We start from the raw sequence: 143755 nt of genomic DNA, 5'->3' as shown, positions 1-143755 counted from the left end.
CTTTCAGTCTTAGGCATTTCTCCTTGCACAGAGTGACAGAGAAGCGGACTAAATCCAGGAGAACACATTCTGAGGACCAGTATCCTATACCAACATCTTCAGAACCATACACTGTTCTTCCGGGATTATGACCTTGTTTAAGTATTTAGTTCGAACGCACAGCACCTTTTTTTTTTTTTTTTTTTTTGAAACCACATGCTGTCATTTCGAAGGACTTGAAAATGTCCACAGTCTTGGAATTTGGGGTTAAGTCCTGGGAATGAGGGGAACGAGGAATCAAGGGCCAAGCGGGGGTGGAGGGTGTGGGAGGGGGGGACACAGTATGGGAAAACCAGAGAGGCAATATTCTGGCCCAGTTCAGGAATACCTGGCCCCAAGCACTCACTCTGGAGGGCAGGTGAGCGAGAAAGGGCGCTGGGATCCTTTATGGTGCATAATAACCACCGCAGCTGTGCAAGCAGAGATCAAAGATCAAATCAAATTTCAAGCTGCAGGGACCTCAATCCGATCACCTGCAGAGGTCAGGGAAAGGAATTTCTCTTCCCTGAAGAGCCCCAAGATTGGCTGAATTCCCAACAGGGGGGGTTGGCAGTGCCTTGAAGGATCGCATTACTGGCTACTGCCCAGAAGCAAGGGGACACGGCCTCGGGGTTGATGGGACTGGTGGGGCCACTCCATTGTTCCCAGGCAGAGTGCCTGCCAAGCGGAATGGAGAAACGCAGAGAAAGCCCAGGACTTGGCATCCAGGGGCACCGGTGTGGTCAGGGCTCAAAAGTCTCCTTTGAGTGTCTACACTCAAGGTAGGTCCCCAGAGTGCTGAACGTTGATGCTTTTGGGGGTGCCGTGTTGGCCTCTGTCTCATCCTCCTTTGAAGAGCCCAGGGTGAGATGGGACTTCTGCCAGAAGGAGGATGGGCAGTTGACAGCATGGCCATCTGCACGTCCCCCGCCCCTCACCCCACCACCAATGCACACAAAGGAAAGTAGCTGGAGCCCGGACGCTCAGGCCTGTGCCCAGTTGTGTGGATACTCGCTCAGTGGGCCCCACTGGAGACAATGCCATCTGGTCAAAAGGGACACCCTGGCATCTCTGAGCTGTTGGAGAGAAGCCCCCACCCCACCCTACCCCCCCCCCCCCACCGCCCACATTAGCTCTGAAAGGCTCCATGGAACCATCTGAACTTGGGCCTTCAACCTCAGATCTTGGTCTTTGCTTTGCTTCTCCCATTCCCACCTGAAGACATCCCCCCCGCCCCCTCCCCCGTCGGGGAGAAATTAGGAAGATTTGCTGCAGTGCTGGGGAGAGGATTTCATTGGATGATAAATAGAGACCAAAATTTAGCTCTTGAGAGATTTAATGGGTTGGTTTTTTTTTTTTAATTAATTTATTTAAATATTCCCCCAGGGGTATTTCAATGATCTTTAGCAGAGGGTGTCCTTCAGAGTGAGAAGGAGGTGTGTGTAAGTCATGGGAGGGTGGATAGAATTAAATGTATCATCCAGTGAACATGGAGAACCAAGTGAGGGTGAACTTGGCCACTTGGACTGTGGGTGTCAATCAAAGTAATGTGTTGGGGGAAGGGGGAGGAAGTTTGTCACCCGTTTTAATATCAGAAATTCCTTTACGTGGGTGGTAACTGGGGAACAGCTGCAGGTAGCTGAATCACAGCCCAAATCCTTGCAAAAACGCTGGTGGGACCCCTGCCAACAATTGAGCAATGGCTTTTCAAGCTGGAAGGGAGCAAGTCAGACTAAGTAAGATGAAGGGGGGGGTGGGGGTGGGGGTGGGGAAGCCAGTTTTTAAAAAGCTGAGTTTGGAAGCCGGTGCATATTTAATAGGATTAGAACACATGAGTTAGAGGCTGAAAATTCTCAACCTGCCTCGTTAAACAGCCAGCCTGCAGGAAGGCCCCGACTCTCCCAGCAATGGTAGGGAGGCGAGGGAGGCGAGGGGGGCTGGTGAGTGAAACACCTGGGATTCTTTCAGGGGAGCTGGGCGAGGCTGCAGAGAGATTTTGGAAGTTTTTTTCTCCTACACCCTCTCTGCGGCCTTGGAGCGTCCATCTGGCCCACTCTTGGGTCCATGAACACACCCAGTTTGTCAATAATGCCTTCGGATGCCCCGTCCCTGTTTGACTTGGCCTAGGCTGGTCCACCCACTGCCTTGGCCAGTCCCGGGGGCGGAAGCATTTGCTTTTGCCTCCTCGTGTGGGTGAGTGGGCCCAGGCTGGCCTCAGAGGTCTATTTGGATACTCGTTGGATGTGTCTTGGATGCAGCTCTGAGACTGGGGGTTCAGGGTGGCAGGTGGTGGGAAAGGGTTAGAGTCAGCTGGAACATTCTCCTTCTAAATATGGATCCTTATTTGCGTGCCTGATGATGTTAGCCTGCAGGTCAGAGGGCTCCCTGGTCCCTGAGGCCTCAGCCGGGTGGCCCAGGATGTTGGGAGTTAGCAGGGCTCTCTCAGGTTGTGGGCTCTTGCGCTAACTGCAGACAGCCCCCCTCAAACCCTGGGCTTCTTTTTTCCTCACTTTCTTACAGAGGCCATAAGTCATCCCAGTCTCTTAGGTTGGCTTTCAATGCCCCTGAAATGAGAAACAAGTCCCAGCGTTGATACAAATATTCATCTGAAACATTCTGCCGATTGTGTAACGAGGGTCGGTGTGTGTGTGTGTGACTGAGAACCATTGGGCACTTTCTGTGATGGTGCCTGGACTTGTCTAAACTGTCCAAACCATCCACATGCTCTTCCCAGCCTCCTAGGTATGACATTCGGCAGTCAAAAAATATATAATCGCTCTGGGAAGAACTACCAGAAATTACTGAGGTTTAGCTACATGAATATGGCCCTTCCTTGGTTTTTCATGTTGCAAACTATCCTTGTCCTAATGTTCTTTTTTTTTAAAAAAAAAAAAAATTATTTATTTTATTTATTCACGAAAGACCCAGAAAGAGAGGCAGAGGCATAGGCAGAAGGAGAAGCAGACTCCCTGCGGAGAGCCCGATGTAGGACTCGATTCCAGGACCCCGGGATCATGCCCTTGAGCCAAAGGCAGACGCTCAACCGCTGAGCCACTCAGGTGCCCCCTCATCCTAATGTTCTGAAGTGGAAGGAGAGATGCCAGTGTCGCCTGCAAGACCAGAAGCTATTTTCCCTCTTTTATCCTTAAATGTAGGTAGAAGCTAAAGCATCTCCATTGAGAACCCATGCTTTAGGCTTGAGCAGCCTTGGGTTCAGGCTGTGGCCACCACTTGATAACTGTGCCAGCTTGGGAGCAGCACTGAAACTTTCTAAACCTCACGGTCTTTGATTTAAAATAGGCCCAAGAGGGCAGCCTGGGTGGCTCAGCGGTTTAGTGCCGCCTTCAGTCCAGGGCGTGATCCTCAAGACCAAGGATCGAGTCCCACATCCATCTCCCTGCATGGGGCCTGCTTCTCCCTCTGCCTGTGTCTCTCTCTCTCTCTCTGTGTCTCTCATGAATAAATAAATAAAATCTTAAAAAAAAAATGAAAATAAAATAGGCCCAAGATAGGATCATATGGAGAAAAACAAAACAAAACCCACCCAACCTGCATGTAACATGCTCAATGTGCAGGTGTACGCTTCCTGAGCCTGGAATGCAGTCCCAGGGGTGATGATTATTATTACTAAGGGCTGATATTCAGCGAGCTCCTCCCATGGCTTGGGCACCGCCTTTAGGATGTGATAGGATTCATTCCTTCGCTCTCCTCAGCTCAGCAGCCCCCTCAGACCCATTGCCCTCCTTCCTGGCTGAGACAGTGGCTTCCCGAGCCCTCCTTCCTGACTCAACACCCAGGCCCCAGACTTGGTAGATAAAGATCTGGGCAGTCCCCCCTAGGGAGTCCTGGGGGCCCCAGTCTTTGGACAACCCAAGGGGATTCTTGAGCCCCTGCAAGGGGTGGGGCTGAGCACCCGGATGTGGGGGCCTCAGGAATCCGGGGAAGCAGGGACCTTTCTGACAGCTCTGGGGAGCCCTGAGCGAACAGTGTGTGTCCTGCCGGCTGTGTAAACACAGTAACCAAACACGTTGATGATTTCCAGGGCCCACCAGATGGCAACAAGTACAGTGGGTGATGTGGTTTCCGTTTCTTCTCCTCCTTATTTTTATTTGCTCCTCCTGCCTCAGGGTAGGACAGCATGGGAGCCTCCCTGGAATCTTCGTTATAATCCTAAGGCTTTGCTTTATTGATTTGCACCCGCCCTCACATGGTCCTTCCCAGCTTTGCTAAGATGTCACCTTCTCAACGCAGCCTTCTTGGGCCAAAAACAATCCACCAACCCCCTAGCACTTCATGCACTGCCCTGCGATGGCCTCTTCGTCCTTAGCGCTCCCTCTCTGACATCCGTGCATTTTCACTACTCCTTTGTTGTTCTTGTTATTGTTGTTTTCAATTTTCTTATTCCCTTCCCCGCCCCCAGCAGAAAATTAGTTCCTAGAGGGCAAGAATTTTTGTGGAATTTTTTTTTCCCCCCATACATTACCATATCTCAGAGCCCAGTAACAGTAAATTTTTCTAATGAGAGAATTTATATGTGTCCCTCCTGGGCCAGGCCGACACGAAGCTGAATCCTGCTGAACTATTTTCTGGAGCCTTCGGGGACCTCACATGCCACATTTCCAGACTTTTCCAGGAGAACTAGAAGAGAGGTCAAAACAGGATCTTCACATCCAAGTTTCTAAGATAGAGAAGCACGTTGTTCAAGGACAAGGCAACAGCAAGTGGGCCAGAGTCAGCCTGGCAGGATCACCCCCTCGGTGTGCTGTTTCGGGGGCCTCCGCCCAAACATACCCTCCCTACCCCCCAGAGACTGGCTCTCAAGCTTCACCTTCCTCCAGCGGATGTTCCCATCCAGGTTTTTCTCTGTAAAGCTTTCAACCACTTTTCCTTTTGCAAAAATGAAATACACTTTTATATTTCATGTCATGTATATTGTTTTTGCCCCTTTTGGCCATGAGAGCGGAGGTAAGGATCGAGGCCAGTGTCCCTGGACACCCACCAGCAGCCAGCACTCCCAGCTCGCTCTCTGCACTCAGCGTGAGCTCATCAAAGAAAACAGAGCAGAGGAAAGGAAACTGGTCCTGGGACAGCTGGAGTCATTTCATAGGAGAGCTGGGGACTGGCGACCAGAGGGGCAGGGGTGGCCAAGCTGAGGCAGGACAGTAACGGGTTTTTGCCTGCGCCGGTGTGGTCGCAGGGTCGCTGGGCCGGAGGTGTCCTGAACACCCTGCCACACCTCCCTGCCACTCCAGAGAAATAAAAGTCAAAGCCCAAAGTGATTTCCTGTCCGGCCTTGGCTTCCTGCCAACCTCACTCACTGGACATGCGCAGCCGCTCTTCATGGTGGGGGCGGTTAATTTTGCCAAGTTCTCTGTCATCTGAGTTCAGGCCTCAGTTATGTAATCAATATAACGAAAAAGCAAAAGCCAGTTATTTTGTTTTGGGTTTTTTTTTTTTTTCCCCTGGTTTGGCTGACAAATGCATCTTGTACTGATCTCTTTATCTTTCTTGCTTTTCCCCTTTATGATTTCTCTCCCTATATATTTTTTGCTGACTAAATAACAGGTCCCCAGGGAGGGCGTATGAAAAGCAGAATTGAGAGATTTAAAGTTTGTCTTTATCTCATTCGCAACCTATGTTTTATTTTATGATAAGAAATGTTAACATAAGAGACTCCAAAACATTGAGCGTCTCCAAACATTGAGCGTCTATCAGAATATGGTTACGATATGGTCCCCGCTCTGAGGCCAAGGAAGGACGCAGACAAAGACACAAGTGCACACGCCACACTCTGCTAAGTTTCTATAACCTGTGGTAGGAGTCTTGTGCCAGTAGGGGAGGAGGGAGGGCGCTGGGTGGATGAGGGATGGATATTCAGAGTCTCGCCCAGCAATCAAAGGGAGGCCTAGGAAATATCCCCCATGAGAGTATTGAGTATGGAAAGAGCATAGCCTGTTGAGGGAACCCATGGTCATTGCCCATGGTGGTCTGTTGGGTCAGTGTGACCTGGGGAGTTGGAAGTGGGCACGGAAAGGCAGTTGCAAAAGTGGTGAGCATGAGACTTATTCTGTGGGTCACCAGAAGGCATGGAGACACTTGTATCTGTCAAAGAATGCGGTCAAATCTGTGTTTCAGAAAGTGAGTCTCGCCAATACAGAGGATGGATGGCAAGGTACATGAGAGCAGAGGTAGGGAGACCTGTCTGTTGGTTTATTAAGCAAATATTTACAGAACTCCTTTTGTGCACCAGGCATCAGTCCAGGTCCTGGGATGCAGCAATGAACAAAACAAGATTATTTTCTGGTAGGAAAAGCCAACACCGAATATATGATACGCACACAACTAAACATACAGTATATAAATGTATCATATATAGTTACGTGACACATATGTACCACATCATATGTGATGTGATGAGAGTGCAAATAGGGCCTTTTAAGAAAAATGAAGTGGATAAGAATGAAGAGTGACATTTTATTTTATTTTATTTTATTTTATTTTATTATTTTTTGAGAGAGGGCACATGCAAGCAGGGGGAGAGGCAGAGAGCGAGGGAAAGAGACGATCTTTTTTTTTTCTTAAGATTATTTATTTGAGAGGCAGTGCATGCATGAGTCAGGAGGAGGAGCAGAGAGGGGGAGAGAGAGAGAGAGAGACAGAGAGAGCATCTCGAGCAGACTCCCCACTGAGCACAGAGCTCAATGTAGGGCTGGATCCCAGGACCCTGAGAGCATGACCTGAGCCGAAATCAAGAATGGGATGTTCAACCGACTGAGCCCCACATGCCCCCTGGCAGTCACATTTTAGGTTGGGTGGCCTGAGAAGGGCTTTCTGAGCAAGTGGAACTGGAGCCCGGGCTGGATAAAATGAGGGATTCGGGGAAGCCAATATCTGGGGGAAACTATAATAATATTTTGAAGAAAATAAGCATGGCCCAAATTAAACGGTGATAGGGAAAGATGAGAGACAATTTTTGGAGGTCAAATTGAAAGAACTTCTAGCTACAGAAAGTAAGAGAAGGGGGAGATGGCCCCAGATGGAGCCTGATCTTTTGGCCTGGTCATCTGACTCACTGTCAGATGTATCATCAAGTAGGACAGAGAGAGGGGAGGGGAAACTATTTCTTTAGAGAAAAATAATGATTTATTTTTAGTGGCACATCCCAGGATTCTTCCTTTTTTTTTTTTTTTTTTTGGCCATTGTCCTTCCTGATAAGTCACTCTGGAACTTGGGAAAGTCATATAAAAACCATTCTCCTTTAAGAAAACGATGGAAGATCTCAACCCCAAATATCGGGAGGTTAGGGACTGATGCAAAAGTGACTTGGTTTGCTTTCTATTTTTTTCCTCCCTCCTTTTTCATTTTGATTCCACTTACTAGACACACTCAAATCCTCTTATCTCCTAGAAGAATATAATCCAGACGGCGTGTGAGAATAGCACCATCTACCCCAAAGCACGGGGACTCTGCTGCTCAGACAGCAGAGGTTTGGAGGCCCACAGTCTGGCCACCAGCCCGACTTTAAAACCGCTCTAAGCAGATCCTGTGTTCTGAAGACCAGCAGGGGAAGGCAAAATCGATAACAATTTTTAGCCTGCTCAGGAATAGTTGCAAATGAGTTTTCCGAGCTGAATCCTGGGAAGGAGTTTTTGAACTAAAGGATTGCCACGGTCTAGAGAGTTCTGAAAATCATTTGCAGAATCACCCAATGGTGTCAGATCCTTGCGTTTTTGCACTCGTGCACCGAATGCCGTTGAAGTGTTCATTTAGAGGGACTCGGGCGCTACTCGAAGTGCTTATGCATGTTCCCATCATTTTGCTAATTACATCATGGCTTGTTTTGCCTTCTGGTGCAGCTGTTAAGCTGGAAAGGGTGGCTGTTAGCAAGGCTGCTTTTCCATGGGGTAGGGTCCTGTAGCCTGTCAAGATGTGCAGGGAGTGGTCGGCTCAACCATGGACTTGCCCTCGCGAATGTGCACTAGCCAGCCTCACCATGGGATAGCCAGTCTTGGCTCTTAAACATAAATATCATGCCATCTTGACGTGTTTCCAAACAGAACAAGAGAACAGTTGGATCACCTCTATGCTTGTTTTCCAGCTGGCCTGAAATTCTGGTCCAGGCTGGGGGCCCCAACTCTTTGGAGCCTTCTCGTTGCTGATCTTCAGACTTTGAACACCCACTCTGTCTTCTTCTTGTGGGGCATGTGGTGTCAGGGGCTGCTGTGGGTGGCACGACGTGAAAGACACTCTCTGGTTCGAGGGGGAAGACTTTTAGTGTGGATGGGAGTACAATTTTAACTCAAACCAGAAGGGTGTGTCCCTTCTGGAAGAGCATGGAAGCCGGAGAAGGGAGGGGGCTGCAGCCATGACATCCCCCCGTTCTTAGGTGGAAACCAGAACCCTTACAGTGGCCTCCGGGGCCTCCTAGTCATAAGGAACCAGCCCTTGTCTGCCTCTCAAATTCACCTTGTGGCCTTCCTTTCCTTGGCCACCACGCTCCATTAGTTTGGGCCTTTGATTATTGTCTGTCTCCCTGACTAAGTTGTGTGCTCTGTGAAGTCAGGGTCATGTTGATCTGCTCACCATATTTGTTGGTTGAATGAATGAATGAATGAATGAATGAGTGAATGAATGACTTGGGGAGCTTGGAGTTGGCACCATGGGCAACTTCCAAGCTGGGACTCAAGGGAAGAAGGTCTTTTTCCAATAGGCTACCCAGGACTGAAAAGGTTACAAGTTGCTTTTGTAAAGAAGAAGCCACCTTTGCTTATGCCACTTTACTTGAGCCACCAAATGACTTAATCCTGTGGACACCTGGTAATGGGGGGGGGGGGGTTCTGCAGACTGGGGAAGGTGCTACCCTGCCCCCGCTCAAGAGTGTGGGTCTGAGTAAACAGTGCTCCTGCATACACACGGACAGCAAGAGGGTCCGGTTTTTAAAAGCAAGGCACACATTCGGAAGAGCGCTCAAGCTAAACCCCATGCCACTCATTGAGAGGGACGCTGAGAATGCTTTGGCATCTGATTTTTAAAAAATGTGACGTGGATTTTGCTTTGAAGCTTTAAAAATAAATGAACGCAGAAAAAAAAATTAAAAAATAAAAAAGTAAACTCACCGCCAATTCTGCAAAAGGAAAAGGAAAATAGAAGCGGGTCAAATGTTAAGCCTGGATCACCCTGACAGAGTGTGTTTAATATGTATATAAGCAGCGGGGGTTTAGGCAGCCAATTTTCTTCTGTTGGGAGGCTGGAAGCGGGCAGGCCTGCTGATTCCTCCAGAGGGAGGGAGGAGCCGGGTTTCCACCCCTGTAAAGGATGGCTTATCAAGGCTGACTTCCTTCCAGCAACTTTCATCTTTTTATACTGTTTGTCTTGAAACTCCTTAAAACCAAAAGGACCTTGGAGTTCGGAAAGCAAATTTTCCAAAAGATAGGATAGGTTTGAATTTGGATTGGGGAAGCCGGGGGAGGGGTGGTGCTTGGCTATCAGAAGATCCTGGATCTGACCTGGCCTCTTGGCCAGTGGAGGTCCAGCGAGGATTCTAAGTCTGTTCCGTAGCGCCTTCAGAAATCACTACAACAGACGCAATGAGTTTGGCTCCCAGGCTCTTGCGTTTCACTTCTGCTTCCTACTCTAAACGCCCTTTAGGAGGTCATTGCATTTATCTAGGATCTGCGTGCTATAAAGCCACCTGTAAGAATCCTGTATGGGAGGGAAGGAACGGCCAGAGGTCCTGGACATTGGCCGCCATCTGGGAACGTGCGTGGTGGGAAGGGCACTGGGCTGGGAGTCCAGCCACTGCCCACATGACCCAGCAGTATGACCAGGTCACTTCTTCTTTCTGGGCCTCGGGTCTATCTATGTAAAAAGAGACAATGAGATGGTAGGATTGACCAATCTCAGAGTCGGTGAGATGTCCCCATCTGTGCTGGGCAGATAGTCTCACTCCTATGGTTGCGGAGATCCGGGAATCGCTTTGACTCTTCAAGTCTATTGTCTAATATAGGGATCCTTTTTTTTTTTTTTTAAGATTTTATTTATTCATTCATGAGAGACACAGAGAGAGAGGCAGAGACATAGGCAGAGGGAGGAGAAGCAGGCTCCCTGCGGGAAGCCCAGGACCCCGGGATCACGACCTGAGCTGAAAGCAGATGCTCACCCACGAAGCCACCCAGGTGCCGCTACAGGGATCCTTTTTGAAAAAGCCACATGTCGGGCAGCCCGGATGGCTCAGCGGTTTAGCAGCGCCACCTTCGGCCCAGGGCGTGATCCTGGAGACCCGGGATCGAGTCCCACATCGGGCTCCCTGCAAGGAGCCTGCTTCTCCTTCTGCCTGTGTCTCTGCCTCTCTCTCTGTATTTCTCATGAATAAATAAATAGAATCTTTAAAAAAAAAAGAAAAAGAAAAAGCCACATGTCCTTGGACAGACTCTGCCCACTATGCCATATGCAGAGATATGTGTGTGCATGCAAGCACGCGTGCGTTCCCCTCACAAACAGCATGTGCGCAGTGTATGTAAAAGAGTTGACTCTGAGTCTACATTTATGTCACTTATGTCATCTGGACTAGCTTCTACAACCCCGTATCACAGGAGCAGGGATTTGAAGGCAGGACTTCTGTGATGCTTGTCCAAGTGCTCTATGAGGCTTGCACCCAGGGACTGAAGCCAGCAGGTCCCAGCTGGGCAGCAGCGTAATACCGGGGACAGAGGCTGTTGATAGTCAAAGGAAGAATACCTGCTTGCTGGGCAGTCAGGTGCACGCTTCAGCTTCTGGTCCTTTCCATCGCACACTCCACTCAACCTCCACCTCGGGCCGTCTCGCATGTGGAGAGAGGCCACGGCGCCTCTGAGCGTGTGTACCACTACCAGCGATGCCGCGGCTCCGGCCTCAGAGAAACCAGAAGGCCTGCATTAAAGGCTGTTACTGGAGCCAGAAGGTTGCAATCAGGAGTGGGCTGGCGAGGCTATGGGTCACCAGAAGGGTCACCCCTGACTTATTTCCATGTCCTCCAGTCCTGTCAGGAGGTCTGTGGGGGCGCAGAAAGCAAACACAGCGGAGGGCTCCAATCAGAACCAGCCTGTGACCTCCTGTAGCCCAGAGCAGTCGTGATGGTCAACTTTCCTGCAGCTCCCGGGGGACTTAGGTGGAGGCAAAAAGAGTGCGTATCTGAGCGTCTCTGGGCACGTCTTTGTACTTCGTGCCCTGCTGCGGACGCATGCAAATCTGTGCCCAACACGCACGCATTGTGCGTGAGCATGCGGCCCTCGTGGGAAGGGAGCTTTCAGGGGCTGCAAAAGCCTATAGAAGTCTTCTTACGTGTGGTGCCAGCAAGTTCAAAGTGACCAGCCTCACGGGCTGCTTGGTGTCCCTTGCTCTTTTGTTGGGAGGCTTGAAGGAACCATCCTGAATAGCGTGGCTAATGGACAAGCGGATCAGACTGCCTCCCCGTCACTCAGTGGATTTGACCAATCAATCAGTATCAGGTCTGATCAGTATGGGAAGGCGATGAAGGAGAACGTGTTTTGAATACAGCATTGAAAGGGATGGAGAGAGCAAACAGCGGCCCGCATTCGCGTCCCTCTCTCTGTTAGGCCCCACTGTCCCTGCTTCATGCTTGGTGACATTCTTTGGCAGCAATGTTCTCTCTTTGACTATGGGATTCCTTTTGGAATGGAAGGTCCCCTGCTAGTATTATGGGCCTCTTCTAGGTCTTTCTGTGCTGTTGTCCTGTACTTTTAATATGCATAGTACCTCACCTATTGACTTCATATAATGGTTCCAATTTACATGTTGCTTTGCATGTGATTTGCATTACATTAGGTCCATTCCCCCTTCAATGAATATTTATCAACAGTCACATACCACGAGAGATGCTATATAATGAGAAGGAGGACCAAGGATACAAAATCCTCTAAATCTTTGTTGCTTTTCACCAGCAGCCTCTACCCCTTTCCCTGTCCACTAATCCATCTCACCACCTACTTTTCTTTGACGGCTTCTTAATAAAAGTTGATCTGCTTGGGATAATCACTGGTTTGGTTTCTCAGAGCTTAGCCCTGCCTGGAATATATACCTGAAGAGTCAGAGCGTATTGAAATTGTACCTGCACGTGGTGTTTTAAAAAATTTCTACCAATGATGTCACGGCTTGGTCTCCGAGTCAGACCGAGTGTCTGCTATGCAGCTCTCATATACCTGAAGAACACTTCAGAAGGGGAGCCTTTGTTCTCCTAACACTAAAGAAAGGAAGAAACTGAGACGTGAACCTTAGGAGGGCTATTACGCCAAGTTCAAGTCCAACATGAGGCTAACCTTGATTATTCAACATGCATTTTCTGGATTCTATTACGTCTGAGTACTAGTTAGATAAAGAGGTTAGACACAAAAAATTGTGCCCCAGAGAGTTCATAATATGGCTTCCTTGTCCTTATACAATCCTTCTGGACTCATTTTGGGGCAGTTTCACTTGTGAGTCTGTATAGGACATGATGGACCTATGAAATATGTGGGTCCGTACTTCAAAAATTCCTCCATTACTCCACGCAGTAGCATATCACGGACCCTCTTTGAAATGGGACCCTCCTATAAGATAGAGTAGTACAGATCGTGCTTCAGCACCAAGTAAATGCACAAGTAGCCCTTCGCACAATCCCAAAAGATGCCCAGCTGCCCTCCAAGCGGTGGCTCAAGGACCCTGGCTCCTTTTATTTGGTGGCTTCACCATCTTGGAGTCTTTTACTTCCAGTCTCAGGGGCAAGAATATGCAAGATGGTTTAGGGCTCTGGCTGAGAGGCGATGTGCCCTGTTCCTGTTCAACACAATTGGAAGGAAGACTGGGAAATGGAGAGATGTATGGAAATACGGGGGAACACTGATGATCTCTGCCATACACACTTACCTGTGGGTCTCCAGACAAATCACTTGTTCTCTTCAAGCCCTCCTTGTTTATCTGTAAAAAGAGGACAAAATCCCCTAGCTTCTGGAATTCTTATGAGGATTAAATACGATAATATGCAGGAAGCTACCTACCAGCACGGTGCCAGGCACAGAGCAGAGGCTAAAGAAATGCTCCCCTCTTTTCAACCCCATCCCTCCTGCCTATTAGTTGTTCCTTATGACATATAGGAAGAGAGGAGGCAGGACGGTCTACATATGGTTTTCATTGGATAAATCAGGATGTGAGGAGATGCCATTTGCATTCTTTGCTGGTTTTCTCAAGGCAGATGAGTAATATCTAGTTGTTTGGGAAGAAGAGGTTTTCTTAGCCCATGATGAACCCTTCCTGACTCCTCTGGTGGCAGTTTCTTTTTTTTTTTTTTTTTTGGTGGCAGTTTCCAGGCTCTGTTGGAAACAATAATGGCACAAAATGATACTGCCCATGAGCACCAGGGCACTGAAATCTAAAGGAGTAGCGGTTTTCTGGGTTGTTCTTGTAAGCCGTACACAGAAAGAAGCAGGCTGGGTGCCCCCAAATTATTAGCACAGGTGTGGGGAGCTGACTCAGCTACACTCTGCTTACTGGATAAGCTGCAGGTGGGTGGAGATTGTGTGTACAGATGGGCCCTCTCTCTGACTCAAGTCTCAAAGGTGTTGACACCCAGGGCACAGCTTTGGGAAATGGCTGCATTTAGAAGGGATTGGCCAATGCCTAACCTATTTTCTCATCCTCCAGAATATGTTAGAAAAGTCAATCAAAAAAAAAAAAAAAAAAGTCAATCAGATTGAAATTCTGGCCTCGCTATCCTTACAGAGCTCTTCTTGCATCTCTCAAATCGCATTTGCCCTAGCTGCCAGGATTCACTTTTTCTTTGTGACTGCTTGACGATTTAGAATTATTATCTTTAGCACTTTTTTTTTTTTTTCTAAAGGCCCAATATAAGGGAATTCTGGAAACCAGTATGGGTCCAATGCCTTAAAAAATACCAAATTGTAGCAGTAAGATAAATAGTTGTATGGAAATACATTGAGCTGTAAATAATAAGACTTTAATAACAGCGGTTTAAAAATGAAAATCATTTAATTTGCGCCTCACAAGAAAATCTGCAGGTTGGTAGGGCAGGGCGAGTTCGGCACTGAATGATGACGGAAAATTCGTCGGCCTTTCTACACGTCCTCCCTTAGCTTCGTGTGTTGGCCTTTCACCCTCATGGATGTTGCCTCATGGTCACAAAACAGCTTCTGCAGCTCCAGGCGTCATACTTATTTATATTCAAGGCAAGAAGAGGGTCAGAAATTAATCGTGCTAGTTACCTCTTTCCCTTTTGTTAGGACGGCAAAAGCTAATCTTAAAATACGGATGAGGATGAACAAACAATTATTTTCAAGTAAAATCAATGCAATTGGACTTCATGTCCAAAATCTGAGCTCATTCATGTTTTTAGAATCTCTCCCCTCTCTTCTTTGCTTTCTTGTAGAGGGGACCCTAGGCTATAGTTCAGGGTTATTTCCTCCTATTTTTTTTTTTTTTCTGGCATGTCTCTTAAAGATGGAGAAGGAGGGACCCCTGGGTGGCTCAGTGGTTGAGAATCTGCCTTTGGCTCAGGTTGTGATCCCGGGGTCCTAGGATCATGTCCCATGCATTGGGCTCCCCACAGGGAGCCTGCTTCTCCCTCTGCCTGTGTCTCTGCCTCTCTCTCTATGTCTCTCATGAATAAATAAATAAAATCTTAAAAAAAAAAAGAAAGATGGAGAACAAGACCTCCAAAGTAGAAGAGAGAGAGAGAGAGAAAGAGAGAGAATAGGACTTATCCAGGGAGAGGTTCTGACCTATGCAGTCAATGTAAGCTCATACTGCACCTCCCCCACCCAGCCGTATCTTCAACGTCATCTGCAGTGAATTTACCTGCTTTCCCCGTGAGCTCCTGCACCTCAGTCTTTGATGGTTAAGATTGCAGATTCAAGCGGTGATAACAGAATGCCCCTGGATAGGTAGGTGGCTTATTGATAAGTTATTTTAAGGAGGAAGAAAATAAAGTCCGCTACTGTTGTAGAAATCAACTTTTACTGAACTCTCTAGGATTAGATCTGGTATTTCTTTGGGAGGGTTTCCACGCCTGCCATGACATATATAAATAAAAACTGACTTCACACCCCACTTCATTCAAACATTTTTTTTAAGGATTAACTCTTCCTTCTCCTCTCCCTTTTATAGCCTCAGAAAATGGAGGAGTTTCAAGAAACTATCCAAAGACCCCTCAGAACAGTCCTATTAAAACATGAGGATTTTTTTTTTTTTTTTTAATCCAAGACCCCTGTCCAAGGCCACCACTCCTGGCAGACCCTGCTGACCAATCACAGCAAACCTAATGCTGGTCTGTGGCTTCACAATCCGCCCGAGCAGAGTGCCTCAGGAATCCACTACCCAGCCGTCGGGGTTGGTTGCTGAGATGTGATGAAACCTATTTGCGACACCTGCCTGTCACAGACATCTTCCATAGCTGTCTTTGGGTAGATCTAAAAACCAGAACACTGTTTCACTCATGCAGTCAGTTCTGCTCAACTATTTTGGGAGAAATTTCCTTTGCCAGGGCCCTTCTACCCTGTGCCCCCATCGTAAAGATCGGTGCCAAGGCATTGAGTCAGAGACAGTGTGGGGTATGCCCCAGACTGCGATTATTGCCCTGGGGGCACACAGCCAGCCCTGGAGATGTTCCCATGGAGAGATATCCACTTCCTCCCTGCAGGAAGCTCCTCAGGGGAATAGCTAGGGGCTGATGGGCGACAGGGAAGGACCCTCAGCTCCCCTTCCCACAGCTGGGAACATTTGTCGGTAGATGGGATGTCTGGTGTAAAGAGACTTTGCCCCAGAATTAGTGATGATAGCCTACCCCCTTTCCCACAGGGCTCCAAGCATAACTAAGCCTGACACCTGGGCAGTTGATCCACATGGAGCTGGGCTGCAGGGAACCGAGAATTCCAGGTCTGTGGATTTTGTGAGAACAGTGGGGGGAAGTTGATTTGGAAGAGGGGGGTGGACAGACGGCATGATAGTCCATTGGTGGTAAGGCAGGCGGATAACTAAACAGTGGTTAATGTTTCCGACTATCCTCACTGACTCAAGAACAGGTTCGAACCTGACCACAGCCAGAAAGTGCTAGCAAGTGTGTTAACCCTTTCTGAGGTCTGCTTTCCTTCTCAAGGCAATTATTTTTGTTGTTTGCGTGAGCTTTGAGCTTCCCTGGATGGGGTGCTGCTTTAAAGGTGAAGAATGACGAGTTTAAAATTTACATGTGTTGGTGCAACACAATTTTCATTTGCAAATTACTGTCACACAGTAAGGACTCTGAGTTCGGGACTGTGAACACACACATACACACCGTGCTTTTCATCTTGCCTTCCCTCGGGTGGACATTCTAGAGAATGTAAACTTACTCTCACGAATTGATGTCAAAATAGTCGCTCACCTTCGTTGAGTTTTTACTCTTGCCATGCACTGTTTCAAGCAGTGTGTTCCTTGCAGCCTTACAACCCTTTAAGTTTAAGACTGTTCTCCACCCTATTTATGGATGAGAAAAAGAAAGCCAGGGAAGTTCAGTGACTTTCTCAGGGTCACACAGCCACGAGGCAGCAACACCCAGATTAGAACTTAATTACTCTCTCTCTAAAAAAAAAAAAGAGAACTTAATTACTCTGACCTCAAAGCCAGTAATCTGAAACCTAATTCGCTTCCCTGTCCTTTTCACCTTTAAAATCATGAATTATTACTCAGCATCTCCTTCCTTGAATGAAGGTGACTGAGATGTGCTCTCAAAGCAGCAGCACTGGTTCTGGGGGTCCCTGGAGGCGCCCCGGGGCGCCTTTTCTGCTTCTTGCCTGCAATGGAGAATGCCCCCAACCCTGGAGCATTGGACCAGTTTCTGGATCTTTGTGGTTCTTCCCTCCCCATATCATCCTAATGCAGCCCCGGTCTTTCCTCCACCTCCTGATCGGGGTCCTCTGGGCGAACATTCCGAGGGCAGCAAAAAACTTCAGCCAGGGAGCTCCAGTTGTTGTTGTTTTTCAACTTCCTTTGATCCTATTTTGTGGTTGACTTGGCGAAAGCCCCACATCTGTCACCAATGAGCTTTAAAGCGGCTGCAACTCAAAGCCCCTATCGGATTTGACCTCAACACACCCAGTTCTGAGGCATCCACTTCCTTTCCATTCTGGGGGAGCACACGGGGTTTCTCTGATTGGCCATTCATCTGTCTTGCTCTCCCTGTCCCCCTCTCCTCCCGCTTGGTAATCCCGCAGGCTCAGGAAGGACCCTTCACATGTTTCTGTTGCTGTGCGGCATATGTTGTGTTCTAATCCTTCCTGTGTTTGCTGTAGGTATGGCCGGTCTCCAAGACAAATTACTGGTGTTGTCGAGGAGGTCACCCGGGCGGCGTTGGGGGGGCGGGGGGACGGGGATGGGGCTGGAGATGGCTCTGGGGAGGCACCCCGGGGCCGCCTCCGCCTCCTGGCCTTGCTTGCCGGCTCCGGTGCTGGGCCCTGGGCCCCCAAGCTGCGAGCTGGCAGAGAGGGAAGGAAGAGAAGGGCTTTACCTACTGGCCCTGTCATCTGATGAAGGGGAAGCTTGTATGGGGCAGACCTCGGGCAACAGATGTTGGCGGAGGACCTGCCAAGACTGTGTTGAGGGTAGGGGAGCGATGCATATGTTACTTGACACGGGAGGATTAGGGAAACCATGAGGAAACATGCCTCGTCCCTTCACACCGTGACACCTCGGGGAAGTGAGTTATGAGAACAGAGGAGCACAGTCCACGCACAGACAGGGAATGACGGGCCAAGGCAGGCAGCTTGAATGATGCCTTGGCTTTCCTCCCCAGCCCCCCAAGCCACCCCCCACCCCGCCGCCAAACCCCCTTCCTTGCTGGTGCGATTGGCAGGCGTGGTGAGAGCTTTTGTGCAAGCTGCAAAATCAAAAGCAGGAATCCTCTGATGGAAGAGCTGCCTTTGAGGTTGTCTTCCCTTGGGCTGCCCACTCAGCCTCCACACACCCCTGTCCCCAGCCCCCACATTGATAAGGGGACCCAATGCCGTGCCCAGGCTTGTCCTTTTCCCCGGACTTTGGAAATGAACTCCTATGGCAGATGGCCAGAAGATCCAACCATTCGTCTCCATTGATGGCACAAAGCACGAGGGAGCATCAGTGGAGAAGAGCGGTATTCAATGGGCTCAAGTCGTCAGAGAAAGCAGGCCGTGCGACCACTAGAACCGTATTCTGGGTGAAACGAGATTCAGGCAACAAGTGGGAAGCAAAGAGCTTGATTCCACGGCTCCTTTCTTTCCTTCTGTGTTAGGTTTCCACAGGACCCTACATTCTTCTGGGGCTAGAGGCAGGCAAGAGATGCGAGCCCTCCCTGGCGTTCCCCTACCTGTGAAATGGTGGTAGGGCTTGCAGGGGAAGTAGAAGAAAGAGAGAGCCAGTAGAAGACTGGCCTTGGGGAAAGCACATTCTGGTAATGGAAAGGCTTGTGGAAATGAATCCTGGATAGAAATTTCTTTCCCTGGCTATGGCATTCCTGGAGGAGGGGGGAGGACAACCTGGTCACTGGGACTCTGGTGTCCATTACCGAATCCAGGGAAGCCACAGGAAGTTTCTAAGCAGAGGGACCCCTACAGAGAGAGATTGGGACTGTTTATCCCCACCTCAGACCAAGTCTTGGTTGCCTTCCATAATTCCAACCTATTTCCACCATGATTCGAGAAGAAATAGAGGGTGGGAGGAGTAACGGTGGTAGAAAAAGAAGGACATGGGGATAAAACAAGAAATATGCAGAGGGATAGAGAAAGACTGACAATGAGTGTGTGTGACAGAGAATGAGGAAGAAGGGGGCACAGAAGGAGACAGTGCTGCATAGTATTAGAGAATGTTAAAGTAGGGGAGACCCAGTCCTTGTGTTAATCTTGTCACACTCAAGCTTCCGGACCCATCATGTTCTATTTCAGACCGGTAGAAGCAATGTTGAGGTGCTGAATCCAATAAAGCCTCAGACAAGAGGAATTCCAACAGCATACACACTGGGCCTCAAATATCTCCCTTATCTTTCCTACCTCCTTCAAATCTGACTGAGCTTTCCCACGACAAGTCCTCAGACTCCACAGACCGTGTTCAGAGCACGAGAAACTGTATAGAGCAATAGTGCCAGGAACAGGCCAAGTGTGTTTCTTCTACTGCTTGTCATTGTTGCAAGAGTTTTCCCATTAGAGATCGACTCCTATAGACCTCAAAGGTGTTCTAGAAGTTACTGTGAAACTTTCAGATATTCTTGGGAGCAAACCCACAATGAGATAGCACCTCATGCCTGTCAAAATGGCTAAAATTAACCACACAGGAAACAACAGGTGTTGGTGAGGATGTGGAGAAAGGGAACTCTCTTATGCTGGTGGTGGGAATGCAAACTGGTGCAGCCACTCTGGAAGACAGGATGGAGATTCCTCAAAAGGTTAAAATAGAACTATCCTACAATCCAGTAATTGCACTATTAGATATTCACCCAGAAGGTACAATAATGCTGATTCGAAGGGGCACATGCATCTTGATGTTTATAGCGGCATTATCAACAATAGCCAAATTATGGAAAGAGTCCAAATGCCCATCAGCTGATGAAGGAATAAAGCAGATGTGGTATATATGTATTAGGAATATTACAAGCTATCAGAAAGAATGAAATCTTGCCATTTGCACCAACGTGGTTGGAGCTAGAGTGTATCATACTCCGGCAAAATAAGTCAGTGAGAGAAAGACATACCATATGATCTCACTCATATGTGGAATTTAAGAAACAAAACAGATGAACATGGAGGAAGGGGGAAAAAAAGAGAGAAGGAAGCAAACCATAAGAGACTCATAATAACTATAAAGAACAAACTGAGGGTGATGGAGGAAGGTGGGTGGGTGGAGGATGGGCTAAATAGATAATGAGCATTAAGGAGGGCACTTGTGTTGAGCACTGGGTGGTTATGTAAATAGTGAGCCACTAAACTCTATTCCTGAAGCCACTATTGCCCTGTATGTTAACTAACTAGAATTCAAATAAAAACCGGAAACAAAAAATAAATAAAATAAAATAAAATAAAATAATAAAATAAAATAAAATAAAATAATAAAATAAAATAAAATAAAATAAAATAAAACTCAAATCAAGCAGGATCTTCAAAAAGGCAAGACAAGATAAGACTCTGGGAGGATGTGTTCATTTTTTCCAGCTGCCATAACAAAATCCCACAAACCGGAGGGCTTACCCAACAGAAGCTAGAAGTCCAAGATCAAGGTGTTAGCAGGGTGATTTCTTCTGAGACCTCTCTCCTTGGCTTGGATGATCGTCTTCTCCATGTGTCTTCACATGGCCTTTCCTTCATAAGTGTAATCTCTTCTTCCACTCTAATCTCGTCTTCTTACAAGGACCCTAGCCGCATACCTCATTTTGACTTAATTATCTCATTGAAGGCCCCATCTTCAAATGCAGTCATTCTGAGGTACAGAGGCTTAGGACTTCAACTTATGAATTTTGAGGAGGACGCAATTTATCCCGAAACACCGGAATTCTTTTCGAGCCATTCACAGGTTAGGAGGAATCTGACAGCTAGCTGACAACGATTCCCACAGGTAAGTAAACCAAGGTTCAGAGGAGTTGGGTAACTTGCCCAAGGACACAGACCTTTTAAAAGGAAAAGCTGGAATTTCAACACAGGTCATTGGGATTCTGGTGTTTACTCTGTTTCCGTCACACAGTGAAAGGGTAATTTCCAACTGAGGAGTGTAACGGGTGGGATCTAAGGCCAGGTACGCCCTTCTTTGACTGATGCCGCCTTTGGCGGCTTCTTCCACTCAGCCTGCAGCTACCCCTTGAATTTTGCTTTCCTATAAGATCAGGAAGCTTTAGGAACCAGCTCACGAGGCTTTGACTCCAATTCTGACCCTACCAATGTTATTCTGGTGATGATTATTATTAACTAATAAAACCATTTATTAAGCATCTGCTTTGTGTTGGGACCCATATTAGGCTCTTAAGATAAATTAGCTCCTATTCACTCAATAACTCTGTTCGATCCTTATCATCAGTTTATAGACAAGACAGGATGTACATTATTACAGCATTCTATGTAAGAGTAAGGAATTGGAAACAAGCACATACATTTGCAAATTATAAATTCCTTATTCTTCCCATTTTGTGCCCTTATGTGAGCTCATTTTAGTCTAGATTCTGCCAACTTTAGGAATGTGCATTTGAGCTGAAAGATACTGACCTGTGGTCCTACAAAAGGCCATAGTCGCTGATACTCACACTCACAGTGTATGGGGGCACCTGTCTTCCCACACACTTGGCCACACCGGATAATACCAATCCTTCAAATTTTTGTCACACGTTGAGATCTATGCTATTGAAGAAAACAGTAGTCACTGACCATGTGTGTCTGTTTAAAGGTCATTAAAATAAAACTAAATTAAAAATTTAGCTCGGCTGCACCAGCGACCTTTCTAGAGCTCTAGTGGCCACCATATTGCACTGCACAGATACAGAGCATTTCCATTGTCACAGAACGTTCTACTAGACAGCGCTGCTCTTGGACAAAGAAAAGAATCTCGTTGTTTTGGGATGCATGTCCCTGCCACCAATGACCTTGATCAGCTTTTCATAGAATAATTATAGCAGACTTTTTGACACACTTGATACCTGGGAGGCAATGTTCTAAGTGCATGACAGAGGAGGCCATCCATTCAGTGACTTTGTCAGCTTGATGTTTGAGTGCCGGAAGAGCAAGCACGAGGAGGGAAGGGGAATTTGAAGGGGTCTCAGCGAGGGGTCTAACTGAGGAGGCAAGGTCCCAAGAAGACCTGGAGCAATTGGTTTGTAGAGGAAGGAACAATGTATCCTCCTTTGGGCACTGGAGGACGAGAAGAGACCAGACAAGGTGCGGGTAGGTCTGTGCGTTTCGTGGGCCTGCTTCTGTTTTCTGTTTTTCTGTATGAGGTGTGATCATCGCACTGGGGCGAGGAAGCAGAAGGGATAGGTGGATGGAGGAAAGCAGAAGTAGGATACAGCCATTCCTTGGAATGGGAACAAGAGCTCACTAAGGAAACACACATGATTTCTGGCTATTTCGAGGGTCCAAACCTCTCAGGGGCCTTCCCCAGCCCAACCAAGAGCCCCTTGAGAGGTTTGTAGTTGCTCAGGCTCTTGACCTTGTCTTTGATATACACACTTTTTCTTGGCTGAGGAGGGGTGGTGGTTACAGTGGACAGAACATTCCCTTCCATGGGAGAAGTTCCTGCAGGAATGTCAGCTCCCTGAGGTCTTTTAGCCTCTGACCCTTAGGTGCAACAGGTGCAATGAACTCTTTTTGGAAAATTAGATGCACCTTTGAATCTCTATAATGAATTCCAAACTAACCAATCAGAAAACAAAGTGCAGCTTGAGAAGCAGGGGACAAGGGAATGGGAATGTCTCCTCAAGGATTTTCTCCCTAGGCCCAAAGTATTTACATTCAGATTTGCATATGATTTGCATATAATTTGTGTCTGGCTACAAAGCCTGTCTGTTGTTCAGATAATGTTTAAGCTAAAGTTAATTTCTAGAATGTCTTTCTCTCCCCATCTCTCCTTACCCCATCTACTCAGATGCATGGCAGAAATGTCAGGATGTTCAGGGGGTCACATGACACATTCTGTGTCAACAATGCTTTGCGTTATTATGAGTTTTACTGTCATAAAACGTCTTGGATGGCAACAGAAACCAGGACAGGGCTGTCCAGAGGGTTAGAAGCAGTAAGTAGGGGAGTGAACTCGGCTGAACTGGAAAGAGAAGAGTTAGCCAGAAAAACCAAAAGAAGGAGAAAAGCCTGGGAAAAGTAATTAATGATAGGAGCTAGCACTTAATCAAAAATGCTCACGATGTGCCAGGCTTTGATTTCAGTGCTTTCCATGTATTACGTGTTCATCATCACAACAGCCCTACTAGGTGAGTACGCTTGTTACCTGGATTTTATAGATGAATAAAGTGAGACCCACAAAGGGTGAGTAATTTGCCTGAGATCACGAAGTGAAGACAGGTCGTCACAACTTGGCTTGGTCCTCAGATTCCCAAACTATGGATCAGCTGGTCCACTAGGCCGTGCATAGAAGAAGTAGCCATAGTTCTGGAAGTCAGGGTGAGGCCAGCTCTTAACTTTAGGGAGAAATCGTCAGGCCAGGGGAGGGCTCGGAGGAAGACCTGTCTGGATGTCCAGGTGGGGCGGGAGGTGGAAGAGGGTTGCCGAGCCCACGTCTGCGGCACGAATGTGCTGTAACTCTGCTCTTACTCTCGGACTTGGTCCAAAGTCACCCATGTTTACTCTTTCTTTTGACAGAGAACTCCCTCCGGGGCAAGACTTGGTCTCAGCTTGTGGCAGTGCGAGCAGATGTGGACAAGTGGGGAACACTTGGGCAGTGGCCTGGAGTAAGAGGTTGGCAGGCAGACAATGGCAAGAATGACTCAGCCCCTTTGTAGTCAACCTCAAAAAGAATCCATCTTATCAGGCCTCAAATGACCAACAGGAAAAAGAGATAGGGTTTAGGCTTAGGTAGTCTTACCGTAAAGGGAGAGGGAATAAAGGGGCCGATGCTCTGTGGATGCCTGCAAAGAGCCCCACCTCCCTCTTCAGTCTGACTCTTCCTTTTCAGGTCTGCTCTGAAATGCCGATTTTCTCCTAGTTGTTGGGTGCCCTCCTTATATTTTATTTTGTTTATTGGGATGCTCTCAACCGCTCTAGAATGAAAAGCAGCCAGCAGCAGCTGGGGAGTGAAGGGGGTCGCAGCCCAGAAAACAAACCTTGCAGGAGTGAAGGGGGTAAAATAATTAATGAAAGATGGGTGGAGACCACCGGTTAGCATTGGCTGAGGCAGTGTGAGAAACTTCCCCGTGCCCGGGCATGTTGTCGAGGAGAGAGTGTTGTCATCTGAATTAATTTGCATGACAATAGGCCTAACCCTGATTATGCATTAGGGATGCTAATGGGCACCAGCCACAGTGCATTTCCATGGGAAAAGGATCTTTGAGAGGCAAACCTCTTCCTCCTCCCCCTTCTCCTCCTCCCCTCCCCCTCTTTCTCCTCCCCTTCCTCGACCTCCTCCTCTCCTCCCCCTCCCCTCGCTCTCCTTTCCCCCTCCCCCTTCCTGCCCCCACCCTCCCCCTTTCTCTGCTGGCCCTCTCCCCTCTCCCTGGAAAGCCTGAGCCCCTCACCCAGTGGAACTTCCCCTGGGGCCCGTGCTCTTAGCGAGGAGGAGAGGGCCCTAAGAGGTGGAAAGAATGCTTTTCAAAACCTCCCCAGACCCCTGTTCCTCCCTCCCACCTCTTTAGGAAATGACCAAGAAAGAGGTGTGAGTGTGTGTAGTTTAATTAAAAACAGATGGATCTGCAATGCTGCCAGCCTCCTTGTAACTGGTGATACTGGGGGAGAAGCTGCTGCGGGGCAGGAGATATCAAGGTTGAGGGTGGGAGTGGGGTACTGGGCAAAGAAAAGAGACACAAGGGGCAGGGACTATTCAAGGACCTTGCAATCTAGATCGGAGCAAGATGTTCTCTCCTAGCTTTCCCATCAGCACTCCCTGGAAGGACTTGAACTTGGCATGATGGAGCTTTGTTCCATCCCGCTTCCCTCCCTCTACTGGGGAGGCTGTAGACCTCAAGGGGAGGGTTTGGAACCAGATTATCTGGGTACAAATCCCATCTCTGCTGATTACCAGCCTTCTGACTTTGGCTCTATGACTCAAATCCATGCTGCCCCAGTGGCCTCACAGGTAAAATGGAGATCACAGTGCCTTTTCCTGGCACGTAAGCCAGGTGTGATATGTGCTAGGTGTCACCATCCTTCCTTTCTTCTCCTGTTCATTCTTGTTCATTTCCATTGTCTTCATGTCCCTTCTCTAAGGAACCCAGGTGACCTCTTAGACTGTTGCATGATTGATTGTCGTGATGGCCCATCCCCCATGCCTCCGCTGCTGTCCCCCACCATTGCCACCATGGGAGTGGCAGGCCTGCTGGGACTGGACAGCTCATGATCAGATAGTGCCCTTTTTTGTCACACCGTGTGTAATAGGTCAGTGGAGACGCCCAACCCATTTTACTGTGGTAGCTGCCAGTTCTAGAAGGCTTATCTACAACGCGTCTCATGGTATGAAACGTTCTCTTTCCCAGAACAAGATTTGATTGCCAGGGTGGAAATTACTGCATCTAAAAGCAATGCTGAGCTTCTTAGCGTTGCCCCACAGTGTCCCTGAGAAGGAGAGAGAAGGTCAAGTCATGACCCACGCAACTGGCTCGGAGAATGAGGCTGGATGCTCTCCGGCAGTGTTTCTTACGTTTTGTAAAACTCAGGTTCGGTCTTGAGAAATAGAAGTATTTGAACTCCTACACTGTCATCTCATATTCCAAAATCGATATTTTCACCAGGGGTGAAGCAGACAGATGTTAATGTAAATAAATTTTTTGTGAGTCCTTTACTAGAGGGTGTGCTGGAAAGAAAAACTAGCTGTCTGGTCTCAACTCATGAAGCTCTAGCACCGAAACTGGGTGGGACCCACGGCAGGCCGGCACCGAAAAATGGAAGGGCTTGAGGCAGATGTGAAACAGACCTGTCCTTGTGTGCAAGCATGTTTCAACTGTTCAATACCAAACTGGAGTTAACATGACAGAGAATCTCCAAAGGAAGATCATTTGGGTTCTACTTTGCCATGGTCCCACTCAACATTTTCATCAATGGAAATTCGATGACATGCTTAGGAAATGTCTTTGTGATCAATAATTGGAAGGGATAACTGATATAGATAGCTTCAATTAAAATTCAGAATGAGGGGACACCTGGGTGGCTCAGTGGTTGAGCATCTGTCTTCGGCTCAGGTAGTGATCCCAGGGTCCTAGGATCGAATCTGATATCAGGCTCCCCACGGGGAGCTTGCCTCTCCTCTGTCTGTGTCTCTGCCTCTCTCTGTGTATCTCTCATGAATAAATAAATAAAATCTTAAAAAAAAATTTCAGAATGAGCTGAGCATTGGTAGTAGCGGATCCAGATAAGCCAAAAGAAATTGAACGGGGTGAAAAGCAAATTCCCGAAGATCTTAATTTCAAAAATCAATTGGTAATGGTTTTTATGGGACTAAAACGAGCTATCTGGGTTAAAGGTAAGCTCAGTTAGTAAGAATCAAAAGTCTTGAGAAAGTAGCCAAAATTATCGAAGCCAATCTTACCATCTATTCATAAAGACACATGTAATGTCCAACTCAAGAACAGATTATTTTCCAAGCCTTCATTTGTGACTTTATTTGGAATTCAGGATGCATCTTTTTCACTTAGCAGCTCTGTTATAAATTAACCAGGCTTTGATATAGCTTCAGTTAAAATCTAGCTGAACAACAGTACATATAAATAATAACTCAGATTCCCATTTGTGGACCATTTGCGGACAGAAAGACAACGCTGGTCTAACTGCTTCCAGACTTTACAAGTGTTTTTCTCTTCTTCATTTCCCCCAGCCCTTGCTCATCATCTCCTCACACCCCTGTCATGCACTTACTTGTTCCTGAACAGCTGGGCTGCAGGCAGGAGGAAAGGTAACAGCCAGATCAGCCTTCATGAAGGGAGACCGAGGGAGAGAGGCAAAGGACGCAGAGAACAACATTCAAATGCAGCCCAGGCTCCACTTTGGGGAAAGGCCTTCTTGATTTGCTGGTAAAACAGTTTAGCAACCCCAGGTAGAAAGTTATAATCTGCATTTAAATAGATTTCCCATAAAAGCTGCAAGTTCAGGACGCAGGCTGTGTTCCACTGGAATTTCAAGACTTAGCAATTTTTTATTTTTCCTTTGGAGATCTTTAAATTGCTGGGCCTCGCTGTTAATATTGCCATTTCCAGGCAAGGGGAGAGAAATCACAGCGATCTCATGTTGGGTTTCTGGGTTTTAGAGGGTTGAAAATTCCTTCTTAATCGGAGGAAATCTTAGTATGCTTTGTTTTATTTTCTTATTTTATGATAGTGTTATTTTTTAATTCTTTACACACTTAAATTTTGAATATGGTTAAAATAATGTTTGTACACTAATGAAGTCATCTCATGAGAGCCCCTGACCCTGGGCACATGGACTTTGATGTGTTTCTTTTACAGACCAAATGCTTGTGTCCAGGCCCCCACCACATGTGACCATCCTCCCCCAGCTTCCCCAGTTCATATGTTGAAGTCCTAACAGAAGAAGGTGATGGTTTTAGGAGGTGGGGCCTTTGAGAGGTGACTAGGTCCTGAGGGTGGAGTCCTCACCAAAGGGATTAGTGCCTTTAAAAAAGAGACCCCAGAGAGCTCCCTAGGCCCCTTCTGTCTCTCTCCCAAAGAGGATTCCAAAATGCATCCCTCGACAAGGTGAGAACACAAGGAGAAAGCTGGATCTATGAACCGGAAAGTGGGCTCTCACCAGACATAGAATCTGCTGGAGCTTTGATCTTGAACTTCTGAGCCCTGAGAGCTATGAGATATGAATTTCTGTTATGGTGGCGTTCTAGTACAGCGGCCTGTAGGGACTAAGAGAGTTTCCCAGCCTCACCAGGATGAATCAGACACAGGCAAAGTTATCAAGTGGGCAAGAACCCTCTGACCCCTCTTGGAACATTGTTTTCCTTCTTTGTGAGTCTTTCGAAAGAATGGAGTTTTTTTTTTTTTTTTTTTAAATTCTAGCCGATGTGCATGTATAACACTTGTGTAGTCCTTCCTCCTCATGGCCAACTCTATTTCCCACTTTGGACTTCTTCCTGTCTCTATAGTTTCAAAGACATCCTAGTTCTGAGACTCAAGGAACCTTTCTAAGCATTCCTTAATGTAAAGGAGTTTGGACATGAACTTGAATGGCCATTGAGCTGATTTTCCAGCTGACAGGAGATGGTTAATTGTATGCTGTCTATAGGAGTCTTACAAATCTGTCTGGGCAAGTTAATAGTGGCTTGAAATTTATGACTTGAGACCACTGGGGGCGGGGGGAGATAAGGAACTCAGAGCCCCAGCAACTCTGGGTAGCAATCCCCTAGGTAGAGAATAAAGCCCAGTGGGCAGTCGGCACAGTCCTATAAACGGAGATGATCAAAAGTAAACACGGTCCAGGTTTAGCATCTCTGGAGGCATTATGTTCCTTCCTTCTGGGATAGCATCTGTTTGTTCAAAGCATACGCGGTCAGTTGAGAGTAGGACTAAGATTCCGGGGTTATGGGATGGTGTGCTTTCATGCTGTCGCGAGGGGAACTCTGCACCACTTGCAGGAATCAACTGTCCCCCGAGATGGTGTTTTATTCTAATGGCTGAAAGGTAAGACAGGCCATTTATTGTACGCGGATGAATGGGTAGATCCTTTTCTCCCTTGAATTCTGGGTCAAAGCGCAGTGACGACAGTTGTGGACGGAAGACATGCAGTCCCTCTTGGGGAGAGTGTGGACTTTCCAAGTTCGTATAGGATATCTTGTCGAGGGATGCATTTTGGAATCATCTTTGGGAGAGAGGACAGGCTCCCTGCAGCGGTGGTGTGAGCTGCATGCAGCCTCATGGGCCAGAAGCTTAGAGTCGCGGGGAGGGTCTGGTCGGTGGTCCTCTGCTGTCAGGTCCTCCGCCCACCTGATCCTCCTTCTAGCTGCTACTCGCTCACTGAATACCTGGACAATGGGGCAAATGGGCCCTACCTCGGTGGAGGTGTGGGGGGCTCACCAGGACGATGCATGAGACAGGTGCTCAGTACAAGGTGCTAAATAAATAGAAGTCCAGCAAGTTGCCTGATTTCTCACTCTTTCATTTCCAGGGGCCACGTGCAATGAATGGCACATGCACACGGTTAATGGAGGTTTCCACCGGGAGTCTAGGCGTGTGGATTCTTCTACTCCTTATTTCTGCATATGTGCAATGTGTTAATTGTTCACAACGTGTCTGACATCTTTATAGGTAAAAGAAAAGCTGAGCTGCCATAGTAGTGAAAATGGAGAGTCTCTTACTGTGCCCGCCACACAGCGGAGTAGATGAGGAGAAACCGCCTCCTCCGGTGTGAACGGTGGTTATGTGCACGCACAGAACCCACAAGAGAAGGCAGTGGCTCCGAGTATAGTCTTTAGGGCTTCCCCAGCTCATGGGCTGAGCCAGTTTCACCCCTGTCATCACCAACCATGCAGTCACGCATGCATACGAACTACTTCAGTTCCATCGCGCACCCCCCTTGCCTTCTTCCCGTTGAGAATCTCTTCCCCCTGCAGGGAGTGTGGTCGACCAAAGGCCTCTGATCTGTGGAACCCGATGCCTGGCTGGTGCAGAAGTCAGGCCTCTCCCCGGTGGCTCTTGGCCAAGGGGCCGAGGGTGACAAGGGTGCTCAGCTGAGGGAGATTTGCTCTGCAACCTCTAGAGACATAGGTGGGAAGATCCTTGCTGATTTCTCAGTCTGAGGAAAGAGGAAGATTCCAGAATCGCTCCCGTGGCCTCTCGCATTGCCTCCCCTGGAATCATATCCCGAGGTGGCCCGATTCCTCCCTTGAGGGGCAGGAGAGCAGCTGCTGGCTGGCTTGGCAGTGAGATTCGCTAGTTTCTAGGAGAGTGAGTACATTTTGCCTCTGGGATGAGAGAAGTAGGCTAGGCATTGTTTAGAAAACCTTGAGCTCAGATTTTGGCATCCAGATAAAGTGGGTTCAAATTCGGCCTCAGCCCCTTCCCAGCACGCCCATCTGTAAAGTGGAGCCCATCGTACTCACCTCCCAGGACTGAAAGGATCAAGGCAAAAACACATCCAGCAGGTGGTTTGTAGCTTCTGCACTTAGTAGATGCTCCGGTGCAATATGATTTGATAGTTTATGATTTTTTTGCTCTTCCACGTTGATTTGTCTAACTGTCTATATTTTGTCGGTATAAGTCAAGACTTTGAAATGTATGATGAGTTAGGTCATTAAAATAAGCAAGTGACAGTTTTTAACGACAAAACCTAACGAGGTGAATAATTGTACGAGGATTCTTGCAGTCGGGAACACTTACTCGTTCTTACTTCCAGTTTCGTACACACATCTGAATATGTTCATCTGTGTGGATAAATGCGGCGTCAGCCCTGGGCTCGGTTTGAAGAGGAGCACAGAAGTGGGTCAGCCGGAGGCCACTAAGAAGATCTCAGTTCAGAGAGAGAACATGCACAGTAACGGCGATGCAGGATAAGTGCATGGGAAAGACGAGTTCTCAGAACACATACTTGTTTTGTTCATTTGAAGAGGCACATTGGTCTTTCAATCAGTGGCATCCCAGATCTGATCCAATACAATGGTCCCTTTAACATGCTTTGCTGTTGGGGGAAGGAGAGGTCCTCTACGCTGGGTGTGAGTGTGGAGGCAAGAAGGCTCAGGAAAGGCTAACCTGTTGAGATGGACAGAAGTGGGTGCAGGGCGATGGGGAAAGGAGCCCGTGAGCCAGGTAGAAACACGTAGGGAAGCAGCAAGAGCTTGAGGCTGGTGAACACACGAGGGCAATGGAAAGAGGTAATGGAGGGGAAAGAGGTCAGAAAGGGAAGGTGGGATGGGGTCAAGCTCAGGAGTTTCTGGATTTTATCATGCAAACAAGACAAGACCAGTGGAACTGTTGGTATGAGTGGGTGGGACCATGGTGGTGAGTAACCAGGGCTGTGTTGGGGATTACAGATTTATAAACACTCGGATGGGAGGCAGAGTATGAGGTGACCTCAAAGGCTACTAGGACAGTGTGGTGGAGAAGTAATGGAGGGAGATGGAAGCCCGTCTCTTGGCCCTGCACAATGAGCCATGTATGATCTCATGTGCTCTTTGAAATGACCCTGGAAGTTATTGGGAAAATCCAGTGAGTCAACTCTGTCTTCCCCTCTCCAGGCTCACTTACTCTCTTCAGTCCCACTTCAAGCTGGGACAGACCTTGCCCCAAGCCCAATCCACACGAACGTGCCTCATGTGAGATGTGCTCAGTCACTGCCCATTTTGGTTGCGTGGCTTTCAGGCATTTTCATGCCTTCCATGATTTCACCTTTGGCCCACTTTCACACACCCTTTGGAGGTTCTTCAGAGTTGGCACTGATGAGACCCAAGGCCTGGACTCTATCTACTTGCAGCTAGCTGCTCTTAAGAGCACTCTCCAGGGGAAAACCAAACCAAAACTACAGACCCTGAAGCCTTGGATCAAAGACTGCATATTAGAAGGTTTTCAAATTGGTAGTTGTCGTTTATCGAGAGGCAGGGTCCTATTTGCATCCAGGCCCAATGCCAGGGCTCCCCAGACTTAGGCTTCCAGTGATGATTTCAGGAAGCAGGTGCCAGTAAAGGGACAAAGAAATACTGGGGTGGAGACAGAGAAAACTAAGGAACATTGCTCATTCTTCCAGCTATAAGGAGCTACTAAATATCTTTCCCCTCTCTCTTTTTCCTTCTGTCCTTCTGTTCTCCCTTCCTTTCACAGATATTTATTCAGGGCTTACTGGGTGCCATGTACTCTGCGATGAGTGGAATGCTGTATTAATTGCTCAGAGCTATCTGTGATGCTTGAAAGAAAAAAGAGTAAGGCACAACTCTGGTCATCTAGAAGCTTGAAAGCAATTGCTGTGAATGAGACAAACCCATACAAAACAGTTAGGAAGCAATGACCCAGCAAACACATGTAACTATCTGGAACTTATCTAGGTAGCGAGGGAAAATGCATAGTCAACCCCAGTTCGGCCATGGCTCACTCAAGGTCTTTGGAGGAGATGGTTTAAGTCTTCGAAGTTCTAAATAAGGAGAGCAAGTAGAAATATGCAACCACCCAAGAATCGTGGAAACAGAGACCCATAGCAATGGTTCTCAACCAGAGCAATTTTGTTTCCCCCAGAGGAAGTTTATTTGGTAATATCTAGAGACAGCTTTGGACTATCACAATTGATGACAGATGCTTCTGACATCAAGTGGCTAGAAGCCAGGGATGCCAAACGCCCTATAATGCATGGGACAACCCAACAACAAAATCCCAAAGCACAGGGATCGAGAAACGCTGCTCTCAAGGGATGGGTGATCCAGCATTGTGATGGGGTGTGGGACAGATTATCCAGAGAGACAACTGGAGATGGCAGTGGAAGGGACCTGAGATTGAAAAGGAGTCAACAGTCTTAGTTGCTGGGTTCACAGTGGTCTTTAGGGCCTGGCTTTGCAGCTTCTTGGATAATGCAGACAAGATCGATGCTCCAGAAAACTTCGATGACAGCAGAAGGAAGATGACAGTTGTATCAGCTTCAGCTTGGGCTGCACCAGCTCTTCTTGGGTGGGTGGCTGTGGAGGGACCCGCCGGAGATAAAGAACCAACAGGATGTGCAGACCTACTCCTGCCACAGAAGACAGAAGAGATGGTCCTAAAGTCAGGTACTTGAATGCGACCATGTCCTCGAAGACCTAGCTTCGTCCTTGGGGCCCTGGGAGCTTTGGCTGGCTTTTGTCGTGTTGTTCTCTGTAGAAACGACACTATTTTGTTCTATCTTGATGGGAAAGTTGCTCTCTTAATTAGTTGCTAACTCTTCCTAAGCCCGATGGGATCATTTCTCCTAGGCTTTCTGGCCGGGAGTGAATCTGCACTGCAGTGAAGCTGCAACACTGGGCCTGTTTTGTTTTGTTTTTGAACAGGAAAGTTTAAGTAAAAACAAAAACCAAACAAAGCATTCTCCTAGGGAGGAAACCTGTTGCTTTTACCAGGTTTTGCTCCTGTATCTGCTGCTCTTGTCAAGCTCCACTCTTCCTTTCCAGCTTTCGGAGGGCTCAGCCTCCTCTCCTCACCCTGCCTCTCACTGCAGGCCCTTGGGGTGAGGGGTGTTCTCTCTGGTTCCTTCTCTTCATTGTCCTAAGAGGAGTTTGTGGTGGAGTGTGTGTGCACGCATGCATGTGTGTGCTCTGCTTCTGGGAACAGGGAAGAGGGCAAGAGAGAAACAGATGGGCCTCCTGAGCTTCTCCTTGGCCTGAAAAATGAAAGGCGGAGAAAATCGTAATAAAACACGGAAACAGCTGTGGCAGGACAACAGCAGCTTGTGGGGTGGGTCCCCGCCTGAGGGGGGTTGCAATCTGTCCAGATTCTTCTCCCAGGCAGGGTGGGGATCCCCAAGAATGGTGTCCTTGGCATACATGGGGCTCCTGCAACCTTTCTCCTTCACTCACCGAGCCAGGCTGTGAAATGAAGATTGGATGATCTGTTAGATATCAGAGGGGATTATTTGCAAACAGGCCTCCTCGCTGCTGCTGGTGGTTAATCATCTATGCAGTGTGGCTATTCTTTTCTTCAATCTCATATAAATTTGAGATAAATCTGATTATGTCAACTTTGTTTAAACCTGGTTTTGGTCCAGTGCTTGCACATCAAGCCAACAGCGGGCTAGCACACCGTACCGCTTCTGTCGACGATGGCCCAGGATGTTACAGGGAATAAGCAGAAAAGACATTTAGACAGAAGCATTGGCTCTCTTTCAAAAGCTATTGGACTCTTTCTCTGGGGGGACTTTTGGGCTGGGTAGCTCTGAGAAATCAAGTGTGAAAAATGTGGCCACTTGGAGAAAGAGTGTAGATATCACATCAGAAGAGACAGAGTTTCTGGGAAAGTGAGAGGATTGGCCAGCCCTTCCCCACCACCCGCCATCAATAATGAATGGTAACTGCAGCTTTGATTAAACCACTGGGGTTGTAATAAAGTATAACCTTGCCAAGTGGGGTAATCTAGATGCTAATCAAATGGAAGGTGGCTCTACAAATCAGGCTACTGTTGGGTTTTATTTCCAGGTAATCAATTTATTTATTTATTAAGCAATCTTTCCTTTTTCTTTTGGTATTTAAAAGTAATACATGTTCAGATGATGAATTTTAGAGGTTAAGGAACACCTGACTATAAGCTCTTTATTCATTTAACTCCCTTGACTATATTTAATCCAGGAACATAACTCCATAATTTATTAAAATTACTTGTTAATGCAGGTCTCTTCTTACTAGGTGTGGGGTCTGTCTGTATCACTAGCTTCTAGCGTGGAGCCTGTCAGGTGGTAGGCGAGCATGAATCATTTGTTGTCTCAATGATTATGACCTCTTGAGCAATGTAGCTGAATAGACCAGAGCAAGACAGTTCTTTCTACACTCTATGCCCATGAGGATCATTTTGATTAATAGCTATGGGTGCTGGCCTCTAGCTGGACAGCTGAATTTCATTTGGCCTCACGTCCATTGATCGGTTACTGCTCGTGGTTGACTTCTGATACTCTGTTGGCTCAAGTTACTTTCCTGCCATCTTAATTTTGCTGTCTGGCATGAGTGCAGGCTTGCTTTCGATAGTTAACCACTTGCATTATATCTGAATCGAAATCACCAGATAACACAGATGAGAATTGGACATGAAAGAGTCTTGGTGGGAGTCGGGGATCTAGGAGCAGTGGCATGGAGGAAACTTAAAAATGCCATATCTTTTTTTTTTTTTTTTCTCTTTTTCAAATCCCAGAAAACAGCTGCAGGTGGAGAATAGGATGGATTTCAAGAATTCTCCATGGAGGCAGAGGTTCAGACAGGGGCCAGCTGGGTGATGAAATCAACGCAGAGGTCAGATGTGTGCTCATGTTCAGCGAGGGCTTCAGAAATTTCAGGGACTTTCAAAATTGGCTTGGAGAGAGGTAGTTCTGTTGACTGGGAGACGGAACAAATGCATGACCATTTTGGGCCTCAGGGGCCTCAGGCAGAAGGGGCAATGAAGCTCCAGACTCCTTATTCTAGCTATGCTTTGGGGACCCTAGAAGAAGAGTGCCCTTTTCTCCCTGCTGAATTTACAGAGATGAATGACACCCAGAGGAGGAGCAAATCTGGCCCTTTCTAGGTGCTTTAAGCCATAAAGTGCAAAAGCCCCACAAATGTTGCCTTTCTATAAGGTCTTTTATCTGCATAGATGTGGGTCTCCACAGATAAGAGAATTTAGGGTAACTTGAATAAGTACCACCGAGAAGTTCAGATGTTTATTTGGGCTTTAACATTCCCTTCCATTATCCTGACTTCCCTCTGTCTCCCAAGCTGTCCATAGTGGAGCTGGGAGTCTCCTATTAGACACTCCCAGATTCCCAGCCTTATTTTTCTGCAGGGCCAATACAATCAGCCTCCCCTGACCACCGTGCTTGGTATACCCAATATGGTTCCAGCTAAATTCATACAATTCTTAAGCAGCTACAAAAATGAAAAGTCATGGGGTACCTGGGTGGCTCAGTCAGTTGAGCTTTAAACTCCTGGTTTTGGCTCAAGTCATGATCACAAGGTCGTGGGTTGAAGCCCTGAGTGGAGTTGAGTGTTGGGCTCCACACACAAGGGGGAGTCTGCTTTTCTCCTTCTGCTCCTCTCTCCCCACCCCTTCTAAAATAAATAAATAAACCTGTAAAAAAAAGTCATAAAAAAAATGGTTACCCAAACTCTTCCCATCCAAAGAAAGGAAATAAGCATCCTTCCAAAAGAGTGTAGGGAGTCCTCAGAACCAAGGTCACATTAATTCTGTAATGCAGAAGGATGTGCAATAGAACTACATAGTGCACCAAGGAAATGCATTGAAAGCACAAGATACCTTTTCACAAAAACAGGTATCAAAAATTTTAAAATCTGACAACAAATGTTGCCATAGATGTAGAGGAACTGGAACTCCCTATATTTCATATGGGAGTATATAATGATTTATGCACTTAGAAAAATGGTTTGGAAGGTACTTATAAAGTTGAGTGTTTATCTGCTCTATGACCCAGCGGTCACATATCTAGGCATTTGCCCAAGAGAGATTTCCACCAGCTCTATTCACGGTAGTCTCAAAGTAGACAAAATCCAAATGTCCATCAGTAGGAAGATGGATGAACTCGTTGCACATTTATACAAGGGAATGCTATTCAGCAAGAGAAAAGAATCAACAATTGGCACATGCAGTATTGATGGGCTTCATAGAAATAGAATAGAATCGTGATGGGCAAAAGAAGCCAGATATAAATAGGGACATATTGTATAATTTCATGTATGTGAAGTTCAAGAACAAGCAGATCTCATGCATAGTGATAGAGATTGGATCAGTGGCTGTCCATGGGAAATGGGGATCGACTGAGGTTGATGGTTTTGTTCTCTGGGGTGATGGTTATGCTCTCTAGTTTGATTTTGGGGGTGGGGCTCAGATGTATACCTTTACCAGAGAGTACAGAGTCACACACTTAAGATCTATGCATTTCACTGCGTGTAAGGTTTTGCCTTTGTTTTCATTTTTACCTCAATAAAATAAGGAAGGGGCTGAGACAGAAAAAAGAAAAAGAAATCTGAGAAGGATGCTTTTCGGGGAGTAGTTGCCACGCTCTCCATGCTCATCCTCTCTTCCCTGGGGTCATTCAATAGCGTTATCCACTATCTTCAAGTTTAGCAAACAGGGCTTTAAAAGATGTTACTCACAAAGCGTTAAAATGCATTCTTACAGTCAAGGAACACAGAGAACTGGTGCCTGATTCACGAGTCTAGGTAACCCAGGTGGGATGTGAGAAGCGGTGACTTCTCCTGGGTCAGGGGTATGTCTCTACTCACGCAGCGTGGTTCCCTGGAACAGAGAGCAAGCAGGGGCTCTTCTTGGCTTCTATTTAGCAGAGTCATCTGCAGGGGCGAGACCTCACAGAAAGAGGCTGGGGTGTTTTGAGGATGCTGAGCCGTGGGGTAGGAGTTGAAAACCACAAAAGTGAATAATAACACATACGCCTGAGCCAAGACAGTTGTGTAAATGAGAAGTCCTGAAGGTGGCCCAGGGGAAAAGCCAGCTCTGATCAAGTGTCTGGCCCACCAGGGATACCAGCTTTGACCATCTGCCAGGACCCAACATGGGATACCATCTTGATAAATATGTCTTCCCCTTTCCTCGCCCTTCTTCCCCTGTTTGTCCCATCTCTTTGGACTGTGTTGGCCTAGCCAGTGGGACAGAGGCAAACAGAGACTGTGTGGAGGAGGGCAGGACTATCCTCTCCCCAGGCACGGGTTTCCATTCTGAAGCAATCATGGAAGGAAAGACAAAGATACCATTTTAAGCCAATTTAGGTATTTCCTGGAATGGAACATGTCAGTGACTGAAATGGGACCTTCAACATAAAATAAATTACTATTTTATAACTATATAACCAGAGAACCTTTTATTTTCTGAAAATGTTGATTGGAACATGTCATGTCCTTGTTCCCCTCAGTCCCAATCCCAGCCCCTGTGATCACCCAGAGCCAAGGGAAGACCCCAGCTCCTGAATAAAGCCTAAAGAGACAGTAAAGGAAAATTTAAAGTTGCATTTTGATCATATCCCACATGTTATGCTTCTTTCATTTTATGGGTCACACATGTATTCAAGTGCCCACGAAGCATGTTCTATATTCCATCATGTGTTCAATGGCACCACCTCTTACCATGTCATCAAAGATTGAACATGGAGGTTACACTTGCCCCCACCTTCTTGGTCTATATCCCACCAGTTCTCAAACCCCACTTCTACCTCTCAAGTCTTCTCATAGCCTTCCCCCCTCCTGTCTCTCCACTTTTACCGTCACTGCCTTAACCTTAGCTCACGTTTTTATGTCATCTGCTGTGGACAAAGCAAGAGACTCCCAGGTGGTCTCCGTGTTTCTGGATTTTGACAGCAAAATCAAGTCTGGTTTGGTGGGGCAGGGGGTGGAGGAAGGAACGCCTCCTTTTTAGCATACAACTGCCTTTGTCATTATCCTGGTTAAAATCTTTCCAAAATTCTCTGCGATTCCACCCCTGTTTATCTCTCAACTAATTTTCCACCATTTTACCTACCCACATCCAACCCTAGTCACACTGAACCAACCTGCAGTGGCCCTGAAGCATGAACCTGTTTCACATCCCCATGTTCGTATTTTGTCCCTTCTCTGCGCCTGGAATATCTTCTTTCGGCTAGTGCACTTCCCCTTCCTCCAGGACACTCTGTCTGCCTTGCATCTTCTGTATTTTTGTTTTAAAGATTTTCTTTATTTATTCATGAGAGACACACAGAGAGAGGCAGAGATGGAGGCAGAGGGAGAAGGAGGCTCCCTGTGGTGAGCCCGACGAGGGACTCAATCCCAGAACCCCGGGATCACACCCTGAACCAAAAGCAGGTGCTCAACCACTGAGCCACCAGGTGCCCCATATCTTCTGTATTTTTATTCCATTCCATGCCCACCTCTACCCTAGTGTTGGTTTAATTATTTTGCTTCCATCTTTTTTCTTGTGAGCTCCCCATCTTATTAGTTTTGGAGTCTCCAGCTTCTAGCTGAACACTTATCACATGTTCACTTAATTGATTATTTAATTACACAGGAATTGATAGCTGTTCTGCTTCTTAATCCTTACTACTCAATTCCCTCCTGATGACCTGGGGGAATAAAAATAGCTTACTCTACCAATGAATTAATCAATAAGTAGTCATTGATCTCCTGTTATGCATCACTTTTCTGGGTACCAAACATAAGTTGGGAATAAGACAAAGTTCAGGGGCACCTGACTGGTTCAGTCCATAGAGCAGGTGACTCGATCTCAGGGCTGAGTTCCAGCCCCATGTTGGGTGTGGAGATCACGTAAAAATGAAACAAACAAAAAAAGACAAAATTCAAAATCTTAGCGGAAGGTGATGGACACACAGATGACAAAGATGCTTTCAGAAAGTGACGGTGTTCCAAAAGTAGACAGGAAATTGGGAGCGTGACTGGGGTGATAGCACTGTGGACAGTTCGATCTCAGGTGGCCAGGTCCCATGGAGAAGATGACATTTGAGCTGAGGTCTGAAAGATGGAATGGGAGAAATGGGAAATCCTGATGAAAGAGTGCTTCGGACCAAGGAAGTAGCATGTGCAAAGGCCCTGAAGTGGCAAGAGCTTAACAGATTTGAGAGTGAGAGAGGGCAGAGGGTGGGGTCATGGGGAATAAGGGGAGTAATGGCAAGAGACAAGGGCACAGAAACAGGCAAGGGCTAGATAGTGTAGGGAAAGGGTCAGTAAGGGGTCAGCTTAGTAAATATCTTAGGCTTTGTAGACCATGATCCTATTGCAATGGCTCAAGAGTGCTATCATAGTGGGATCTATAGGCTAACAGGTGTGACTGCATTCCAATAAAGCTTTATTGGCAACAATAGATGACAGGCTGGATTCGATCCATGGGCTATAGTTTGGAAACCCCCAGAGTATCCTCTGGTAGAGATTTTGGATTTTATTCCAAGTGAATAGGCAACCATTGCAAGATATTGAGCAGGAGGTGGGGGGTGATCATATGATCAGATTGTCCTTTAAAGAGATTTTCTATAAAATAATTTACAACATAAGAATTTATTCTCTTTTTCTCATTATAAACTCTACTTCAAATTTTCCCTTGAAAACTGAAGATTCAGTAGGTGGGGGGCAGGTAGTGGGTTGGGGGAGTCAATGGTAGTTGTCTGTGCTATTTGCTAGTGACAGGACCTTAGGCCAATTGTTTAATCTCTCTGAGCCTCAGTTTCCTCCTTAATAAAACTGTAACCATAACACCTGTCTCTAAGGGTTATTAAATGGATTAAATGAGATTATGTATATAAAACATCTGTCACAGGGCCCAGTAAAAAAAGGGCTCAATGATGTAAATCCCTTTTCCTCATTTTCCTTCCATGAAGTCCAGTCAAGACAGAGGCTAATGTAAAACTGGGTAATGAAGTTAAAAAAACTCAGTTGTATAATTTTAGGATAGGTGAGAAATATCTCACCGTAACATAAGTGGATGCTTTCGCTACCACAACAATGAATACGATTTTAACTTAATAAAAACACGGTTTCTGATTACAAAAGGGATGAATCGACTCATCTTCTATATTAGTCAAACCATATTTGGAGTCCTAGAATTAATTTGGGGAATGCTAGTAAGTGAAATAGATTCAAAGAGGAATGGCAAGGTAGGGAGGGTTTGGGAACCAGGTCATGTGTAAAGTGTATTAGAAATGTTGAAAAACTGAAAGAAAACTTGAAAACTGTGTAACTAGTTGAAGGGCTATCATTTGAAAGAAAGACAAGTCTCCCACCATGTTGGTACAGAGCGGGGTCAGCTTGGACCCTTGATAGAGACTGCAGAGATTAAGACTTTTGCACAATTAAAGCTCTCCAGGACAGAGGCACCTGGGTGGCTCAGTTGGTGGGGCAGCTGACTCCTGATTTTGGCTCAGGTTATGATCTCAGGGTTCTGGGATGGAGGCCCACGTCAGGCTCCATACTCAGCGGGAAGTCTGCTTGAGATTCTCCCTCTCCCTCTTCCCCTCTACTCTCTCTTTCTAAAATAAATAAATTAAAAAAAAAAAAAAAACTCTCCAGGACAGGGGAAGTGAGTTCTCAATCAATATGAGCACCTTAGAAAAGACTGGCTGAGATGTTGCATAAAGAATTTTTGCAATGAGGACACAATGAAACTAAAACACCACCCACCATATGTTCCATATTTCTGATTCCACAAACCTGTGGGGGTGCATTGAGCAAGTCTCTGGAGATGGAGAGACCTTCTTGGATTTCAGAGACTGGATCCTTCTCTTGAGGTCTCGGGTAAAAAGAGATTTGTGTGATGCATGAATGAGTGGTTCATCAAGAGGTAGAGAGCCTAAGGGTGTTATTGCAGGAGACCAGCAAGGAATGACTAAGGTAAAAACAGAGTGGGTCGCTTTTATGTAAAATGGGTCAGAGTAAATTTAACCACTGAAAAATTGATGGAGATTAGGAGAGCAAGAGGCCAGGAAGTTTTCATCAAAATCATACCCAAATCCATCAACTACCCAGTCCTTCTGCATCTGAGACTAGACCACCATCATCTCTTGCCTGGATGATGAGCCTCCCAACTGGCCTTAGGCAGTTGCATTTTTTTTCATAGCATAAGTGAACTAGAAAATACCAGAGTATGATTGGTTTTTGTGTGCCTTCACTACTGTAAATTGTAAGCCCCCGAGGGCAGGGACCATATCTGTCCTTGTCCGCTGCTGCATCCTGACCCACAAGAGATGTTTGCAAATGTTTGTGCAGGCAATGAGGAATGGAAGTCTTCCTCATGTGGAATATGGTGGCAGGATATCATGCTAATCAGATTACGTTCATTATAAAATCCTGAAATCTCAAGGGATGAGTCCTGCAATAGCTTCAAAATAATGTACATATTGCCTTGAATTTTGCCTGGTTGTTTGGAATAAATCCGAATCTGACTCTACCGGCTCCGTGTTGTGGTTGGTCTAAAATAATTCTTCTTCAGATATACAGAGTGAGTGAAAGGAGTCTGGTCTGTGAATGATGGCCAAGGAATAACCCAATCAGGGCCCAGCAAATCTTTTTCAGCTGCAAGAGTCAATGGGACACACTAAGAAAATGCAGGAAAGAGGTGGTGTCAGATAGGAAAAAACAGAAATGAGTCAGAAGTGTGAAGAAATATAGAAGGACGGGTAATTAACAGTCTTGGGTGCTTTACTTCATTTAACCCCTGTTATGCCCATGAGATTGTATCATTTGAGAAATGAAAATCGTCGGAGTCTCGGAGGGATAAGAAAATTGGGTAGGGTCTCATGGTGGACTGTTACAGCAGAGATTCCCAGTGATGTGTTCTGTGACATCGCCACCGGGTTCAGGGATGGGATGAAAGGTTGCCGATGGGTAAGCAGGCACTGTTGAGAATAGAAATAAAAGTATTTCCCTTGTCCCCTCTGATGTCATGGTTTGCCATCCAACAGCTCTGATCTTCGGCAAATCCAGGTTTTGTGGGGCCTGGAGTTTATATAGTTTTTTTTGCGTGTGTGTGTGTGTGTGTGTGTTTGAGGGAGGGCACTCTTTAAAAAAATTTTTTTTCTAATTAAAAAAATTTTTTAAATATAAGATTAAGTATAGGGCCTTACAAGGAGTCTGTACAAGTGACCAGGGCTAAGGCTTAAGCTTATTGAGCATCCATGGTAAATCTATGTCCAGCTACGGTGATAGTTCATCAATTAAGTTAACTTAAAAGGTGCCCCAGCAGTGCCTCAAAAATGTTCCATGTGGAAATCAGGGAAAAGAAGAAGTAGGATGGAGTTCAGGTGGGAAAGCCAAACACACAGCTCAAGCTAATCTGTAAGTGCCATTTTCATAATAGCCCAAAGGACTAAGTGAGGTTTTTATTCCCTTCTGTTTATTCCCTTTTGTTATTTAAAAAAGGGCCCTTTTTGTTAAAATAGTTTGTTCTTTTTTTTTTTTTTTAAAGGTTTTATTTTGAATGCAAATAAACAAAATAACCCTGGATTTAATTATAAGCTTTTTCTGTTCTGGAGGACTCTTTCCTAGATTTTCAATAAATGTCTTGTTGTCAGGGTGATAAGCTCTGTGTTTCTTGATTTAGAATAAAAATTCCTCTAAAATATTTTATAATCTGGTGGGGCTGGGCTTTGCCTCGATCTGGTGGACGGGAGTGGGTGGGTTCAGAGGAATTCTTTGTGCTTCATGGTCTCTTATGTTTTCCTGTGTCTCAGAACCAACCTGTGAATACCCCTTTTACTGTTTACCTTTTTTTTTTGGTGGGGGGGTGCAGTAGGAATCCCGTGTGGGCCAGAAGATTTGGACGCAGTCAATTCCCAGACCGCTTCTTGCTAAAAAATGCTCTGATAGCAACCCTGTTATAAGAGGGAGAGATTATAAATATTCTTAACAAAAGGGGAAACCAAGGCATAGCAAAGTGAACAAGTTGCACCCTTCCATACCTAGCAAGATTATACCCGAACGGAACCTTCTGGCTCTCAGAAGGTCTGTGGAAGGTCACACACTGAGCAAGAGAGCATATTTCCAGGAGAAGAGAAAACAATCTTGCAAACATTATGGATTTGGTAGGGGAAGGGGTGGTCAGGACTGGGTGGTATGTGTTGAGTTTAACAGATACGGGGATTTGGGTGAATAAGGGTGGACAAGAATTGGTGAACCCCACAGACACTTTTAAAAGGACTTTGTGAGTGTTGGCAAGGGGAAAAACAATAGAGATTTTGTAAGAATGGAAGCTAGACTCTGAGCCTAAGCCGGCGGGGCACTGTGGCATGAGCAAGCAACAGAATGTGACGTCGGGGGGTGGGGTGGGGGGGGCAGGGGGAGATTTGCACAGCACCCCACAGGTCACAGGCCCTCGATCAATGTTGAAGGAATTTGCAAAGGAGGCCGAGAACTAATGTCTCTATTTGATAACTACCATTTTCCTGGTTGCCATGATCCTGGTGTGGGACGCAAGCCAGCAATCCCAAAAAGCAAAAACAGACAATGTGGAATGATACCAGAGAGTCTGGAGACCCATGAGGTCTGTCGGAGACAGGGGCCCAGAAGTAAAATCAGCCCGAGGTGATAGAGCCTTGCCTCCTTTAGAGATACTTCCCCAATCCGCCAGGGTGTCTGTTTGGGGGTGGGGTGGGGTGTGTGGGGGGGTTGTCTGTGTGGGGGTGGGAGGAAAGGAGTGATTTCATCTGTTTAATGAAAAATGACCTGGACGTTTCTCTGATCCTGGAAACTCCCATCTTACCCAGGCCAAGAAAAACAGGATTAGGTCTTATTACTTCTACCACGGCTTTGCATCTTCTCAGAATGAGTTAAACTGAAGGGAACAGCAAAATAAGGTAATCCCATATCATTGTCCCTGCAGATAGACCACGAAGGCTCTGAATCATTTAATGGGTTAATGGAACAGACTTCCCTCCAGTCCTCTTCGAAAACTTTTATTTTGGCTTCTTCTGCCTTTTACAATGGACACCCCTCGTTGGTCTGTGTTCATAATAATAGAAAGTTTGCTCCATTAAATTCAGACAGGCAAGTCACCCCCTCTGGCATTCCGCCTACCGACAAGCTACTGATTTCAGGTCTAATATTCTCCTCCGACTTCCACAGGGGAACAGCTTTTGCCCCGAAGCATAAGGCTGTTGATACCACAACAGACATTTTTGCCTGTGCAAGCAAATAATTGTCTAGATGACCTATCAGGGTGACACTTTCCAAGATTCTTCTGCGTAGATTTTTGGGGACACAGTCTTTTCGTCAGTGCCAACTTCAGGATAACCAAAGTGCACGTAAAATAATGAGACTATCACAGTGATCAATAAGTAACCATCTCTTTGGGGCCTCAATGCTTCAGATCGTCCTTCGAAGGGGAGAATGGGGCTTGAATAAGTCAGTCCACAGGGCCGTTTTCTTTTTAATGCAATGTATATTTATTGTAAACAATAATATACAAAAAAAAAAGAAAGAAAAAAGGAAAGATGAGTTCACAGAGAGAACAAAAGGTTTGGGGGGGGGGAACAAGCAAAACAAACAAAACACAAACACAAACCAAACCTTACCTAAGGACAAAATATGATTTAAATGCCAGGTTTCTTAAGTTACAGAAATATTTTTTTAAAGATCTGCTTTTATACAGAAATTGAAAGATGCCATATTATAAGAGTGCTTTAAGATTTTATTCTACTGACTTCTAAAACTGTTAATATATCTTTTTTTAAATAAAAAAAAAAAAGTTTGCTGTCTTTTTTAAAAAGCAATCCTCAAACTCTCCAGCCACAGAAAGAATTAAGAATTCAGGTCTCTCGGTGGGCTGATCCCCTCCTCCTTTCCACTCTCTCTCCAAGAGAACATGCAGGGGACTATCCATGACACATGCCAGCATTGTTTTGTGTCAACACACACACACACACACACACACACACACACACACAATTTAGGCAGCCCAAAGGTCTGTGGCAGAAAAACACTGAAAATGACTCAGTGATACACTACATTTGCAACCTCTCATTTGTACAAAAAAGAGAAACAAGTTTCCAGTTTGTTTTCAACAAAACAACAAAGAAAAAAAAAAGGACAGACAAAAAGGCATGTATATTATACAAATCTAGGACAAGAAATCCAAAGAAACTTGCTTTTAATAATAATAAAAAAGATTAAAGAGATAAATAAAAAAAACTGGTTACAGTTAAGAACATAATTTAACAGATGACCATACCCTTTGAGGAAGGCTCCAACAACCTATTTTAAAGAAGGTAAGATTAAAAAAAAAAATTAAGAGAAAGATTTTTTTTTTTTAATGAAAACCTCTCCTTACAAAATAAATAATTTTAGCACGTGGAATGTCTTGAAGGTTAACTGCTGGTGTTCGGAGAGGCACAGGTGACAGCATAAGGGAGAGGGCTCTAGCATCTGTGTCCCACATGGGGCTGGCGCAGGCAACCAGGGGGCAGTGTGCTGGGGCACTTATTGGCTGCTGAAACATTCCCAGAACAGATTTCATCTCCTTTGCTTGGTTTTCACTTCTTAAGATTGCAGCAAACAAGCAAATGCAGGAGGAAATGCACTAAAAGAGAGCACAAGTATTTTCCAGCAGCATGGTTTTAAGGCTCAAGGTATTTTCTCTTGTTTAAAAAATATATATATGATAAAGCTTACCAAATGCTTCTCTAGACTATGGTTTACTTCCATTATTTGCAAAATAAGGCCTTTATTTTTTCTTTCTAAGGCAGCTCCTCCTTGAATCAGAAAGCCTGAGGAATTAAGCAAAGCTAACCCCCAAAACTGATCACATAACACAAATTCGTGTTTTTTTTTTATGTTAATACAACACACACACGCTTTTTTTTTTGTTGTTTTTTTTTTGTTTTTTTTTTTTTTTGTAAGAGAGAGCACATCTGTACAAAAATACTCTGGTTGCAGGAAAAGCTAGGGCACACTGTTCGACTAAGTAGTTTTTAGCTGTTGGAAAAATAAGAGCATTTAATTTCTTTATCTAAAAATATGTATAAATCCCCTCAAAATGGTAATGAATCATACACAGTACATACTAAAAATATTTAAAATAGAGAATATTCCTCACAGAGGACTTTTTTTTTTCTTTAATTACTGCTAAAAAATAATTACAAAGTCCAAACAGGCAAAGAGATTGAGCAAACTGGTCACACGATTCTTATTATCCTCCATGCTCGCTTTGAAGAAGAGAAGAAGAAAAAAAAAATAAGTTTTCAAGTTCCATTTCTTATCGACTCCGCGGGTCCATCTGGCCACATGAGTGGCCTGGCCACTGGTTTTTGCAACGACGACGGTGGTAAAATGCGTTTGGAGAGCTAAACGCTTGTTTCTGTCTTGGGATTCTGGGGTAGGAGTTGCCTTTAGCTTAAGTGTCTTTAAGGAGTAAGGAAAACACAACACACACATACACACACACACACGCGCGCCCACACACACACACACACACAAAAACCCAAAAAAAAAAAAAAGGTCCCAAGGAGAATTCTGGTTGGTTCTTTTATTTCTTCGGTTCTTTCTAGGATCATCGCGGCCACCCTTGGTGCAAGGCCTCCTCAAGGCCTGGTGAGCTGTGTGTAGACAGGCTGTTCCCAGTGCTGGGGGCTGTGCGTCTGCGGGATGGAGGGGACCCCGGAGGTGTCGGCGATGGGGGTGTACATGGGCCTCTGCGCGGGGTTCATGTAGGTGAAGGTGGAGTAGAGGCTGGAGCCCTGGCCCGCCGCGTGGCTGTAGTAGGAGCCGGAGTTCTGGTGGTCAGTGTAGTCGTACTGCGAGCGGGTGATGGGCGGGTAGGACGGGCTGTAGTGCGGGAGGCTGAAGGGGCTGTAGGCGATCTGCTGCGGCGAGTGCTGCTGCTGCTCGCTGTAGTGGCTGGGGCTCAGCTGCTCCGTCTTGATGTGCGTTCGCTGGGCCTGGCCCGGCTCGCTGCTCAGCGGGGTCAGCGTGTGCGCCGCCTGCGGCTGCGGGGGCGCGGGCTGCGGCTGCGGGGGCGCCTGCGGGGCCTGCGGGGGCGCCTGCGGGGGCTGCGGGGGCGCCTGCGGGGGCTGCTGCGGGGGCGGCGGCGGCGGCGGCGGCGCCTGCTGCTTGGACATCCACACGTGGCCCGCGCCCGCCGGGGTGGCCGCGGTGCTGCTGATGCCGTAGCTGCCCGTGTAGGTGACCTGGCCGTGCGTGGCCGGCACCCCGGGGTGCCCGTTGGGCGGCAGGTACTGGTCGAATTCGTTGACGTCGAAGGTCTCTATGTTGGAGATGACGTCGCTGCTCAGCTCCCCGATGTCCACGTCGCGGAAGTCGATGGGGGGCTGTCGGCCCCCCTCGGGCAGGGGGCGGCCCTCGCGCTTCAGGTCAGCCTTGCCCGGCTGCACGTCGGTTTTCGGGGTGGTGGGGGGCGTCGGCGGGCCCTGGGATTGCCCTGCGGGCGGCAGAAGAGAAGCAGGCGCGGGGGGAAGGTCAACCACAAGGGCTGCGCCAAGGGCCCTAATCTTAGGAGCCCTCCTGGGACCCTCCCCTCCGAGCTCAAGAGCTCCAGCGTCAGATGGACTCGCACCCGCGCGGGAGGGAGGCGCGCTGCACCGGAGATAAGTCGCCAAATGATTAACCCGCAGGTACACACTCGGGCGACCTCCTTTTATCAGGGGAGGGTCTGAGGCCCCGAGGGTCGGGGCGACCAAACTGCTACTGGCGGAAGAGCCCTGTGTGTGCTTTTGGGGTGGCGGAGCGAGAGGAGGAGGGAGACGTCCTGTGAAGCTGTAAAGGCATTTTTTTTTTTCCCTCGCAATAAAATTCATGGGCTGGGATGGAAAGGTTGAGTTTGGGGAGGGGGTGCGTGCGCGCGCGCGCGCGGGGGCTTCGCAGGGGTGGCGTTTGGAGGCGGGGGTGGGAGGGGGGACCCCGGCTGCGAGGGGAGGAGGATCAGGGCTTAGGGGCAGTTCTTCCCTCCCCCCCCGCCCCCGGGGAGCGCAAAGTCCCGAAGCAACGGAGCCTCGTCCGTGCAGACCCGGGGCTGTGCCAGTCGGGGGGGCCGCCGGGCGCGTAGCCCGGGGCTGGGGAGGGAGGACTCACCCGAGTGCTCGCCGGGGGAGTGCACCTCGCTCATGCCGGAGGAGGAGTGCGGCGAGTCGGCCTGCAGCGCCTTGAAGATGGCGTTGGGGGAGATGTGCGTCTGCTCGGTGGCCTCCTCGGCCTCCGCCTGGCCGTTCTTCACCGACTTCCTCCGCCGCGGCTGGTACTTGTAATCCGGGTGGTCTTTCTTGTGCTGCACGCGCAGCCGCTCCGCCTCCTCCACGAAGGGCCGCTTCTCGCTCTCGTTCAGCAGTCTGCGGGCGGGGGAGGGGGCGCAGAGGGGAACGGGGGAGGAGGGGGGGTTGTGCTGTGAACCGGAGGGGGAGGTGACCCCGACCGCTCGGCCTGTGCGCGCACCACCCCTTCCTCCCTCCCTGCTTCGCAGCCGCTGCTGCAGCTCGTTAACTTTTCTTCCATTAGAAAGAAAGGAGGAAAGAAAGAGAGAAAAGGAAGAAAGCGAAGAAAAAAGAAAGGAAAAAGCAAAGCAAAGAAATAAATCTCGGCTCTTTGAGTGGGACCTGAGCGGGTCACTCTCCGCCCCGCCCTCTCTCCTTCTCGCCTAGTTTGGAAACCCTGGAGATGAAAACAGCCCTCCGCTGCTCGGGCTCGAAGCGCCTTCGCTACTGTCGTTAGAACGCCCCCCGCCCCAACACCCTTAACCATTTCCAAAACAAAACAAAACCACTTAATCGTCAAGGAGCTCCTCCTGCACCCCCCCTCCACTCGCGCCCCCCCTCCCATTCCTGCCGGCGTCCCCTCCAGCACCCCAGCACCCCAATCCCATCTCCTTGGCTGGAGGGCTGCAAGAGAGAGAGAGAGAGCGCACTTGGAGCGAGAGAGGGGCTGACCTCACTTCCCACCCAGCCCCCCACTTGGGATCGAACTTCACTGCGACAGGAGATGGGGCTGGCCGCCCCCTCCCACCGCGTCTCCCACAAGCGGTCTCCCACCCTCTGCCCCCCCCCCACCATGCCCTCCCCCCTCCCCCTTCCCATCCAAGAACTTTGTCAAACTCTGGGCCAAGTTACACTTGGTCCTCTCCCCCCTCTTTGCAACCCCCCCCCACCCCACCCCGCCGGCCGGCTCCGGGACCGGCAACCCCCTCCTGCTGGGAGGCGGGGCGCGCAGAGTGTCCGGGCCAGCGCCCCCCCGCCCCCGCCCGCGCCCGCGCCGCGGAGCCCACCCGGCCGCGCCAGCCCTACCTCCAGAGCTTGCCCAGCGTCTTGCTGAGCTCGGCGTTGTGCAGGTGCGGGTACTGGTCGGCGAGCTTCCTGCGCGCCGCCTGCGCCCACACCATGAAGGCGTTCATGGGCCGCTTGACGTGCGGCTTGTTCTTGCTCGAGCCGTTGACGCGCACGGGCATGGGCACCAGCGTCCAGTCGTAGCCCTTGAGCACCTGGCTGACGGCCTCGCGGATGCACACGGGGAACTTGTCCTCCTCGCTCTCCTTCTTCAGGTCCGGCTCGCCCTTGGGGAACGTGTTCTCCTGGGGCCGCGTGTTCTCGGTGTCCGAGCCGGAGCCCGAAGGGCAGGGCGAGCCCGCCGAGTCCTCGGACATGGTGGGGCTGGGGGCGCCGGACAGGCCCTTCTCCTGCTCGTCGGTCATCTTCATGAAGGGGTCCAGGAGATTCATGCGCGGGCCCGGGGCAGGGGGCGGGTGGCCGGGAAAGGCGAGAAGCCGCGGCGGCTCGGGGCGTCGAGGCGCGGGCTCCTCTCCCCTCGGCTGCCCGGACGCGGGGCGAGCGGCTCCCGGGGAGCCTGGCGCGTCCCGGGGCTGCGGCGGCGGCGGGCGCTCGGGGATGCGCGCGGTGGCCAGCCCGCAGCTGCCCGCTCGGGGTGGGGGGAGGCGAGCTGGAGAGGAGGAGGAGGAGGAGGAGGAGGGGGAGCGAGAGAGCAAAGGCGAGGCGCTTGCACCCCTTCGCTTCTCCTCCCGCAGAGAAAAGTTCCTGGAGTGAATCGGGCAAGTCGCAGCGCCACTGAAGTTTCCAGTGAGTTTCAAGCTCCGCTCTCCGCTCCCCGACTCCCGGCCCCGGGGCTCTTTAATAACTACTGCGCCTCACCTTAGAGACGGCCGGCCAATCACGGCCCGGCATTCCAGGGGTGGGCAGGCAGCTGATTGGACTGGATTTTGCGGGTAAGGCTCCGGGCTTGGGTGACGAAAGGCGAGGGGAGGAGCGGGGAGGGGAGCGCTGCCTCTGGTCTGGCGCGGGGTTGGGAGGGGGGGAGGTGGGGGTGCAGCGGGGAAGGCGGGGGACCCGGGACGTCCAAGTGTGTAAGTCTGCCGTGCTCTCGTAATGTCAGAAGTGTGGTGCCGTCTCTGCACGAATTTTGCGTGCCTGCCTGCGTGTGCGCGTGTGCGCGCGTGTCTATGTGTGTGTGTGTCTGTGTGTGTGCGCGCGCGCCCGCGTGCGCGTGTCTAGACTAGGCTCTGCCCCCACCCCCGGAGCATTTCTTTCCCCTGCTTTCTGCACGGTCCTCGAGGCTTGGCTGGAGTCTGTAGCATTCGGAAAGCGCCCGCTCCGGAACGCGCAGCCCCGTGCCTGCGCCCGGAGCCTGCCCCCTCCGAAAGTGCTTAGAAATGGTCTTTTGAAGCAACTTATTTTGGCGACTCAACGCCCGCCGGTCCTCCGTAATAATCCGTATAAATAGATTAGCACGCTCCGGTTCGCCCGGGCTGGTGCGGCGGGTCGGGGGTTCGGGTGCGCTCGCTCGCTCTTGCAAAGGGGAATCAATGGAAACCGAAGCTGGGTCCCCGCGGAGGCCGGCGGCCGCGGCGCAGTTAGCCCCGGAGCCGTCCCGCGCCGCAGCGACCTTGAACTCTGACAAGTCCTACTCCAGCACCCCCCCCCCGCCCCCAGGCCCTCCACCCCCACCCCAGAGCCCCCACCCCGCCACGCGGCTTAGTGACAGGCAACTGCTTTGACGCTCTGCTTTTCACCTCCCGGCCGGCCGAGTCCACACTGTCAGCAGGGTCGCCGTTGGGAAGAGCTTGCAAAGGGCTCCGGCTTGCAAGGGACCCAGCTTTGCGACTGTGCCATTCCCGGGCCGAGAGGCTGAGGCCGGTCACTCGGGTTGCAGAAAGGCCGGGCATATGGGCACCACCGCGCGCAAAACACTCCACTTTGGCGGAGTCGTGCAGCTCGCCGGCTCTCGCCCTCCTTTACAGCACACCTGGAGGGGGAAGCTCCTGTGTCTCCTGACTGTAAGTCGGGTGCTTTTCCGACTCGCAGGCAGCTGGGAGTTCTGGGGGAGGGAGTGTGTGTTGGGGGGGTGGGGATGGGGATGTCTCTGATGGACCTCAAGTGTGATTTGAGCACGACCTTTGTGTTTGCACCAACTTGCCTTTAGTGCCCGGTTAGGTATCACTTCTGGGAGAGAAGAAAAATCCTAACCTCCTGCGGGGTTACAGGTCTTCAGAGTCACAAATAAACGCGCAACTGTGGAGATCTCCTTATTTTAAACTCCCCCCCCCCCCTTTCTGGGTCTCCCAGATGTCCGCCTCGACTTAAATTCTTGTTATGGTGAATCGGCCCGCATCCTAGCAAAGACTTGGTTCATTTCTGATTGCGGACACCTACTGTAAGATTTAAAAGAATGTTTTCCTGGAGGGGAAAAAAAAATTTTTTTTGTTTGTTTTAAATCTTGTTTTCTCTCATTTTCTTCCGAAGAAGTCGACATTTCTCATAGGAAACGGAACTCTTCAGAAGGTAGTAAGTCACTCACAACTACAGTTAAATGGTGTTTGCTTTTTAAACGAATGCAACTGACTCAGAGTGGATACAGATAGTATCCCATAGCTTGTTTACAAGTTTTAGAGCCCTCCATACAATCACCAGGTATTCATGGGTCCGTGAATATGCTGGAAAAGTAGAAGAACAACTTGGTGCTTTCTTGGGAGAAACAAGTCCCGCGTGGTAGCAACAGATTTCTGTGTCTTGGGGAGGGGGTCATTTGTGAGTACAACTCTGTGATTCGTAGACACCTGACCCCGGAGGACACTCAGAGTCCAGAACTTCGGGCAGAAATTTTAACCAGGGCGTCTGTATTTAGCTGCATTTTATTATAATTCTCATGTTTACGGGGCTTAAAGTCACCGGAGACTGTGTCTTTAAGATATTTTTGCAATATTTCTCTAAATATTTGTCAAGAGAAGTACATACACGTGAATAGATATGTGACGCAATTACGTAACCAGGGATACATAATCTATCGAATTTCAAACCATAAACCTACAGGGCTTCGTATATGTTTCTGTCCATTTGATGCAAACACTTTGTATTCCTGTTATCTTCTCGAAAACTTGTGATAAACAATCGGCGGACTTTTAAGATGCTGCAATTTTCAACTGTAACCGGAGGGGGCGCCAAAAGCCCAGAAACTGCCCAACTCCCAGAAACTGCAGAAAAAACGTAGATGGTGGTGGTGGTGGTGGTGGTGGTGGTGGTGGGGAGCTCCCCTCAATCAGGACTGCTTTGCTGCTGAGATTTATCTCTGCAGAAATTCCTACTCGATGTTTCCCTCCTGTTCGGATTCACCTCTGGGCAGCCCAGTTAGAGAGGAACTGGGAGGCGTGTGTGTGTCTATAGGGAACCTGGCAAGAAGAAGAGCCTTCAAGGTGCCTGACGTTCCTAAGTCTGCACAGGACGGGGACACCAGGTCCAGAAGAAGGACCCCAGTCTCCCAGATACCAGACGTTGCCCTCTGCGCGGTGTGCCAGGACCAGGCCAAGCCTGACTCGTGGACACCCCTGATCCGCCCTGAATTTCTGCAGGGGGGGCCCTAGTGCCAACAACTCCCCCCGCCCCCAACCCTTCAGGGGTTCGGTGCAGTGTGAGTTTTTCGGGTCGCCCCTGACCTCTCCTCCGCGCCCCAGGAGGAGGTCGGCGACCAGAGGACCGGTGTCAGAGGGAGCCCGAGGGAAGGGAACCCATGCTCCGTGTTCAGATTACAGATCGGGAAACTGAGGCTGGGTGGGCCCAGTTTCAGCCAGAGCATTGCCGAGAGCCGAACGCGTTGGGCTCGTCGTTCTAGTGGGGAGGAGGCTGGCAGCCGAGGGCACTTCCCAAGTGCGCGAGTTCCGACCCCGGCTCTGGGCGAGCGCCGCGAGGTCAGCCGCGCGCAGCAGAGACTCGGAGGCGCAAGGAGATTCCGAGGCGGACCTCGGTTTCCCGAGGTCCGGGATCACCCCTCTCCAGCCCCCCTTCCCCAGCCCCCCCGCCTCTCAGCGACTGGGGCCGGCGCCGGGTTCAATTTCCCCAGCCGGGGCCGCCGAGCTCCCTCCGCGTCTACGCGGGCGCGGAGTCCGGAGCCCAGGGATGTTGGCTTACTGCGAGTTTCTCGGGCTCCGCGCCCGCGGTGCGAACACAGCGCACAGGGGGGGTTTTCCGTCTCCGGATGGGGGTGGGCGAAGGGGGTTCCCTGTTACCCGGAGCATCAGGAACCATATGACCCCGCTCTCCAAAATTTCCTAGCAAACGTGGGGAGCGCGTCTGAATCCGTCTTCAGGAGGGGTGCATGGTCCAGAACTCGGTGGGGCTGAGCTGCAGAGTCCCCCGAGGACCTCAGCCCCGGGGCATGCTCTTGGAGAGGTGCTCAGGGATGCGCACACCCCTTCTCTCCGTCAATCCCCTGGGGCCCGGTTCCCCGGGGGTAAAAGACCCCAGTGCCCTCCGGCGGGACCCCGAGGTCCCCAAGCTCCCCGCTCCCTGCAGCCCCTCTGGAATGAGCCCTTTCCCCAGGGCCGGGGGTGGGGGGGGGTGCTGGGGACGCCTTTGCCGGCGGCTCTTCTCTTGGAGCGGCGGGTCGGCCCCGTCTCGGCGCGCAGGTGGCCTCCTTCCTAGGTGCGCAATAAGTACCTGTGGCCGGCCCAATAAAGGTGACCTTTGGACATTTTGCCCGAGTGGGCGTGTGACCCGTCGCAGGCCTCCGGAGCTCCCAGCAAGGGTTCCGCAAACGCATGTGACTCTCACAGCCCGACGTGTGGATTTCTCCCCAAACGGGCGCCCCACTTGGGGAAGATTATCCGACCCGAGTCACCTCGGACTGTCGAGCCCCCGCGCCCCCGCTGAAACTGTAGGCCAAAAAGGGGGCTTTCCGTTTTCTTCCTTTTTCTGTTTTCTAGCAGAAAGAGGAGTGAGGAGGACGGGTGCTGGGTGAGGGAGGCGGGACCCGGCAAAGCGCTCCAGGGTGACCTGGGCGGTGGCGGGGCCGCGGGCGGCTGTGGCCCAGCAGGGCGCCCCGGGGGTGCGGATGGGAGCCAGAGCCGGAGACCAGTCGAGCTGGCTCCTCCAGGACTGAGTAGCTGAGTAGCTGAGGGGGAAGGGGGGGCGGTGGTGGGGTGGGAGTGGGAAGTCCCAGTTCCAAAGGGACTGTGCTTCCAAAGGGAGTGCGTGCCTGTGTGTTTGCCCCCCTTTCCTTTTCCGAAAATATGTCTGTAGGCAGGGTACTGGGCAGGCGCGCGTCATTCGAATTCCCTCAAAGCATCCCTAGAACAGCCTGGAAATTTCCTTAGGCCAGGTTTTATTTTTCCCTCCCCAGTGTTCCTCTTTCATGCATTTTTCTTTTGAAGCTGCCTATGCCTTGCTGATCTAAAAATATAGGTGAAATAAGTGTTCAGTGCAGTGGTGCTTCATTTGCAGCCGCCTGCACCGGGCCCAGGGGCTCCCTTCAGCACCAAGAGCTTCCTCTGCACTTCCTGGGCTCGCACCTGCGCCTCCTTCTTCTCCCCTCGGGCCCTTTCCGTGTAAGGGGGGTGTTCAGTCCCAGGGTGGACTCGGGGCAGAAAAGAGCAGAGATTCTCAGCACAGTCTTGTGTGAGTCTCCCAGGGTAGCCTGGGCTCTATAGCCGTGACCTCATCTCAGGCGGAAGGGACTCTAATCAGCTACTCCCACTAAGATGCCCTATTGGGTGGGTTATTATGTCGGGTCTTTATCAATCAGAGAAAAATGTTTCCATCAAACCACAGAAAAGGGAAAAATGTTCTTAAGAAATAATTCCAAAGGTAACTGTCAGGATTAAAGATGAGTTGTCTTGTGACTTTCTTGCAAGCCTTTTCTCTCTCACCCTGGCCCTCCAGTCTCCCGGGGGGGGGGGGGGGGCAGAGCACATCTTCTGGGGTTACTGGAACCTGTAGAGTCACTGAGGCAAACTGGGTATCCTGCAGCTGCTAACTGTGCTTAGCTTTGCAGCAGCGTGAGCCCGAAGCCCGGTGGCCTGACTTTGGGTGGGAGGTCCGGTGGCAGCAGCTCCTTCTGCCCCGGGACCCGGGAGGGGCCGAGGCCACTGAGTCAGCCCCCAACTTTGGAGTTTGCTGGAGGGTGATTTCCTAATGCGGAGGGCTCTGTCTGCGGAGTGGGCTCCGAGCTGTGACGTCACAAAACAACCTGGGAAGTGGGGGCTGCAGTGGGGGGACCTGCGGTGGGGACCCCTGGGCTGCCTACAATGTCCTTGTTTATTTCCAATTAATTTCTTGGTGCGGCTTGCTGTCTGCAAGCCTGCGGGAGAGACACTGTTATTACGCGATTCCATTCCGGGTTTGTTTGAAGGGGAAGCCAGGGCCGCCTCTGGAAGTCTCAGCTTTGAATAGGCAGATAGGGAATTTTGAGAAAGTCGGGTGTTTTCCCCCCTTTCCTGCATTTTCCCCCATTTCTCTTTAACCTCTTTTCTCCCGAGACCCTTTCACTGGTGTAAAAGGTGTAAGTGGAGTCTTAAATGCCCTTCCCCTCCCCTTACACCTCCTCCTCACTTTTTTTTTTTTTTTTTAATGAAAATGACATTTGGCCAGGCAAAGAAGAGGACAGTTTTTGTTTGTTCCTTCCACCTCCCTTAAATCCCCAGAAGATCTCACTGCGTCCCTGTTACTATCTTTAGAACACAATGTATTTACATCCAACCAGGAAGGGAGGCTTGTTTGTTTTCACACTGAGTCCTAGCACTGGAACTTGCTTCTCCCCCAGCATCCAGATTGGCTGAAATGCAAGGGAAGGCCCAGCAGAGCACAGTCTGGACAAGGTATGGGCTGTTTGCAGAAACGGCTTCCCTTTGGGGTGCTCCGAAAGCTCACAAAATTGTCAGCTTGGGTTGGCAGTGGACTGTCTTTTTACCCTCGTGTGCCTTAATATCCACGTGCAAAGCAGAGACAAATAAGCAGTTCCTGCTATAAATTAGGGATAAGGTCCCCATAGATTCAATCATCAGGGCATTGATTATTCTTTAAAAGAGAAGGTACAGTCTCAGAGGGCCCTGAATGTAGGCATCTTTCCCTTAAATTCTTCCCTGGAGTGATGGAGACACCTCTCGGGGTGACATGTCTCTCTCAGCAACTAGGAGAAAAGGTGGTGTCTGGCTAGGGTGGATATTCCTATAGGAAAGGAAGGCACACTCGGTGGTCTCGGCACAGACACTGACCCCAGGCATTCACCGAACCCCCCTGCCCCCAGGGTCCACTTCTACCCGGGGCGGGGTGGGGGGGGGCTCTGGGACAAAGTCTCCGGAGGGAGCCCAGAATCTAGTTTTCCTCTGATCCTCAACTACACTAACATCATGAGGAATCATAGGCAGCAGATGCTTGCAGATTTTGAGGCATGGGTGACCCCAGAAGGAGGATCTGGAGCAGGACCTGGAGCACCCGGGGGGATGTGCCTGAGAATTGGCTCCGGGGCTCAGACGATGGAGAACAGTTGTGGGTGGAGAAAGTACAACCCAGCGGAGACATCTTGTCATTCTTCCACTTGTCATCTGTCGCCCGGTTAGCTCAGCACCGATCATTCTCAGCGCCCCCCCTACAAAGCAGCTCAGCAAATACATTTGCGGGCCTTACTATGTGCCCCTGCATCCAAAGGGGACAAGGTGAGGTCTCTACTATTACTGTCTTCATGTCCGGTTTCTGCCAGAATTCAGCCTCTGTCCACCCAATACCCCCGTGTTTGCCCCCCTGGGCATTTTGTGTCCCGAGACCTTCTTTCTCTGCCTCTACCACGGATTTCTATTTCCTTGCTCCAAAAGAGTGTGCGGGTCAAGGAGAGAGCTGCCTCCCCTCCCATCCTTGGGCCTCCATCAGAGTGCTGAGGGGAAGGCCAAGCAGGAGGGAGGAGTGGTCCCGAACACCTGGCTCAATGGCAGGTTCCTTTCCATCCCTTTCCTGGGCCCCAGAAGTCACCTCTCGTCCTCCATCTCTGGTCATGCTGTGCCGCTCTTTGCCTGAGCCATCACCTCCCACCCCCACCCCCACCCCTCCGCTTTCTTGGTCCAAGCCCAGAAATGCCTTGTAGTGTGTGGTACGCTTCACTCTCTCTTTGGGGGACATCTGCCAACCAGCACAGTGGTGATGACAGTTTCCAGATGATTTTCCAGGAGCAAAGAAATCTTCTGAGGGAGGAGAGAGTGGCATTGGCCAAACGCTGAGTGGGCTGAACATTGTGGTTCCGGAAGAGGCCCAGGGAGGTGGAGCTTTGTGGGGCTCCAGGATTTCTTTTTCCCCTCTAGATCCTGCCTAAAGCCAGAGTCACTAATTGCTTTTTATTTTCCTGGCACTTAGGAGGTACTCTGGATTCTGACTCCCCTTCAGGAACTTAGGTCTGAGGAAAGCAGGGCTTCAGGGTGATATCAGTGGGGACCTCTGCTTCCAAGCTTACCTGTCTCAGCTCAGTGGAGCCTGAGACCTGCTTCAGCCAACTTTTGGGCTAGTTCCGTCCAGATCAGATACAGGATGGAAGGAACGCTCATCTACCCCCTTCTCGTGTCCTTGCACTTGCTTCCCCAGCCCAATTTTACTTCTGCCAAGGACGCTTTGATTTTTCAGTCAGACCAACCAGGAAGTGGGAGTGAGTTTGCCTCCGAGACTTAAGAATGAGTTCGGGGAAACGATTAGATTCTCTTTTGATTCTTAAAAATTCCAAGCAATGTTCCCTTAGAAGGAAAGAGTTATTATTATAATTGCTGGTGCCTAAGAGCATCCCTGACTCCTCAAGTCTCTTCCATGTCCTTTGGCTGTTTCTTAATGACCCGTGGTTGGAACTAGCCCTGGCTTCCTAGACTGATGCACTGGCTTCTTCCCCCTTCTTCAAGATTTTCCTTTCTACGGTACTGGGGAGGGTTCCGTACAACCCTTTCTCCCAAGTACTCCTCTCTCTTTCGAGGGAAGGGCGTCTGTTCCAATAAAAGCGGCCCTCACCTACCTTTGTCTTAGAAAAGACGTGAAGCTCATTCAGACTATAGAGTAAATGACTATTAAGGGTCAATATATTCTCAGTCCAAGAGGCAGCCAGACCCTGGTGGTAGGAAAAGGAGATCCAGTTCAAATGTCGCCCTCCGTGGGGACTTGACGTCTCTCTAAGAAAAGATCTTTGCTCCTGTCTCTGTGTGTCCTTATAACATTTTGTTCATGCCCTTTCATGCTGTCATTTGTCTACTGTGAGTATGTGCTCAGTGCAGGAATGAATGATCAAAATTTAGCCAAATCAATGAATGCCTAGTGACACATTTCAGCTACCAGGCACAGAGTGGGATACCTAGGCCAATTAGATGAGACGGCTTTGTGGCTTCCCTCAAATGTGTCCTATAGATGGCTATCTGTACCACTCACAAGGAAGTCTGTCCTTGCCTGGAAGCTTCTTCTAAGTTTCTTGCTCTCTGACTTCTTTGTATAAGAGAGGGTGTTAGAGACATGCCTTTGGAGAATATTTGGAGTGATGGACATAAAGCTTTCAGATTGCAATCTTTACACATTTCTGGCCTGGATTTACAGGTTTTGAGAAAACAATCAAACCACAAACCGAAGTCATTATTAACATATCAGAACCTCTAAAACCTCTAGACTTTGCTACCCAAATATACAATGATAATAAATATTTTTTTCTTCCTGGTTTTCTTGCTTGCTTTTCTAAGCATAAAGCACAGTCCTTTCATGGATGAGTCCCGGAGTGACTGACTGTTGAATGAATGGTGGGCGGGGTGGTGGTGGTGGTGGTGGTGGTGTGTGTGTGTGTGTGTGTGTGTGGAGGTGGGGGGGGGCTGGAGGGGAAGTACAGAGGAGACAAGTATGACCTGGCTTTCCCCTGCAGCTCCTCTAAGGAAGGCATTTTCTTTTCTCTGCAAACGGCACTGCTGTTTGTTTGGAGAAGGAGAGCTGTGGGTATGGAATTAGGGGGTGTCATGTGGGCTGCACGTGTGGCTGGAGCTACCTGAAATCTGTAGGCTAATCACTCCCAGATGGCCCCAGGGACTGCAGTCCCAAGAGCCCCAGAAACACAAATCCCTCCCCAGCTCCTCCTGGGAGGGAGGATTTAAAGGGAAAGCAAGGTTGCAAGTGTGTGTATATGGATGTGCCCTGCCTAGGCGCTTTGGGGACTTACAATTCACTTTGGACTTAACACTCTACAGCCTTTCCAACCGGAGGCATTTGAAACACAGTGTCACCCATCTCCATCCCTGCCCCTAAATCCAAACTGTGATTTATTTAGAAGAAGGAGAAGGAAGAGGTGCAGGAAAATGAGAAACAGGAGCAGGAGGATCACTAGCTTCAGCAACTATTGCACTGGCTTGAGGGTGGGGTGAGGTGGGAGGGGTGGGCGGAGTTAATATCAACAGGTATGCATTTAGGTATTCAATGTCAAAAGTGCTTTAGCTTTTGGCTGGGTGAGACTTTTTGCTCAAGTGGGTGGGGCCATGCAGTGAGGGGGTGAGAAGGAGCATTCTCTTCCAGCCAGAGGGCAGGCGCCCCACGTAGGAAGTAGGGGGGGTAGGGGGTGCCTGCTTGGAGAGGAGAAGCCTTCATCTGGACCTCAGGCTGTTGAGAGCCTGTGTTTCCCACGCCCTGCCCGAGGCACTATGTCCACTTCTGTCCACACTGAAGGCCGTATGCCTCTTTGCCTGGACTCACTTACTATGGCTCTGCACAGTTCCGCCGCAGGACGGCTCCTTCCCATAAAGGATCGGGGGACCCCACTCCTTCTCCTCTCTGGTCTCCTACAGGCCCATCACTCTAAAGCACACGTATGCATCTGCTCCCTGCCTTCTCACCTATCGCTGAAAAAATAATCCCACTGCTAATGAATATTCCTTGCTGCTGCTTCCTGCTTCTGCTTTTGAAGTGCCCTTACATCCACTCGTCAACTCTATTCCCTGGACATCTCCCGGAGGTGGTGAGGGGAAGAAATTACTCTGTGCTTTTCATGTGAAGAAACTGAAGCCCCGAGAAGAGCGTGTGGCTTGCTCAAGGTCACACAGCTAATGGGAGAGGCAGCTGCGCGGGTGCCCAGGCGCACACACGCTGCCCTGAGATCCAGGCCTGCTCCCAGGCACGCAGGCCACCCGCGCCCCCGCAGCCCTGTCCTCCCCGCACTGGCCCTCCTTTTTTGGGTCACGAGGAGAGACTGGGGCTCCGCTCTTTTGTCAAGTGCAGTTTTTGATCTTATCTCCTCCTTTCTTTCCTAATCAAGAGTTTGGCGGCCTTTCTCCCGGGGAGCAGAGAACAAAGTGTGACTTGAACCATGCACTTCTATCGTGTCTTCCCTCCTCTTAATTTGTCTTTCATGAGAACTTCTCTGGGTTTGCAGGAGTGGTGCGGCGGCTGATTTCGTCTCATGGCAATCCCTTTACGTCCTTTTTCTCTGAGGCCTGTGGCATTTCTTGTTTCTCGGGGGTATGTGGCACCCTTTCACCCCTTGATCCAGGCTTGTCCAGATTTCCCAGATCATTTTGTCATCTGGGGCAGAAGTGGGTTGTCACTCTCCCCTTAAATCCAGGCAAGTCCTCGTTTGGATAAGTGCAGGCTCACCGTTATCACCCTGATGTAAATTTTCTTTTCTGATCTCTTGGGACATTTATTAGCAAGGGGAAGTGTTTGCGGAGCCCTTACTGTGTGCTCCGTGGTGAGCAAAAGGCTTTCCCTGGATGCAGCGCCTGTACTACCCCCCCCCCAAAAAAAAAAAAACTTTCATTATAGTTCTTTCTTTTCCCATTTAGCAAATGAGAAAACAGAAGTCTAGACGGGTTAATTCTGTCTAAACTTTCACAGCTCTAAGTATGAAGGGGTAAAAACCCACTCACAACAACAGTGGAACAAGAAGACAGTAGCTACCAACTCTCAAATGCTTACTTCCTGCATAAAATTCATTTGCTAGAAGATTAGGCAGGCTCTGCCCTTGTCATCTCTCTTCTTTGGTGGGGGAAACTATTTATCCACAGACTTGTCTCTTTGGGGTCCTGCCTTATTTCCTTGGGACTTTGTGTTTTGTGGGGCAATGCTAAGCCCTACTTGGGGTCTTGCATTTTGCACAAGCCATGGCGGAAGTGGTGACCTGATGATCTCAGTGGTGGCCTGCACCTGCCGTTGGTACTCACTGTTTGCTCTTGTGAACCATCCTCCCCCTCTGCACAGACTCCTGACTTATCCCCTGAAGCTGCAGGATGTGTCCTTTTGGGATGAATCAAAATTAACATCCTCTGGTTCAAACGTGGTCTGAATGATGACACATTTCGTTTGTACAGCAAAGACTGATGTTTAAAACTTGGTCATGTTTCACATGCCCAGAGGAGGCTGTGATGCCGGTTTAAGGGGAGAGGAAGCTGGGACACAGAAGGTGGGACCCCTGATGATGGCATAGTCCTTCCCATTGTTCTAGCCTTTTTTTTTTCCGCCAAAGAGTCAGTTTAGAATTCAATGGGTCTCAGTCTTAATTTTTGGCAATTATTCCTGTATAATTGGTTGGAAGAGGTGGAAAAGTGGGGGTAAATGCGATTGCCAAGGACTGTCTCCAGAGAATATACAGAATAAGGACAGCAGATTTCCAGAGGACAAAGGTCACATTTAATTGCGGTCCCCTGAGCTCAGATCCCTCTCAGGTGAGCCAGGGAACCTACTGGGCACAGGAATGATGACGACTTCAAATGTTAGGACTCTCGCCTCTAAGAAGTTTCCCGTATGTTCTAACAATGACACAGAGCTCTTTAAAGAAGTGGCACACATTCATTCCACAAACATTTCACGAATGTCAACGAGAGGCCTGGCTCCGCCGTGCTGTACAACTACCCACATGGACCAGCTCAAGGGCAATGGCATTTTTACATCCATCATGTCTTTGCTCTAAAGCCCTTGTCATTCTGGCCTTTAGTGAAAACAACAACAACAAACAACAAAAACAAAACCAAACGACAACAACAAGAACCCCGGAAATAAAACACAGACAAAAATTAAAAAAAAACAAAAAACCAAAAAGTAAAACAAACACTGCTTTGGGGACCCGATTAGCAAAAGAGAAAGCAACACAACCATGCCACATAAGTGGACACTCCCATATTCCTTCCCCGTGTGTGGCTGACGCTCCGTCATTGTCTTTTTCTAAGTCTGTGGCCACAGAGGTTTCCATGGATGTTGTAAAGTGCTTTGTGTATTGGAAACTGTGAATAAAAAGGTAGGGGGAGGAAAAAAAAAAAAAGCGAACCACCAAGCTCACCCAAACCCTAAACCTCAGGCTCTTGGAAAGACGCAGCTGCACGAAAGCGTCCCAGACTGCAAACATGCCGTCAGCAGGGAGGGCGAAGGACACGTTGCCTAAGAGACTGGTGGTTCTGCCACTGGGGAGGCCTTGGCTGCCGAGTCCACAGGGAAGAGGAGGAGGAGGAGGAGGAGGAGGAGGAGGAGGAGGAGGAGGAGGAGGAGAGATCCTTTATAAGTTTCTGAAAGCAAGGCACTGGCTTCCTGCCGCCCCCTCACCTCGCTCCCTGTGGCTGGGTTGGCCCTCTCCCTGGGTGCTGGCTGACCCCCAGAGCTAGCCTCCTCCTGGCCAGCAGTCCCCACTCCTGCCCGTGCTTATCTGGGAAAGCAGGAGCCCTACCTTGCAAATTCCCCACAGTTTCTGAAAGAAGGTATTATTTCCTCAAAACTGCTCAGGTTAGGAACAAAGGCAGACTCTGGATCTTCTTTAAGCAAGACAGAATTGAATTGACATTCCTTTAAAATGGCTTGTTATTACAGCCCATTTCTGCTAACAATTACCTGACAATATAGAGGGGGATCTGACTCCTTTAGGGGCTTGTTGAGTTTTCCTTTTCCTCTTTTTCTTTTGGTGGAGCCTGAAAAAAAAAAAAAAAAAAAAGGATGCATACTTGGAGTTCAGATTTCGACAGGTCTAGTATATTTACATCCATGATGTCTGTGTAAATCGTACTGGACAAATAATGATTTTATACAGGAATGCATGCGCATGTGTGTGTGTCTGAGTGTGTATGTGCATATGTATGTGTGTTCTTGGGAAAAGGAAATAGAGATAATTTCTTTCCTTTTATGATTAAGTTGTCTCTTCTTCAGAACGGGATTGTAGAAAAAAGAAAAGAGGGAATTGCTGATTTTTAGAAACACATATATGGAAAGTATATTAGGACGGTTGGTTTCACAAGCAGATTCTGTATCTTTTTTATTATCTGAGCAAAAGCTGTGCATGTGACTGATGTTCAACAAATACTTCTTTTCAAACAATACTGAAAAGAATATTTCTTTGTTGAAAAGAAATATTTGTTGAAAAGAATTGCACCTGCTGCGTGTGATATGCTGAAGGAGAAGGAAGTCCAGAAGATGGGCTGGAATTTGTCAGCCGGGAGTAAAGTGTTTTGTTGTTGGTTTGGGGGATACGGGCATTCTGAAGACTAATGCAACACAGTCTAAAGAGATGGGCAGGACGTTTGGTTAAACCTAAATGTTTGTCAACCCGATACAACCTCCATATATCTTTCTGATAATAACCCTAAATCCCTAGAGATAAAAAAATGTGACCTCTGCGTTCCTGTAAACGTGTTCTGTGATCTTCTGCAAAGCACCATCCTTCTCAATGAGCCAATTTTTTCAGAGTAAAAATGAGAAGTTGTCTTGTCTGAGTTCCCGCTGATATTTAATTTAAGCTGCGTTGACTCTGACTTACTAGTTTTGACATCCCAGATAAGAGCTAGATTTAAAAAGCCAATCCAAACCAGACACCTGGCCTTATCAACATTGTTATTCCATTACATCTGCCTGCTTGTTAGAGAAGCTGGGGGTGGAAGTGGTGGGTGCCCGAAATGCCCCAGCTTGGTGAAAGGTAAGATACTTCATAAATACTCTTTGCAGCCTGAGGTACTGCAGGGGCTCAGTAGACAACCAGATAGAAACTCCCTGAATGCCAGGAAGTTTGGGTATTGGGGATGGCCAGAAGCTGCCTTGGGACCTCAGATCCGGGCTAGCCCTTTCAAAGGTAATGCGGACATGCCAAGAGGAGGTCATGTCCATGTAATATTCTTTGTAATGTGAGCCTCACAGCATGAGGCTCTTGAGCAGAATCTTGATGAGGATGAGTTTGACAGCAGCAGATCGATAGGTTTTTGTCTTTTATTTCAACCAAAACTGAGGTGTCACCTTTCCCTTTCACCCTTTTGTTCCCGCCTTCCTGGCTCCCGCTTATGGGGCCCCACACATTGATTTTAATTTTCAACACTTAGCGCCTGACTTGGTGATCTAAGATCACTGACTCAGAAAACGGGAAAGGTCAGTCTGCTAACACCTCACCCAGCGTCCTGGGATTAGCATCCAAAACAAACAGATCAGAGATGGGATGTAGATTCCCAAGAGACAATTCCCACGTGTGAGAAAGCCTAGGAGAAACGGATGGCGTTTCTCAAGCTCACTGACGTCACTCAGGTTCATGATCCAAGGCTTTACCTTACTGCGGTTGGGGGTTGGGTTCTGCCGGAAGAGCAGAAGAACAGGGCTGGTGGATTTAAAACAAAAAAGTAGGGGGAGGGAGTAGCGTTCTTTCTGCTAATCAAAGGAGAAACCAAATAAAAAGAATGGAGTCCAAGAAAAATACAACTCTATTGTTTGGGGGGGCATAAGATGCTGGCTTGGAGGCTTCACTGAGTAATCCAAGTCACACCCTTTCTCTGTGGGACTGAAGGAATGTTGGCTGTTTCTCTGGAGGCCAGGTGGGAGGTGGGTAGACAGGTCTATGGAGATGAGAATTTCTTGGAGCTGGAACTCTCTGAACATCCCCCATGGCCTTGCAGCTGGGAGCCTGAGACACAAGGGAACAGGAATGCAGCCCTGAATTAAAGCCCGGGATCAATGACCACAGTAAGGGATGGGGGTGAGGGTGGGGGGTGCAGAGAAAGGTGGAAGGAGACGAGGAAACTGGGAGGGAAATGACCCTGTTCTTTTTGTCCTCATCTGAACAGGGGCTTCTGTGTCCTCAGGAGCCCCTTGGCTTCCTTTCATTAAACCATAGGGCGGATACCCAGGGAGAGGTGGCGTGTCTGGGTCTGGGGTGCGACGGGAAGCAGGAAGTACCAGTCATTTCACAAGAAGGCTTGACAGGGTAGAGAGAGCCAGCGAAAACTGGCAGACCCCCAAGGTGGGGTAGGAAAGTCTGGCCCAGCGTAAAGAACACTTGGCTTCACATAGTTTTGTGGGTATGTTAAAAAACAGGGCAGTCCGCAAAGTTTTTCTGCCAGCCCACCTAAAACATCACTTTCTCTTCCCCATCCTTGATCGTTTCTCCATGATGACATGTCAGCTGCTGGTGGTGAACTTCCATGGCCCAAGGAAGGATTAATGTGACCAAAGGTCTTGGGAGGACAGTCCTTCCCAATAGCAAGTTCTTAAATATAATTCTTTTGAATGTATGTAGGCTCCTGATGGATCCTACTACCTTACTTATCCCTCCTTCATTCCTCTTTCTCTTAGGACTTTAGCAAGAATCCTATTTGTGTGGATACAGCTCTGGAATCACCTGTAACTCTCTTTGGGAGAGAGTTGCACTCTTGGATCACTGTTGAATTCTTTTCCTTCTGAACATGTCCATCTCCTTCTTTCTTTCTTTCTTTCTTTCTTTCTTTCTTTCTTTTTTTTTTTCTTTCTTTCTTTCTTTCTTTCTTTCTTTCTTTCTTTCTTTTTTTTTGGGGGGGGGGGGAGATCATTGTCTCTTCCCTGGGCTGGGAATCTCTCGCTCAAACTGTAGCTCCAATTCCCCAAATCCTAACTTATCTTCTTCAACTATTACTGGCAAAGACCCAGAATATGCCTCTGCTTTGTCCTCTTGGGTGCAGAATCTATCAGATTTATCCACAGTGTCCTATCTTGGTCTATTGGAAGCTGCATCCCTTTGGGAAAGACAGTATCAGTAGGGTGCTTTCAATTTTCTAAAACATGTGTTCTGTAGTTGGATTTATTTCAGTTGCCAGGTCTCTGAACTTATGCCAATGGGTGGTATTAATTATTTAATGTATAACAGTACTCTGGATTTAGAATTCATGGTTTTCTTTTTCCTTCCTTCCTTCCTTCCTTCCTTCCTTCCTTCCTTCCTTCCTTCCTTCCTTCCTTCCTTTCTTCCTTCCTTCCTTCCTTCCTTCCCTCCCTTCCTCCTTCCCTTCTTCCCTTCTTCCCTCCCTTTCTTTCTTTCTTTCTTTCCTTCCTTCCTCCCTTCCTTCCTTCCTTCCTTCCTTCCTTCCTTCCTTCCTTCCTTCCTTTCTTTCTTTCTTTCCTTCTTCTTCTTTCTTTTTCTCTGTTTACTTTGCTCTGTCACTTAGAAAAGTACCACTTGCAGGGCTTCCATGGTATCTCTTACTCAAAGGTGGTTCTTCATCAAAAGTTAGCATCCATTCATCCTTTGCCTTTGCTTTTCCTAAAGCAGAGAGATTTACCTTAAAGATCAGTGACATGCTCCCTAATGGAGGAGTCTGGTTAGAATGAGTTTGAAGGGGTTTAGGATGAGGGAAAGGTTGGAAGCAGTCCAGAAATTTTGGGGCTGAAAGATGGCAGCCTCTTGGCCTTTAAGGAATCCCATGTCTTACCCAAGAAACAGAGAAGAACTAATCATCTATGGGGCATTAGCCGCAGAACTTTTAGGGTTTAGAATTTGTATGGCAGCTACCATGGAAAATATTTTTGCACTGAACAGATGGGAGATGAACTAGTCTGGAAATATTTCCACAATATCAATAGCTATGTTTACAGTAGAACATATGGACGGAGTTTAGATTTGATAAATTTCCATCACTTTTTACAAAAAGATGATCCCGCCAATAAAAGGTATACTTTAACAAGTGCTTGTGTTTGAATTCTGTTTGTCTCATATGGCATGGAAGTACCCAACTATGGCATTTTAACATTTTCCAGTTTTTTATCATAGCCCTACCATCGAGTGTTCTGAATTAAAAATCTGAGCGCTCAAAGCAGTGCTTGGTTTTTGCCAGCCGTATAGAAAATAGCTCTCTGGGTGACCTATAGTTCGGAAGTGCTACCCTTAGAGCTAGGTTGCTATCTATACTAGTGGTAGCCTCAACTATTAAAAGGCAGCCAGAGCTGTTGTTGTTGTTGTTGGTTGTTGGTTATGTCCTGAGCTGTAATTGGGTACTGACTGGGTGCCCTCTCTAAAATATTACTACAGCTAATAATAATAATCCTTGAATTATTTGTTGAAAAGGCACTGCAAGTAAAAGCTCTGTACTAAATGTACTGTATTTACTATTGCTCATTTCACAATGACACCACAAGGCAGCGGGCCTGGGCTTCCAGCCCAGTTCCCCACAATGAAAGATAACACTAGTGCACCTCTCCAGAGGTTACTGTGAGGATTTAGGCTAGTGGGTGTCACCTGGAAGAGTTCTTGGCGTCTAATAAATGCTCAGCATAGGTTAATTGGATTTAGCTCTATGCCTATCATACATTGAAGGCAGATAATACGCCCAGGTTCACCTAGCTGGTAAGTGGAAGGGTTGTGATCAAAACCCAGGTCTGTCTGTGACGGTAAGCTGGGCTCTTCTCATTTCTGACACAGGTTGGTGAGAAGCTGCAGCAAGCCTCTGGTATAACCAGGGAGCACGGATTTCCAGGCCAGGACCTTCCCATGACAAGGCTCTTGAAAAATGGGGCTCAGAGAAAGGGACAGAGACACAAACACCATGCAGGAGATGGTAACATCTTAAATCTGTATCTCATGAGTGATTACTGTATGTTTTTTTTCTTTTTAAGATTTCTGAGTATTTGAAATTTTCATAATAAAATGCTAAGAAAATATGGTTCCATCAAAGCACAATGAGGCTTCTTCTGCAGAAGGCCAAGGGGCTTCTGTCCAGTGACCCCTGCTGGAATGTCAGCATTTTCTAGAGGTGAGAAGGCACAGCAGTTGCCTGGACTCTGCACTCTTCTGGGGACATCATCCAGAAGCCATCTGCCCTACATGAAGGATGGCTAATAAGGAACAAAAAGCCTTTCTCCCCAAAATCTTGCTGATGTTCACATTACATAATGTAGAGTTATGTGTCTGCTGTGTGGTTGGCAGGAGCCTGATCATGATATGTTGATAATACATGGAGTCTTGCATGCAAACTTTGTTTATACGCTGGGCCCTCCCTCTGAGTCTGGGGCAGGTAGCCGGCTGCACAGCCTCCATCGGAGCCTGGAAGAGTCAGTATTTTATGGATACTCGTGTTTATTTTGCTGTCTAACTACGGTAGCCATTGTGAGTTTGGTTAAGGCAAAGCACTGTAAAGACATGGAGAAAGCATCCTTTGATAACAGAGGCAATTACACTTCCACATGTACCTACCTGGTCAGATGGTACCCCCTGTCCACGGAGGGAAGGCCACCCCTGGTCAAAAAGGAGACGCAAGTCCTGATTTGATGCTTTATCGAGTTGCCTAAAAAAATGTGTTTTCATGTGAATGCCCATGTAAGTATGGAACCAAGTTTAATGTCAACTATGGCTGTTGGTTTCTGAGAGCTGAGACCTGGCATCCCGTCTTTGAAGAAGATAGCAGAAAGATGCGTTCCACTCTGTCTCTTCCAAGCCATCAGATCCGACTGGGAAAAGAGACCAGCCCTTCTCAAGAAGCCTCCACCAGCCCAGCCAGCAGGGAACTCGGGCCTCAGGTTGAGGCAGGTTTCCACGAGGCAGCCAAATGTTTGCAAAACAAGCACCAGGATGAAGAGGCCCGGTCTGCAGACGTCCCAAGGTTGCGACAGTCTTGGAAGATGTGAGTGAGCTGATGGAAGCGCCCCGGGGAGCCAAGGCTGAGAGGCAGACCTGCCTGGGAAAAGCCAGGTCCCCTCTGCTCACTGTCCAGACCTGGCGTGCCGAGCGAGGGAGGGCCGACGGCCTGGGATAATTGTCCAGTGTTTATATTTGAAAAGGGATACTACACTTCCAGGATAATTCTCTCCAGCCTCCTCTGGGGCTAAGATTTCCAATTGGTCTAAAACCCTGACGAGAAATGGGATGGGGGGTCAGGGGGGGGGGCTGATTACCTGGCCGACTGGGCTGCAATCACACCTTTCAATACTAATTATCTGCTTGTTGAGTTCAATGACATTGAGCATCCAGGCTCTGGCTGGGGCGAACCTTGCCCAGTGGCTTGCCTCACCGGCTTAAGACAATGATTTGAATGGACAAAGTACCCGCACTGTGCCTTGATAAGCAGGAAATGAATGCTTGTTTGCAAATAAGATTGGGAAATGTGATCAGCTTCTTGTTCAGCATCTGTCTTTCGGTAACTAGCCCGATAATACTAATGTAGAAATAATACGTCAAAAGACAACAGCGAGAGATCTTTTTTTTTTTTTATGGCCCTTCCCTTCCCCCTCCTTCAACTTTCTGTACCTGAAGCAAAGGCAGAAGTAAATGCAATGTTGTTTTGTGGGCTCCCCCCACCCCCCGAAAGTATCTGGCTTGAATGTGTCTTTGTGGAGATCTGGGGAAATGATTTGGTGTGATACTGTGTCAGTGCGCGGATTTGTTCATATCCATGGCTTCTCCTAGATGCCTGTCTTTGATCTCAGTCTTCTGTGACCCCCCTTTCCCCCAGAAAGCCTTCCTTCATTAAATAGAATAAAAATTTTACTTCTACTTGGATGCAACATAATCAAGGTTCCTTAGTTACATAAACAGCTTCAGTGTAGATTCGTTTGAGGGGTGTATTACTTGGTGACTGGAATGCATTACGAGAGCCTACAAGTTCCTGGAGGAGTAACATAAGGTCTGAGTCAATGGACAGAGAGATTGGAGGCCACTTATCTGGTAAAGCTGCCTGCATTGTGTCCATCTTAATGTATCACTCCTGGTGAAGGAGTACTGGGTACAAGGAGTGAATGTGCGTGGTCTTTAATCTTTTCAGAATGTTACTTCAAATCCTGACTTCTTGATCACAAATCGTGCACCCCCCAGAGATGTTAAAGGCCTGACTCCTCGGTATCTCGGAATGTGACCTTCTCTGGACATAGTGGCATCGCAGATGTAATTAGTGAAGATGAGGTCATGCTGGAAGAGATTGGGCCCCTCATCCAATATGACTAGACTAGTGTCATGAGGAGAAAATTTGGGCACAGATAGCCAAGAAAGAAATCACGGGGAGGATAATCAGGCGAAGACAGAGGATAAGATTGATGCATCTATGAGCCAAGGACTACCTGAGGGGCATGGATCTTTCCTGGTGCCTTCATTTTTTTTTAAGGTTTTATTTATTTATGCATCACACACACACACACACACACACACACACACACACACACACAGAGGCAGAGACACAGGCAGAGGGAGAAGCAGGCTCCATGCAGGGAGCCCGACGTAGGACTCTATCCCGGGTCTCCAGGATCACTCCCTGGGCTGAAGGCGGCGCTAAACCGCTGAGCCACCCGGGCTGCCCTCCTGGTGCCTTCGGAAGAAGCATGGCCCTGCTGATACCATGATTTCAGACGTTCAGCTGCCGCAACCATGACACAATACATTTGTATTGTTTTAACTCACCCAGTTCGTGGTGCTCTGTATGGCAGCCAGCCCCAGGAAACGAATACATCTAGCTCCGCAGATCCAAATGATTTGGATGGGAAGAGTAGTGGCAACCTACCCAAGCCAAGGAATACATGTGTCCTTTGATTTTCCAACTTGGGCAGCGGGGGGTTCTCCGGCTCCTTGGTCTTTTACCACTGATGTCTCAGAAGTCCCTGGCCTATCTTGGAGGTGTTTAAGTTTCAGGGGACTGAATCAACTATAAGCACATCTCAGGCCACATTACTAACAGAGGTCAGGATGTAATTGAGACAGCTGTTTGGTATGATAGACTTCTACTTTGAATTCCTACCTCATCCTCTTCCTTTACCTTGGAAGGGCAGCCAGGAGAGAAATGCTTAGAACAGGGGCTCCCTTTAGAGTCAAGCCTGGTTAAAGCCCCAGATGGTTTTAATGGATTTTCTTACCTACTTGATCAATCTCAGGGTTCTTTGTAGTAGATTAAAGTGTGCCCTTTAGCACTCTTGCCATGCAACCTCCCCCAAATAAAAGTGGAGCCTAGGAAGGAGTAAAGACCTGTCAGGCTGAACATAATGTATGTGCCCCACTCTCATCTCTCTGTTACTGTCTTGAGAATTTCTAGGTTCCCAAGGTCCTGAAGAGTTCCTTTCTCCACTTGGCTTCTAATCCATGTTGGAAAAGACAACCAACAAGGACATTTCCCTTGCCCATGTCCCCTTGCCATGTTTAAAACCATTGGACCATAAAAGTAAAGGAACTTCAAAGATCAATATTAAATGTTAAAACTTTCTTATTTTTGCTCGAGAATGCTGAGGTCCAAAGAGGGAATTGAACTTGCCCCAGATGCTCTTGCCTTATTTTTTTTTAAAGATTTATTTATTTATTCATGAGAGACACAGACTGAGACAGAGAGGCAGAGACACAGGCAGAGGGAGAAGCAGGCTCCTCGCAGGGAGCCGGATGCAGGACTCCATCTGGGATCCTGGGATCACAACCTGAGCTGAAGGCAGGCTCCCAACCGCTGAGCCACCCAGGTGTCCTAGATGCTCTTGCTTTAAAGTAGACTTTGAGTCCATAAATTCTGAACCTTGCTCTTAGATGTCATGGCCCCATTCCTTCCTCTTCTCTGCAAGCGTCAAGGCTTGCCTCATGATCTGACAACTTCTTACTCCTCTGTTTTCTCCCAAACTCCCATCTTCCTGCCACCAGACCCCCTGGGATTGTTCTTTCTTTCCCTATGGAGCCTGGTCTCTCTCCTCAGGCTACTTTTATCAGGAAGGAAAGGAGAATTAATGTGTGCTGAATACCTGCTCTTTACCATCCATTATGCTAAGTGCTTTACCTGTGTTAGTGATGAGAAGGCTACAGCTCAAAGAGGTAAATGCTGAAGATCATGCAGCTATTAGAATAGAGCTGAGGGAGGCCCCTGGTGGGGGGCATAGTCGGTTAAGCATGCAACTCTTGGTTTTGGCTCAGGTCATGAACTCAGAGTTGTGAAATCGAGCCCCACATTAGGCTCTGCTCTCAGCATGGAGTCTGCTTGAGATTCTCTTTCTCCCGCTACCCCTCCCCCGCTCTCTCTTGCTATCTCTTTCTCTCTCTCTTTCAAATAAATAAATAAATCTTAACCAAAAGAGAGAGAGAGAGAGAGAGAGAGAGAGAGTAGAACTGAAATCCATATTTCTCTGGGGAGGCTCTTTCTCCAGCTAGAGAAAGGGGACCACACCTAGTGGTACTATGCATGGGCGTAGCTGTGAAAATGGTACCTCCATGCTACATTTTCATTCTCTGCCACGTTCTTCTAGCTAAACTGTTTCTTGTTTCCATGTCAATAAGGACATTTTGATTCAATAAGAGCAATGCCTGCTATCTGTAAATGAGGTGATTTATTTTTTCCTGCTCTGAATTTTCCCATCACAAATAGAACACATTTGGTGGTGGTGCACACAAACCGCTTCACTGCATGCTTATAGGTCCAGCATCAGAGTCAAAGCAAATCAACAAATATTTGGTGGGTGCCCACGATGCCCAAGGTGAAGGGAGTGATGTGTGAGTTCCTCTGTTTGAGTTGGTTATTGGCCTCGAGAAGGATGACTCAGGTGCCACTCAACTAGTCAACGTGCCAAAAATAAGGATGTTCCATGAGGAAACCAGCCATTGGCCACCCCTCAATTCACCTCCAAGCCTTTTTTGTCACGTCTCTCCACTTCTGGCTTAGTCCTGTTGCCACGGCCACTGCCACATCCTGCTCACTCATTTTGTTGCTGTGGCTCAGATTTTGTCCTACCTCCTCTGAAAATGGCCCAGATGATGTAGTGGACATATTGGGTGCCTGGACTCCTGACTCCCTGGCCTTCCTCTGGTATAGGACCTAAGTGGGGGAAAACCCATTGGACCTCATTTTCTGCATTTGTAGATAAAGGGGCTCTCCCAAAGGAAATGAAAACAGGATATGGAAGAGTTATCTACACCCCCATGTTTATTGCAACATTATTCACAATAGCCAAGATATGGAAACAACTTAAGTATCTACCAGTCAAGGGATGAATGGATAAAGAAGATACAATACACACACACACATACACACACATACAAAAAAATGGTATGTTGTTCAGCTAGGAGAAAGAAGGAAATCTTGCTATTTGCAACAACATGGATGGACCTTGAGAATATGTTAAGTGAAATAAGTCAGACAGAGATAGACAAACGCTGCATGATATCACTTATATATGGAATCTAAAAAAGTCAAACTCATAAAAACAGAGTAAAATGGTGATTAGCTGGGGCTGGGGGAATAGAAGAGGTGTTTTTTAAGAGTGCAAACTGACAACTAGAAGACAAATCCTGGAGACTGAACGCACAGTATGGTGAATATAGACAACATTGTATTATGTCATCATACTTGCTAATTCACTAGATCTTAATTATTCCCACCACAAAAAAAAAAAGAAATGATAATTAGGTGCCATGATAGAGGTACTAATGATCTCATTCTTATGACAATCATATTGTAATATATCAGTGTATCAAATCAACATGTGCTACATCTGAAACTTACACAATGTTATATGTCAAACTGTACTCTGACAAAAAGAACACTGTATTAAGGGGGTTCTACTTAGTAAAACAAATCCAGTTGAAACCTTTATAATTTTTCTATGCCAAACCCTGTTCACTCACTCTGTTCAAGACTTTAGCCAAAACTCTTTAAAAACTGCTTTCTCCTAACTTATTGTAACTCACTCTGATCTTCAACACACTTAACGAAATAGTTTTTATATTGTTTTGTTTTTTATAGGCTCCTAGGATAGTTTCACAGTTGTATATTTTATTTTCGAGGAAGATTGTTGACCACCGAATATAATATTGCATCATTCATTTATCCATCATTGCATTATGCATTCATTATGCATCATTGCATCTGCGATTTACAATCGCGGACACTCAACAAATTTGTATTGTAGGAATAGACCTTAGTTGTGAATTCCTATGTATTAACTTGTCACCAATAATATTTTTTCATCTGCTCTGCTGTTAAATTCTTTGACAATTTAGATATTTTTACAATTATACTCACACACTTGTGAGGCAGGAAAGATTTCCAAGTGGGTGTTGGGAAAATGTTATACAGTTGGGGTAGTATACGGGTCTTAAATGATGAAATACACAAAAGAGTTTATACTGATTAGTTTCCTTGGTCTTTCTGGCACTAATACTTATTGTTCATGTGAGCGCAGTTGAAGATAACCCCTTGTCCACAGGATCAGGGGTTCTGGATTCTGGTGGGTTGATTATTTTCCTGAGGTCATGCTGTTAGTAAATGGCAGAGCTCACTCTCAAAGCCACCTCTACCTTGTGCTAATTAAACCTGGACAAGGCTAGGACATTTATTCCTGAGTTAAAGAGATATTGACTGGGTCCCCATCCAATACCAGGCTCTGTGCTGACAGAGCAGAGGGCAGCCCTCAAGGAGCTTCAAGTCTAATAGGAAGACTAAGCAAATCAAAATTATTGGAAATTGTGACAAATATTTCAAGAAAGCTAATGAATGCCCCAAACAGAGAATCTTTGGGGTGGGATATGGTGGAGGGAAGCTGGGAGAAGGCTCTTTGAGAAGATGGCATTGAAACTGAAACCAGGAGGAAGAGGAGTGCCATCAGGAGAAGGAGGGCGGGGGCAGGGGACAGCATCTCAGGCAGAGACAAGAGTACATTCAAAGGCCCTGAGGTGGGGAAGACTGGTATGTTGGAGGAACCAAAAGAATGTTGGCGACTTTTCAGTTGTGGAGTCTGTGCACAGAGGCTAAGCACATTTTCAAGCCCACCCTGCTAGAAAGTGAAGAATCCAAGTTTGTGCTTTTTCCTGCCCGCCATGCTTCAAGGCCTTGCAGTCTGCTGGGTGTATGTGTCTCTGTAAGGAAGTCAGAATGGATCACCTGTCAGGACTAAGGAGGCTGGGGCTTGGCTAGCAGGATGTGGAGTGTGTGTACTTTCTGTTTATTCTTGAAGTTTACTTCCCTGCAAATACATGCCTAACTGCCATGCACCTTCTATGAGGAAGCCAATGCCAGCACTCCATCGCTCATGAGCAATCCTGCAAAAACAAATCCATATCCTCCATGCAACCCTCAGTGCCAGCCAGTCAGGCCTGCACTGGCCGGGCAGCCCAGAGCTTAGGAGCAATCTTGTCCTCAGGAATGGAGGGAAGAAAAACAATTTCAAATTCCAGGCGCTGAGGGCCTCTTACAGACGGCCATTGTCGGCAAAAGGGCAAACTGAACTGTGTAAAGGAGCCCCAGTGGCGCCTCTGGAAAGTGAGAGGATATTGAGGTTAGGGGCTGCTGCTCAGGGTGTGTGAACGGTGGGCATGGGTAATCTGAAAACAAGGCTCAACAGTGAGCTTGGGCGTCTTGTCTTTAAGGGGAGTCTTTTCCCCCATATTTAATATTATGAGAAGAGTAATATGTGCCCTTGGGTTGAACACAGGAATTAGGATAGTCTTAGAAAAGGGGAGCAGACTCTTTAGATGTCAGGGGCTCCAAAAGGGGGCTGCCTCCCTCTTTAACCATGTTGTTGGCTAGACTCTCTCCTTCTCCCACTTGTCTTGGTGAGTTTCACCCTCCTGACAAAACTGTGTGAGAAGAGTCCTGTAGTTTCCTGTTTCCAAAGATGAAGGCGGTGGACAAATGTTCTTCAGTGTGATCTAGGTTGGCTTTGTCAGCTGCAAAATGGTACCAACCCATCAATTTTTAAAACAGCAGGAGCCAACATGGAGTGATGCAGCGGGGCTCTTTTGACCTTTTGATGACGATGATGTTGATGGTGATGAAGAAGTTGATGGTGAAAAAAAAAAAAAAGAAAAAAAAACAACAAAAAACAAACAAACAAACAAAAAAAAGAAGTTTATGATGGTGACAGTTGCTCTTTATTGAGTTGACTGAACACTACTGCCCACCAGGTGTCTCAGCTCAGGCTGTTGTAACAAAAATATCACATACTGTGCAACTTATAAATAACAGAAATTTACTTTTTACAGCTCTGGAGGCTGGGAAGTCTGAGATCAAGGCGTCAGCAGATTTTGTGTCTAATGAGATCCTGCTCCTCCCAGACGACTTTTGTCTCATGGGTAATTCACATGATAGAAGGGGCTCTTTCTGGGGGCTCTCGTATCAGGGCATTAACCCATTCATGAGGACTCTACCCTCAGAACCTAATCACCTCCCAAAGGCCCCACCTCTTAATACCACCCCCTTGGGGGATAAGGTTTCAACATACGGACTTTGGGGAGATATGAGTGGGTCATTGGTAATGAGTACTCCTCCACTTTATTTTTATCTAATTTGGTCTTCACAACAATTCTACTGGGCAGGTGCTAGGACAGCCCCCACTTTGCAGATGAGAAGACTGAACCACAAAGGGGTTGATTATTTTCCTGAGGGAACCCACAAGTCAGTGTGATGGTTGGACTGTAGAAGGCTGGGGGTATCTGGGGTAGGGTGTGAGATGAAGCTGGGAAAGTCGACTGGTTCCAAATCAGGAAAGGCTTTTTATACAATGTTTGGAACATCGGAATTTGTCCACCACCAAGTGAAGGCTCTGAAGCTGGAGACAGACCAGATTCAATTTGCATTTTAGAAGAGAATGCTGCCTACAACAGACCACTTCTCATGCTGCAGACCTGGAAGGCTGGGTGTCAAGGCTTTCCGTCTGTTCACTATTAGCCTTTAGGCTGAGTTTTGAAGGATGCTTAGTTGAAGCCACTTGGGCACAGACCCTGATGTGAGGTCGTGAGTGGTTTTTCATCTTAGCTGTAAGTCATCCTACACATCAGGAAGAAAAAAGTTGGAAAGACCCATGGCACCTCTGTGCTTAATGATGAATAGAACGTGCTTCTTCATCTCCTGCTGGCACTTAGATCCTTAAATGTGGTCTCCACTACCACCACGGCAGGACATACAGTTAAATGACAGGCGAAAAAAGATTTCCAAAGTTGGGCTTTTAAATATGTGCAGTGTGCTGACCTCTCTCCTTAACTTCGCTTTTCCCTGAAGTCAGTAACACCAGCTTTGTTCGGTCTACTCCAGCAACCTCAGGTCCATGTGGGAAGCAGCAAGGGAGGTATATAGACCTGGACTTGTTTTTTTTTTTTTAATTTTTATTTATTTATGATAGTCACAGAGAGAGAGAGAGGCAGAGACATAGGCAGAGGGAGAAGCAGGCCCCATGCACCGGGAGCCTGATGTGGGATTCGATCCCGGGTCTCCAGGATCGCGCCCTGGGCCAAAGGCAGGGGCCAAACCGCTGCGCCACCCAAGGATCCCCCTGGACTTGTTTTAACATTGGGAGTGCTTGGTACCTTTTCTGACTCAATTGTCCAATTTATTCAGATCACTAAATACAAATTTCTTGAGGCTCAGTTGTGAAGGTCAACTCATTGGAATCGATGAGCCTGGTTCATGACTGCGCCAGGAAGCAGAGCCAGAAAATTCCATCCCTGTTACTTCATAGATGTCAGGTCTTCAGAAGGTGAAGGGCTGTTGTTTGCAGGGTGGACCTTTGTCACCTGAATGGAGCTTGGGAAACTTCGCAGCTCCTCTTCGAACTCCCCTGTAAGAAGTCAAAGCAAACACTGGAGGTCAGTGACTCAATCATATCTTAAACCCTTTCCATGAAGTCAAATTCCTCTGCCAGCTGTTTAACCAGGGCATTTGGAACCTGGATGTGAAGTTCTGACATCCACTTTTGTAGGGACAGTCCATTGGATGATCTCCTACCACCATCTTTTGACCAAAGGAAGAAGAAGAAGAAATAAAAAATGGAAGAACACAGTGTGTTGCCTTCGATTTAGTTAAATGGTTTGACAGCCCCAATGGCACATTTGAAGGTTGGCCACTAAACGGTTGGTTATAATTACGTATTTCTCTTCCATTTTATTTTCTCAGTGTGAAGCTGCTTTATGTTCCAAATCTTATGTGTTAGAGGCCATGGTTAACTTAGGATGAGAGCAATATAGTGTGATTAAGCAAACCTATGGAGGTGCACATTTGTACAGCAGTAAACTTACTACTTAGCTCAGAGCTTCAGTTCTCTAACAAACATAGTGGAAAAAAAACCCTAACAGGTGGAGGTGTCATGAGTACCACTGAGGGTATCTTCATTAACTCCTTAAAAATCAGTAATCTGTGTTGGATGAACATGATGACAGGCAAACACATTTGTTCTCGGTATTTTAGTCTTTTTTTTTTCACCTTTCCTTTGGTAGTTGCATCATTAGTAAAATGAATGAAAATATTTGAAGAAGAGGTAGACAGCCTGTCCTCTGCTGTCCTGCCTGCCATTGCAGTGCCTTCGATAAACTTCTATCTCCTTTAATAAAAATACAAACATTGAAGATTATGTGTAGACTTTGTGTCAAGTTCTGCAAAGATTTCCCCTATACAGGTGACCTTTAGTAATGGGGGATGCATTGCAAGGGTTGGTGTGGGTTTGAGGGAGAAAGGAATGCTAAGTCCTCCATCACTGTGTCTCCTCAGATCTTAGTAGATCCAGGACTGTGAGGTGTATCAGCCCTCATGGAGAACTGAGCTTCAGAGACTAGCCTTCTCTTTGCCTATTAGTCATACTTTCTGAAAGAAAGGATTTTATCGGACTTAGGTGCCCCCATCCTATGTGGACAGCTTTATTGGGCAGAATTTTTTAATACAAATTTATTTTTTATTGGTGTTCAATTTGCCAACATATAGAATAATACCCAGTGCTCATCCCATCAAGTGCCCCCCTCAGTGCCCGTCACCCAGTCACCCCCACCCCCTGCCCACCTCCCTTTCTACCACATTGGGCAGAATTAAGGAACAGCATGGCCAGAAATGATTAGCTTTGTTCATATCCAGTGTGTATGTGACTGTCTTTGACTTATCAACCCTTCTCTGGGGCTATCAGGTGTAGCGAGAGAGCAGGGCTGGTTTATCCATGCAACGTGGCAGGAACTATATCATAATATATAGGAATGGACCACTTTAGGCATCTTTCCGTAACTGTGTGTGAACAACTAGGGCAACTGATGATTTGGTGCATCTCCTGCAGCCTCTTGCTCATGCTCTTCTCATCTTGTCCAAAGTCTTGGTGTATAATGTCACTGGTGTCCCATTTACCAGTGCATTTTGTTCCAATGATAAAATTTGGTCTATGTAGGTATATCTAAAAGACCTCTCCTCAACTAACTTGCATTTTTAAAAAGGTTTTATTTATTTATTCATGAGAGACCCGAAGAGAGAGAGAGGCAGAGACACAGGCAGAGGGAGAAGCAGGCTCCATGCAGGGAGCCCGATGTGGGACTCCATCCCTGATCTCCAGGATCACGCCTTGGGCTGAAGGCGGCACTAAACTGCTGAGCCACCCGGGCTGCCTCTTAACTTGCATTTGAATGAACCTATAGACATACCATGTAGAAGCCCAAGGAACCTCAAGTTAAGACTGAAGATCAGCTCTGAGGACCACTGGTCTCCTTACCAATGCAAGTTTTGTCCAGAGACCTCCAGGAATCCTTACGGTAGCTAAAATTTGAATGTTGATACTGCTGTTGTATTGGGCCCCGCTCTTCTCTTGTATCACATTTCCTTGGAGAATGATGTGTTTTCAGTAGACATCATTACATCATGAGACCAACTTCTTTAAAAATGTTTTTGCACTCCTTTTCCTTGCTTGTCATTTCTTGCAGAGCCAGGACTATGGTGAGGTAAGCAGTATACGTAGAGAACAAAATGTAAGGAAACACTCACTCTCAGGGTCACATAGGTGCACAGTTGGCACTTCTTGATGTTGTGCACCCTCGATGCTTCATTACTTCACCCAAGCACTGAATGAAATAATATGTTTTTGTTAATTTTTCACACTAATACTATTAGCAATAGCTAGTACCTGTTGTCATGTGGACTTCCATATATTTGGACTTCTTTTTTTTTTTTTTTTTTCTAAATTTTTATTTATTTATTCATGATAGTCACAGAGAGAGAGAGAGAGAGAGAGGCAGAGACACAGGCAGAGGGAGAAGCAGGCTCCATGCACCGGGAGCCCGACGTGGGATTCGATCCCGGGTCTCCAGGATCACGCCCCGGGGCAAAGGCAGGCGCCAAACCGCTGCGCCACCCAGGGATCCCTATATTTGGACTTCTAAGCCAGATATTCCCTAATACCTGTCTAATCATAACACAGGGGATTTGAAGCTGTGAATTGCTGAAGGTCAAGAATTTTGAGAGTCTCTCTCCAGTAAAAGAAATTTCGCACACCAAGCCCCAAGACTGCTTATTCTCAGCATGGTCTATCAAGCGACTGATCCTTGGACCAGCTCACTGATTTCATTCACTTAACAAATATTTACCGAATCCCTGCTATGTGCTGGATATTCTAGATGCTGGGAACATAGCCATGATTAAATTAATCGATGTCTCTGTCCTCATAAAGCTCACGTTCTAGCAGGGGAGGCAGATCAAAAGTAAACAAACAAATATGTGATATGATGCCAGTAAGAAAAATAAAGCACACCTAGAGGGTAGCGAGTGTTGGGTGGTAGAGGGTGCCATTGTAGAGCGGGCACCAGGAACCATCTCTCTGAGAAAGTGCCATTTGAGTAGGATCTTGAGTGACATGAAGGAGTGACACAAAATGCAAGCACTACATAGAAATACTGTGTTATTTTGTGAAATAAATGCTTTCTACAGTGCATTTGACTTTTCAGTCAGAAAGTACAAGGCCAACATGGACAACAATGTCATAACGAGACCGTCACTCACCAAGCAAGGTTTTCTGAGCTATTTTTAATCTACGTGCTGTGGCCAGAGGGAATAGGTGGGGTAGATGGTCCATAAAACTGTTGGCTCCCTGGGCGTAATTTTCTGACTGGGGATTTGAGGTCTGCTGAGTGATTCTCTGTTTGTTCTTCGGAATTAAATTAGAATTGGGCAGTCTCCATTTTGCGGTTTTGTTCTCCAGTCTCTGGTGGACCAGAGCATCAGCCAGTTTTCATTTGTGTTGATTCACTTGGAGGAAAAAGCTGTGACGGAAGCTGCCCGCCATGTGTGGAACGCAACCATTTCTGGTCAAGGGCTGCAGACTCTTTCCATTAGCCTTCCCATGGGGCAGCGTTTTCAACCCCGTTGCATGTGGCGTGACTCAGTAGTGCTCGTGTAGTGGATTTGCAGGTCCTTCCTGAGGCTAGGGGAGGACGAGACCTGCAGAGACATTATTATGTGCAGTGACTGGGGCCTGCGAATGCCTCAGGTGAGGCCCGGACTCTGCCTGGAGGAAGCTCTTAGCGGGTGATGAGCACTTGGTCTTGGAGACAGGGGCCGGTGTGGGCGGCCTCTTTGGTCTCTTCCAGATTGGCCTTCAGAAGATGTTGGCATCAAAACCTGATCCAGGTAAGTGCAGCTGGGAGTGGTGCTAGATGCCCCAGAACCTCTTTGGCCAGAGGTAACCTTTTAAACCTGTTCCGAGCCAGATTGTAAATTTTGGCAAAAACATACTCTGTGGCTCAAAATTTAGCCTTGATTCGTTGTGAGTTGAGACTGCTCAGCACCTCAGCTCTATCTGCCTCTCCCTTTTATCCACCCCTTCCTCCTATGCTGCAAACCTCCCAGCTCATGGCTGCAGCCAGAGGAGATGAGTGTCACACTTTAGGAGGACAGGTGGGAAGAGTGCAGGGAATGAAGAAAAGGCACAAGGGAAAGAAGGAAGAAATTTCTAATCCATCCAGTGGGGGGTCTTGGAGATGCTGTTCTACAGGACACGGTCCAGGCCTCCGGAGTTAGGAGGGTCTGCTTCAGATTTGTTCCTCCACTTGAAAGCACTGTATGACCTCAAACACCTTTCTGAGCCTGGAATTTTCCTCGTTAGTAAAGGATTCATTTCATCAAAGTAACATCAGTCAAACAATCCTGCTAAATAGCCTGAAAAATTGCCTAACCCATCATACAAGCATGTAACTTGAGAGTTGTATCATTATTATTTTTCTTAGACACTGAGACCCCCCCACCCCATGTCAGAGGTGGCACTACCTGGAGTGGCATGAACTGGCACCCGCATACCCCAGGCTGACAAAGTCTGTGGCATTATGTAGCTAAGAGTTTTGAACAATCCCAAAGCTTCTGATAACACAAGAACTTGGCAGAGGTTCAGATGCCAACGAAGCCATCGAAAGCAGTGATGGTTACTTTCACGTCAACTTGGCAAAGATATAGCACTGACCAATGTATTCAAACAGTAGTCTAAAGACGCCGCAAAGGTATTTTGTAGGTGTGGTTAACATTTACAACCTGTGGGTCTGTAAGTAAAGGAGGCTACCTCCATAATGTGGGTGGGCCTTGTTTCATCAGTTGAAAGACTAGGAGCAAAAGCTAAGGTTTCCCAGAAAAGAAGAAATTTGCTGCTAGATTGCAGAATCAGTCCACACCTGAGTAGGGTTTTTAAAAAATATTTTATTTATGTATTTACTTACTTGAGAGAGAGAGAGAATGAGAGTATATGGAAGGAGGGGACAAGCATATTTCACCCCGAGCGCAGAGCCCTACGTGAGGCTCCATCTCACGACCCTGAGATCATGACTTGAGCCCAAACCAAGAGTTGGAGGCTTAACCAACTGAGCCACCCAGGTGCCCCCTCCCCTGAGTTTTTAGCTTGCCCTATGGATTTTGGACTTCCTAGTCCCCATAATCACATGAGCCAATTCCTGAAAATAAATTTCTTTATTATCTGTAAACACACACACACACACACATATATACACACACACGTATTATGTAAAATATTTTATGATTATTATCCATACACGTATATAATATGTATGATAAAACTATGTATTTCTGTAGTAAAATAGTTAAAATAAATGTTATATATAAATAAATAATATATTAATGTCCTATTGGTTCTGTTTCTCTGGCTAGCCCTGACTGGCATAGAAACTCATGATTTATACACGTATGTGGATAATTTTTAGCTGAAATCTTTTTTCAGCTCATCTATTATAGGAATCTAGACTTGAGTCTTAATGAAAACAAACAGAAAAAAAGGATGAAGGTAGGAGCTTCTGGCTCGGTGGGGACCGGTGTGGGGAAGGATTTCCTAATCCTAACCTGAAAAGGGAATTTCAGGGTGGAATGGACAGCATCCCAAACCCCAGGCCAGCGTCCTGTCTCTGAAAGGCTCGGGGAGGAGTAAACAATTTGGGTGGGGTGTGCAGTTTTGCCGGCTTGCTTAGCATTTGGGCCTTTCCCCCAGGCTTGGTCATGGTGGTTTGTTTAAAATTAGTTCTTGTTTGGCCTGTGGGGGAAGAGTGAATTGCAGAGTCTGGGATTTACTCTGAGCCTTTTGCATTTTAGGTTCTGAGGCTGGATCACTTGGTTATTTTAAAAGTGGACAGACATGAGCCCAGGACTACCATGTGACCAAATCTCTGTCCTCCTGGTCAGAACTGGCTAGAAGCTGACACTGAGCCGAGAAGCCGTCACCCTAGTCCAATCTGGGAAGGATCTCCCCTGTTCCAAATAGAGCTCCCTGCCTCCCATGCTGAGATGCCCCCCTCCAGGGTTCCCAGAGAGTTGTCCCTTTCAGGAATGACCTGCCAGCAGCTGTCCCTTTGCAAAAGTGTCGTTTCAAAGTTGCCACTGACCCTGGGCCTATGCGGACATTTAATGTCATTGTCAGGACTAATTGGTGTCTCCTCAAGCAGGGTCACCGTGGAACAAGATGCAGGATCGGTAAGCTTGGATGGGGTCGGGGGGAGAAAGGTTGAGATACCAACTGCATATAATTGCTTTGGAACTTGGGAAAATTAGTCTGGCTCTCTGGGAGTCAACACGCAATGACTGAGGACTAGAGAGTGACAGGTACTGATAGAGGGGCTTCTACAAAGGAACAAAGGAGCGTAAAAACTGGCATCCACCCACGTCAGACCTGTGTTTTCAGCTGGCATGAATCCTTCTTTGATTCTGGAGTTGTGTCCTCTAAATATATGTGTTTACCCCTTTTCTTTAAAGTTGGTTTTGATTCCGGCATCAGAGTAAGGCTATGTATGGCTGACTACACATATTGGCTGGTCCCTATGAAGATCTAAACTACTCCTGAGTTCAGGGGTGCTGGTGAGGGCTGTCCTTAGTACGTTTACACTGGACAGCAGGTAGTTAAGTCATGAACCATATCGACAAATCATATTGTGGTCGTGTTGTCAGCTAATAATACACACCCTCGTATGCACACTTGCTCAAACACATAGACATGCACACCCACAAGCCATTCTGCCCATTATAACCTGAGCTTAGTTCTATTCATTTCATTTCAGCGATTCTTGATGTCTTTGCCAGTTATCAATGGTAACTGGGCCTTGAGACACTTGATGGTAACCACTGAAATCTTTGCTTGGCAATTCAGTCTCATGGCTACCAAAAAAGTGATCCGAGGGGTAAAAATAAACTTGGTAAGAACATTAGGATTTTATTTTATTTTATTTTTTTTACATTAGGATTTTAATACCCAAATATAGTCAAACAAACAAAGAAGTTAGAAATAGAAATAAGTGGAGAATCTGCTGTAAACTCATATTAAATTATAATAAAAAAATCTCCCACACACCTGTCATATAGGCAGCAGATTTGTGTTCCCACTACAGGTAACTGTGTAATCTGTCATCAGTTAAGAAGGTTTATATAATATGTGTTCAGACAGATAAATGAACAATGAAAAAACAGTGAAACAAAACAATGAAATATATTGCCTTTTCTTCTTAAGAGAACTCTGTTTTGACTCAGGTTTAGAGAAGCAGTGTGTCAGGGAAGGTGGGCAGTGAGGATGCTAAGGGAGGGTCCTTGGTTAATCTAAGCCAATCACGAGACCCTTGAACTTGCTCTTTCCAGTGATAAGCTTGGATGTGGGCAATCTAATCTTAGCATATGAAGGATGCTGGGAATATGCTAGAGGGGAAATATTGCACAAAAAGATTCATCAAAACAGGCTCTTCCTTTTTGTCTTGAATGTTGCCTTATAGGATTTCATGTTTGAAGCTGCTACAGACAAATGGCGACCATTAGGGAAAGCCAAGAGACTTTGAGAGAAGCCAACTATTGAGCTTCTGAATTAATCCTTCCTGGAGCCGCCTACCTCATGACTTCTTGAGGTGTCCCTACTGTTTAAAGCACTTTCGTTACTTGATTCCAAAAAATATTCCACTGATATACTTTGCAATATTAATTCAGAAGAAAATAAATGCAAATGAGATTTAGTCTTTATATCTTTTTTGGTCCTGAGTGAAAGGTAATGTAGTGGGCAAAAAGTCAATTGTACTTTTTGTAACTCTAGTCGCCATCATGTAAGAAAGGCAATTTAACACCCCTTGCCCCCAACACACTCCATTCTTGAGGCTGATATATTGGACTTTCCAAGTATTGGTTGTGTCACCATTTCTGTAAGTAAAAAATTGATGAATGATCCAAGAGACCCAGATGTAAATTTTAAAAAATATTTTATTTATTTATTTATTTATTTATTTATTTATTTATTTATTTATTTATGAGAGAGACAGAGATAGCGAGTCCCTACACGGGACTCCATCTCAGGACCTTGGTATGGTGACCTGAGCCAAAGGCAGACATCTAACTGACTGAGCCACCCAGGTGCCCCCAGATGTAGAATTTAAATCACATGCAAATGAGATAAAGTTGGTGGTGCATAAATAGGCAGGGAAGAGAGGCAAGGCGACCCAGCACCAATGGGGTGGGTAATCTCAGCCTTGTTGAGGTTTTCTTGTAGCCACATCATTTCAAAGCTCAGAAGTCACCTTTGCTCAGTGTGTTTTACAGGCCGAAAATCCAAGATGCAGAGAAATTAGGACCTGCTTATAGGAACTGAATGATCTAAGTGCTCAGTCCCCTCAGAGGATTTTCATTACTGCACATTACCTCTGGTTTGTCTCCTCTTATAAACAGGGATGTGCATGCCTACTCAGCCCTCTGAAGATCCATTGCCTATTTATGAGCTTGAGTAGAAAGGAGCTGAGTCTGCTGAGACTTGAAATTATGAGTTGGTCTCAAGAAAAATGGTTTTCATTTCAATTAACCCAGGCATCTGCACTGCTCAGGTCCTAATAGCCAAATGTAAGGAATGGCATTTGGAAGAAATTAATTTACTTTTGTAGTTTAGCGAGGGGGTCACACAGGTCACTCTCAGGACCTTGCCAACACCAGAGCAGCCACTGATGGAGATCCTAACTGGGTGTGACAGGTCTGAAAGTCATGCTTCCAGGTTGCTTGAGGGACACACTTCCTGAAAATCACCTCTGATTTAAAACTTTCCCCTGACACAAAGGCGCGGTATCCATAACATCCACCAAAGGAGCTAAAGAAAACATCCACAGGTTATCACGAACATTTCTAGTTGAACTTCCATCAAGTAATTTCTTAAGGACAAAGGAGTGTATGGAAAATAGTGTCAACCAGGGGCCAAGTAGGTTGAGACTCTACTGATGTTTTGGAGTTGGGCATTTCTGTGATGTGAGAACATCACGGAGTTAGGAACCATCACAAACAACCCCTGTCAATTGACTAGGGACAAGAAATAAAAAGGTTTTGAAAGATACAAGTCTAGTAGGGAAGAGGTGCAAAGTCAAGGACCTCAAGCTTTCTACCACTTCCACTCCACCCGCTCTTAGTGACACTGCAGTGGTCACACTTACCCCATGGTGATGCTATTCCCTTTTCTTCATGGAAGTTGGGGAGGGTGAGGAGAGATTTTTTTTTTTAACATCCTTCTTTAGACTAAAACACCCTAAAGTTTTTCAAAAATATCACTGTTTTTTTAAAAATAGATTTTTATCCCAAGAAAGCAGAAAAGCATATGAACATGAAATGGATGTTTCCAAAAGTAATCTTTAGAAAACGAAAATATTCCCCTAGAATAGCTACTAGGAACAACAGGTTTTGTCCTCATTTCTCTGAGTCCTGTGTGTCCCATTTGGTCTGGAACATTTTTTTACTCCTTAGAAACTGGTTGGCTTAAGCTTCTTGCTCTGATTAAAGTTTCATGTTGACTGGCATTTTGTTGTTGTTGTTGTGGTTCAAATATATGTGGGCCTCAGTGTGTATCATCTGAAGACAAGATTATGATTTAGAGGGAGAATCTTGTTCCATGTGTATTCACACAGCATATAGGATTAATATATTTTGTGCCCAACAAAGGCGCAAACTCTTCCTATTTTTCCTCTCACTCTCCTGCTCTCTGGATTATTCTTCAAATAAACCTGTGTACTCCTTCTGGGAAATTTCTATCAAGAGTCTAAAGGAGGGCAACCCGGGTGGCTCAGCGGTTTAGAGCCTGACATTGGCCCAGAGCCTGATCCTGGAGACCTGGGATCCAGTCCCACGTCGGGCTCCCTGCATGGAGCCTGCTTCTCCCCCTGCCTGTGTCTCAGCCTCTCCCTCTCTCTCTCTGTGTGTCTCTCAGGAATAAATAAATAAAATATTTTTTTAAAAAAAAGAGTCTAAAGGAACCTGGTAACCGCTGCAGTGGAATAAAGTATTATTTCCCAAAATACGTTTCATGGAACACTGATCCCCTGTGAACTGGTATTTCATGTTCCACCTGATAACACCTTCTAGGACCCATGTTCTTAGGGAAGTAATTTGGGAAATATTGGAGTGATGCAATGTTCTGAAGAAACACACAGGTAGCATTGACAAATGTTGCCTTGGAATATTGGAGGTTTCCCAAAAGAGGCGACACTTGATCCTTTTTTGATCCTTTTTTTTTTTAAGATTTATTTATTTATTTATTTATTTATTTATTTATTTATTTATTATAGACATAGAGAGAGAGAGAGAGGCAGAGACACAGGAGGAGGGAGAAGCAGGCTCCATGCCGGGAGCCCGACGTGGGACTCGATCCCAGGACTCCAGGATTGTGCCCTGGGCCAAAGGCAGGCGCTAAACCGCTGAGCCACCCAGGGATATCTGTGACACTTGATCCTGATCCTGAAGACTTGGTAAGAACTCAACTAGGAGCTCAACTAGGGGAAGAGGCTAATGGCATACTAGACTAGATTATGTTGAAGAATGGACAACTCAAAGAACTTGGTATGTTTGGGACTTTGGAATCTCCATAATGGAAGGTACCCATGAGTGAGGGCTGGAGAGAAGTGAGGAGGGGTTTGGACCAGAGCTTGAAATGTCTTCAATACCGTGCTGGATTTCTTCTGTTTGTCTCTCCAGGTAGCTCTTTACCCTTGTCCACCATGTTCTTGGAAGGTCATTAGTGGGTCTTTTTGCCCTTCATCTTCTTATTGGATTCCCCCAGCACAGAACTCTGGCAGGAAACTGAAAGAAGGGAGAAGAGTGAGGTCAAAGCATTTGCTTTGTTGGCTCCTTCCACAAGAAGTCATCTGGGATTGGCTGCTTCCCCCAGCTGAGGGTCATTGGGACTCTAAACCTGGCCAAGTCAACTTGTCCTTTAAGGATCAGGTAACTTTTGCCTTTTCTCATCCCAGACCTCGTTATTGGATATATTAATAAAGAAGCATATAGGGGATCCCTGGATGGCTCAGTGGTTTGGCACCTGCCTTTGGTCCAGGGCGCGATCCTGGAGTCCTGGGATCGAGTCCCACGTCAGGCTCCCGGCATGGAGCCCGCTTCTCCCTCCTCCTGTGTCTCTGCCTCTCTCTCAATCTCTGTGTCTATCATGAATAAATAAATAAATAAATCTTTAAAAAAATAAAGAAGCATATATGTCATATAAGACCATTTTGTTTTCTAAGGACTTGGATAGCCGTATTTTGATATAATTTATTTTTTTAATAATCCTATGTGTTTCAAGTTATACATTTAAACATACAAGTCTAGGGGCATCTGGGTGGCTCGGTTGGTTGAGCATCTGACTCTTGATTTCGGCTCAGGTCATGATTTCAGGGTCGTGAGATCGAGCTCCATGTGGAGCACTGAGTCAGGCTCTCCTCTCGGTGGGGAGTCTGCTTGAGATTCTCTCTCTTCCCCTTCCTCTGCCCTTTTCCCACTCATGCTCTCTCTCCCTCTCTGTGTCTCTAAAATAAATAATAAATTTAAAAATAAACATACAAGTCTATAGGCTTTAACCAATTTCCAAAAGGTTTCGTAGCACACAAATTATTAAGAATCTCTATTCATTCATTAACAGTCATTCAAGAAAATACAGCAATGGCTGGGTCTCAGAGATGTATCTCTCCAGAAAACAACAACAACAAAAATAACCCCACAGGTTACTTTACAGAAGTCCTGGATAATTTCTTTTTCATAATTTTTCTGGACTAAATTCTTGGCATTTGGTGTGTTGACTCGACTTAAATGATCATAAATATTTGATCTGATTCTGTTTTTTTTTCTCGAATTCTTTGTGTTTCGTAAATGAATATCCAATTTAACATTTGACTTTCAGCGTGAAGAGCAAAACTTGTCATCATTGGCCTTATTTTAATTTTTATTATGTAAACCTCTCAGAAGTAACTCACAACTCACTGTCTCATAACTCACTTCTGAAACATCCAATGAGAAACTGCCAAGTTCTTCACGGTTGTTTGTTTTGGTCCCAATACGCTGTCCATGCCCTGGTTGAGTATCTCGCCAAATTTCCTCCAATTTATTGCAAAACCCATTGGCAAAACAATGAGGAAACATGTTTGGGGCCAGTTTTAGGCAACTGATGGTGCCGTCTTCCCTCACCCCCACTTCCCACTAATCCGTCAAGTTTCTTCCAGATCTAGCCATTCTTCATGGGATTGTAACATCTTGGCATGACTCCAAATATGAAAGAAACACCGTCTTTCTACCCTCACCCTGTTTGTCCCCTCCCCTCTTTTCCCTACCCTTTCCTCAATAGAGACACCCCTCAACGCTTAACATCTCCCAGCAGGGAGGATGGTCAACCTGGCATTGCAATATCCAGAAAAAATCTTAAGTTGAAAACAGGTGATTGTGCTCTTATCAATAAAGGAAATTGTAGATCTCAACCTCTTCCTGTCAAGGTGTGAGTTTTTCACAAAGCAGCAAATCTGGAATGTTTCCTGTGTGGTTGATGTAGGTGGGAGGAGCTGTCTTGTAGAGACTATTGAGACCAAAACCAGTGTCTTTACAGCCCGTTGATATTAAAAGTAGTTTTGAGCAGATGATGGTGTCTTTCTAACATAAACCTTGAAGCTCCTTCACATGGACTCTTTATAGCTCTGCTGTATTTGTAAAATTGAACTCCCACTTAGGGTCTGAAAACTAGAAGCTAAAAAAGGTTATGTGACTTGTTTAAGATTATTCAGGCAATTAGTATCCAATCCATAGTGAAAATATTTTCTCTATTAGACTCTGCTGCCATTTTGTGTTTAAGACTATGTTGGGTTGGGGCACCCGGCTGATTTAGTGGTTGAGCATCTGCCTTTGGCTTGGGTCGTGATCCCGGGGTTCTGGGATTTAGTCCTGCATCAGGCTCCCTAGTAGGACACTGCTTCCCCCTCTGCCTATGTCTCTGCTTCTCTCTCTCTGGGTCTCTCATGAATAAATAAAATCTTAAAAAAAAAATGTTGATTCTCAGATTTCTCCCCGGGCAACAGGCATAAAGAATCTTGGGATATTGTATTTGTTAAGAATAGGGTAGGAAAACAGAAGCCACATGCGGAATTTCAACAAATAGGAAAACACAAGATGACAATAGGGTTGTGGAGCCTAAGAAGAGCTCAGAGGGAGGGCCCAGAGGAACTGGGGCTTAAACTCCTGAGACGGAAGTTCTGTATGGCTGCTGATGGCATCTGAGGAGCTTGGAGGAAAGGCCTGTGGGGTAGTACTTCAGACTCCTGAGGAAAGAGTAGTGCTGCCCTGCTGAAGTTTGTCTCTCTGGAAGAGCTCCTTAGACTGACTCTGGGAGGTGGAGCCTGCATCAATGGCTGGTGTGAAGTGGCGTCGGCAGGAATAGCAGGTGGAAAGGGTGAGAGCAATGCATTGTCCATTCTCCTGCCCTCAATCTCTCTCCAGTGTCCCTACTGACAGAACCTATTAACAGGCAGCTAGCAAAGACGAAATATCCTTCGCAGAGTTCCTTTAGCATCAGAAGCAGAGTATAGTTTTAGAGCTAGGGGACAATGGCTTACTACCTCGCACAGGTATGTAGGACACTCAGAATACCAGAGGATGCATCTGTCACCAGTAGGGACATTTGGTATCAGGAAGAGGCTGACTTAATGGGAAGTCTCCCGGTCATGTAGGTATGGCCTAGAGCCGGCATGTGAGTCACTGGGACCTCACAACTCCTGGGCCCTCTCTCTTGTTTGCACAGTCCTGTTGCTTGGGGCGGAGAGAGTGGGGTTGGTGTGGGAAGAGCGAGACTGCGGCATGCCAAGCTGTGGGCGGTGGTGCCAGTGTCCCTTGTCCAGCCATCCAGGTACTAGAAACTCCACCACAGTCAGAACTGGGCTTCCTGGGCTGAGCTGCCTTCTGGGGTCTGGCAGAGAAGAAACTAACAGACTATCTGAAGGGCCACGCCAACATCATTTTCACGAGAAATCGGTGTATTGGTCTAGAGAGGCATCTGCACCTGCTTGTGGTTCAGGTTTCTAGAATTCTAAGGAGTAGAGAGAAACTTGGTAATATAAATCTACAGATTCTTGTGCTTATCAAATAATCCTGAAATGTCTAGTAGATGCTGCCCCAACATGCTAGATAAATTAGATAAAGATGAACCTGCTTTTAAGGGAGTTCCAAGATTAACTCTTTGTGTTAATCTAGTTATTTTATTTTATTATTATTATTTTTTCTGGCAGAGTGGGAACAGAGTTGAGGCAAGGTAACTTAATGATGGCACATCGGAGAGCGCTTTAGGGAGAAGATAGGACCTGGGTCTTGACCCAAGAATGGACACTCGGTGGGAGGGCAAGGGAGAAAGAAGAAGCACCATGAACAGAGGCCCAGAAGTGTAGAACAGTCTGATGCACATGAGGAAGTGGGAGGGATGATAGCATGAGAAGCTCAGAGTCTCCACTAACGCAGCAACTTCAACCTCTTTCTCTGCTCAAACATGCCACCAGCTAGCAGCCTGACTGGTTTGGGCTTCACCTTCTGCTCACCTCTGATGAGAGCAATAATCATCACTATCCCAGAGAGCGACCAAAGAAAGAGAAAACACAGCCGATTTGGAAGATACATCATGGGGGTAATTAACTCTTGGATACTTGAGAGAGGGCAGCCACGGGGAGAACCTTGATTTACTTATGGAGACCGATCCCAATGCCTTTGGCATCTGCCTTTCTCTAGAACCAGTCCATGTTTCCATGTGGCTTTCCAAGATAAAAAGGACATTTCGGGACCTTTGTGTCCAGGGCATTTTGGGGGTTCTTCACATTTTAGAGAGGAAGGATCCACAACATCTGGGTGTGCACGTCCCTCTGAATGAGCTGGCCACTGGAATCTGTCACTTCCTGGAAGCAGTCCTGATTTAAACTAACAGTAGCCTCCTCTCAGCCTCCCTCCTCCACACAACCTTTGGCTTCCATCTGACCAGCCTTGACACCCAGTGTCTAAACACTGATAAAATTGATTCCACTAAGTGTGGGAAAGTCCTAGAGCATCGATTATTTCCGCCTCTTCACCCCCCATGCCCTGGTATTAGCACTCTCCCAGAAAGTACCTTGCTTGTTTGGTTGGAGGAGGTCAAAGCCCTCGTGAAGAATGAGTGGAATTCCACAGGACCAGGCCAGTCTTGATAAATGACAGCAGGGGATGGTATGGGGAGGGGAAAGGATCTGGAAGTGGGGAGATCTGATTGGCTGGATAGTAGTCAACTGCGGCTTTCACTTGTCCCACCAGTCTGTCTGGTACTCTTAGAGTGACCGAAGCCTTGCCATTATAAATACTTGAAGTTAAAAAAACAAGGATCTATGGAATATGTTTCCTCTTGTCAAGTTAAAATACTTTAAAAATATCTTCGAGAGTGTTATTGTTATACCTCAGAAAACTAGAACCACACAAACAGGATTGGTTGTCATTGCTTTGGGGCTTCTTTTTATTTTGACACTATTTTTTCCTTCTTGCAGTGAAGCTGATCAGTCCATTTTTGGCTGTGAGTATCCTATTGTCCTCTGTCCTGGGCTCTGCCATTAAGTAGCTCATGAGCTTCCCCCTCAACTTGCTGTCAAACGAGGGTTTGGTTGGTGGTCATTTGTGCTCTTTCCAGCTTTGACTTTTATGGCCTCTAAGGACCAGGTACCTTGCTGAGTCTGCAGAATAGACCTAGACAGGTTCCAACTTTAGATGAGCCTTCTGCAAAGTGGTACCAGGATGAGACCAGAGAGTCCTCACGCGGTCTTTTATATCTCCTCAAACACGGCCAGGGATCACAGTGGCAACATACCATGGAGAACCATGGAGAGGTTTTTGGTTACTCTGCCATGGGTAGGCTAAGATGTTCCCTGTGAAGAAGATAACTGCCCATACTATCAGGCAGTTAGACACAGAGATGATGCCTTGGTTACTAATGTTATTCAGATCTCCTAGTTAGGATCACAGGTGCAGAGAGCTCCTGAGGTTTTGGCCAGTGGTCTTCCTTAAAGACCTCTCCCAGTCATGAGAAATGACTTTTTATTATTTCAGCCACTGCATAGACCAAGAAGGGGCATACATTTCTGTTGGCTCTGGGTTTAAAATCAATGAGGGACTCTGGTATATAAGATTAAATAGGATAGGATTGTAGATATATATATATATATAAAACTTACAACCAACAAGCTGAGTGGCTGTGGAGTAAAAGGAAGCACCTCTTTTTATCAAAGCTGACTTCAAAAAGATGTCTGTTCCCCATTTTCTGGTCAATCCCATCTCTCTTCACAAATGTGGAAAGAGAGAAGGAGGCCACTGAGAGGCTCCCCAAAGATATGATAACTAGGTGAGGAGACCCTAGAACAGAAGGAGCCCTGATGACCACTTCATCCGTCCCTCTGCTTGGAAGCTCCAAAACTGGGGTCATCCAAGATGCAACTATGAATTATGCAATTTTCAATGTTACTGTCCATAATCTACTCCCCTCCACAATTCACATTCCTGTTGGTGCCTTCTTTTCTTCTGGACACTTCCCCCTCTTCCCTGAGCAATATTCTGGCTACGTTGGATCCTCACGTCTATGGGAGAATGCAATCTAATTGCTTATTCATGACCAATGTCAACAACTCCTTGTGCTATCATTAGCAACTCTACTAACATTTTTATTTATTTATTTTTAAAGATTTTATTTATTCATGAGAGGCACAGAGAGAGGCAGAGACACAGGAAGAGGGAGAAGCAAGCTCCATGCAAAGAGCCCAATGTGGAACTCGATCCCAGGATTCCAGGATCACACCCTGGGCCAATGTCAGGCGCTAAACCACTGAGCCATGAGGGATCCCCACTACTAACATTTTTAAATGGAGTTCTTGAGGAAAAAAATAATGCTTAGTCCACTTTTCCAATGGTGGAGCACTAGGTGTGATATCACCTGTAGGAAGAAAATGTTTTTGACTATGGGCATCTCTCATCAGTCTTCAAGCTGTTGTGCATAGGCAATCATCTACTCAATAGCCAACTTCTTGCTGATAATATTCTGAACAACCTATTATACATATTATATAATATTATATATCTTTCTTGGAAACACTCCTGAATATTTAGCAAAATGGAATACTCTAGATAACATCATTATATGTGCTTCACTTCAAACTCTTGAGTATAATGAAAAAGTAACCCATCTGAATTATCTCAGAATATTCATGATTTATAGCTGCTAAACTGCAAACCAGTTAAGTCCCTGGCATTAAACATGATTTACTTTTAGGCGTGCCTTATTAGCACTTCTAGAGTCCCAGACCACAGATGAGGCATGGGTGAGCTGTTCCTCTGGCTCCTGAATTTAACAGAAGGAAAGAAGGTGGCACCTTCCTGATCAGGGAAAGAAGAGTCGAATGAAGCTAGAGAGCCTACCCACCTCCGCCTTTCCCTCTAATTTCTTAAGGATAAGGCTGGGCCTGGGCTTCTCAGTGATGAACCACAGTCTGTTTTCATCTCCTCAGGCTTCCACACACCTTTTATGACTCTGTTTTAGAGAAAGAAAGCCGCCCTTCAAAGGCTTGGCTCTACCAAATTTTCCTACCATATGTTCTTATTAAAATGTTTATGACACTCTTTATCTTAGGATTATGGATGTGAGGACTGCCATCAATTCACAAAACACACTGCAAACTATAACTTACCACCAAGGTTTTTTTTTTTTTTTTTTTTTTTTTTTTTAATATGGGAGTAACACATATATAATTTTAATCATTTTTAAAGCCAGTCCCAAAGTATTCTCAATATCAAAGAATGTTAGCAGGTCCCTGCCCTTTTCAGGCTGGGAAAACACGGAGTATATATTGGTTGATGCTGGGGGTTACACTCCTAGTGATATTGTTTGTCATAAGAACATACTGAGTATATTCTAAGGCTGATAGCAGCAGAGTAGTTACTGACACCACTTAGATATTTTTCAATTGTCTGTCATCTGTCATTATTAGACAAATATGGCCTCTATGATTCCTTTGATATTGGTATTTTAGCCAAGCAGTAATGAGTGGTGTGCTCATATATTAGCATTGAAAACACACGGTAAATACGCTATTTCCATTAAATATTTGGACTGATTATTGAAGATATTCCACTCGTACCTTGGAATATTTCCAAATAATTTTGGAAAACATTAGAAATTCCGGTCATGATCCCACCACCCATTTATAACTGAGCTTTTTGATATACATGTGGATACATTAGCATTTAACTGTATCACATACATGCACACTTACAAAGGAGTAAATTATAGACGTATTTTGGTAATTCTGTTACATATATGATTTTCTATACTTTGATTCATTTTTATACCCTGAGTGTTATCTCCATCAGTGCAGAATTCTTTATATAAACGGTTTTTAAGGGTCTGGTGGTAAAACATTATGTGGGTACAGCATAATGGTACTCATAGCAGTTACACAAGAAAACTGGTTTCAATTTTTCACTCTTACAGACAATGCTACGATGAGCATCGTTGTCCCAATCCTCTAGACTTTGTGAGGATGAAATGAGATGATCTATGTAAAATTTCTAATAAAATAGTGGTAAACATTCAAAACATTATTCTTTCCACCAGTGTCTCCCTGACATCTACTTTTCTGTTTCTCCATCTTTAATGCATTTCTTCCCCCCGAAGAATAAGGCCCTAGAATTGTAGCTATTTGGTTCAAGTATTACACATTTTTTAAGATCTCAATATGGATCATTAAGTTACTTTGCAGAAAATTTATACCAATTTTTCATCCACATTCAGTGTTGTTATTTGAATCCAGTTTCTGATTGGTTTGTGCAACTTCATTATACTCCTCTCGAGGCTCAGGTCATGTTAAAATACAAGAGGGTGGGGAGCAGGACATGCTCTGGAGTCAATTATCACTGACCAGGAAGGCGTGTGAGCACATTGCCATGTCAAATCCTTGCCCACTTCTAGCTTTATCCAGTTAAAACCACCAGAGGATCAGCCCGGCTGGTTCCTGAACCAATCTTGATAAGCTAGAGGTAATTTAGAAGTTCCATCTACTCTAGGGGTCAAGAATTAGGTTCATTGTGTGTGGTGAGACCCAAACACCTTCCTGTCCACCAAACCCATTTTATTCCCCTTACTTATTCGGTCCCTAAAATTGAACCTTTGCTCCCCAAATTCCTGACTTATACTTCACTCCTTCCTTATAATGGAAACCCTGTCCTAAACCCTAGTCTACTTGGCTGGGGGCTTGAGCCACTGTCTGGTTCCTGCCAATCCCTTACCCCTAGGGAAATGCAGTCTGTTTCCAACTGCATGGGCCACGTGGAAACACCCTGCTGTCATTCTGTCACATTGACTTAAAAATGTTTGCTCCTCTCTTCTACCTACTAGGGCCAACCTCCTGGAGCAATTGCTGTCTTCCAGATCAAGATAAAATTTTCCATTCCTTTCTGGAGTTTTGATCACCTCTCATCCCAAAGCACTGGCTCCGGGGCTAAGGTGACCCCACCATTCCTAGCATCCTTTTTGCATCATTGGCCAATGCCGCCAAGTTCTGAGCCTGCTCATGGCCAAGCCAGCTCACAAAACAACACCTTCTGATATGCTTCTAGCGATTTCATGGCTATGAGGAGTAGCAGCAGCTGGCAGGAAACATGCTAAATAGACCTGGCTCCTATGGGAATCACAGAGTTAAGCATTCCCACCCGTTAGGCCATCTTTCACATTTGATTGATTTTTTTCGATTGGTTGTTTGCCTGACCTGATCAGAGAGTTTGGGCAGCAGTTTCTGTTGACACTTTATTTCACTTTGGGTAAAGTTTAAACATGACTTATCGCAACCCTGACACATCTAGAAGGCCATGTTTTGCCCCCCTACCTCTTTCAGTTATGAGAACATAGGGTATCAAGTCATTTTTTTTTATACATAGGAAGCAAGTTCATTGCTTTGGATCTTTTTGGAGAAAAGTCTTAGAAATTCCAGACTGTTAGACTATTAGACTATTCTTCTCTTTTGCTCTAGAGTTTAAAACTTTCATATAGAAGTCAAAACCCTCCATTTCTTGGAGAAATGGCGCTATGAGGTCGCAAGTCCCAGGACCAAGACTTCTATGTGTCTCTTTTTTTCTTTCCAGGGAACTGGCTAAACGTCTGGAGCTGAAGTTGTAAGGATCATAGTATCCCTGAGTCTCAAGTCTAGACTGATAAAAGTTTTTAAAGGTTCTCTGGTTCAACCTTTTGCTTAATGTGGAAATGCACTCTACAATATTCCTGCATGGGAATCACAGGTCTCTGTCCTTGTCTGGCATTCTCCATTTGGGGCTTATTCTCATAATAAAAACATCTTTCTTGTACTAACTGGGAAACTACCTCCAATTTTCATTCACTCCATATTTGCTCAGTACCTACAATGTGCCAGGTATGCTGCTCAGCCCATGGAATAGAAAGCTGAGTAAAGTCCGGGATTTGCCTTGAAGGGGTTCAGAATGGAGCAATGAAAATGATCACAGAGTATGATGCCCAAAGTTCATGGGAGCAAAGGTGGAAGAGCACTTAGTTCTGCTAGCGGGGTGGAAGGTGATGATGTGACCTCAGAACAGAGCCTTGAGGGTGCATTGAGTAGTAAGGAAAAGACAATCATCACTCTCCCAGCTAGAATCGTCCATCCATATCTCCTGCTTTCTGTTACAGGTGTGTTATGGGATGTATGATTCTGGAAAGCTGGCCTGGAGCGAGATTGATGTGGACCTTGGATTCTCTGCCAGGGGTTTTGAACTTTTTGCTGCTGAGAAGAGGAGCCATTAAAGTGAGGAATGTTTGGGCGTCAGCAGTATAACTTCTGACTGAACGGGAGAGCCAAGAGTTTGGGGCTGAGGCAGCGCTGAATTCAATAAATATTTGGAGGCTGGGTCACAGAACTTAGCGACCATTGTAGCTGGAGGGTGACAGAGAACGTTGTCCCGAATTCTGCAGCACCCTGAACACAGTTCTGCTTCCCTAGGAGTCTTCCCTTCTCCAGCACTCCATTGGTTTACCACATACCACATGCTTTCTGGAAACTTTAACATCCTCGTCACCTCTTCAAACACAGAGGTTTGCTGGGGCCCCTCTTAAATGTGGTCCCCTGAGTCAAACACATACACCCAAAGATAGCCCACCAGGGGAGAATATAGTACCTTTTTAAGCAAACAGGATTCTTCCCTTGTTAATTCCACATTCTGTCCTCACCTCCCCTCATGCTTGGGAGAGCACCCCTCCCCTCACTAAGTCTCTGTCTGTTCATCAACATGATCTATTAAATAGGGCACATCACCACTTAAGGGAAAAGTGGATAAAAATAATTTTTCAACATTCACTTGTTCATTCTGTAAGATTTTCTATATTTATAAGCATTTCTGGTAAATATAAGCATTGCAATAAATACCTACTATGTGCTAGGCACCCCCATTGGGCCCATGGGATATCGTGATGGAAAAATATCAGAATTTGCCTTTAATGAGTTCGGTCTAAATATCAAAAAAAGATGTCTAAAGCAAGTTTTCTACTGACAAGTAGCTTACAGTCTCAAAGGCAAGAAACGACAGTCATCCATACTTTCATTCATGTTGTACTAATAGGTGGCGTGCAGTGGATGCTTCTTCTGGGCAGGTGTCCTTCCAGGGGTTGACATGAATTAGCTCACTTAGTTCTCATAAAACACTAGGAGGCAGGTAGATATGCTTACTCACCTTCCTATTTTATAGAGGAGGAAACTGAAGCATGGCCATTCGAAGTCACCCAACTAAGTGGACTCAGAAGGCAAACATAAGAATTTTGCTTTCCAACTCTGCATCCTTTACCAGTAGCTTGCATAATCTCTTGCAAATAAGGCTAAAAGAGAAAAATGCCATGAAAGAGAAAGAGTAGACTTTTCCTGTGCCTGGAAAGAGCAGTCCGTTTTGATCCCCTTGTAAATGATTCATCCCTGGTGTGGGCTTCTTGTGGGCTAGTTTCTGCGTGTGGGTGAGGAGGGCATCACTGCTTTCCCTTATGCATCTATCTGCTGCCACCTGTATTTACAGCGGGAGAGCTCACACCCCACTGAACGGTGGTGTTAAAGTGATAATGTTTTATGCTTTGGCTTTCAGCAGGTGACAATAAAAAAAATCAATGGTTTATAATTACAGGTCCTTGAAGTTTAGTGTTGCCGCAGACTGTAATGAAAATTCATTTGTAGTATGACAACCACAGATTAGCAATTTCTCTCTCCCCAAATAGCAGGGTGGTTTCTTATGTTGCTGGTTTGCTACCTCTTACAGAAGGGATTGGATCATGTGCCAGGTTGTCCCAATGAATAATTGCCTGGTTTTATTATATGGGATAAATCAATCACATAGACTTTGTGCGTTGGCTTAATGAGGTTAGATCAGCAAGCACCGAGCTTGGGAAACAGTTGTTGTCAAGAGCCTCTGAGCACTAACAGACGGCCCTGGAAGGGCTGAATTTGGGGTGAATACTCAACAGTTGGCCTGAAGGTGCATGGTACGAATCTGAGGTTTTGTTTGGGAGTTGCCTTTTAAGAGGGCAGGGGTTCTAAAATACATCGAACCTGCAGAAAGCATTTGTACATTAGTAGATCAGTAACTAAAAAAGCAAAACAAAATAAAAACAAAAATAAATTTAAAAAACAGCCTCTGCCCCCATGCACCCCTAACTGGTAGCTCTTGTCACTTCCTCACACAGTGATGGCTTTATTTGGGGAGGGGGGATAGAAGGAGAATGGATTATAAAACACCACAATGGCTTTCCAGGGGGAAGCATGTTGCTTCTCTCCGGCTAACACGGGTTGGGGAGGGGGTGGTGTAAGGAGTTGGTCAGTAACCCTTTGGATTTCCAAGCTCCCAGATGTTGCAAGAGCCCAGATGCTTGCATTGTTTGAGCTAGGGTCATGACGGTGGAAAGGCGTTGCAATTTCCTTCTGCCCTTTGTACACCGGCTGATCTCTAGGTGAGATTCCTCTGAACACCTCTTGGGTATTTGCCAACAGGGACAAATTGAAGATCATTAAGAACTTCTTCTCCCTCCGATGAGTCCTTCTGCCTCAATGTGCCATGAGGCTATCGTATTTGCCTCCCTCTGTGTGCACAGTTGATGAGCATATCACACAGTAGAGGCTAAAGTGGCCACAAGAGGCTGCGTTGAGGTTGCTGGAGAAGAGAGAAGCACACGGCCAGAGAGAAGGTTCATGGGATGTCGACTATTTAGATGCCTGAATTCAGAGTTAGCCATGTCTTGGCTCTTGGCAATTCCTAAGGAAATTCTGGATGACGACCCTTGGAAGACTTTCTGGCCCAGGTAATGCATTTCATGTTCTCCTTCATGTTTCTTCTTTGCCCTTCTCATGAGTAGACTTAGATTTATACACACACACAAAAAAGTTTCAGTTCTCAGCTCAGAAGATAGAAATTTCTTGACGTCTGAGCAGAAGGGGGATCACTGAGACTCAAGAAAGCACTTCATGACCCGGGTCATGATGGTGTATTGATCAGCGCTGGCTGTTTTCTATCAGTCAGGGTGGCATGGGTGGTAACAAACAGCCCCCAGATATTTTTTTAACCCTTTTGTGTAAAATAAAACACAGATAATGCAACCCCCGAGAAACAGTATTTATCGCCTTATTATAAGGCTAACACCCTTGTAACAGGTACTCAAGTTTGGAAACGGAGCTCAGATGCCCTGTCCCTTGGCTCCCTCCCAAACTAACCATCTTCTTCACATTTCTGTAAAAAGCCCCAAATCGTAATGGGTGAAAACAATTAGAGTTTATTGTTTACTCATGCTACATATCTATTGCCAGAAGCTGAGAGCGTTGCTCCCTTGTCATTGTATCCATATTCTGGGACCCACATTGACAGAACTCTCCAGAACATTGCCAGTAAGCACAGCAGAGGGAACAGTGCCTTCTGGGGAGACACACGTTGGCCCAGCCCTGAGAGTGAGAAACATGACTTTTGTTCACAACTCTTTGGCCAGAGCTGGTCCTGAGGCTCCCAGGAAATGTAATCCCAACATGGAGCTGCTTGGAGAGGGCTGGGGTGGGGGGTGGTGGTGGGGGGAGTGGTGGGGGTGGGAGCGGAGGGGGGGTGGGAAGTAGGGGTGGGGGGGAGTTCTTGGCAAACAGCACAAAAAAGTCTACCACAGATGTGGATTCAGACTCTGGGTTCAAACGTTGGTTCTACTGGTGGCTAAGTTGAGTGTTCTGGACAAGTAACTTTTTAAAAACTGTTAACCTCATTTATAAAATTTATAGAGTTCTGAGAAGTAATGCTTTACAGCTTAGGACAGTGCCTGGCAATTGTAATCTTTCCCGAGGGCTTACTATGAGGACTGTCTAAACATCCCCTATTCAGGTAGATGTTCAAGATTGGGAGCGACTTCTTCCAACCGCTGTCTGAGACAGGGTGGGGGAGTGGATCGGATGACTCGAGTGGTCTGAGTTGCTCTAACGCCGCGTGTAAACACAAAGCAACAGAGCTGGGCCCATTTTGGGAAGCACCTTGGAGGCTTTCTGTTTCCTACCCCAGACCTATCAGTTTGAGGAGGGGGCGGAGGGAGAGACAAGACTTCCTCATTGCTAGATCCCTTTGGGGTTTCCAGTGTGTTGTTATTGCTTCAGGATGTTGGTCTTTCTTTCTACCCTCTTTTGGATGACAAGAAAGTGATTCACGTCCAGGGGAGGGATCCCATCCCCTCTCTCACTGACAGCGAAACTGTCAAAAAGCCCATCCCTATAAACACTAACCTGGCAAAGGAGACCAAGCCTCCATATGGAAAGTCGAAGTAAGGGATCTGGCAGGGAGTCGCAAAGATGGTTTGAATCAGAGGCAGAGACAGCCCATGGATACTGGGGTGGGGGCTTGGGGCCGTCTGCGCCCTCGTGCCAAGATGACTGGGAAGCTGGGCCAGTGAGTTTCCATCCGTTGGGGAAGGCAGGCCCTGTCTGCACTGGAAGCCAGATCATGGCAGGTCTCTGGTTTAAATTCGGCTCATCGGAGGGTCCTCCGAGCTAATTGGGAAGGAGTCAGGCTGTGTTTTCTTTCCTGCTTAATAACAAGGGGGAATTGCTTACAGCTCTGGACTTTATTAGGGGGGAATTTGACATTGTTTTGTTGGACAGAGGTTTCGTCCAGGGAGCTAATCTCTCACACCTGTTTGGCTTTGTTCAGGAGCCAAGGGGTCCTGGCCTGTTCGCTATTGGTTGCTGCATAGACGGATGTAAGGGGAAGAAGGGAAGGGACCAGAAAGAGAGGATGGGGTTTTCTTCCTCACTCCTCACTCCAAAAAAAAAAAAAAAAAGAAGAAGAAGAAAAGAAAGAAAGAAAGAAATCTAGTGCTGCAGATGATACAAATGCCAGCGACAGAGTTAAGAAATATGACATTTGCATGTGGAGTAGGCCCCTCCAACAGCACCAGTGCCCTGAGTATGTCGTAAGCATCGCTGTCTGCACAGCAGTCAGAATTCCTGCCCTTTTGGGAATTCACATACTGGTCATCCCAAGAAAACACAGAACTGCCTCTCCTGATTCCTGGAAGCCGGGTCCCGGGGGGGGACCTCCAGGAACTGCTCTTGGCTCCTTGCCCGCGCATTTTCTTTCACTGGACTACCTTCCACCATTGCAGGCTGCTTCACGAGCCCGGGGAGCCTTGCCCTTTATCCTCTGGGGGAAACTTTATGCTCATCAGCACTGCTAGAGCTGCTGTCAGTGGAACCTGAAGAGAACACGTGTGGGCATATGTGGGAGAAAGGGTGAGCGTAGGGCAAACGGGGCACTCGTGGTTCCTGGCTGCACGCACTCCCTCTTCTTGTTGCAAGAAATGCTGGCGGAGGCGAGTCTATCCATGCTGGAGCAAGAGGCTGGCTGAATGGCCCGGGGAAAAATAAAAGTGTGCTGACCCTCATGGACAGAAGAGGGGCATTCTGCACAGGGGTCAACAGCTCCATCTCTTGATTGAGGTATCTGGGTTTGAACCTGAGCCAGGTCCAGTTACACGATGCATGGGGCTTTAATGAGACCACGACCTCCATTCTGGCACCTGCTGGGAATCTGGATTGGGCTGTGTGAGAGGCCCCCCTCTGCCCCCCAGATGGGAATGACTGGGCCTTCCTTGCTGGAGAAATACAGGGCATGCACTTGACCTAGTCTCTCTGTGCACGTGCCACGGTTGCAAAAGTTGATGACCGAACACAAGTTTTCCTTGTCTACCTGCTGCTCTAGGTGGTGGGCAGTGGTCAGGGAGAGGGGTGGCAAGGGGGAAGACAGGCAGACCCAGAGCATCAAGGATGGGAAGCAGGTGGACAAGAACCCATCCCAAGACAGGACCATATGTGAGCAAGCCCCTACACGCGCTCCATCTGACTTTACTTACGGAACACAAATTCAAAGATAGAATTATTAAGAACTTTAAAACAAGTGCCTGTAGGACATTACACTCCGAGCAAGGGCCCTTAGAATCCCCCCGGATGATTGCACCGGTTGCCCACCCGGGAAGCCAGCCCTGCTCTCCGCTTCACCCCTTTGTAAGCCGTAAAAGCTTGGGAATGTTACTTAACCTCTGTAAGCGTGACTTTCTCCATCTACAAAGTCGTGATGATGAAGGTACCCATGTCAAAGGGATGATGAAACATTTCTGGATTTGCCTGCTTGCTTTTCTACGGTATGATATAGGATTGAAACTTTATTTTTGTCCGTCCGGTTCACTGAGGGGCTCCGCTCTCTCCTTCTGCCTTTTTGTGGCCAATGGCAGAAAATTCCGGGGGTATTTAGCCAAGCTTAAGGAGGAGACCCACAATATAGAAGCTGGGGCCCTCTGCCCTCTAGTATACACACACACACACACACACACACACACAGGCACACAGATAGACACACATACACAGACACACATGCACACACACTGCCTTCATCAACAGTAGATGCTAATGTGGATTTTTCTTTAGATGCTTCAAGGAGACAAGGGTTCTTTGGTGGTGCTGTAAGGGTCCCCAGGAGCAGACAGGAGTTGTAACTATAGCTGGCCACCCCCCTCTCACTATCTCCATTCAACCGCAGAAATTGCTTTTCAGTCTGAACTATATTTTGCTGTTTCATATAGGATTTTGCTTGAAGAAATTAAAAGGGTTTGACTTGTCTAAAAAAAAAAAAAAAAAAAAAGGGAAAACCAGCATACAAATCAGTGGGGCCTGTGGGCCTGGACTGTGCTATAGCTATTAGTCCACTGAGTTTGATTCTCTGGCAGGGTGGATGCTGACCTGGAGAGGCTACGCATGAGCCAAGCCAGCTGACAGATCAAAACCAGGGCTCTGACATCATAGGTTCCATGCCCAAGGAGTCAGGAAGCGTGATTGAGCTTGGCTATAGGACCTTCCCAAGTGCCTTCTCTTCCCACTGCGTCGCCTCCTTGCCTACACTCAGGTCTAAAAAGGATGGGACTTTCCAGAAGCTCGGCTCCAAAGTGGGTTATTTTGATCCCCTCTTGAGAAACACTGGGCTAGGAGTCAGAAGATCTGTGTTCCACCTTTATGTTAGTCACCCTCAGTTGTGTGAGGACTTTGGTAAAGTAAAGAAGCTTTACAAGCCTCAATATGTTCTTCTGTAAAATGGGATTGCTCTGTCTTGCCTTTATCACAGAGCCCTCATGAAGCTCTTGTGATGGACTTTGTGCAAAAGTCCTTTTGGAAACTGTAAAATACTATCCAGATGTACAGAAATTTTAAGAGTGACTCTTGCCTCCGTTGCCTGTTCTTTGAAGAGCCTTATTCTCGGCAGCTCTGAATAAAGAGTAGGGAAGATAAGAATAGCTCATACTGGGACGACTGGGTGGCTCAGCGGTTGAGCGTCTGCCTTTGGCTCAGGGTGCGATCCTGGAGTGCTGGGATCGAGTCCCACATCGGGCTCCCTGCATGGAGCCTGCTTCTCCCTCTGCCTGTGTCTCTGCCTCTCTTTCTCTGTGTCTCTCATGAATAAATAAATAAAATCTTAAAAAAAATAAAAAGAATAGTTCATACGGCATCATCTTTCTACCAATAGTCTTCTTTCAGTGTTTTGTGACCTACCTCTATTAAGCCAAAGCCATGCAATGAACCAAACACATATACGTGTTACATGTACCCTTGTGCACGTATGCCTATACGTCTATGTAACATTGTCATCCTATAAATCATTCAAATTACCCCCTTTCCTTACAGGCAGTTACGCTATGGGACAGCGGTGTGTTGGTAAATGTTTAACAACCAGCTCTCTGAAGAAAATGTGCTTGTGTTTGTAGGTACACGAGGAGATGAGGAATCTTTCTGACATAAAGGATGTGTTGCACACGATTTGAAAATAATCATAAAATACGGAAAACCATGTACGGCAAATTCCGTATAGTTCATTGATTCTTGAAAAACATACCACCGGCTTTTCTTCTCGCAGTTGATGAAACAGCCTATACTCTTTCCATCATGAATGCTGCTTGATTTTTCATTTTTGTTAAGGAATAAGATGAAGGAATGAAGACATTTTGGGGGGCCTCATTCTTAGTCGATGGTATAGGTGATTTTTTCCCCGAATCAGAGAATAGTTTTGAATACTGAAAGAATATTTCATAAGTGTGTGTGTGTGCGTCTCTCTCTCTCTCTCTCTATTCCTCACAATGTAACCTCTATGGATGCGATAGACTTTAATGTGTGAAATATTTTCTTCATCACTCTCCAGTCTAGACAATTACAAAACCGTAAATCAAATCCTGATTGGTAGCGCTTTTAGATTTCCATGGTGTTAATGTTGCCACCATGGCCAGTTTCAAGCTACAAATGTGACATCACCGAACACAGAGTAGGAAAGAAATGGGCAGTGGCCAGCATCCCACGGTATTTCCACCCTATAGACGCAACAGACGTAAATAACCTCAAGACCATAGATAATAGTGAGACTTTGTTAAATAGTGAGCAAGTGATAGCTTATTTAGCTTGGTTTTTAAATATAATTTATTTAATTGTAAGTTTATAGAATTTCACTTTTAATAGTGGCTGTGTTTAATAACTGGCTCACAAAACTCTTGTAAATGGAACAATCAGCCCCTGTGAGTGGGCATGAGCCGGCTCCAGCATACCACCGCATGTTTGTTTTCTTTTATCCCTTGTGAATCTGCGATTTTTCAACGTTCGAAAAGAGTTATTCAGTACCTATATGTGTTCGATGCTGGGATTTAGGCCTGGGGTACAGGCCCGGTTCTCATGGAGCTTACAGTCTCTTTGAGAACCAGAAAAGTAAAGCTGTGATTGAGAGTTTTCCGAGTGAGGGTTGGGGTTTTGATGACAAGACAGACAAATCCTGTTTGGTCCAAGTGCATAGTTGTCTCACCTTTCTTTCCTGGTTACCTTCTAGGCCTGGCCCTTTCTCTCATTTCTCTCATTTCTCTCATTTCTCTCAGTGCAGTTTTCTGGCTAAAAATTCTTCCTCTTAATGAAGGACCTTGACCCAGGATCATGGAGCTCGGGGCCACCGGGAGGCCATCCCTAAGTCTGAAGTCATATAACTGGCCTGCCACCCACCCCATTTAGAAGAGAGGTCCTCTAAACACCTGTGATTTGTTTAGAGCACAGTGAAGTCCACACCCCCGCCACACACACACACACACACACACACACACACTCCTTGTACCATCAGAACTTATTTGCAAGGCCTCCACCCTCTTCCATGGGCAAGTGCAAATTTTGAGATCCCGAGCAGAAATCAATACAGAAGTAAAAACTTGAAAATGCCCACTTACCCTTTGTTAAGAACAAAATAGGGTTCATGTCGAAAGGGTTTCCTCATTTTGTAGATTCCCTTCAAATCAGGGGCTCTCCAAGCAGTGGCTCTACCTCTGCTTGTGTGACAAGGTGGCAGGGCTCTGAGATTATTGATCGTGTGTTGTCTGGGACTGGATGCCTGTGTGTGTATGCACACATACACTCACCCCCCCACACTCCCACATCCACCCCCCCCCCACACACACACACACGAAGAGAAAAAAATTCTCCATGTATGAGCAGAGCCCGTTCGTGGGTAAAGGCTAGCAGTGCATTCTCTGTCATTGTTTGCAATAGCTCCCAGAATGGGGTGGAAACTTTAATCATGTCACTGCTTTATTTCCAGCTTCTGTTATCTTTTGAACTCCTCTCAGGTGGGGGGGGGGGAGGGGGATGGGTTCCCCAGCAGCCTGGGCTTTTTCTAAAGAGCCTTTGTCTCCCTGCCCAGGTATTAAGTTGGTGGCGCAACAATCATAGGTACATTTGGTTCACTCCCCGCCCCCTGCCCCCCCCACCCCACCAAGGGCCGTCCTGGGTCTGAATGTGGGCCTGTGTTCTCCTGGTCCACCGTCCCCAGCCCTGCATAGAACTGAAAAAGAATGGGCCGCAGGAATGCACCCAGAACAGAGCCAAATTGTTCAAGCTGCGTGAAGAAGAAAGAAAAAACGAGTTGGGGGGGGGGGGTGGCGGTGGTGCTGGTTGAGGGAAGAAGAAAAGATTTCCTTGTTGGTTCGATTTCTCTGGAGATATTTGGAGGATAACACAGCAATTTTTTTTTTTTCTTTTAGGAGGGGCACCCGAGAGCAAAAAACGAGAGAGCCGAGTTTTATCGGCCAGGCGGCCCGTGCTTAAAGGTGACATTCGAGAGAACAATCGCTAGGTTGTTTGGTCACCTTTGCTGGTATGAATGAAGCTTAAGAAAAGCTGTCTTTGGATTGCTACTAATAGTCATCTTCATCATGCCTGCTCTCCCTCTCTCTCTCCCTCTCCCTCGCCCTCTCTCTCTCTCTCTCTCTCTCTCTCTTTCTCGGTTCCCTTATGAAATAAAGGCACACAGGTAATAAACAAAGCACTATAAAAGATCAGATTGACGTGTTCTGTGGCTCATTCAATGTCAGGAGCAAGCCTCCTGCGCTCCGCTGCTAGTGCTTGCGGCACCAAAAGCTGGGCCAGGACCGAGGGATGGTGGTGGGATGAGGCTAGACCCCCTTCACCCATCCTGGAACCTTGCTGAATTCATCAGGGCCACGGCCTGGGTCCGCTAACCCACACCTGACGCCCGAGGGACAAAGGACAAGATGGCAGGGTAGAGACCCTTGGATTTGCTCCTTTTGGATTTTTGGATTCGGACCTGACTTTCTTTGTCAATCCTCATGCCCGATCCAGGTGAGTAGCTGCCTGGGTTGAAAAGCTGTTGTTCAGTTGAATCTGACTCCCCCGCCCTCAACTTCGAGGGTGATTCAGTTGTGACTCTTACTTTTTTTCCTCTTTTTTGTCATGGGTTAGGTCCTAGTGGGGCAATCCCCCAGCAGACCCCTCTCTGGCCACCTGCTGTGTGAGAGGCAGGCCAGACTCCGCAGGGATTGTAGCCACGTGTAGCAATGAGCTGGGTGGGCTCATCTGGTTTGGGAGGACAGTCAACCATGGGTGGATGAAGAGAAGTGTGAGGGGTTCTTCTCCCGACAGGCAAGCTTTCTTGCCATTAGTCTTCTCACTCCTGGCCGGGCCTCTGCCTTCGGCTTTCAGCTTCTCGTAATTCCCCTGTGCTTTCCATTTGCAAGATTCACCATAAATGCACAAGGGACCTGTGGGCCCTGTCTGGTTTCAAAGACAAGAAGCTTAGGTGAGTGAACAGTGGGCACCAGCTGTGGATCTGGTTTCTTCCAGTGAGTTGGTACCCAGAGCTCCTTCTAGAAAGTTCATCCACACGCAGGTGCTGGTGAGCTGGGCTCCTATAGGCTGGGCCCCTGAGCAGACGAGTCACTGAAGGTGAAAGGGGGTACCCCAGGGTTTGGGGGCTCTGCTATTCTTTGCGCTGCTATCTGTTCTTCTTTTCCTGGATCACAAGCACCATTACTGAGAATATAACCTCGTAATCGACCCAAATGAAACTATTTCAATTTTGCAGAGACAGGAATATGAGATTGAAGTGGTGCGTGCGTGTGTTGGTGTGCGGACGAGCAAAACTGACTGTGACGTGCATCCTTCAAAGACCTGCTTTACGAAGCCACGAAAATGCCTGTAGTGCATACAGACAGCGTGATTACATCAGGGACTTAGATCTATGCATCCTAAAGGGAAAATCATCCTAACATCTATGCACTCGCTTCGATCTTCTCATTAGTGAGTAATGCCAAAGAGTGGTTCAGTATATGCAGCTTATAAGATTAGTCAGGTTATACAATATGTTTAGGCTCAGGATTTTTTTAAAGGTTTTATTTATTTTAAAGAATTTTATTCATTATTTGCTATATAGAGAGAAAGAACACAGAGGGAGGAGCAGACTGAGAAGGAGAAGAGGCTCCCCACTGAGCAGGGAGACTGATGCCGGGCTCAATCCCAGGACCCTGAGATCATGACCTGAGCCGAAGGCAGATGCTTAACCAACTAAGCCACCCAGGTGCCCTTTGGCTCAGGATTTTGGATACTTCCCAAACGGCCCACTTATTGTTATTATTAATTTTATTTACTTTTTATTATATTTTATTATTATTATTATATATTACTATTTATTTTTAGTCCCCATTTTGGGACTCAGCTTTGAAAATCATTCAGCGGGGCTTATCTTCTAATTATTACAAAGGGAGGATTTCTGGAATTTAATGAAAACCTGAAACCTCCCAGATAAGAAAGACGCTGCTTCTGTGTGTGTGTGTGTGTGTGTGTGTGTGTTCATGTATGCGTGAAAACATACACTATGGAAGTTGTATACAAACACTGGTGTAGTGCTGGTTCCATTTAGGTGTGTGTACAGAACTATGAAATAGTCATTGGGGAGAATATTGAGTCGTTGTAACTTGGTTATTTAGACTCAGGCTCTAGATCTTTCAACAGAGTTTTTTTTCCCCGAGAGCGTTCTGGGGCAAAGACGTGGTGTTAATTCGTAGGAACGGGGTTATATGTAATACCTCATTTATGTATTTCATAGACATGCCCAAAGTTTAACATGTCTTGGTCTGCTCTATAATGAATAATAGATGCTTGAAAGCTTTCCCAATTTGTCATCACATAGAAAATTTCCTCTTTGTTTGCTCAGCGTTGAGACTTTTTTGTCTGTACCTGTGTTTTCCAAATGGCACTGGTTTCTCGGGATGCAACAGGGCTTTGAATAAGGCTGCTCTAAGAGAACCCCACAAAATGCCTGGCCTTCACCGGTGCCTGGAACATAGCAGGGGTTCAGTAATCTCTTGAAGAATAAAGGAATGATTGGATAGTGTCTGGGCGGCCGGCGATGAGTGTTCACCTCTGTATTTATTTACACACATAAGTACTCTCTTGAGTAGAATATTCAGAGTCATTGGACCAGCTGTCTTTGAACTCAGCCAACATATTCTTTTCTTGGTGTCTCATTTACCGTATCTGTAACTTAAATGCAATCCCTCAATTGCTTTGGTGTTAGGTAAATATGTCACCAACCTTCCTGTCCTTAGAATTTTCTTCTTTGTATAGCTCTCATCATTATCCATATTTATTCAAGATATATTATGGATTTGGGGCACCCAGGTGGCTCAGTGGTTGAGCGTCTGCCTTCAGCTCAGGTCGTGGTCTTGGCGTCCTAGGATCGAGTCCTGAATCGGGCTCCCCACACGGATCCTGCTTCTCCCTCTGCTTATGTCTCTCCCTCTCTCTCTGTGTCTCTCATGAACAAATAAATAAAATATTTAAAAAAGGAAAAAAAAGACATATTATGGATTTTATTGCTATATATCATATAGATGTCAATATGGGCTAGCACAAGAGCTCCCTTTCTCTCAGATGAGAGTTTAAAATATGTATGCAGTGTAAGTACGTGTACACCAAGTCCTCAAACAGAATTTAATTTCCTTTCCCAATATATACTCATTACTCCAGGTGGGAGACTAGAGCGGCCAGCAGGATATGGTACAGGGGTCAAATATTGTTATTCACATAAGGTGAAAGAGGGAGAGAGCACATCATTCTGGAGAGTTCTACAAAGAACACTAACCGCAAGTCACAATCTACAGCTGTGTTCTAATAAGCACAATGTTGGGTGAAGCCGTTGCCAATGATGTCTGGCCCTGGACATCTGCCTTCACAGACTTATGGGGGCATGGGGACCCAGGGCTCAGACATGTGCATTATTCACTGTTTCTTTCTCTGCTTATTAGCCTTGTGGGTAAGGGCAGCATTAAGCAATGGCCCAGCAGCCTTCAAGAACAACGCGGCAAAATGCAGGAGAACACACAGTCTTGTGTTTGGGGCTTTAAGAGGCTCTGAGGTGACTTGGTGCTTGGGAGGATTTGAGAACAGATTGGCTTATAGCCATTACTGTTGGCTAATAATTGCACTAATCTTTTAGAGGGAGGTTTTGTGTGTGTGCATGTTCCCCCTTCCCTCCATCCCCAAGTCAGGGAACAATGGGGGACTTGTGTTTCTGGACTATTCCATGGAATAGGTCAGGGAACTTCCACTGCGTGCATAAGATCTGCCATGGATGACCCACAGCATTAGCCCCAAGCTGTCATGAAGGAGCCCGAGACCCAAGCACGACTGCTTGGGCCACATTGCAGGGAAACTTTAGCTGAGCCAATTGAGCAGTAGCTATTTGGGGATTATCAGATCCGGTGCCCTTTGGGGACCTCAGAATCAAGGTGCAATTCTTGCTGGTAGGGAAAGAAGCGAGGAGGGGTGTGTGCGTGTGCATTTCCGTGCCTGTGTACGCTGCATCCTACTCATTTTTCACACAGCTGAAACTGTTCTGTTGTCTTTAGAACGGATGATATTTAACTCAAACTCAGAGTGGAGGTGTTAAGTGGAGACATCCCCCCAGAATGAACCGTGCGTGTGCGCACACATGTGCGTGTAAGGGGTGGGGGTGGCCAATGCGTCCATCTGCAATGTTAAAGTCAGGTTGTCAGCTCTCTGAGGAGTGAAACTCATCTCCTGCATTGGTCCAGGATGGGGACGTGTCCTCTGATGCAGAAAATGTTGTTTCACTGTTCAGTTGTGATGAGAATTCTCCCATAATTGAGAAAGCAAGGACTTGGTAGATACGTAGGCCCAGAAGGTCAGAGCAAGAATCTCAAGGGTGGTAGGATCCAGAGGGCAGGCTGACTTTGCAGCACATCCATCACCGTGGGTGCTAATTTCCTGCGCCCCGCCCCCCAGAAGGGAGCACAGGATCACCTCCAACACCCCAGCCTGCCATTTCTGTTTAGTGAATTTCCACGAGTTGGTTGCTCACATGCGAGGCGTTGGGAAAGCAGGGTCCTCGCCAGCATATCAACTGGGGTGAGGGCGGAGCATTTTAATTCCACTCTGCCTCTCAGCCCGGGGTTCCCCTCCTGCCCACTTTGGGGGTATCCTGCGTCTCTCTCCATCTGCTCCCTGTTAAGCGACTCCTGGGTTTTGTAACAAGGAGCCTGCGATGGCTGGTGGATGGAGCACACTGTTCGTGTAACTTGGCAGGAGCTTGCACGCTGGCACCAGAGGGCAGTGAAAAGAAGAGGAGGTTAGCATGTGTCCATGGGACGGGCGGTGGGGGCCGAGGGCTGGGACTGGCCACGGGAGGCCACCGAACCGCCACTGGTGGCTGATGCCCTTGGGAGCTGCTGGTCTGAACTGGATGGAGATCCAAGCAGAGACACAGATTTGTCCCTCTCAGACCCTGGGGAGTTCTCCAGCCTGCGTGTTCCAGCTCCCCATGAACATTTCCAAATTAAAATAAATTAATAAATAAAAATACGTGTGGAAAAGTACAGTAAAAGTGACAGCGCCTCCCCAGGTTCCGACAGTTCTGCTTGACTTCAAGATCAGCCAAATTTCAGCCCCAGATCTGCTGGTTTAATGTGTCACCTTGAGTTATTAACCGTTTCCCTGCCTCTCCAGCTGGGAGGTCTTCTGGCACCTTGCCCCCAGCTGGCTCAGTGACCTGTTCATCCTGACGGGTTTCAGGCTTGACCCGAAGAGCCTGGTTTTCTCTCATGGGGTCAAATCTGAATTCACTTCACTGTCTCCTCCCATTGGTTTTTGCCAGGTGGTGGCTGAAACCGAAGAGCAAAGGCATCGGACAGAATGAATGACTGCAGAGTCAGCTCTTGAATGGCCTAGAGTGTCCCTCAGAGGCCACCCCCCCCTTTTAGAATATTTTTCTTGAATAAGAATCAAAAGGCAGAGAAAGGCTTATTCCGGAACTGAGAGGATGTAGGATGCAGTCAATTGGGAAGCAGGGGGAGAGCTAATCTCATATATGTTCTTTTCTTTCTTTCTTTCTTTCTCTTTCTTTCTTTCTTTCTTTCTTTCTTTCTTTCTTTCTTTCTTTCTTTCTTTCTTTCTTTCTTTCTTCTTTCTTTCTTTCTTCTTTTCTCTCCTTTCTTTCTTTTTCTTTTCTTTCTTTCTTTTTTTTAAAATTTTATTTAAATTCAATTTGCCAATATATAGGATAACACTCATAGATGTTGTCTGTCAGCAAAATCCGTCTTTGTGGCACAAAGTGACATGGATGTCCCCATGGGTGTCTGATCTCTCCTTTGCCCACCATCTCTCTGGTGCCATGTGAGAGTGCCCAGGATCTTCCTTTTGTCAGTAGGGTGCCCAGGATCTTCTTAGGCAATAACCCTGTATTTAGACCATTACCCAAGGTTCTCGTTTTCCTCAAAACCCCTGTGTCCTCAGAATCATTCTCCTTGGAGCCTTGTACTTTGGGGCCATGCAACTTACCACCATGAGAAATAATCCATGTTCATAAATTGTTTGGGGGCTACTGGATTACTGCATTATCCAAAAAAGAGAATTTTAAAATGAAGGCATCTATCTTTTAGAAACAAACTTAACTTGGATGAAAAATTCTGTTTTATTTTTGTAAAGATATAAATTTTATAATCTTAAAAGAGGCAGCAGGTTGGCATGACTTCTAAGTCAAAGTATATGTGTGCATATAGTGAAATCTCTCAGTTCCTGAGTTACTGGAGATTCAATCCAATTGAAATTGTCAGTTTATGGCCTGTTTTTGTCCACACATGTTTTGTGCACATGGGAGCAAATATATTACCTCTACCTTTGTGAAGTGTTTAATGAATATTACATGTTAGAAAAGTTTTAAATTCAAAGAAAAGTTGCAGAGATACTACTGAGTTCCGATCTGTACCATCAGCCAGTCCCTCTCTTGTTAACATCTTATTTTACTATGTACATTTGTCACAGGTAAGAACATTATCATTAACTACATTTCGGAGTTTATCAGATTTTACTAGTTTCACTCCCATGTCGCTTGCCTGCTCCAGGATCTCATCCAGGACACTACCTTAAATTCCATTGTCACGTCTCCTTGGCCTCTTCTATTTGTGACAGTTTCTCAGACTTCCTTTGCTTTGATGATCTTGACATTTTTTTTGGCGGGGGGAGGGCTGCTCAAGTATTTTGGAGGATGCCCCTCAATTTGAGTCAGACTGATGTTTTCCTCATGTTTAGCCAGGGCTTGTGTGTTTGGCGGATGATGACCTAAGAGGCGACGTGCATTTTCATTGTATCATGGGTACATGACGTTCAAGTAACTTATCGCTAGTGATGTGACCCTTGATCTACTGAGTAAGGTAGTGTTTGCCAGGCATCTCTGCTGTAAAGTTGCTTCTCCTCCTTCCATACTGTATTCTTTGAAAGAAAGTCAATGGGTTGTGTGTGGGGGTGTTATGCATCCCACACTCAATGGGGGAGGGAAATTATGTTCTACCTCCTTGAGGCCCCTTTAATTTTTATCAAATATGACAGCATACTTTACAGGCTTCACTGTGCCTTGCCTTTCCTTTTTTTTTAAACAATGCGTTTTAGATATGGCTCCATGTTTGATATTTAGAGAAATTCCATATAGGTTATTAATTTTGCATTTATTCTGTGGATGTATTGATACCATGACTGATTTAACTAGTCTCCTTGTGAAGGGCACTGAGGTTGCTTCAAATGTTTTGGTCTTGTAAACAATCCTGAAACAAAAACTTGGGTACATGTTCAAGTGTATCTTCAGGATACGTTCCCCAAAGTTGAGTTACTACTTGAAGAGGATGTGATTTGCAACTTCTCGAGCTTTGCCATGCTGCCTTCCATAGACAGTGGAGGAGTTTCTGTGCCCTCAGCAACGTCCCATCAAAATGATTCCATGGATGAAATTTCAAGTTGGTAGAGGAAACGTTCTTAAACTGGTGGACCATTCAATGCTTCGGCAGAGCTCCTTCATTCATAGTGCAATAGGGAAAAAACTATGGGTGATCCAATTATCTAGGTGCAACATGGCCTGTGAGCTAATTTAATGAGTCTAGAGCCCAGCCCACATGCCAAAGACTTCATTGTGTCTCCAGCTTTATTCCTTAACTAGGCTCCTACTCATGGCAATTTCCTGGCATGCTCTGGAAAGCCTCCTATCTTTGCATAGAACATCCTTTATTCTTTGAAGACTCATCTTCTTCCCCAACTAACCATATACCCGATGAAAGCTAACAACTTGGTTATGTCCATTTGGCTCATTCTTTTTCGTTTCAGCACAAACGCACTCCCTCAGCCTTATATATTTTGCACCTGTATGTTGCCATGCTCAGACTCTGAAGTCGTTGCTATATTGAACAAAGATTATGCCTCCCAGATGTATTGGAATATTCTAGGACAGGATATTATATTTTCTCTTTATCTCATTCTCCAAAGGCTCTTGAATCTAACATGCTGTGAGTCCATGTTGTTAGTAGTGCTGCCAATAAACTCTTTTCTCCTCCATCTTCTTCAGGAAAGAATCGGGTGGAAGGAAACCATTGGTGTGAAGATATCTTCCTATCATTGGTCTCTCTTCAGAATTAATAAGAGGGAGAAATATTTTCTTTTCTTTCTTTTTTTTTTTTTTTTTGAGAAATATTTTCTTTGAAACTAAGGGATGATTTCCCAGAAGTGGTGAGAAATAGCTATAAAGGTCGCTAATAAGATTTGAAATTATCTGGAAATGTTGCAAATCACTGAAAACTAACTCTGGGCCACAGAGGTATTGTGGATGGTAGGGGCCGTGGTTTCTCTGATGTGTTGGCACTGGGCTAACATGAATTTACTTAATATTACTGGGTTGGCTGCCGATTGGGAAGGCTCTCCCACTTGGCCTCATACTAGTATCCTTATGGTGTAAATCTGAATTGAGGCAGGAATACTCTGCTCTTGCACAAGTTGTCTTTTGCCTCAGTCTCTGAAACCCAGACTCCTATGGTTAGAGCCTTGGGAAGGTCAGTCTTGCATTTGGGGACAGACTTTTCATGTGGCCAGTGAAACATCCCCCATCATGCTTCTACTCTCTAACCCCCTTAAACATTTCTATTGACATGGCTCTTATTTCATCTGTTCTCACCCATTCAATCTATTTAAATTATGGGATTTTAGAATTTGAAAGAGTCTTGGAACCTTCAGGAAAAGGAATCCAGAAAGGTAAAGTCTCTCTGAAGCCTCACAAAGCTGGTTGAAGAAGCCCAATGCTCAGCTCAGGTGGGTCTCTAACACCCAGAAAATTTTTTTTCTATCACATTTCCTTATTTATTGAGTATCCAATAATAATGGCTAACATGTATGGAGTCCTTTCTAAGAGGCCAGCACACACAAAAGGTTTTACCTGTATTATTCCCTTGCAACAACCCTCTAAGGCAGGCAACTACCATTTTTCCCATTTCGCAAATGAGAACATAGGGGAAAGTGCTGAAGTTACTTGCCCAAGATCACATGGCTAATAATAGGTGAAGTCAGGTCAGTCTGATGGGCAGAAAGTACCAAGGCAGCGTGTGCTTTTCTGGACAACATTACATAGCAAAGCAGCCCGTGGAGCGGACCACGTTAGGTTTTGCAGAGAGGTTATGGCAGAAACGATCTCTGCCCTTGGCGGTTTTCATTCTAGTTGAGGGGGCGCTAGAGTTGCCAATAAAATACTGAACGCCCAGTTACACTTGAATTCCAAATAAACACCAAATATTTTTTAGTATAATTATGTCTCAAACATTACATGGAACATATTTATACTAAAAATTACTTGTTGTTTATCTAAAACTCAAACTTAACCGGACATTCTGCTCAAGCTGGCAACTGCACGGAGAGCATCTAGAAAACATTAGAAAGCTGATGCTTCTGCTGCGTCTGCTGTACACGCTCCCTTATCCTCCCCCCATGGTATCTTCTCCCTTTCTTACTCTATACCCCTTCTTGGTGGGCCCCTCCCCACCATAGGTGCTCCATCCAGAGTACACAGCCTTGTGACACGGTGGCAAGTTGTGGAGCTATGTCCCAGGCTGGCCAGCAGCCCCGGGGTGTGTCCTGCAGCTCCCAAGGCCTCCACTTTCCTCCAGGAGCACTCTTCCTCTTGGCTCTCCCTGGTTGCTCTGCCCAACCCTACACCACCCCAGACGTCTGTTCCACCCAGGTCTCCACCCTGCCCAGTGGGTGCACTGGTTTGCATCAGGTCACTGTGTGCTCATTAGTATTCACCCAAGTCACGGGGCCTGAAGGGAACGAGACAGCCAAGCAATCTGGCTACTTCTTCATCCTCTCTCTGAGATAGGCTTTCACGGGAATCGGGGTGGCTGGTGGGGTGGGGTGGGCGGGTGCTCTGAGCACATGAGCGAACAGTCACTGCCTGTGTACTCTCTGGGATGGGGGCGTTCCGCTGGCTATTTTAAGGCCAGACTGGTGAATGTTGGGTTCCCCTTCGTTTACCTAGGCTCTCAGTATTTTCCCTGGCACACTCTGAGGTGGTCACAGAATGTGGGAAACCAGGCAAGGGAAAAAATTAATGCTCTGTGATGACGCCCCTGGTAGCTACTGCTAAGTTCCATGGAAAAGACGGGAGTTGGGGGGGAATGGGGGGCTCACTATCTGTGCCTATGGGTGTCTCCAAAAGCTTTTAGCTATATTGGCACCTACTCAACCCTAGAGATGGTGGAAAAAGAAAATTGGCTGCTAACTCAGTCCGAGGCCTGCCTGGTAGCCCCAACTCCACCCACTCCTGTGGAGTGGCTTTGCCCACAGTGAATGCCCCTTTATCGTCAGTGAGCGATACTGATTTTTCAAAAATACTGTGTAGGCCTTGTGTCCCAGATGCCTGTGGCATGCTGGCTCTGCTTCCCTTTCAAGGCTGTTGGCTTAAAAACCCACCCAGAAACCTGAGAAAAATATCTGCACTTGGCAGCTCAAGAGGCTGACACCAACCGCCTTCTGTTTCTTAGCCCACTGGCCACAAGCTACCAAGTGGACAGTTATTATAAGGGAAGGAAACAACTTGGGTAGTGGAAAAATGCAGGAGGCAAATCACAGTTGGTTAAAAGTCCTATGGGGAGCATGCCCCGCATTGCTTAGACTCGCGCGGTAAAGACTTAGTTCATCATCTTCCCTGAGCGGTAGGTTGGCTTTGCTGGAAAGTTCCATTGGCTTTCTGCAGGTTTGGCCTTCTTGGTTAGCAGTTTTTTATCAGAGCCAATAGTGGAAATTGAGTCCAAATGTGGGTCTTAAGTTGCGAGTGTGATCGGATGTTGGATTTTCCCATGGGTCAAGTATTTGTTATATGTTTACTGTATACCAGGCACTTGATGAGTCATTTTGCATACATTATGTCATTTGACCTTTACAACAACACCGTACGGTAGGTGCCATGGGACCCACTTTATGGATGCCAGGCTGAGTGTCTTGACTCAGCCACAGACAAGGTCAGCCTGGACTACCTCCTGTGCTGTAGCTCCTGTTAGACTAAGTCTCACTAATGGGAGGATTTTTTTCCTTGAGCTTTTTTTCCATCTAATTGCGGCTTCCCTCTTCCTGGAAAAAATTGGTCATGCCTGGATTGAGAGATTCATTTGAAGATTTTTTCAGTCATTTATCACATATTCGTAACTGAGTTTTATTAAGACGCAGGTGGTACAGTCTCATGACTGTATCAAAGGGTGTATCAAATGCCTCACTGAAACACTATCGTCTTCTTGTTGTACCTGGATGGGTTCTAGACAGTAGGGGATCACGTGTATACTTAACTGGTCAAAAGAGGGAGACTATTAAGTGTTGTTTTTAGCCGACTCATAATGGACTTCAAGATATCACAAGATAATTACTTGAGGCTATTAAAATAGGTCCGGGGGGGTGGGGGTCTATGAAACAATGCTCCATGTGACCTGTTGTTCCTTATAAAGGTAATGCCCAGCATTTATATAAGCTCTACGTGTTGCTTTCTAATTTCCTAGTTGGAAGTGAGCAGTGGCAAAGTACTCAAAGCTCTCAGTATCTAAGTCTAGACAAAGTCACAAATTCAGGTTCTAACAATTACTAGGTCCCCACTGGGATCTCAGTTCCACTATTTCTTCTATCAACCAGCATACTGTGCCCTCAGTTGTTGTTATCACTTCCAATTTGGATGACTGTCCACTGGTCTTCATTTTGAAAATTCTGATAGCATCTATAAGTGAAAAGTCCAGAGGCATTGGCCTGTGGCCACCCTCGTTATTAACACAGTTATGATTTTTCATTCAGTGCTTGACAACCCAGCAAGCACAGTCTCCTCATAATAGGCTGACCTGCCCTCTGCCTGGAGCCAGGAGTCAATGAAGCACAAGTACCTGGAAAAGACATCACGCTCTAGTTCTTACTCCAGAAGACATCAACCCAGCACCCTGGGAAGTGCAACCAGGCAGCGGTATTTGCACAGCCAAACTCACCCACCGCTCCTGATCAGATGGTTTCCCCTCCTTCTATGAACATTTAATCTAACCTTATGCATGTTTTGGGGGCAAGATGGCTCTTATATATTTTTACTGATTACTTTTTCCCCAAACTCTTTTGCTTCTGTTCTTTGTATGATGCAACATATGACATTCATTCCATAACATCTCTAAATTACCTACTATGGGCAAAGCCCTCTGCTTGGTGCACTGAAGAATGTGGTTGAGGTCAAGTGTGAACAAAGGGGACTCAGTGTGCCTAGGATGAACCAATAACTACGAGTTGACACACAGGTTATACAAGCACAATACTGACAAAGCATCATAAATAAGTGCTTTTGCCAAAACATTTAGGTCAACTAAATCTCATAGAAATGAACTAGAAACGTATAATGCATTTATTATTAGCTACATTCAACATAAATTTTTTGAAGGTCTTAAATGTCCAAACCTCTGAGTTCAACCATAAGTGGAAAATGGATAAGTTTCTTGTCCTCAAGTTGCTTATAATTAGGGTTCTAAGAGAGACTGTAAATAGCTCTTGTTTATATTTTTGTTGTAAAACATGAATATGGAGTCTACTATTTGCCAAGGAATTTGTTATTTGGAAAATGCAAGCATACTCATTAGATGCAGACAGATGTCACCCTTTTCCTAATCACTCTTAGATTTAAAAATATCATAAAAATTGGGGCATCTGGGTGGCTCAGTCAGTTAGGCATCAGCCTTTGGCTCAGGCCATGGGCCAGGGGTCCTGGGATTGAGCCCCATGTTGGGCTCCCTGCTCAGCAGGAAATCTGCTTCTCCCTCTCCCTCTGCCCCTCCCTCTGCTCCTGTTCTCTCTCTCGCAAATAAATTAAATAATAAATAATAAAAATTCAAAATAAGAGGAAAGTAAAGTTGATGTTGAAATAAATATTTTCAAGAAGGATTTCTCTGTGTTGAGGTCTTCAACTGTCGAGGCATGCTACACGTGCAAGATGAGTGGCTGTTGTAAATGTAATTCAACCTGGAAACCCTCATGGGTGGTGTAGATTCAAGACAGTTTTTGAAGAAGTTGAAAGATGGATAGACAGAGCTCTGGGAAGGGGAACTGTCTGGTCAGAATGTTGAGGGAGGTGAGGAAGTCAGCATGGAGGTGGGTGGTGGGAACGGGGTGGGGGGAAGATTCACTTAAGACAGAAAGCGAAGCTCTGTGGTAAGGAAGGGGAAGAATAATGAGGAAGAAATGGATGTAGGATCTACTCAGATCTTACATCCAACTTGCGAGGTTGAGGATTTTTTTTTAATTACAATTATTAAAACAAATTTCAGGGTAAGCTCATCTGATTCCAAGACCATGTTCTTACATTTGCACTTCACTGTGCGTGCTTTATAAAAGGGAATAGGAAAAGCTGCCGGAAAATAAAGGCCCAAGACTGAGAGTCCGTCTACAAATTTTACCTGGAAACAAATGAAAAAAACTAGCATAGAAAGTAAAGGGTGCATGAATTTTAAACATAAATATAAGAGGTGGAACATATTTCCATTTTTTCAGCTGGCCACTCCCAGACCCCCAGAAATCTTTTTGCAACTTTCCTGTGCTATTAACATCTATTTGGTTAAAACTTTGAGGAATACTACTCTCCATCCAGTCACCAACACTCACCTCTCAGTTTGTACACTTAACACAAGACATGCCATGATAAACATTTGTACCTTCAAAACAGCGTGGTATCAAAACAGCTAAAGCAAACTGTTAGAATTTGCAAGAACAATTTGGGCAAACACACACACACACACACACACACACACACACACACACTTGTGAATCCAAACAAGCACAAAACCACAAGAAACAGCAAAGGGAGTAACTTCTGTTGGACAGTTCTCTTTGAACATCTCTTTCCTCTCTTTCTTATGGTACTTTTGGAAACTTCCAAGAGCTGTTTCAAGAGTCAACTGTACCAGTAGTGCCTACAGTTGGCGTATTTATGCCAGTGAAAGAATCTGCAGTGACTCACAAACTGTCAGGCTAAAGAATCTGCCTAGTTGGAGCACAAGATGGTGGCCCTTTTTCCTTCCAGGAAAAAAGACTTCATAGGAGATTGATGGTAGGTTTCCTACTGGATTGTTACCAACTTAATGGCTCTACCTCTTCTCAGCTCTTTCTTTCGAAGGGGGAAGAAAAACAGCAACTATTTCAAGGATACAATGAGAGAGAGGAGCTGTTGTTACCCTTGCCAGCTGATGCTGTGGTTGGTAATAATTTTAATGATAATAAAAATAGTATCTAATATTTCTGGAACAATCACTATATGCCAAGCACTAGCAAAGCAGTTCTCAACCAGGGGTGATTTGACTGTTGTGATAGAGGGGGGGTGGCATGTGGTGGGGACTACTGTCATGTAGCCAGTAGAGGCTTGGATGCTGCTAGACATTCTACAATGCAGAGGAGAAGGCCCCACAACAAAGAATTTTCTCACCCAAAATGCCAAGAGCTCAGTAACCTTGCAGCAGACTGAGGTTTTTACATATTTTGATTTTCAGAGTAACCCTGTGAACCCTCTTATTGTCCCTGCTTTATAGACAAGAACATTTGGGCTTAAAGTAGCTCAACTTGTTTCGGCCTTTGAACGTTTTCAGGTTTCTTTTTTGAGATCTATTGGTCCTGTGATAACTGCAGAAAATTTAGGTTTGTTCAGTGGCTGGGAATTGGCTCCCTCACATGCCAGCATGAAAGTTTTACCGCTCTAGTTGACCCAACCCCATCCCATTCTGGGATGAGACTGGCTAACAGCTGGAGATAGGAGCAAGGGGAAGAACATATTATATAATGTCTACGAAAGTCATGAAAAGTTGACTTTACTGCTATGATAAGCAACCAGTAAGATAGAGAATAAGAATCTGCAGTGATTTTAAAAATGCATTTCCAGCCATGGTATCCAGACTGTCCCCCCACATCCCTAGTGCTCTACTCCTAAGTCTGATAGTGGCATGGCATGTGCTGTTGAGGAAACAGAGGCCCCGGTGCCACAACACTTAGACAAGAGAGGCTGTCTTGCTGCTACAACCACACAGGATTAGGTCATGGAATTCTGAGAGTGTTGGGTCCTTTGGAAGACAACTTCTGCTTTCCTTTTTTTTTTTTTTCCTTTTTGATAAATGCCAAGCTCCTTGTCAAGATATTTATTATGACTAGAGACAAGAAAATTTGACTTTTTCTTTTGAATAGGTTCTCTGCCTCTGGCTTGGGTGTTCTGACCATTTCTCTTCTCTCTGCTCATTTTTCTTTCCTCTTTTCCACTTTTCCACCTTTTTCTCAGTTCTCTCTAGTTCCATCTTTTCCTCTCACTTCATAGTATTTCTCACTGGCCATAAAAATGTGGAACAAGGGAATTGTCCAATGGACAGGTTGTATGGCCAGGTCAATGAGGGCAAAGATCTCTTTTGTGTAGTTAGGAGGCACCCACTTTGAACGCTTTTTTGAAAATGAATTAAAACCCCCTGATAGTCTTTAAGCCATAACCTGGTAACAAAAGGGTACAAATCCAAATATTTTTCCCCTCGTGGTTTTCAAAAAGTTTCTGCCATAACCAGCACTCTGCTTTGTCCTATTGCTGTTATATATTTCAAAATTACTATGGTTGTTTAAATCGACTGAATTCCATGAAACCCAAAATATAAGGCAATTTAGCAAACATTTGGTAAGTTTGTATTATGGGCCAAGATGTGTATGATGTAACTGACCCCCGCCCTGGGGAGCTTAGCATTTTGGTGGGGAAAAGGAATAAATAATACATCCCATTATCATAGAGGTAGATGTATGAGTTATCTCTCTTACTGCCTAATAAATTACCCCAAAACTTAGTGGCTTGAGATAACACAAACTTATCATTGCACAATTCCTGTAAATCATGGATATGGATATGGCTTAGCTGGATCCTTGGCTTCAAGTTTTCTTGTAAGAATGAAAAGTATTGGTTTAGGGTCTGTGGTCCTATCTGAGGCCTCAACTATGGAAAGATTCATTTCTTTTTTTTTAAGATTTTATTTATTTATTCATGAGAGACACAGAGAGAGAGAGGCAGAGACATAGGCAGAGGGAGAAGTAGGCTCCATGCAGGGACCTCAGGATCACGCCCTGGGCAGAAGGCAGGTGCTGAACTGCTAAGCCACTCAGGTGTCCCAGGAAGATTCATTTCTTAGCTCACCCATGGAGTTGTTGGAAGGTATTCAGCTCCTTGATGTGTCCTTATGGGTCTGAATTTCTCACCAGCTGTGGGCTGAAGGCCACCCTTAGTTCCATGCCACATAGGCCTCTCCAACACAGCAGCTTGCCACCAAAGTATGCAAGCAGAGAAGGCAATAGACAAAAAAACAAAAACAAAAACAAAAAACAAAAAACAAAGTTAGCATCTTATGGAAAATAATTTTAGAAACGACAGCCCATCCTTTTTGTGTATTCAGTTGATTAGAAGTGAGTCGTTAGCTTTAGCCCACACTCAAAAAGAGAGGATTACACTGAGGTCTGAATACCAGCAGGGTGATCACTGGAAGCTATGCCAGAAGCTGCCTACTACAGAAAGGTTAAGAGATTGCTCAAGAGAGGCTCAAAGAAGCTGTGATCCTGTTAACGCAGGGAGTGGTGGAAGGAATCTTATCTCTAAAAGGCAGTATTTTCTGGGGCACGTGGGTGGCTCAGTCGGTTAAGCGTCCAGCTCTTGATTTTGGCTCAGGTCATGATCTCAGGGTTGTAAGATCAAGCCCCATGTGGGGCTCTGTGCTCAGCAGGGAGTCTGCTTGAGATTCTCTCTCCCTTTTCCGCCCCCCACCCCCATTCATGCATGTGTGCTCTCTCTCTCTTTCTAAAATAGATACATTAATTTGAAAAATAAAATAAAAGGAGGTGTTTTCTGACTACACTGGACTGCACTAGGTTTTGGCATCTCCCCAGTGATTTGTGGAATAATCCTAGACTTTCAGAATTTGTGACTGGAGCCTTGGTAGCTAAGCACTTACGGTGTTATGTCCCTAATCATGAAGAAACATGGAACCTCACCAGGGTACTAAAAGAAACATTTATGGTTACTCAATTCAATATTTGTCTCAAGGAAATTTTCCTAATCATTTGCTCATTTAGTAGTTTACTTATTCACTTATTTTTGTATCAATTAGTGGTAGATAGTGAAACTCAAAGATAAATTACCTTGGAGAGACTAGATAGCGGGATCTATAGTTATAAGTGAATAAGGTTTACTTTTGAAGGCCTAGACAGGGGTTCAGCAAAATATGTCTCATGGGTCAAATTTGCCTCCCCCCTCATCTGTTTTTATGTGGCTCATGAGATAAAAATGGTTTATACATTTTTTTAATGTTTGAAAGAGTAAACAACAGAAGAATAATATTCCGTGGTACATGAAAATGGTATGAAATTCAAATTGCAGTGCCTATAAAGCTTTTTTTTTTTTAATTTTTTATTTATTTATGATAGTCACACACAGAGAGAGAGAGAGAGAGAGGCAGAGACATAGGCAGAGGGAGAAGCAGGCTCCATGCACCGGGAGCCCGACGTGGGATTCGATCCCGGGTCTCCAGGATCGTGCCCTGGGCCAAAGGCAGGCGCTAAACGGCTGCGCCACCCAGGGATCCCCCTATAAAGCTTTATTGGGACAAACCACTCCTGTTTATAGATATATTGTGTATGACTGCTTTTGCAGAGTTGAGACCACATGATTCACAAAGCCTAAAATATTTACTGTCTGGCCCTTGAAGAGGAAGTTTGCCCACTCCTAGTCCAGAGAAAGATGGACACGTAAACAAATAATTACTGTGTTGTGATATATGATATTCTAGACGTACATACCAGGGTCACCGTGAGCACACAGGTTCTGTTCATAACTGCTTCCGGGTTGGTGATGAAAGGCTTCATGGAGGTCTCCTTGAGGATAAGTGAAGGTTTTCCTGATATAGGAGGTTTTAGAAAGGAAATTACTCATGGCTTTTGTTAGAGATGGTTGAGGAAGACTTTAAGCAAGAGAGACTGCTGCAATGCAGATATTGTAGCGAGAGAGAGAGAGTGGACCCAACTCTGGATACAACAAGGGCCAACAGAGGTTTACAGCCAAGGAGCAGGGTGGGGGTCCCTTGGTGGAAAATTAGTAGGAGGACATACCAAGACTGGGAGGATTCTGGCCAAAGCAACACTACAGGATTTTTGCTAAAAGCTAGCCATGGTGATAAGATATCTAGGGTACAGGATGAGGAATTTGATCAGATATCAAGGGTGGGAGATTTTTGCAAAACTGATCCAGCAGGATTCCTGCTGAAACTAGCCTGAATGATCCAAGGACAGAGCTCAAGGTTGGGGCCTGGTCAGAAAGAAGAGTCAGAAGAGTCTAACTCAAGTTTGATCAAAGGAGAGAATCTTTGAGTGTCTGTCAGGGGTGAAAAGAGAGAAAGGACAGTCTCTCTCAAGGATCCTTAAATTGGTGACCATGGACTCCTCAGGGGGCTAAGGTGCCCCTGAAATTGTTCTCCAAACCTGTGTTTATATGCATATGTGCATTCCTTCCCCTCTAGGGAGAGGATCTGGTTCTTACAACAGGTTTTCGACTATTGAGGAATCACTGTTTGGGGCAGACATGATGGGGGGCAGCCCATGCAGAGCCACAGATGTGTAAGAGAGAATCATCCACTTTTAGGAGCCAACGGTGAGAATACAAAATAGGTTTCTATGGAGTGTAGATGGAAATAAGGCTAACCAGGTGTCACCTATTGGAGGGATAATGCAGAGGTCTGAGGCTGACTCAGTGCAGTTAAAAGGACTCACTAACACAAAGATACCAACCAAAAAACCAAGTTAAACAGCCTTGGTCTTTGCTCTCAAGTGGCCACTCCATCAAAAGCAGCTGATGGATAGGCAGGAAGAACTCAGCCACCTACGGAGAGGCTGTGGGTTGGCAGTTGGCTATAGTAACGCTGGAGAAGTTGGCCAGATGTCCCACTCTTTAATCAATCCTTGATCAAACCCATCTCCTATTCCCCTCCAAACCAAAACAACATTGACTAAACCTGCCTGTGGCCCTGGGAAAGTCTGGCCAAGCAGCAAGAGGCAGGCACAAGACCCAGCTTCCTCTTCAGGAGGGGGTTCTTTATATTTGACGGTGCCGGGGGCACACAGAGCAAAAGAGAAGTCTCCAGTCCTGGCAGGGAAAGTCCCTCAGACGGAGGGATGGAGATTCTGGACGTGAGGTGTGTGGGGAGGAGGTAATGGTTTTCACTGAATTCCTTTTTATATTTTATTTAGATTAAGTTCTGCTCAGCAGGGTGATTTCTTAATTAGAGCCGCCCAGCCAGGCAGACCTCCAGCTCAGACCCCTGTGCTGCCTTCTAAGGTTTCATGAGGGACCTTGTCCTGCCTTATTTCCTGAGTTCTAATATTTGAATAGTGTGCAGTGGATTTCAATGGGAGGAAAGACATGTAATTTAATCATCTTTATTAGATTTTGCCTGTGGATGGGGAGAGGGGAAGGAAGGAGGAGGGACGTGTGTCCTCTCTTTGTTAATTTTTTTTCTTTTTCTCTACCTTTCTACCAGTGGTCAAAGAAGGAGGAGACTCAACAGCTGTTTCTTTCTCCCTTCATTTTTCCAACAAAGAAGCTTCATGAGAACATTAACACCGAAAGAAAATTGTGTTCACTGCAGGACTTTTCAAGGATCGGTGGAAAGATTTATGTAAACAAATTATTCAGTTCTTCCTTTGGTGACCTTGGTCCTAAGAGTGAATGAGATGATCCTATGGCTTTTTGCCCTTTCCTCAATACAGAAGCTGCAGACTGCGCTCAGCAAGACCTCACCAAATGGAGGAAAATTAAAGAGAGAAATGGTCCATGGTGTATTCTTAACCGCCATAAATTGGCGTCATTTTGGCCACCATCCAGGAGAGAGACACCAGCCTACAGAAACAGAGAAAGAAGATCAGAAGCCGATGGAAGGAAGGGAGGTTGGTCGTGTTGCTGTCCTCAGGAAGGTAGAGGGAAACCGAGCAGGAATTAACAGGAGTGAATAGTCAGCAAGGGTCTTTTACAGGAAATAAATCTATCTACTGGGGTTTTCCAACAAATGCAGAATTCAGCGTAGCAGATCAAAAGAAAGAAAGGAAGGAAGGAAGAAAGAAAAAGAAAAAGAAAGAAGAGAATAATTATGTCCAGAATTGTCCCAATTGTCCTGCTCAGTGCAAACACACACACACACACACACACACACACACACACACACTCACACACACACCCTGCAGCCTATAATCCTCCCTCATGCCCCTATCCTGTTGATCTTTCTTCACTTAAAAATTATCGGCAAAGAATTTATTCATTTGGGAGAATTCCAGGCACTACATTTATGTTCAGTTCAAATGAAATGGGATCCAGACTTTTCAAACTGTGCTGTTCTGCAGATAAAACACAAAGGCAGGACCTCATTATCTGGAGACATGGTCCTTTCTTTTTCCTGTTGCCTTTTGTTTCTAAGCAATTTTAGGCTTGTTTGGAAAGTCTCATAACAGGGGCAGAACATTTTTCACCACATCTATTTCAGGAGGGTTTTTAGTTAGGAATAATGAATTTACCTCTAAACAGATGGAAGAGTTTTACTAAAGCTAGAAACGACACTTTTCCTAATATCCCCGATAGGCTGATCTTAATCCTCTCATTGTTAAAAATGCTTGGTCTATGAGAGTCTTATTTATGTGCCAAGTGTCTTTATTAAATCATGAAATTAACACAGAAAAAAATCCTATTACAATGGGTTTCTGTATATGATCAAAAGTTGTTCATGGTCCTGCTGATAGACTACTTATTCCAAATTTTAAAAAGGTGAAATCCCAATAGAGCCCAATGCTTGGCTGAGGTTTTAAAAATTCATTGTAAAATGGCCGGAGGGGTTACGAGGCCCCCAGCCAAGAAAAGGCCCACGTTTTATCAAGGCAGTAGTCCCTAACAAAAAGAAAACTGTGAAAGATAGGCCTCCCATTCACCCATACAAATGAATTCCTGGCAACATTGTAATATGATTTGACCTGTAGAAACACAACAAGTCTCTGATATCCACTTTGATTTTTAAGAACCTAAGAGGCAAATTCAAAGACAAATTGCACTAGTGAATCCAGGGTTGTGGGATGCTAAAAGAGTTTAAAAAGTCAAGAGAAGCAGTTTGGTATGTTTGTATATTGGATTTTGAAATTGAACTAAAAATATATTTTTTTGAATGCAGAAGTAGTACATGTTCGTCACAGGAGAAAAAATTCCCTCAATACCCTTCTCATTGAGAAAGTACACTTGTTTGGGGTTTCCAAACTCGATTCTTGCCTTTATATGAAAATGAGTGTTAATGGCTCTGTGTTAGGGCTTAGTCTAGAAGCGCAGGTCCTGATGGACATTAGGAGGACCTAAAAAGAGAAAAAGAGATCCAACTTGGAGGGGTCAAGGTCTGTGGCCTGTTAGGGGGACTTGGAGGGCTATGTTAACCACCTAAGGGAAGGCAACAGGAGGTCCAGATGAAGCAGAAGACACGGGAGGACCATGCATGATGGAAGATCTTAGGTAGAACCAACAGGTAGCAGACAAGTTGGGACAGACATGGCTGATGTCAGACAGAGAAACGGAGCCTGCAAAGGGCCTTGACCCCGGAGATGCGTTTAAAATCCTTTAGCCTTTCAAAGATGGTTAACCCAAATTACTTTTCTTGCTTGTTCCAGATGCCTTAATATCTCATACCATTACCAAGGACCTGCCATGTTAAAAAATAAACATTTGGGAAGCGAGGGCGATTTTTCTCTTTTCTTTTTAATTGCAATTGTGATGTGCTCATGGCCTGACATTACATGAGGTCTGGCTTAGATTAGCCCCTGGCTGAGAGATCCCTGCTAATTTAGTGACTGCAATTATGCCTGCCTCTAACCACGGTCTGCTTTGTGTGGGACATGCCCTTGGAGTTGTTTTTCTCCACCAGAAGCAGTGGTTATGTTGGCCCTCTATACGTTTTTGCCCCATTGGTGAGACAACTGGCTAGGATTAGGGGTATGATCTGTGACCCTGAAACAGAGTGAAACTAATTGGCAGTGAGGGAGCTGATTCCATGTAGAGCGCGAGCACTGTAAGTCTCTCATAAAAGACCCCAAGTGCCACAAGTGTGCACCTGCCTTCCAGCCCTAATGATTCTTCCAATAAAAGAAGCAAAAAGGAACAAAATACAAATGTTTTTTGAACACCACTGCCTTTGCTTGGGGTCTCACGCAGCCACAGGATGCAGGTAGGGGTGTGTGTGTCCCTGAGAATCCAGGATGGCCAGCAGCCTTTGCTTGCAACCTGCAGAGGCTGGCAAAGAGGAAACGTAGCATAATTTAGAGCAGAAAGGGTGGGTGAGTGGATGAGGGGAGAGAGGCAGCGGGGGGCGGGGGTGTGTGGATCTCCTCTCCTGCTCTATTAATCAACCGCAGAAGCTGCAACTTTAGGATTTGCACAGTTGGACTCCAGGGGAAGGTGAAGAGACTGCACATTTAAAAAAATTTTTTAAAACCAGTTTTAAAATATAACTCAAAGGACACTATCCCCCCCCAGCACACCCAAATATTATTTATTAGCAGAAAGAAGCATATGTCACGTGCTCTCTTTGAAACCACCTTCAGGCTTCTAGATTCACAATTGATACCAAGGAAAGCAACTGCTTGAGTTTGTGCATTTGCGGGCGAGAGGGGATGTAGACCGAAGCGTTGAAAGCTCACTAAAAGGCAGCTCCATCTTGTTCTTCCTGAGATGAGGAATTTGGCTGTGAAGCCCCAGGAGGCTGGGGGGTAGAGGCTGGGGGCAGGAAGAGGAGGAAGCGAGCACAGGGGTGGTGCCTGGGAGGGCTCTGGGCCAGTAACCAGCTCCCTGGCTGGGGGCAGGTGGAAGTCTCCAGGGTCAGCACCGGGCAACTTGGGAAGGCAGGGGAGGAAAGAGATTTCTGGAAGTCTCCCGCTGTCCCTCCTGCCTGCTTCCCTCCTTGTCCCGGTGGTTGACTGCCAGGGAGCGGCGGAAGGAAGGATGGATCAAACCTGAAGAAGAAAGAACCCCTGCCATGTGGCCCCAGGACACCAGCTCTGACCCGCAGCGAGGCCCTGGCAGTGGTGTCCTGCCCATCAGCCCATCGGCGGCAGCAAGACCAAGGCCGGGAGGCACATCGGCTCCAACTGTTTGCTTTAGCACCAAGAGCAGCGTGGAGCCATAGGCCCCATGGTGAAGGGAAAGGGCATCTGGTCTGTGCACCAGGTCCCGGCCTGGGGGTGGCAAGGGGAGTGGGGGGGGGGGAGGGTGGGTCTCCATCCCAAAAGATGTCAGTAAAACACCAGCTGAGTTTCTAGACCTCATCTTGGTGGCCTTTACCCCCCCACACCACTTTTTTTTTTAAAAAGATTTTATTTATTTATTGGAGAGAGTGAGAGAGAGAGCAAGTGCACAAGCCGGGGGAAGAGGCAGAGGCAGAGGGAGAAGCAGGCTCCCCACTGAGCAAGAAGCTGATGCAAGATTCGATCCCAGGACCTGAGCTGAAGGCAGACACGTAACCGACTGAGCCCCCCAAGGGCCCCTTCTGTGACCTTTTGAATGTGCAAGGACAAATACAGCCACAATCCATCTGGTAGACCGCAGGGCTGGCTGAGAGCTAGGAGGCCAGCAGGTTATCTTCAGGTCCTCAAGTGGAGCTTTTGTTTTATTCTTTTTCTCCTTCTTTTTGACTTATTTGAGAGAGACAGAGCAGGGGGAGGGCAGAGGGAGAAGGAGCAGCAGAGTGGCTACTGAGCCAGGGCCCAATGCGGGGCTCGATCCCAGGACCCAGAGATCATGACCTGAGCACCTGAGCGGAAGGCAGATGTTAAACAGACTGAGCCACCCAGGCATCCCTCTTTTGTTTTATTCTGCTTGTTTTCCACCCGCATGGAATGCCCCCTAGGGGAGGGGGTAGTCTTGGCTCATGTTAAAATGGGGTTCCCCTGAACACAGGATGAAGGCATGTGGGAAAATGCCCAGAGGCAGCATTAGAACTTTTAGGGTATGGGGGTGGGGGGTATCACTACTGGCCTCCACACTTGTACATAATCAAGTAACCAATCACCTGGTAACATTGGTGACTGCGTCCTTTTTTTTTGTTTTTTTTTTCCAGCCCCTTCGTCTACCCTAGCACACCCAAATATTAGCAATAATAGCAAATAATAGCACACTCAGCAAACCTGAGACAGCGGAGCACATCTTGATCTTGAACTGTCAGGTGGAGCAGGAGAAGCCCAGCCTGGGGGGAATTACTTCCTCTCAATCATTTAGGGTGACAAGCAATCACTTTGTGGTGGGACAGCTGGGAAAGGTGGGTGAGAGAATGTGCTGGAATGGGCCATTTCTCACGTCTGTCCTGTTCCCTGCTGCAAACACTTCCTCCATGCCCCAGATCTACGGGAGAGGAAATAAGACTGTGATTGGGTGTCCTTGAGCCTCCGTATATTTCTGAGCCTTCTTGTGTCTGCTACGTCCCCGAAGCTGTTACTCCTGTAACTCTTGGAGCTTTCCATTGTAGATGCGACTTCGCTGGGGAAGAGAGGACTATCCTCTGCTCCCATCGCTCACTCACTGAACAACATTACCCAGCACCTACGTTGAGTGGAATAAGGCGGGCCACTGTCTTCCAAAGGTATATTTCTCTAAGTACTGTCTCCCCAACCTCCAAGACCCTGCCAAGGTTTTGAGAGAACTTCTTTGAGGAAGGATGAGCAAGGCTCATACCTACCAGAAGACAGCCCCTCCTGTATTTCCATTCTTCCCGAAGTAGAGGTCATTACAGGCTTCTGTAGAACTACTTGGGATGGCCAAGGCTCCTCAAGGGGTAAAGGATGTCAATTTGAAAATAAGAGTAAAGGCAGCTATGTGCAGAGAGCTCTTCGAGGTTCACAGGGGGCTTTCACGTGTTTTTACGGAGTGAGAGTTACCATGAGATACGGCCAGGCATGAGCTTAAAGCCATGATCCCCCCTTGCTGGGCTGTATGATTAGTTCCAGGGCTAAAGTGGCCCAACACAGACTTCCTGGTGGCTTTGTGACACCGCCCCCCCACACCAAAGCGATCAGATTGCTTCCATGACCATGAGGACAGCATGTGTCCTCTTCACCTGGCTCAGCCTTCCTGTTAGCTGCCACCTAGTGTGGCCGTTCACTCACAAAACAAAACCAACGGAATGAAAAAATTATTTTGAATAGTCTGACGAAAGATGACTTTAGGTATTGAGGCTGGTTTCAGGACTTTTGGTTATTTCTGCTCTTGTGGATGTTTCCTTGGATGTACAATCAGTATCGAAACCAGCAAATGAACAAAAGAACCCAAACGGCAAAACTCTAAGTGTTCTCCGGTTTTGACCCATGTGCCTTTTGCCATCAGAAGTCATGAGGTCTGCAGTTACAGGACCCAGGACTGAGTTAATGTCTGCAGGACAAATTGCAGCACGTTATGTTTTCTGGGGCTGGCTCAAATCTAAATATCTTCATCAGTGATATATGATCTCCTGTGATTGTTTATTTAGTTCTATTTGTCTCTTTTTTGAAACCAGCTTTTAGCGTCAGCCTCCATGAACAGTGGCTCGACATCTCTGCAGCATCAGCCCAGACGTTGGCTTCTGCCCCAACCAAAGCATGATGACCAGGAAGGTGACATGTCCCCAGCCAGCCAGTCACCACCAGGACCTGCTGCTCCCTCCTTTATTACTAGGGCTCTGGGGGTGTGGGGGCGGGGTGTGGAAAATCAGCAAACCTGACTGGTTCAAATGGATTTCCACTCTTTACATTCAAGCATTTTGGGTTTGAGGAAACCCCAAACATTTTGAGCCCTGGGCACTTTTTCCATTAATTTTTTAAACTGATGTGTATGTCAAGGGAAATTTAATACGTCGGTTTCTGATTCATTTACACTTAACTCTTCAAAATATTGTTCTGTAAGAGGCATTCGGTGTCCAAGAAATCTTAAGAGCCTTTTTATAAGCTTTTAAACTTCTTTTAAATGTTTAAGAAACAGAAGTTGCAGTCTCCCCAATGTAAACAGGAGGGAATCCCTGGTGGCAGGGAGGGAAGAAAGGAGGGAGGAGGGAGGTGGAAGGAAGGCGCCCAGACATACTGACCTCAGTCCCTGAGGGACACCAGCCCAGGCCCGGTGCTCGCAACCCCCTCCTGGTGCTCCATGCCTCACCCACAGTGGGGGGAACAATTGCTTCCACCTTCTTGAATCCTGAAGGCAAAGGCAAACTCTTGTAGGGGTCCCGCTGTTGGCAGAGAAAGCTCCCAAGTGTTCTCTGCAGAAGAAGGCTACAGACTCCAAGATTTTACTTCCAGGCAAGACCCTTTTTTTCCCTTCAAAGAAAGTGCTCATAATGTGTCCTTTCATTTATAATTTTATGAACGTCTCAATTGAACATGTAAAGAAAGTGGAAAAATTCGAAGTTGCCATGGATGTTTGGCATTCTTCCTCACTCTGCTAAAATCTACTTTCTCCCCCAAGCGAAATGGTTTCAGAGATTCCCATAAAAGGGGGAGGAGAGCAGTGAGGGCGGCCGTCTGGAATCAGGGTCTTCATGAAAATACATTTGTATTTTAATTATATGAGTATGATCTGCTTAGGTTTTCACCCTATTTCACTTGGCTTTCTATGTTAAAAGCAAGCGTTACATTTCATAATGCCCGTAACTTCCGTAAACAGGCACTCGTGTATTTTATCTTGTTTTGCCAACTGGCTCTACCAAGCGGTAGATGTTGTAGAATCCAGCATCTTTTGTACAGTTTCATTTGTTTGTTGCGTATTGTTTTTATTTTTCCACTTTTCTAAAAAAGAGAGAGAGAGAGAGAGAGAAAACTCAGAATAGAAGAATTCTCAGTGATAAAAATTTTGTTCTGTTTTTGGATTTTTTTAAAATTCTCATAGTTTCTAGGAAATAACAGAAAGCATTCATATTCAGAAAAGGAAAAATGTTAGCACTTCTCTTGAGATTCACCAAATATATTAAGTGAGCTTTGTTGTTGTTGGTATCAGCAATATCTGTTTTTCTTCTGCCTTGTTTTAAACAGATTCAGGCCCTCTGAAAACTGATGTTTTACTCACATTGAGATATATTTTCTTTTATTCTCTTAGGTGATTTCAGGGGCAGAGACCAAGATCATGCAGATGCTGTAGGAGTTGGTGGTATTGTAGCGAGTCAACAAATAAAGGAGGAGAGAGATTAAGCCAGGCAAAACCCTTATCACGAGAGTGCAGGATGAATGTGTTTTGGGAATGCCATGCCTTACCTCGGGCTCCAGTGCCAATATAGATCCTGTGTGCTCATCCTTTGCAAGGACCTTTCTAACAGAACCTCTTAGGGGAAACCTGGGTGGCTCACCGGTTGGGCATCTGCCTTTGGCGCTCGGGGCATGATCCCAGAGTCCCAGGATCGAGTCCTGCATTGGGGTCCCTGCATGGAGCCTGCTTTTCCCTCTGCCTGTGTCTCTGCCTCTCTCTGTGTGTCTCTCATGAATAAATAAATAAAATCTTTTTTTAAAAAAATAAATAATAGAGCCTCTTAGGATACCTATTTCTCAACCTGATCAAATGCATGTTGCTGTATGTATGTCCAGCCTCATGGGTAAGGAATTTCTGACACTTCTGTGCTGTCTGATGGATATATGGATATTTTTGAGGATATTGGATTGAGAAATTCTTCCAGGAGTTCCAAAAGGAACATGAAAAACATCCTTCCAAAAAGCAGAGTGGATTTCTGGGCACGTTAGGATAGTTATCTCTCACTTATTACTTAAATGTCTTTCTTTTAAGTAAAATTTTAAATAGCTTCATTATTTTTATAGTCCCTCCAAGTATGCTGTAGTTTATTGTACTGTTAAATTTTTGGCGTTCTTCTCACTTTTCTTCTGTTGAGGAAAAGCTAGTATAAATTTTGTATCTTTATAATTACTTCTGAATTTTTAAACTCTTTTGAATATGTACAAAGCCTAGGGTGTGCCTCTTACTACGACAAAGTATCAGTAATACAATCACCAATGTCACATACTTGCGGCTTGATTTATCAGTTGACAAAGGAAATTCTTGTCAATGGAGAAACACATATGTTCAGCAAGGTTCTCTATTTACTTAATTTTGAATCAAAGTTTCTGTAAAAAGAAAATTCAACTGATGTTAAAAGAGCTGACACTTATTGAATAATTACTTTCTGTTAGATTTGTGATCATTCCATTTAACTGACAAGTGCTCCATTTCATACCTGAAAAAACTGTGGTTCTTAAAGAAGTCACTTGAGGGGCACCTGGTGGCTCAGCTGGTTGAGCATCTGGCTCTTGGTTTTGACTCAAGTCATGATCTCAGGGTTGCGGGATCGAGCCTTGGGTTGTGCTCCATGCTCAGAGGGGTTTGCTTCTCTCTCCTTCTACCCCTGCACCTTCCCTGTCTAAGAGAAATTTTAAAAGATAAAGAAGTCCCTTGATGCAAATTATCAATTAGACCAATACAGCTGCTTGCAGTGCCAGGTTAATTGATGTTGTCTGGATAATCTCTTTATGATGTGTTAATGACCCAGTATCTGAACAGGGACCTCTGGATCAAAAACATGTAACAGAGATGTTCACAATTTCTTTGTCATAGAATTTTGTTTAAGTTTATATGAATAGCTTTTATACCCAGAGGCATGTTTGTTCAGTTTTGTTGTATATGTATATTTTTAGTTGTTACTTGTTTGCTGATTCACTTACTCAAGGAATGCTGACTATTGGCTTGATAAGGCAGGAAATGGAAAGGTAAAAAAGGCCAAAAAAAAAGACTCGATAAGGGTTTTGCCTGGTTTAATCTCTCTCCTACTTTATTTTTTGACTCACTACAATATCACCAACTCCTACAGCATCTGCATGATCTTGGTCTTTGCCCCTGAAATCACCTAAGAGAATAAAAGATAATATATCTCAATGTGAGTAATACATCAGTCTTCAGAGGGCCTGAATCTTTTTAAAACAAGGCAGGAGAAAAACAGATATTGCTGATACCAACAACAACAAAATTGGCTTTGAGTGTATAATCTAGTAGGGGAGATACAGAGAGAAATAATTAGAAAACTATGTAAGAAGTTCTGATGTGGGTATTTTGCAAAAACACTTAGCTTGATCTGATGTCTCCTTTCTTCCTTCCTTTCTCTTTCTTTCTTTCTTCCTTCCTTCCTTTCTTTCTTTCTTTCTTTCTTTCTTTCTTCTTTCTTTCTTTGGATTTTATTTATTTGAAAAAAGAGCGAGAGAGCGTGCACATGAGCAGAGGGAGGGGCAGAGGGAGAAGGAGACTCCCTGGCTGGGCTGGGAGCCTGACATGGGGCCTGATCCTGGGATCATAACCTGACTAGAAAGCAGGCATCCCCATCTGATGACTTGGACATGATCTCCTATTTAGGAAACTAGAATCCTATTTTACTTAAAGGGCAAAAGAATCTTCATAACATACAAACACCCCACAGTGAACCTCTTTTCTGCTCTATAAACTTCACCTGAAGGTAGGTCTTTGATTTTGCCATAAAATATCAGATTAGCCCAAATCAAACTGTGACTCTGAATTCTGGAAATATGCAAATGAACCAAATGATATGCTTCATTTTCAGTTCCTTCCTGGCTGTTACCAAGAGAGAGGATGGAGTCAATTTTCAATTCACTTCTAATTTTAAAGGCTTTATTTAAACATTGAATATTGTTTTTTCATTCTAGTTAGAGCTACAATCCTAAACTTCTCTTATAGCAATGTTAGAAGCTCCTTCCCCAAATTACCCTCTTCTTTATGGACCATTAAGCCAGCAGAAAACACTAATTAAATGATCATTAGCTTGAGGATGAATAATTACACTTAGATTTACATGTTGCCTTTTATGTTCAAAGAACTGCTTAGGCACCGACTAATTAATCTACAAATGAAGAATACTCAGCATTACTGTATAATTAGACAATCTCAGGAGGAAACAAAGGAATTGCCAGGGGGTAGACAGTTTTGCTGGCTCCAGGGCATTTATGTTTTCATTGCTCAGGTAAAATGGCCAGACCTGAATTCAATTCCCAACTCATTACTCCTATTCACAAATAACTTATTTTCTTTTCCTTTTTTTTTTTTTTTTTTTGAGAGTGAGAGAGAGAGAGAGACACTTGAGTGGGGAGGGTGAGGAGAGAGGTTGGGTAGAGGGAGAGGGAGAGAGGGAATCTTAAGCAGGCTCCACATCCAGCATGGAGCCCAATGCAGAGCTCCATCTCACCATCCTGAGATCATGACTTGAGCCGAAACCAAGAGTTGGACACTTAACCAACTGAGCCACGCAGGCGCCTCACAAATAAATTGGTCTTTTTAAAAAAGACCAATGTTAACTAAGTGATGAGGAATTGGAAATAAAAACAAATGAATAACCAAAAATATTATCTTTGGGGTTATTTTTTTTAAGACTTTGCTCCCCATGAACAGTGAACTTAAGTGAGCTATTTCATGCAGTAGACTGTACTTTCTCTCTTTTCTTCAGTGTACTAATTTGCAGAAGTTATTGCTGTATGCATGTGTATGCATGTGTGGTGAGGGTAGAGAATTACTAATTTCTCTAAGTCTTGATTTTCTGAGGGTTAAGGATTTGTAGTAGGACAGATTCTAAATATATATCATGAAACTAAGAAAAAGAATTTTGCAAATGTTTTTGGGAAACAAATGTTTGTGGCCATAAAAATCATGTATTTGTTTGTATATTTATATATTAGATGTTGGACATCTCTTTGGTGCAATGATGGATACAAATGAAGTGGATGATATCGCTATAAATTCTAGACCAAATTATTAAAAACTAAGGACTATTAGTAGTAACAAAAAATCATCTTCAATGTTCTCATCTGTATATTGACTTGGTGAGTATGTGACATTAAAATGTTTGGCCTCTGTGGTCAAACTGTTGTCTATCAAAGTTTCCCTGAAGCACAATGAATTTTGTTAGTTTCAAGAAATGGATGTAATAAATATGGTTCAATTGTCTGATTTGGGTTGATTTCAAGTGAGCTTGTGTTGAATGCTAATCTTTCTTCAGTTCAGCAACTAGCTTATATATGAAAATTATATGTTTTGGGAGAATTTCTTCTATTCATTTTTAAACTTGTAGCTCAGCACTTATTTGTATTAACTTTTCTTTCCCCTCTTCACTCACTTGCAGTAAATTAAGTGTTGATCTTTTCTTTTTGAAATTAGAGTTTGGTAAGTGGGTGTCTTTGGGAGTAGTGCCTTAATTTTCTCCCTGTGGATATGCAGCTCCCAATCTGTCAAGATAACCATGGATTTACCGTGCCTCACATGCATTCTTTTTTTTTTTCTAAAGATTTTATTTATTTATTCATGAGACACACAGAGGGGGGGGGGAGCAGAGACACAGGCAGAGGGAGAAGCAGGCTCCATGCAGGAAGCCCGACGTGGGACTCGATCCCGAGTCTCCAGGATCACACCCGGGGCAGCAGGCAGCACTAAACCACTGTGCCACCAGGGCTACCCCCTCACATGCATTCTGATATGAAATTTGGAAAATTGAGATTGTTGGAAGAGCTAGGAAGCACAGATTGCACTCAGTCTGGACAAAGATAAACAGGAAACATGCTTTTTTATGAATCAGAGATTAAATGAATTGATGGAAGCAAGCCTAGACATCCACATACGCCAGAGTGGAAAACTATACACTAAAATGCATCTGATAACAGAGAAAATGACTCTCTCCAAAAGCCCTCACTTTTTATTTGAATCAAAGACTTTTTATAAGTTCAGCAACTTGTGTGATTTTAAAAAGAAACTTAAAATCCTCAAAACAGTATCACTTTCATCCAACCTTTTGTGATTTTCAAATGACCAGATTTGAAACTTTAATCATCTCACATCTAGGGATTTTATTTTTTTAGGTAAGTTTTAATTTATAAGGCATGTCCACAGATAAAATGATTCATGAAAAACAGACTCAGCCAAAGCTCCCAACTGGACCTATTCCTCTATCAAATTAAGAAAGTCAATTTTGCCTTGGGATTTTAGAGTGTCCCCAAGTACCCCTTAAATTTATGTATCGCTCATCTTGTAGCCATGATCACTGGTTTCTTTTGAAATGTACTTAAGCTTTTGCTTAAGTAAATCCATTTATGGACAGTTGTTTTGGAAGCTGGAAAATCCTTTTCCATAAGGAAACTTTCTTCCTGGGCCTTCTTATAATTTGAGGTCATGACACCTTTGGTTCACACAACCCAGGGATCCCACTCTGAGTCTGTTTTATAGAGACAGTATCATAGGTAATGTGTTTTTAAAATACATTTGGGAAGTATATAGGAGCTAAGATAATGTCTTTTGAGAGTCTCTGGTGCCCTTTGAAATTAAAATTCACAGAAAGTCCCTGCTAGCCAAGATCTCTTTTGAGTGGAAAATAGAAAAACAATATAATAGAGCTCATTTCTTAATGAATCAGATGTCAACTCTTGGAGTAGTTGTTAATGTTAACATTATTGTCTTTTCTTCCTCAAAGATAGAATGACAACTGGTTAAAAACTAAGTCTATTAATTAACATTTCAGATTTTGCCCCAAGTCACTTGGAAGTATAACAACAACGGAATAGAAAAATAAGAATAATATCAACAACAGAGAAACACAGCTTAGCACAATATTAAACCCTTTTCAAAAAAAATTGCTTTATTTATTTTTAGAGAGAGAAAGAGAAGTATGAGAGTCGGGGGAGGGGCAGAGGGAGAGAGAGAATCTCAAGCAAAATCCTGCTGAGCACAGAGCTCAAGGCAGGGCTTGATACCAAGACCGTGAAATCATGACCTGAGCTGAAATTAAGAGTTGAACACTTAAACAACTGAGCCATCAGATGGCCCTTAAGCCCTATTTAATAAGGAGAACATTAGCTAACTTCACTCCTTTGTGGATGTACTACAAATTCCTCCCATAGGAAGAAGCTCTTTCTTAGCTAGTATCTTCTAATGGTTTAAAAACATAGATTTAAAAATCTCAACAAGCCCAGGGGTACCTGGGTGGATCAGTCAGTTAAGTACCTGACTCTTAATCTCAGGGTCATGAGACAGAGTCCTGCATTGGGGCTCTATCTCCATTCTGAGCATGGAAACTGCTTGAGATTCTTTCTCTCCCTTGCCCCTCTACCACAGCCCAAAAGTGCATGCACATGCACACACATATGTGCTCTCTCTCTCTAAAAAATAAAAAATAAAAAATAAATTCTCCACTAGCCTGGCTAGCTGTATGACCTCAGGACTCCTCAAGTTTCAGTTCATTCATCTGCAAAATGGGATGGAGAAAGTATTTACCTTCTGTAGGGTGACCAGTTGTCCCGGCTTGCCTAAGATGGGTGAAGAGTAACTGCTCATCTAGCCCACAGGGCTGTTGAAAGAATCCAGTGATTTGATACGTGTGAAAACACAAGCTTGGTTTGAAGTGTTAGGCAAATGTACCTTCACTGTTCCTTCCTTACACTTTTATTTGCTCACCTTTGCTGCACAGCCTGAAGCTGCAAATATTTTGAGAGGTAACATGTCTGTCCTGGCTAAGTGTAATCAAGATCCTCTCCATAATAGAGAATACAAAGACTTATTTTCTTGGAATCATCCCCTCGGTATGCAATTTAGAGCAGAGAATTGCCCCAAATTTCTCAGATCAACGATGCCACCAACTTCCCCCCATTTTAAATAGAACTTGTTGCTGTGAGACACCAAACAAGAAACAAGGTCGCGAGTATCACTATTGTGCAGTACAAAAATGGACCATGCAGCTTTAAAGACGGGAAACAGATGATAACGGCTAAGCAAAGGATAGAGTTACCATTATGCAGGCTCCAACTGCAAACTAATTAGAATTCAGGACTGTTCCTAAGTCCAAACAACAGTGAACTTAGAACACAAACTAAAAGGAGCATAACACTGGAGCTTGGGTTTGCTTTGGATGAGAAAGCTCAGGAGAGACAGTGTGTGCACACTGCAAATTATTCACTATTCTGCAGCGCCTGGTGAGCACGCACCACACAACACTCACTCTGATTAATGGAGGCCCTGTATGCACACTGACATCAACATTGGAGCTCCAGAGCGTTAGGAATCTCACCAGGTGTGGCTAGTTTATTTTCAGGTGTGGACAGGATGGTCATTAAAAACAGAGCCAGATTTGGTCTCCTACCTAAACTCAACACCTCCACTGCCCCACCCCTGGCAGCATTTTCACACCGGCAGAGGCTGCCTTTTCCTTGTTGGGCATGCAAACCTTTCACTCATCAGAGGCCCAGAGGACTTTGGAAGCCTCCGATGTGTCAGTATCAGTCAACTAATGGAAGCCATGTGTTTGCAGAATGGAAAAAACCTGGCATCCTAAGGATCCAGACATGTCTCGTCATAAATGGGTCTAAAGCAGAGACTCTTTTTTTTTTTTTAATTCTTTTCTCTTTTTAGGTTGTTGGCCACCCTCCTGATTAGCTATGGATAATGCTATTCTGAATGACCCCACTCCTAAACATGAAGGGCAAGGGAAGCAGCTAAGATTTATTGAATACATATTAGGTCCCATGTGATTTATTAATATAATGGCGATCACAGTGATTATATCAATAGCTATGAATTTACTGTAAGGGCTCCAGGTTGGCCAATTTCCTTACTGGGTGGGAGGGAGGGAGGTATTGTCATCCCCATTCTATGGAAGGTAAATGCTTCTGAGGAAGCATGGGGGTGTAGAATAGGGGTATCACTACAAGTTGTATACCTTTTCCCAGTGGCACAATAAATCGGAGAGATAGGAATTACAATCTTAATTTTATAGCTAAGGAAGCTGAGATTTAGAGAGTTTGAGTAAACTCTCCAAGGACATGTGACTGGCAGATGACAGTAGAAGGATCTCAGTGTAGTACTTAAAAGTCGGTGAGGGGCCCCTGGGTGCTCAGTCAGTTAAACAACCAACTCTTGATTTTGACTGAGGTCATGATTTCAGGGTCCTGAGATCGAGCCCCACGTTGGGCCCCATGCTCAGTTGGGGTGTGCTGAAAATTCTCCCTCTCTCCCTCTGCCTTCCTCCCTTCTCTCTCAAATTAATTAATTAATTAATTAATCTTAAAAAAATAAAAAGCCCGTGAGGTCTGCTGTGCTTACCGCAGGATAGAGTTTCTATGTGAGAAGGATTGGATCGCCCGACAGAGATGAGGTGCATACTTAACACACCACTGCAATAGCATAAGCATAAAAAGGAGAGAAATTCTTGAAAGGATTTGATTACTTCATAGAAGTGCCAAGTTATCAAAGTAGTCACTC

The 143755-nt window shown here is 46.0% G+C and overlaps 1 protein-coding gene and 2 long non-coding RNA genes across 12 annotated transcripts; 2 read left to right on the top strand and 1 right to left on the bottom strand.

The window, feature by feature from the left end:
- Window positions 1-44195: 44195 nt before the first annotated feature.
- On the bottom strand, window positions 44196-49622 carry SOX9 (SRY-box transcription factor 9). Its single transcript, XM_072781404.1, has 3 exons — window positions 49062-49622; window positions 47860-48113; window positions 44196-47209 (listed from the first exon to the last, which is right to left on the bottom strand). Exons 1-3 carry the CDS (start codon window positions 49490-49492, stop codon window positions 46353-46355), a joined length of 1542 nt encoding a protein of 513 aa, XP_072637505.1. The 5' UTR covers window positions 49493-49622; the 3' UTR covers window positions 44196-46352.
- A 463-nt stretch (window positions 49623-50085) lies between these two features.
- Window positions 50086-139445, top strand: LOC140607069 (uncharacterized). Of its 10 annotated transcripts, XR_012009222.1 has the most exons (9): window positions 50086-50131; window positions 87967-88146; window positions 88373-88621; window positions 98391-98505; window positions 100726-101033; window positions 108303-108900; window positions 127983-128388; window positions 132984-133097; window positions 134007-139445. It is a non-coding gene; the product is annotated as an uncharacterized lncRNA (long non-coding RNA). The 10 variants fall into 10 exon arrangements; XR_012009228.1 differs by lacking the exons at window positions 132984-133097; window positions 134007-139445 and having other exon boundaries at window positions 127983-128120; window positions 128212-130204; XR_012009227.1 differs by lacking the exons at window positions 132984-133097; window positions 134007-139445 and adding an exon at window positions 126966-127096 and having other exon boundaries at window positions 127983-130204.
- Window positions 54988-69742, top strand: LOC140607070 (uncharacterized). Its single transcript, XR_012009231.1, has 2 exons — window positions 54988-55870; window positions 67660-69742. It is a non-coding gene; the product is annotated as an uncharacterized lncRNA (long non-coding RNA).
- Window positions 139446-143755: the final 4310 nt, after the last annotated feature.

This window comes from Canis lupus, chromosome 16 (genome assembly GCF_048164855.1).
Source record: "Canis lupus baileyi chromosome 16, mCanLup2.hap1, whole genome shotgun sequence".
NCBI classification, from domain to species: Eukaryota; Metazoa; Chordata; class Mammalia; order Carnivora; family Canidae; genus Canis; species Canis lupus.
The sequence above is the reverse complement of the archived record's forward strand: the minus strand, read 5'-3'. Positions and strand labels throughout refer to the sequence as shown.

What these genes read in the sequence shown, in the direction of transcription:
- SOX9 (XM_072781404.1), bottom strand. Translation starts at nt 49,492, where the DNA reads ATGAATCTCCTGGACCCCTTCATGAAGATGACCGACGAGCAGGAGAAG. An exon ending in ACGCTGGGCAAGCTCTGGAG is followed by an intron (nt 48,114 to 49,061) that starts GTAGGGCTGGCG and finishes CCCCGCCCGCAG; the next exon opens with ACTGCTGAACGAGAGCGAGA. An exon ending in CTCCCCCGGCGAGCACTCGG is followed by an intron (nt 47,210 to 47,859) that starts GTGAGTCCTCCC and finishes TGCCGCCCGCAG; the next exon opens with GGCAATCCCAGGGCCCGCCG.